At 53.2% G+C, this 122,601-nt stretch overlaps 8 protein-coding genes, 1 long non-coding RNA gene and 1 other non-coding gene across 23 annotated transcripts; 4 read left to right on the forward strand and 6 right to left on the reverse strand.

Annotated features, from left to right (window-relative positions):
* The first annotated feature begins 6,147 nt into the window (after nucleotides 1-6,147).
* On the forward strand, nucleotides 6,148-7,871 carry MYMX (myomixer, myoblast fusion factor). Its single transcript, XM_043591551.1, has 2 exons — nucleotides 6,148-6,619; nucleotides 7,086-7,871. Exon 2 carries the CDS (start codon nucleotides 7,100-7,102, stop codon nucleotides 7,352-7,354), a length of 255 nt encoding a protein of 84 aa, XP_043447486.1. The 5' UTR covers nucleotides 6,148-6,619; nucleotides 7,086-7,099; the 3' UTR covers nucleotides 7,355-7,871.
* A 4,165-nt stretch (nucleotides 7,872-12,036) lies between these two features.
* SLC29A1 (solute carrier family 29 member 1 (Augustine blood group)) lies at nucleotides 12,037-21,718 on the forward strand. Of its 9 annotated transcripts, none has more exons than XM_043591544.1 (14): nucleotides 12,037-12,135; nucleotides 14,291-14,400; nucleotides 15,591-15,670; nucleotides 17,644-17,725; nucleotides 17,843-18,045; nucleotides 18,158-18,297; nucleotides 18,602-18,736; nucleotides 18,831-18,928; nucleotides 19,079-19,157; nucleotides 19,594-19,691; nucleotides 19,927-20,035; nucleotides 20,283-20,368; nucleotides 20,744-20,943; nucleotides 21,303-21,718. In XM_043591544.1, the coding sequence occupies exons 3-14, from the start codon at nucleotides 15,642-15,644 to the stop codon at nucleotides 21,412-21,414; spliced, it is 1,371 nt and encodes a 456-aa protein (XP_043447479.1). In that variant the 5' UTR covers nucleotides 12,037-12,135; nucleotides 14,291-14,400; nucleotides 15,591-15,641; the 3' UTR covers nucleotides 21,415-21,718. The 9 variants fall into 9 exon arrangements, with proteins under 9 accessions (XP_043447479.1, XP_043447481.1, XP_043447485.1 ...); XM_043591546.1 differs by having other exon boundaries at nucleotides 12,052-12,111; XM_043591550.1 differs by having other exon boundaries at nucleotides 12,092-12,111; nucleotides 15,588-15,670.
* A 1,999-nt stretch (nucleotides 21,719-23,717) lies between these two features.
* LOC122489571 lies at nucleotides 23,718-26,769 on the reverse strand. Its single transcript, XR_006298940.1, has 2 exons — nucleotides 26,547-26,769; nucleotides 23,718-23,830 (listed from the first exon to the last, which is right to left on the reverse strand). It is a non-coding gene; the product is annotated as an uncharacterized LOC122489571 (long non-coding RNA).
* A 6,841-nt stretch (nucleotides 26,770-33,610) lies between these two features.
* HSP90AB1 (heat shock protein 90 alpha family class B member 1) lies at nucleotides 33,611-39,686 on the forward strand. Of its 3 annotated transcripts, none has more exons than XM_043591553.1 (12): nucleotides 33,611-33,789; nucleotides 35,239-35,385; nucleotides 35,820-36,026; nucleotides 36,121-36,280; nucleotides 36,423-36,556; nucleotides 36,665-36,973; nucleotides 37,397-37,562; nucleotides 37,742-37,932; nucleotides 38,037-38,184; nucleotides 38,308-38,576; nucleotides 38,858-39,191; nucleotides 39,312-39,686. In XM_043591553.1, the coding sequence occupies exons 2-12, from the start codon at nucleotides 35,239-35,241 to the stop codon at nucleotides 39,419-39,421; spliced, it is 2,175 nt and encodes a 724-aa protein (XP_043447488.1). In that variant the 5' UTR covers nucleotides 33,611-33,789; the 3' UTR covers nucleotides 39,422-39,686. The 3 variants fall into 3 exon arrangements, with proteins under 3 accessions (XP_043447488.1, XP_043447489.1, XP_043447490.1); XM_043591554.1 differs by lacking the exon at nucleotides 33,611-33,789 and adding an exon at nucleotides 34,156-34,338; XM_043591555.1 differs by lacking the exon at nucleotides 33,611-33,789 and adding an exon at nucleotides 34,422-34,577.
* A 253-nt stretch (nucleotides 39,687-39,939) lies between these two features.
* SLC35B2 (solute carrier family 35 member B2) lies at nucleotides 39,940-43,444 on the reverse strand. 2 transcript variants are annotated; one of them, XM_043591556.1, is made up of 4 exons: nucleotides 43,287-43,444; nucleotides 42,565-42,758; nucleotides 42,216-42,370; nucleotides 39,940-41,494 (listed from the first exon to the last, which is right to left on the reverse strand). In XM_043591556.1, the coding sequence occupies exons 1-4, from the start codon at nucleotides 43,295-43,297 to the stop codon at nucleotides 40,556-40,558; spliced, it is 1,299 nt and encodes a 432-aa protein (XP_043447491.1). In that variant the 5' UTR covers nucleotides 43,298-43,444; the 3' UTR covers nucleotides 39,940-40,555. The 2 variants fall into 2 exon arrangements, with proteins under 2 accessions (XP_043447491.1, XP_043447492.1); XM_043591557.1 differs by lacking the exons at nucleotides 42,216-42,370; nucleotides 43,287-43,444 and having other exon boundaries at nucleotides 42,565-42,645.
* A 598-nt stretch (nucleotides 43,445-44,042) lies between these two features.
* On the reverse strand, nucleotides 44,043-51,639 carry NFKBIE (NFKB inhibitor epsilon). The gene is made up of 6 exons (XM_043591558.1): nucleotides 51,019-51,639; nucleotides 48,486-48,588; nucleotides 47,588-47,810; nucleotides 46,427-46,515; nucleotides 46,020-46,259; nucleotides 44,043-45,129 (listed from the first exon to the last, which is right to left on the reverse strand). Exons 1-6 carry the CDS (start codon nucleotides 51,384-51,386, stop codon nucleotides 45,064-45,066), a joined length of 1,089 nt encoding a protein of 362 aa, XP_043447493.1. The 5' UTR covers nucleotides 51,387-51,639; the 3' UTR covers nucleotides 44,043-45,063.
* A 5,286-nt stretch (nucleotides 51,640-56,925) lies between these two features.
* Nucleotides 56,926-65,029, forward strand: TMEM151B (transmembrane protein 151B). The gene is made up of 3 exons (XM_043591562.1): nucleotides 56,926-57,188; nucleotides 59,357-59,797; nucleotides 60,979-65,029. The coding sequence occupies exons 1-3, from the start codon at nucleotides 57,060-57,062 to the stop codon at nucleotides 62,104-62,106; spliced, it is 1,698 nt and encodes a 565-aa protein (XP_043447497.1). The 5' UTR covers nucleotides 56,926-57,059; the 3' UTR covers nucleotides 62,107-65,029.
* A 752-nt stretch (nucleotides 65,030-65,781) lies between these two features.
* Nucleotides 65,782-83,202, reverse strand: TCTE1 (t-complex-associated-testis-expressed 1). Of its 2 annotated transcripts, XM_043591564.1 has the most exons (6): nucleotides 82,708-83,202; nucleotides 79,741-79,808; nucleotides 72,959-73,331; nucleotides 71,175-71,743; nucleotides 67,873-68,322; nucleotides 65,782-65,991 (listed from the first exon to the last, which is right to left on the reverse strand). In XM_043591564.1, the coding sequence occupies exons 3-6, from the start codon at nucleotides 73,242-73,244 to the stop codon at nucleotides 65,782-65,784; spliced, it is 1,515 nt and encodes a 504-aa protein (XP_043447499.1). In that variant the 5' UTR covers nucleotides 73,245-73,331; nucleotides 79,741-79,808; nucleotides 82,708-83,202. The 2 variants fall into 2 exon arrangements, with proteins under 2 accessions (XP_043447499.1, XP_043447498.1); XM_043591563.1 differs by lacking the exon at nucleotides 79,741-79,808.
* Nucleotides 83,203-84,264: 1,062 nt separating this feature from the next.
* AARS2 (alanyl-tRNA synthetase 2, mitochondrial) lies at nucleotides 84,265-97,034 on the reverse strand. 2 transcript variants are annotated; one of them, XM_043591559.1, is made up of 22 exons: nucleotides 96,561-97,031; nucleotides 94,860-95,051; nucleotides 94,179-94,324; nucleotides 93,786-93,953; nucleotides 93,091-93,235; nucleotides 91,276-91,421; nucleotides 90,982-91,090; nucleotides 90,603-90,641; nucleotides 90,387-90,498; nucleotides 89,756-89,889; nucleotides 89,178-89,322; nucleotides 88,713-88,885; nucleotides 88,452-88,565; nucleotides 88,222-88,362; nucleotides 87,476-87,613; nucleotides 87,288-87,397; nucleotides 87,026-87,134; nucleotides 86,601-86,723; nucleotides 86,270-86,380; nucleotides 85,612-85,695; nucleotides 85,388-85,498; nucleotides 84,265-85,017 (listed from the first exon to the last, which is right to left on the reverse strand). In XM_043591559.1, the coding sequence occupies exons 1-22, from the start codon at nucleotides 96,801-96,803 to the stop codon at nucleotides 84,853-84,855; spliced, it is 2,958 nt and encodes a 985-aa protein (XP_043447494.1). In that variant the 5' UTR covers nucleotides 96,804-97,031; the 3' UTR covers nucleotides 84,265-84,852. The 2 variants fall into 2 exon arrangements, with proteins under 2 accessions (XP_043447494.1, XP_043447495.1); XM_043591560.1 differs by lacking the exon at nucleotides 85,388-85,498 and having other exon boundaries at nucleotides 96,561-97,034.
* A 6,614-nt stretch (nucleotides 97,035-103,648) lies between these two features.
* Nucleotides 103,649-103,752, reverse strand: LOC122490669. Its single transcript, XR_006299211.1, has one exon. It is a non-coding gene; the product is annotated as a U6 spliceosomal RNA (small nuclear RNA).
* Nucleotides 103,753-122,601: the final 18,849 nt, after the last annotated feature.

The following is a 122,601-nucleotide window of genomic DNA, read 5'->3' on the forward strand; positions in this document are numbered from 1 at the left end:
TTGAAAGTTTTTGAATTATTTATTGAAGCTGGGTGACTGATACGTGGGAGTTCGTCATACTATTGTCTCTACTTTTACATAATTGTGAAGATAACACAAAAAGTTTATAAAAATCTATGACACAAATAAGCGTCTACTATCCCAAATTCCTAAAGATCAGCTCCTACATTATATAGTTGTACTTTCCACATTCAGATCTCTGATGCTACTGCGATATATTTCTGTAGTTGGTACACCGACAGGTCAACACTTCTCTTTCCCTCATGGAGGGCCAACTGTCCCAGCCCCATTTCCGACCCTGGGCTCCAACCCTGTCCCTTCTCCCCTGAGCAGAAACTCCCCCTCTGCCCCATATACTCTGGGGTCTGTTTCTAAATTCTCTATTCTGTTCCTTAGCCACTGTGTCTTTGTTTGCGTTTTGCCACACCGTTTTAATTCCCATATTATTAGATTGGCCAGAGTAGTATCCGTAGGGCCAGCTTGGTATCCTTTCTTCTTTTTCTCCTTGGTCCTTTTTTTCTTCCACATGCATTTAAGAAATTTTTTTTTAACTTTTATTCATTTTTGAGAGACTGAGACAGAGTGCAAGCGGGGGGAGGAGCAGCGAGAGGGGGAGACACAGAATCCGAAGCAGGCTCCAGGCTCCGAGCTGTCAGCACAAAGCCCGACATGGGGCTCAAGCCCATAAACTGTGAGATCATGACCTGAGCTGAAGTCAGATGCTTCAGAGACTGAGCCCCCCAGGCGCCCCTTCCATATACATTTTTTGATCAGCTTACTCAATTCCAGAAAGGGAAGCAACCAACACTGTTGGGATCTTAATTGGAATCACACTGAATTTCCAGATTAATTTGGGGGAGAACTAACATTTGTGTAACCTGATACTCTCCTGACCATTGTTACCGGGCACGTTAATCCGTATGTTCAGGTCTTCTTTTTTTGGTCCCTCTGTAAAAATGGTGTTTGCTTTCACCGTTAGGGTCTCACTCAGTCTTTGTTAGACTTATGCCTGGGGTTTGTGGGTTTTGCTGCTGTCCCTCCACCCATCAAATATGCCAGGCATGTCCTTCCCTACCTCCTTCTCCTGCCTCTTGGTGCCCACCCCTCCTTCCTGCTGCCCAGGGAGCAGCTGTCCTGTGCCAACAGCTGACTTCCCTGTGAGGCGTTTCCAGAGGGGTGCAGCTCACACACACACCCCCCCCCACCTTAGGTCCTGTCAGCTGAGTCTGGGGAGAGTGACAGTTGTTTCAGCGGGGACAATGGGCCGCATTCTGTACAGGCTCCTCTCTGGGCCGCCTTCCCCCTGGCCACAGCAACTGTTCTTGCAGATAGGGTAGGGTCCCACCTGTCAGCTGTACTCTTTCCGGCAACGCTCAACTCCCTGACCCATTTCTCCATGCCTGAGAAGCATGTCTAGTATGTGTCCTCCTACCTGGCTGCCTGGTCATGAGCTTATCCTGGCCTGGAATTGGTGGGCAGAAGAACGGACGGTGGTCATGGGTCATGGGTCGTGGGACTGTCCCCTCCCAAGTGCATAATCTCTTACCTCAGTGGTGCTGCAAGTACCCGAAACTTTCTCCCAGGCCTCAGATCCTCACAACGGCCCCACTCAGACAGTTGAGTGACTATTGTCACAAGCCAAGAGGAGCTGTGCTAGGTAACAGGGCTGAACTCCCAGTGCCAGGCTGGTGCTCTGCCCTTCCCCCCCACCAACCCCGACACTCCCCACCCCTGACTGGCCTCCACACCTGCTCTTCAGCACCTGCACCCTCAGCACCCCTGCCCTTGATGAGGCGCCCCTGGCTTCTCTTCAGAACACCTGTTTGGGGGTGGGCACTGCCTTCAACTTCCCACGAATGGGGAGGCTCCAGGCCAGTGCTGATCCCCCAGAGGGGCAACAGGACAGTGAAAGATGACAGAGCCAGGGGCCGGGGCCCGAAGGAGACTTGAAAACTCCATCGATTTTTCAAGCTTTAACTGAGGCCCAGCACCCACTCTCAGTGGCTGGTCGTGAACATCAGGGTGCCCCCTAGCAGACCTTCGAGAAGCAGCCAGCTGCCCTGGCCTCAGACATAGGGTGTACTGGGAGGTAAAACCCAAATGATGAAAGGAAGGAAACTCTTGTTTACCGGACACTTTCTAGAGCCAGTTCTGGACCACGTTCTCCCATGTCTCCATCCTGTCAGAGGCAGGAGTGGTGACAATTCCCGTGTTAGAGAAGGGGGCCACCACACAGCACAGCTCCAGACGGTGTTATCCCCATCCCCACTTGTGCAGTGCACAGTCCGCTCAGGCGTCCCCAGAGGCCCTGACAGAGGGTCCCAGAGCCAGCATGCAAATCCATTCTTCACCTCTCTGTGCAGGCCGTGGCAGAGGAGGTCATGTAGTGGAGTGCTGTGGACCCCTGCATGGGGACAAGCGGAAAGGGGTGGGAAGAACGGAAGGCCCCGCGGTCCCTGGTCTCCCAAGAACCCATTAGCTATATGGGGTGCCTGGCTGGCTCAGTCGGTGAAGGGTGAGACTCTTGATCTCGGGGTTGTGAGTTCAAGCCCCGTGTTGGGTGTAGAGATTACTTAAAAAAAAAAAAAACAACCTAACTATATTGCAACTCTCACCGCCCCCCCCCACCCCCGCCCGGTCTACCCAGATGCTTGTCTCACACTATCTGCTGACTCTCCGTGGATCTGTCCCATGTCCTCGGCGGCAACTGACACAGGCCTGGCACACGGTCACTGGCACTTCGGTGCTTGTGGTTGACACGAATGGCCCCAATTACCCAAAAGCATTCTAGAGACCCCTGAGGCTCTGGGAAGAAGACCAGGGAGGAGGACTCCAGGGGTCACAAACTTCACAAGCTGGCCCTCAGATCCTGTTTTGTTTTTTTAATTGACTTTAAGGAACAGGAGGTTTGGCCAGTTTCCTCAAAGTTTCTGGCCTCTTCCCAACAGCAGAGGGTGGGGGGCAGAGGTGAGGGTGGTGCAGGCAGGATCCATTACACAAGGCTAAATCAGGAACTGGGAGGAATTGCTCTGTGGTACCTCCGTTGCCAGAGAGGATGGTTATCTTTCCAGGAAAGGCTGAGGAAATCCTTAGCAGCGCCCCTCCTTTTCTGCCTTGGAGAAAATGTCTAGGGCAGGCTGATGGGCATAGGGAAGGATTAATCCAGGTGAAGGTGGGAAGGAGGTGGACAGGGGAGTTAATCCCAGGGGGTTAGGGAGTAGAGAGTAAACTAAGACTAGACCCAGGTCCTGGCAGCTGCTGCCCCTCCCCCACCTCCCTTTTCACCGCTCCCCCCCCCCCACCTCTGAGGTTCCCCATTGTTACCAGAGACAACATCCTGTTTCCTTTACTTGCCTCACTGGTCTAGGTCCAAGAGTCCCTCACTATGCTGGGGGGGGGGGGTGCGGAGAAGGGAGCGGGGAGATAGGGGAAGGGATGAGGACAAGGATGAGGGATGGGACAGGGATGGGACAGGCATCTGACTCCAGGTCCAAGGTCCAAGGATCTCACAGCTGTAGCAACTGAGGTTGGAGGGGAAGTGTGGCTTACTTGAGGTCATCAATTTCTGCTTATGCGGGTCAGTGCTTGGTTGGGACTCATGGTTCCCTCAAAATTGCATACTTCGAAGGTTCCCAGAGGGAACCATCAGGTCTGACTCCTTTCCCTTGGGTTCATGTGATTGGCTCGCCTCTCTGAAAGGCTCTCTCCAGCTTCCATGGCAAACAGGGTCTCACATCCTAAGAGTGTATGCAGATCAAAGGAGTTCTGGGGCTCGGCAGCACAGGCTCTGGACAAGCAGGTCTGAGTTTGGGACCCATCACAGAACCTTCACTGATTCATTCTTTACATTAAAAGTTTATTGCCAAGCACTGGGGACCACCAGCAGACAAAACAGATGTAAGTCCCTACGTTCTCTGGGGTGGGGGTGGGGGGCAGCAGATAATCAGTAAGATAAGGAAGTAAAATAAAATATATAGCAGGTCAGAAAATGATTTGCTGTGGAGACAAGTAAAACAGATTTGGATAGAGAGGGGACAGAGGAGATGGGATGAAAGGGGTGTAATTTTAAACAGGATGGATAGGTGCCATATGGGCAAAAACTTGAAAGAAGTGAGCTAGAGCCCCATGTGGATACCTGGAGAAAGAGCCTTGTGGGAAGGAGAAGAGTGGGTGCAAAGGGCATGAGGCAGAACCATATCTGGCACAGTTAAGGAGCAGCAAGGAGGCCAGTGTGGCTGGAGCAGAATGAGAGAAACAAGGATAGAAGTTGAGTCAGGAAGTTAGGTGAGGTCAGACCACCCAAGGCTTTGTAGGTTGCGATTAAAGCCTTTGGCTTTAACTCTGAGATGGGAGCCACTGGACCGTTTGTGCAGAAAGAAGACAGGATCTGATTTATGGGGGTTTTTTTGTTTCGTTTCAAGCACAAATGTACTTAAAACAGCGCAAAGCCCACGCGGGGCTTGAACCCATGACCCTGAGATCAAGACCTAAGCTGAGATCAAGAGTTGGATGCTTAACCAGCTGGGCCACCCACGCACCCCTGAGCCATATTTCATAAAAATCTCCCTGGTCACTGTGTGGAAAAGAGAAGCAGGAACCACCAGTTAGGAGGCGACTGCAGTAATTCAGGTGAGAAATGATGAATGCTCAGATAAGGGTAGTCATGGTGACATCAGTGAGAGGTGGTGAGATTCTGGCTATTTTGAAAGTAGAGGTGCCAGAATTTACTAATATGGGTAGTGAACTGTGACGGGAAGAGAGAAGTCAAGATAACGTCCAAGATTTCGGCCAGAGGAACTAGAAAGTTGCAGTTGTCACTTACAGGGATGGGCAAGCCTGAAGGAGGGGCAGGTTTGGGGGGAGATCAGGCCATTTATCTGTGGTAGGACTCTGGCTAAGGGAACCACTCTGAACCTCGGTTTCTTCATCTGTACAATGGTTATAATAGCTCTCCTGCAGAGTGTGTGGTGCCTAAATGGGGTGTCTCTTGATCAGACGGAGGCCCCCAAATGTGGAGTGATGATTGGGTGGAAGCCGGTGGTGCAGGCAGTGAAATAACTCACCTGAGGCAGAACGAAGGGGAGAGAAGTTTAGTGAACACACCGCAAGGGAGCATCTGGCTGGACAGCAGAGGAGGGGCTATCTACAACAAGGCAGTGGGAGGGAAAGTGAGGAGGTATGGTGACAGGGAGTTTTCCCTGTTTTGGTACCTGTGCCTAGTTGTTATGGGTCAGTTAGGGCCTATGGATATTTCAGGGTGGGTGGCCTGATAGACCTGTCTGTATTCAGCCAAGTGGTCGCCGTGGCCCTTTTGTTTTAAGTTTATTTATTTATTTGGGGCAGGGAGGGGTGCAGAGAGAGAAGGAGAGAATCTCAAGCAGGCTCTGCACGCTCAGTGTGGAGCCCCACGTGGGGCTCGAACTCACCAACCATGAGACCGTGACTTGACCAGGAGTTGGATGCTTGACCGACTGAGCCACCCAGGTGCCCCTCACTGTGGCCCTTTTCTGCATTCCATTGCTCAAGCCTGTTTGTCTAAAAGCAGCCTCCAGATAATGGCAGTAAGAAGTGAGTGAGGTCATGAGCTCACAGGATTGGCACATGTGTCGGCCCATGGCCCGAGGATGACACATGACCGGCACATCTCCTCAGGCAGCAACTGGAAGGAGAGGAAGACTGAACCATAAATCTGAACTCGAGCTCCTCTCCCTGCTTCCTCCGGGCAGAAGTGGGAGGGCCTTTCTGACGTTAGGTTTTCTTTCTTCAAGGCCTTCGGTGGTTTTAGAGATGGTGATGATGCTAATGGAGGCTGGTGATGGAATGACGATAACTGTCCCCAAAGCTGTGAAGTTTACAAAATGCTTTCATGGCCATTATCTCTTCTGGGTCCAGAAAGGCAAAACGTGTACCCATTTTATGAAGTGGGAAGATGTGGTATTCAAAAACAAAACAAACCCAGGTTGTCTCTGTATTTCGCTAGCTCACGAAACTTCATTTCATCTTGGGCAAAAGTGAGTGAAGAGGGTCCTAAAAGTGGGTGGGAGTGCCACCTAGCTGTGTCCAACTGCCAGATGGACTGTGACCTCACTCCCCAACCCCCCCCCCCCCCCCCCCCCCCCCCCCCCCCCCCCCCCCCCCCCGGTGCTTGCCCACGTCCTGCCGTCCTGTTCTCCCTGTTTCGGTCACTCCCTGCTATAGCATGCCTGGCGTGTCTGGGCTGCAGCCTTCCCACTTCTGAGGTTTGGGCAAATGGGTCTCTTACATCGTTCCATTCCAGGTACTCCCAGTTACTGAGACAACAGCGGAGGGGACTAGAGACCAGAAAAATCAATGCGCCGACCGTCACACCCTTAGAAAGCACAGTCTGGGTTCCAACTCTGTCTACACCCAGCAGGAAAAATTCCTGCATGTGCTCCTTCTACTTCTTCGGAGCCAGCTGCCCCCTGCCCTCAAGATACCAGGTGCCAGAACACAGCTGTCTCTTCGTTAATCCCCCCACCCAGGCAAGCGGTCCTAGGGTGGGGCTGAACTGGGTGGGGCCGCCGTGTAGGGTCCAGGGAGGCTGTGCCCCTGCAGGCAAACTCAGCCAGAGACTGATTCTGAGCAACAGTTCTGACTGGTGAGAGCTGCTGCCCGGTGGGGTTGGGAAGGTAGGAAGTGTCAGGTCTGGGTGGATCAAGGGGCCTCGGAGGAAAATTTACAATTGCCTAGGGAAGAACTCCTGCTGGGTTGAGACTGAGGATGTGCTTGAGGAGGGGTGGGACTGACTGGGGGGGGAGGGGTGCGTGTGTGTCTAGGGAACTAGAGGAGCCCCTGGAGACAGGGAAGGGCAAATTGCGGGTCCTAGCCTCAGTTTTGCTCTTGCCTTGGTTCAATGTCTCCATCTGCACGGTGGTAAGAACCTTCCTGCCCCAGCTACATTGCCAAGAGAAAGGGCTTCTGGGAAGCAAAAACGGCCCAGGAATTGAAGTGGGGGGAGCATGAGGGTATACACTGGAGTGGGGGGACACCTGCCCACCCCAGTTTTTGCCAGGTGAGGAGGGAACAGGAAAGGGGCAAGCTTAGAGTCTGGATTGCTTTCGCAGTCGCTGACCCAGCCATGCCCGCTCCACTGCTCCCACTGCTGCTTCGAACCCTGATGTCCCGCTTGCTGCTGCCTGCCACCCGCCTGGCCCGCCGGCACCTCCTGCCCCTCCTGCGCCGACTGGCCCGCCGCCTGGGCTCGCAGGATGTTCGAGAAGCTTTGCTGGGCTGTCTGTTGTTCATCCTCAGCCAGAGCCGCCCGCCCGACGCTGAGGAGGTCTCCAGAGTGGCTGGCCAGGAGAGGAGGGAGAGGCTAGCTCCCCCAAAATGAGGCTGCGATCCCTGATATTGGCTGTGTCATCAAAAGCCATTCTTTTGGAGCAAGACAGTCCTGGCACCACCACTGAGCACAGCCTACCCACTGTGCAGAAGACGCGGTGGGGGACTGAGCACAAAGAGGGGTCTGACCAGGAATGCCTCCCCGCTCCCAACAGGAATGACTGGAAGGATGCCCAGCATCTAGCAGAAAACTGATCTTCCGCGACCCTGCACTCCTTCCAAGACACCTTTCCTAATCGAGCATCTGGGCTGGGAAGGGAAGGGAGGGGGATGAGGGGAGTGACTCTGCTCCCCCACCCCCATCCCGGGCAAATGGGAACCTGAGTTCCAGTGAGGGACAGTCCTCACCCATGGATAACTGACAACTTATCTGAGAGGGGAGATTTTAACCCAGACAGTCTGTCCTTCAGACTCAGGATTTTCCTTCAAATAATAGAACCTTGATTTGGTCAGTCTTGCCCCAAAGCCCAGCACGCAGCAGTTGCTCAATAAATATCTGCTCATTTGAATTCGTGGGATACCATTGAAAATTGTGTCACCCATGCTCCTACACTGAAAAACAGTCTAACGTGGCCAGGGGGTGGGAGGGGGAAAACCACTCCCGGCTCCCTTTTGCTTCCTATTCCATTGTCCTGCAGTCCTCATCTCCTGGAGATCGTTTCTCTTGGGTAACTTCAGTATGTCACCCCGTGACCCAGCAGTCCTGGGTCCGATTTAGAGGTCTGGCCGGCCAGCTCAAGGTAAGAAGGAAAACTTCCTCGGGCCAGGTCCGAGACTGCTCACCTAGCAGCGTGGGAAGAGGGAGATTTGTTTGCTAAGGGGCCCTGCCGGCAGCCACCCAGGGGAGCAGAGCAAAAATGCTTCCCCTGAGGGGCACTGTGCCTTTTAAGAGATCTGGGCGGTTGGGGGTGGAGGTGACCATGGGCATTCACCTCATTATTTCCTCCTCCCCAAAGAGCAGCCCCTAAGGGGTCAGATCAGAGGTGTCCGATTCATTTGCTTTCAGCCTCCGGGTAATTTGCTTATTGTTCCCAAGCAACAGTCCTCCCTCCCACCTCCCTCCCTCCGCAAGTCTTAGGCTCTAGGTTGGGGGGCGGGGGGTAGATAGTGAGGGATGCGGGCCCCTCTCAGGATCCCCATACGGTCCCCACACCAGTCTGAAGTTCGGCCCCTGGGAAGAAGTGACGCCAGAGCTGTGCGCCCCCACTCCAGCCCCGCGGGACCTTCCGCCAGACCCCCGCCTCCCCACCCCTCTCGGCACCATCTGCTTCCTCTTGGCGGCCTCAAAATCAGAGCACGTGCTCGCCCCTCTCGGGAAGGCGACCTGGGGGAAGGGGGCTTCAGCCCGTGGTCCCCTAACTCGTTCCCCTCTGGGGTCACGGGCACCTTTTCTCTCGCCTGCTCCCGGCCTTCCCTACGGCCGGCCTCGTTCGCCCCGGAGTGGCGGAGTGGCGCGGCGCGAGGAGGGACGGAGCAGGCCGCGGAGTGCGGGGCGGTAAGCCGCCGGGGTAGCCCGTTGCAGCCCGTCTCCCTCCCGGCAAGAGGCCGGTGTGACCCGGCGCGGGCCGCGAGCTACGGCCACGGCCCCAGCCCCGAAGTAAGGAGGCCACGAGGGGGACCCGGGCCGGGGGATTTCCGTCCCCCCCCCCCCCCCCCCCCCCCCCGCTCCCAACCGGCAGGACTGCGGGGAGCGGAGGCGGGCCTCCAGCGCAGTGGGGCGGGGTCTGCGCGGTTCCCACGCGCCGCGCCGCCAGGGCAGGGACAGGTGCTGGTGCGGCCCTAGTTGGGGGATATCAACCGTGTCGGAATCTACGGTTTCCGGTACAGGGGAGCCTTTAATCAGACTTGGAAGGCCACCCTCCCCCCGCCCCCCCCCATGACTCTTCCTCCCCACCCCTGCCGCCCTAACCGTATACAGATGCCCCCAAGGTCAGAGACCTGCCCAGAGCAAAGGGTAGGGGGAGAGGCCCGAGAAATTAGTCTGAGACGACCAAGCCCAGACCTAGTGAACCTCAAATCTTAAACCCTGACCCTCGTTCCCATCCTGGAGTACACACACCCACTAGGAAGGCGAGGGAAGTGAGAGGGCTGGATTCTGTATCTTAAATGTTTGTTTGTTTTTTATTTATTTTTTGTGGGGGGTAGGGGCAGAGAGAGAGGGGTACAGAGGATCTGAAGAGGGCTCCCCCCGGACAGCAGAGAGCCAGTGGTAGGGCTCAAACCCACCAACCAGGAGATCATGACCTGAGCTGAAGGTAGACGCTTAACCCACTGAGCCACCCAGGAGCTCCTGTATTTTAAATGTTGATGTTTGGTTCATCATAGATTTTTTTTGCATTAACTTTGATTTTTTTAAAGACTACAGTAAAATATTATTTATCTCGATTCCTGAATTTTTTTGGAGTCAACTCCCTTAAAATTTGCAGTCAAATGCCTCATTGGCCTCTCTCTAGTCCCAACCCTGCCACAAGGGCAGGGACAGAGAGTCACAAACAACAACTGAGAACGCACAGTCATGAGACAGGTGCTGGTGACAAATAGCCAAGCCAAGCAAACACACTTCCAGCAAACACAGATGGACACAGGGCTGGGGAAAAGAGGGCTGTGTGTGAGATGGCGGGGCAGGCTTGGGGCCTGGAATGGGAGGATGGAGTCTGGAGCTACGGACAGTCTCAACTAGAGTGGAGTATAGGGTGGGGGTGGGGGTGCAGCTGACTCAGCCCTTCCTACCCTACTTCTGTGCCAGTGACCTGAGGGAACTCAGGGAGGGAGAAAGCCCTAAGCCTGGGCAGAAGGCGACAGGACTGGCTGGGCCTGACCAGAAAAACTCCCAGTACTGACTGGTGTGAGTTGGGGCCCTGAGGATGTCCAGCAGAGGGCCCTGGCACCCAGCAACCATCTCTGGCCAGGGAAGTAGCTCCGAAGGGGCGTGGATGCTGGCTGGGGGCCCAGGCAGGGTGATTGCCAGATGGGCTTCTTTCCAGCAATAACAGCCCTGGCTGTTGCCATCTAGTGAGCAGGCCAGGCCTCAGCGGGGGTGGGGAGAGGAAACAGCCTTCCACTGTCTGGCCTGGGACCCTCACCACTTCCCTCCAGTTTCTTTCCACTTCCAGCCCCCTCTGCACACAACTCCAGCCACTGGCTACCAGCCTGGCCATGCCTGGAGGATCTGTCTGACCACTAAGGCCTGCCACCCCCACAGGCCCAAAGATGGGAAATGAAGGTGGGAGAGAGACAGGGGCTAAGGAAGAGGGGAGAGGAGGGCTGGGAGAGGAAGAGCGAGAGACAGGACAAACACAGGATGGGAATGGGGGTGGGTAGACCCAGACATGAAGCTGCCCTCAAGCCGTGGGGCAGTGCCTAAAAAAATACCACCCTACCCATCTTCCTGCCCTCTGTTTGGTTAAGGCTGGGGGATGATGGTGTGTTATGTCTCTGTGAGGCACAGAGCCAGGAGGCTGAGAACATTCCTTCTGGAGTAGCTTGGGGACAGGTCACTGATCCTAAGTAGAAAAGCTACCCCTCCTCTCAGGGCCCAGTCTGTTCCCTGGCAAGAAGGTGACTCTACCTTATTCTTATGATGGTAGTACGCTAATTGTTAATTAGTGTCCAAAGCTTCTTCAGGGGATGAGTCTCTTGGGTAGTTGAGGAGGGTGGGGTATGCTGGACTGGATTTTCTGTCTTCACACCTCTCGAGCCTTCAGATTGTCCTCCAGCACTGAGGGCAGCTATAGGGGCCGTATTCTCCTTCCCCCAAATTTACTGACCAGCAAAATGGGAGAGAATCATTCCGCCTCCCTTGGAGGTACAAGAAGGACTGACCACCCAGCATGCCCACCCCCTTCCTCCGCCTCTCAGTATCGGGGCCATAGGATTCACGCAGGATGTAAGGCTATTCTGGGCTTTTTCTCTTACCATCTCCAACTGTTCCTCAGCGTTTCCAAAGTTCTGGATTTAGCAAAAGTGAACCTCGAAGGGCCTACAGACCTACGCCACTACCCTTTCCCCCGCAACCCCCACAGAGACACACATCCCCCTCCTTATCACCACACAGTGGTATAGTGTTTGTGTGTGGGTGTTCGGGTCTGTGTGTTAGAGGTGGGAAAACCCACCACTCAGGTCACTGATTATACTGATTATGCAGAGGGATCCCTCCGGCATGGGGGTTGGGGGAGCAAAGGAAAGGAAGAAAGTGGCACTGAGAAGGGAAGAGGCCCGCGCAGAAAAGGAAAAAAGTGCAGTGTAGGAGAAAGTGGCGTGGGAGGGGTTCGGGGAGTTATACCGGAACATCTGGGATGGAGTGTGGACGTGAAGGCGTCCGGACGGGTCTGAGCCGAAGGTTTGCTGCAAGCAGCGTCCGGACGCGGGTTCTGTAGGAGTTTCTGGAGCGGCAGCGCGGAGGAGACTAGGGGTACCCAGCGTGGGGCTGTATTCTCCGGCCCCGGGTGCTTCATAACGGGGCAGGGTTTGGTGTAGCAGGGCCCACAGGTCCCATCTTCAGAAATAGCTCGAGGTATGGGCCGTGCAGCCCCGGCTGGGCGCAGCTGGGCGAGAAAGGGGGTGGGGGGCGAGGCTCACGTCCCGAGCTGCTGGGGTGGGGGAGCTGGGGCGGGGCCGCGGCGGCGAGGGCGGAGGGGGGGGCGGGCTGCGGCTGCGGACGTGGGCCGGGGCGGGCCCAGCGGAGGGCGGGTTTCAATGTGCTGCCGCGGGCGCGGGAAGCTACTGAGAGGGCGCGCGGATCTCGGCGCGGTAGGACTCCTTCCTAGCTAGCAGGTGCTTCTCGGGCCGGGGGCCCGGGATAGGGGGGAGCCGGGCACCGCCGGGGCGGGAGGCGTCTCTTCCCGCCGCCACGGGGGCCGGGAGGCTGGGCCTGGCAGCTGCGCGGCGCGCGGAGGGGACGCCGGGTGGGGGCCCCGCTTCCCCGGCGTGGAGCGTGCGGAGCCGCGCTGCACGTGGCGCGCAAGGGCCAGGGCGCGTGGGGACTCTGAGGAGATCGCGACCCGAGCGGAGCGTGGGCGGCCTGGTTCCTGGGCCTGAAACCGGCTGTCGCCGAACTGACCTCCGCAAGGGGCGGGCGAGTAGATGGGTAATCTCGATCAGTCTAGTTGGTACAGGAGAGGAGCCGCGCCGGTAACTGTGTTGGGAGGGGTGGGGGTGGGAATGGGGATGAGGGCAGGGCGCGTGCCTTGGAGGTGAAGGAGCTGTCTCTTTAACCTCTGCCTTTTATTGGCCGAATTCATGTTCCTGGCCTCCCCTTCCTGGGCACGTCCTTATTTACTCCCTGAGAGGACCCTTCCTTATCTTACAAAGGACAGGGACACATACCGCGGGTTCCGGTCCGCGGTGGGGAGAGCAGCCTGGGTGAGTGAGGGCTGGTCCCAGCCCTGCCCTTCAGCCTTCTTGGGGCGGCCCCTTTGCCCACTCCTCGCGGTAACCTCCCACTTGTCCTTCTGCCTGTTGAGCTCTCGGTGCCAGGATGTGTGTGTATTTGGAGGGGGGTTGCCTTACACCTGAGGCTCCTGTCAGGCTGGAGATGCCGGCCCGCACCTACCCACCCCTCCTCCCCGCATGTCCCAATTTAAAGGGCTAGCTGAGAAGCAGCCTTTATACCTACCTCCCGGCCCCAGAAGGAGGCTAGGATGAGCTGCACATTGACTTTGAATTCCAGCTTACCTGCTCACTAGCTCTGTGACCTTAGGCAAGTGACTCAACCGCTCTGAACCTCAGCCTCCCCCATCTGTTCAATGGAGAGAGATTAGTGCTAGCTTAGGGGTGGTTGTGAGGGCAGGTAGTGGCTGGCCCCATATGCAACTCCATGGGAGTAGAGAATATGATGCTACTGCAAAGATGTGTCTGGAAGCTGGGGTGCATGAGAGGCACTGGGGGTCTGGAGGGGGGCAGAGATAGGTATAGAAGGAGGGGACGTGCTCAGTTCCGTGACTGCTTTCAGACCTCCATCCCGGCAGGCCAGGGCGTGGCTGGAGGGACACCAGATGCTGAGCTGGTGTCAAATCCCTGGTTGCTGCTGGGCAAAGGCAGGCAAGAACAAAACACCTGGGCTGGCCAGCCGACTGTGGGCAGGATGGGAGCACAGCTGGGGGGGGAGAGGACAGAAATGAATACTTCTCTGAGCCTAAGGCAGATTTTACTAAGAAAGGGGAGATACTCTATTCTCTCCACCCCACCTCCCAGTTCTTTACTGCCAGGAATCTTACCTGTGGGGGTGGGGGGGGGGGTGGAGCATGGGGTGTGCTGAGGTGTGAAGCTGGGGGTTCCCCTCCTTGCTACCTAATAGAAAATCTGAGTCCTGAGCCTTCTCTCCCCACCCTCCAGGGTGGAGCCCTCTTGCCCCCATCCCTCTTGGAAACATGAACAGTGTTGTTCACCGCTCTGTTCCCAGTGCCCAGAACAGTGCCTGGAGAGCATGCAGAGGTCCTCAGTAAATATTTGTTGAGAAAATGAATAAAAGAAGACCTCTGCCTCCCATCTGGGAGGTGTGTGGGTCTGCTCCTCCTGTCCCTGTTCTACAACACAGGGGTGCGCTGGGGCGCTAAGGAAGGCCTTGGGAGAGTCTGGAGTTCACCCACGGAGGGGTTGAGAGCAGTAACAGGAGGGATAGAAAAGGTGGTTGAAGATTTCGGGGTCCCTGGAAGTAACTATTTGTCGGTATCTGTCTGTCTCAGGCTGGGAACTGGCTGTACCTGGGATTTCTCCCCCCCGCCCCCCCACCCCCAGCTCCCCTACTTAGACTGCTGGGTTTCTTATCTCCCAAGCTAGCTACAGGAGCAGTTTTTATCTCCTGGTTTTGTGTGTGTGTGAGAGGCTTCTCAGAATGGGGCCCAGGGTACCAGAACTCCCATGGCAAGGCCTGGGGGGTTCTCTCCCCATATGCCCTGTGCCACTTTCTTCATTCTGGACCCTTACCCAGGGGGCGCCCATGGACAAGGCCTGCCGCCAGAGCCTGAGCTAGGACCACTTCCCAGGGACTGCCCAGGCCCCCTCTGCTCTGACCCTTCTGCTGGCAAGTCTGGGCATCCGGTGAGTGCTCGCCCTAGCCCAGGCCCGGGTCCTCACCCCAAACAGCAGACCTGGCTCCAGAGCTGGGCCTGCACGTGGGGGACGTGCCAGCACACGCCTGCCTGGCTTTCCTTGCCATCCAAAGGGAAAGCTGTCTGATCTGGTGCCAGGGCGCCTGCCCTGCACGAGCGGGAAGCGGGAGGGTGATCGTGAGGGGGTGGGCTAGGAGCTTTGGGACAATGTGGTCAGTCGGGCCTGTGTCCCTGCTCCCCCAGTCTTCCTTTCAAGTTTGCTCTCTGAAAGGGGAAGAGGATAGGGACCTGGGAGTGAGTCAAAGAGGAACCGAGGGGGGATGGGGTAACCCTGGGGACAGGACTGGGCATCGGGGAGGGGCCAGGGTGGTTGTGGGAAGGGCTGTGTCCCCACATGCATGGTGAAGTATTTTCCTAGAAAACTGGCCAGAAACTAGGAAGCCCCTGGGCAGTGACTGGAAAGGAAGGTTCAAGGGCTGCCAGCAGAGAGGCTGGAGTCTGGGGTGCCTCCAGCAGGGCGCAGGCCCTCCAGAGCCCACTCCTGCTGTGAGCGCAGGGGCTCCCCCAGAGGGTGTGAAGGTCAGACCTGCAGAGAGGGACCTGGTGCGGGGGAGGCATCTCTGGCCTGGCTTCTGTCCTCTTCCCTGTGGCTCTTGCTGCTGCTGCTGCTGCTGCTGCTGCTGCGTATCTGTTTGTTTTGTGCCCTCCCTCCTCCCCTTCCCTCCCCTCGCCCTCTTTGCTTTGACTCCTGCTTCCCTCCTCCTGTGGCTCCTTCCATTATCGTTTGTTGTCTGTTGTCAGTTGTCCCTGACTGCTCTCATCCTCTTCCTTGCCTTCTTTGCCAGTCTTTCCCTCCCTCTCCCTCATACTTCCTCCTCCTCCTCTCCTGCCCGCCACTCTCCCGTTTCCCAGCTTACAAACTGCTTCAGCTGCTGGATAAAAATAGCGGTGGCCAGGCCGGGAGCCAGGTAGAGCCTGAGCAGGCAGGGGCCCGACAGGGCTGGTCAGAGGGGTCAGATTGAGCAGTCCTCAGGGGCAGGGCCAGGGAGGGGGTCCTTGTGGACTCTCCGGCTTGTCTGCTCTGTGAACCCTGCCTGCCGCCTACCCCACAAGAGTCTAAAGAGGCCTATGGGGAAGCAGGGCCAAGACGTGGCCTCACACTGCTTCTGCCCCCAGCAGACGCCAGGAGGAGGGAGCTATCGGCCAGACAAAACTGAGAACGCCGTCACCATGACAACCGGTCACGAGCCTCAGGACAGGTACTGGGGGACCTGGGCCAGGGGATCCAGGGGAGTGGAAATGGGTCTCCAGGGGGCTGGGTGTGGTGTCCTTTGGAATTTGGGGTTTCCACTGTTGCCTGGTCTTCCAGCAAAGTAGCTATGAGTCAGGCCTGCGCGAGGGGTGGGGACCATGCATGTCTTAGCCGGGGGGCCTGTGGGGAGGGCCAGGATGGGTGGGCGGCAGCCCTTCCCTGGCCTCTCAGTGTTTCCACTGTTGCTCTCCAGCCAGCCAGCAGCTTCCAGCTCCTCCTCCCATCACTCTGGGGAAATCATTGGCGGCACCCCTAGTTCCGGAGCACATCTGGCAGAACTGCCCTCTCCCTCAGGCCTGGCCCTGCCTCAGATGACCCTGGCCCACCCTGGTCCTTGAACTGACCTTCCTCTCATTTCCCCGCCTCTGGAGCCTATACGCTCCTTTCAGTTAGACCCACAATGGTGATCATGCATACGTATTTGCGTGGGGGGAGAGGCTATAGCCCGGTTTAAGCCCTCCAAGGAGTCTAGGACCCAAGAGAGTCGATGAAGCCATGCCTGTGGTCCAAAACTCCTTCAGCCCAGGCCCCCCAACCTCATCCCCTCTCCGCTGCCAATCCGGTCTCCCTCGTGTGCCAGAGGCCACAGAAGTAGGCCACTTCTGGCTGTGGGACCTCAGGTACTTAGCTTAATCTCTCTGGGACTGTTCCCACCTGTAAAATTGAGGTAGGGTTTATTTGAATGGGAGGGAATTTAAGGAGACATAGTAAGTACAGGCCCCAGGTTGGTTCCGTCCCTGTCTCCTCCATTTCCAGGCTGCCTGTCCTATCAGAGTCTCACCATTGGTAGCAGTTCTGTGAACCCCTCTCCCATCTCCATGTATTGGCACCCTCCCCTAGCCCCGCTCTGACCATGTATTCTGCACAACCACGTCTGGGAGCTTCTCCCTTCATTCGGGACCTCTGAGTCGAGCCTTTTAGCTGTGTTCTTCAAGGTCCGGAGGATAAAAGGGAGTGGGGGCGGAGGGAGGCTGCATTTGCAGTGGCTCAGACCTCGCCACTTGGGGCACTCACCCAGGCCTTTCCTGTGTGAGGCCGGGCCCTGTACTCTAACTGGACCTGTTTCTTCCCTGCCTTGGACTTTGTCTCTGCCATCTCTGTGAAGAAAGCGGGCGTTAGCTGTGGGGAAGATATGACAGGCACATCTGGAAACCACAGTAGGAGGGTTCAGGGCTCCCTGGGGAAGGCTGGCCATCCCAGACAGGCCCTGAAGTGTAGGGCTTGGGGCAATGCCTTGGCCGAAGCTAGGGCGGCACTTATTTACTATTTGGGGCCCAGATGACGTCCAGTGGCCTGATACCTCCTGGCCTACCCTATGTGGTGTGACCTACAAAGCTGGTTTTGTCTGGGCCAGGGAAAAAACAGCTCCCTCGCTTCCCAGCTACCCCAAGTCACCCCGCCCTCCTGTCCCACTAGGTCCAGAATGGTCTGGGAGTTTCTTGACCTCAGAATCCTCTTTGGGGAACCACACAGTCCCTACCCAGACAGCATAATCACTTCCAGCCTGCCCAGTGGGGGTGGGAGACACTTGCTGTTTGCTTTCTCCCTCACCCGCCTACCCCCAGCCTTCAGCAAGAGTTCCAAAACCACCTCCGGATGTGTGGGTCACACTGTTTCCCAAGCCTGCAGGGTCCCCCGAGTCTTCGGGGCTGAGAACCAAGGTCCTGTTGGCCATGCCTTTCAGTCCTGTGTCCCTGACCCTACTCTCCCTGTGGACATATCTGTGCCCTTTTCCCTACCCTTGGACACTTCCCCTTCTACATAAACCCATAGGTGGACTTGCGCACATGGGCACAGAAGCCTGTGCCCTGGGACAGTTGGAGAGACCGAACGTTGGGGAGGGAGGAGCTCTTAAGTTTGATCTGCGAAGGAGGGTGGAGTAGTGGGTCACTAGGCCCCTCTTTCCTCTCCTGTCCTCAGGTACAAAGCCGTCTGGCTTATCTTCTTCATGCTGGGTCTGGGGACGCTGCTCCCGTGGAATTTTTTCATGACAGCCACTAGGGTGAGACTGGGGGGACTGGGCTCCAGGGGGACATGTCCACTGGGCATGTAGGGCATGGATCTGTTCTTGGGGGCCCCGGGAGAGAAGTCTCACCGCTCCTCTCTGCAACCCACACAGTATTTCACAAACCGCCTGGACGAGACCCAGAATATGTCCTTGGTCACTGCTGAAAACAGCAAGGACTTCCAGCCCTCAGCCACCCCCACAGTACCCTCCCCAGAGCGGAATTATCTCAGTGCCCTCTTCAACAATGTCATGACCTTATGTGCCATGTTGCCCTTGCTGTTTTTCACCTGCCTTAACTCTTTCCTGCATCAGAGGTGAGTGTCCAGGCCCCTGGCCTGACCAGCCCCCTCCACCCCCTGCTGCCTCTTGTTCTCCCTGTGCCGAGCCCGCGGCCTCACCTCTTGTCCCTCTGCTGCCTCGGCCTAGGATCCCCCAGTCTGTTCGGATCCTGGGCAGCCTGATAGCCATCCTGTTGGTGTTCTTGATCACTGCTGCCCTGGTAAAGGTGCATCTGGATGCCGTGTCCTTCTTCGTCATCACCATGATCAAGATCATGCTCATTAACTGTAAGCAGGGCTGGGAGCAGGCCTAGGGCAGAGATCTTCCTGGATCCCCCCACCCTTCTTTCAGAAGCACAGTCAGCCAGGAAGGAGCCCATTCCTCCCGCTGGAGGAAATGGATACCGTGGGTAGTCAATGATTCAAGAGGCCAGAGCTGACATGGACCAGGGCTGGGAGTAGGGGCAGAGAGGGTCATTTGGTGTTAAGACTCACTGGGACCTGTGTTCCTATGGGGCCCCAGCCACCTCCAGCGGAAGCAAGTCCCACCTTGCTCTCCCCTCCCCTGCTGATGCCCACCTTGTGCCCCCAGCATTCGGTGCCATCCTGCAGGGCAGCCTGTTTGGTCTGGCTGGCCTCCTGCCCACCAGCTACACTGCCCCCATCATGAGTGGCCAGGGCCTGGCAGGCTTCTTCGCCTCGGTGGCCATGATCTGCGCCATCGCCAGTAAGTCTTCCTACTATCTGCCCGTTGGCCTAGTTGCTGGGGGAAAGGGACAGGGGTGGGGCTGGTCTTTGATTTCTGCACACCCTCCACCCAGGTGGCTCGGAGCTGTCAGAAAGTGCCTTTGGCTATTTTATCACGGCCTGTGGGGTTATCGTTTTGGCCATCATCTGTTACCTAGGCCTGCCCCGACTGGTAAGCGAATGGAGGAAGGCAGATTTGGGGTCTGGGGTGGGGGGTCCAGGGCTTCGGACCAATGGTGTTCTGAGACCCAGACCTGGGCGAGGCAGGAATTCTGGAGCTTCCACCACTGAATCCACCTCCACTGTCTCCCTCTCTTGGTAGGAATTCTACCGCTACTACCAGCAGCTCAAGCTTGAAGGGCCTGGAGAGCAGGAGACCAAGTTGGATCTCATTAGTAAAGGTCAGAATAGCCCACAGAAGCTGGGGTGGAGGGTGGCCTGCCCTGGAGGGAGCAGCATGGGCACAGAGGGCAAGAATGAGTATACTGTATTTGCTGGCAGTGACAAGCCAGAGGCCAGATGTCACCAGGGCTGGGATGAGGAAAACTACGGGAAACAAAAACTGGAAAAAATAAAGGCGGGGGGGGGGGGGGGGATTCCAGATGACCTTGAATGTCTGAGAGCAATGGGAAGCGATTTCAGTTTCTTGTAACATGACCTGAGTCTCCTGGGAGAGGTCAGGACCGCTGGACCCATGCTGTGGGATTTACAGGAGGTCTGGGCTAGGTGTTAGGGTGTGGCTGTGCACTGGTAAGGAGTGTCCACCCCCTTTTGTGTCATCTCCTGTTGTCCTGTCCTACCTACAATTTGATGCTTTCACAACCTGTCACCCCCTAGGAGAGGACCTAAAAGCAAACAAAGAGGAGTCCAGAGTTCCAGCCCCCAACTCTGAGGCCACCAACCAAGGCCACTCTATCCGAGCCATCCTCAGAAACGTATGTGGGGCATGGGTGTTCTGCCCTCTGCCCTTTACCCTCATTCTCTCCTTTTGCCCCTCCCGACCTGCACACTGTCCATCCGCTCCCTTTCCCACCCGATACTGGCCACTCTCCTGGATTCTCCTGTGTGTGTGTGTGTGTGTGTGTGTGTGTGTATGTCAGGGGGTGGGGATTCTGGGTTCTTTGAATGCACAACGCCATGAAGACACGGGCCTGGGTCCCTTTCCTCTAGATCTTAGTCCCGGCTCTCTCCGTCTGCTTCATCTTCACGGTCACCATTGGGATGTTTCCCGCTGTGACTGCTGAGGTCCAATCCAGCATTGCGGGCAACAGTGCCTGGGGTGAGGACACCATGGGTTCCCAGGATGGGGACAGACAGGAGCTAGAGCAGGATTGGGGGTGAGGGAGTGGGGGATCCTAGGCTGTTGTCTCCCCAACTAGACTCTTCTTGGCCCATTTGCCCTTCCCTGGGCTGGAAGCATCTTCTCTGTTTTACAGCTGGGCAGCTGGGGAAACTGAGCCCCAGTGAGGCTAAATCTGTCTCTCTGGACCTAATAACCATCCCTGAATCTACTTTTCCTCTTCCAGGAGCCTACTTCATTCCTGTGTCTTGTTTCTTGACTTTCAATGTCTTCGACTGGCTGGGCCGGAGCCTCACAGCTATATTTACATGGGTAAGGGGTAGAAGGTGGCACCCAGCCCCTGTGAGAGGGAAGAGTCCAGCCTGAGATGCAGAAAGGGAACCAAGATAGTGTGGTGGTAAGGGGAGCATGCTTTTTTTTTTTTTAAACCAAGACATTATGTATAGTAAGTTGTACAGGTCTTAAGCGTACAGCTTAATGAATACACACACACGTAAACATGCATGCATCTCTGAATAATCACCACCCAGGTCAAATATAGAACATTGCCAGCACTCCAGAAGGCTCAACCATGCTCCCTCCCAATCACTATGCCCTAAGGGTAACCAGATTCAATCCAGATCCTAAGGGGCCCCCAGTGGAGGCTGTGGGCCAGCCCCGGCTGAGGTACCACCTGCTCCTCCGCAGCCTGGGAAGGACAGCCACTGGCTGCCAAGCCTGGTGCTGGCCCGGATATTGTTTGTGCCCCTGCTGCTGCTGTGCAATGTCCAGCCCCGCCGGTACCTGGCTGTGGTCTTCGAGCACGACGCCTGGTTCATCATCTTCATGGCTGCCTTCGCCTTCTCCAATGGCTACCTTGCCAGTCTCTGCATGTGCTTCGGGCCCAAGTGAGTGGGGAACTTGGTGGCATCAGGCAGGGTCTAGAGCTGCAGCAGTGGATGGTCAGTGAAGGGAGAGAGGGCAACAGAGACTCCCTGATCCTGGAGGGGCATGTAAGGCACGTAGGTGAAGGGGTAGTGGTGGGTGGTGGGCGGTGGGACACCCGGGGTACCTAGGTGGAGATGTGGATAGGTGGGAGACAGACCCCAGTACACATTCCCCCAAGAGGGAAAAGCCAGATTGGGGGCGGGAAAGTAAGATGCTTGGCAGCAGAATTCTGTGCTCAGGCAAGTCTCCCCACCCCAGAGGCTCTGGGTGGGGCTGGGGTAGGGGCCATTCTAAGGAAGCCTTGCCCTCCCGCCTTTAGGAAAGTGAAGCCGGCTGAGGCAGAGACAGCTGGAGCCATCATGGCCTTCTTTCTGTCTCTGGGCTTGGCACTGGGGGCTGTCTTCTCCTTCCTGTTCCGGTCAATTGTGTGACCATGGATGGATAGAAGGACTGCAGTGGCCACCTGCTCCTGCCCCCTTTCTTCTCCTTCAGGGACGGGCAGGAGTTTGGAGGTTTTCTCTTCTAGCTAGCCAGCTTCTTCTTTCTCACGGCCTGTTCTGGGCCCGGGTGTCCAGGCCCTGAGGAGGGAACCTCTGTGGATGGACAGTGGGGACATTGTGAGCCTGAGGGTCAGAATCAAGGGAAGGGATACAGTCTCTACAGTCTCTGCATCTGTTCAAGGGCTGCCCCCCCTAACACCTTGGTTCTGACTGATCCTTGCTTGAGCAGGGGAAGCAGAGACTCCTGGGCTCAGAGAGAGAGAGAGAGAGAGAGAGAGAGAGAGAGAGTGTGTGTGTGTGTGTGTGTGTGTGTGTGTTCATCTGCCTATACCAGGGGTGGCTAGGGGGCAGGACTGTCTGTTCTAAAGTCCAGTCTGACATTTCCATCCCCCTTCTCCCTATGTGCCTCCTCCCCTCACATCTCCGTGTCCCTCCCCTCCTCCCCCTGCCTTGTTGTTACCCATCATGCACCTTGTACAGTTGCCATTTTATGCCTTTTTTTATATTCAACAGAAACCAGGTGCCTTCAGAGGCTCTCTGATAAAATAAAACTTTTTTTTTTTCTCCATGGCTCCCTGTGTCCTCCAGCCACAGCTTCATGCCCTAGAGAGGGCAGCAGGATGGCAGCCTGAATCTGGGGGATGAGCATGACCCAGCTGAGCCTTGCCAGCGCTGGGCTGGGCGTGGGTCCAAAGGTGGGGGGAAGCAGTTGGTCCTCTTAGCCTCAGAGAGGCTGCAGTGCCCCCTGGTGGGGCCACGGAGAAGGGACAAGTCTGGAGCTGGGATGTCCAGGCTGCCGGCTGAGACTGAGAAAGGCCATTTATCTTTGCTGCTCAGTTCCTTCTTTCATAGGACTGGGGACAGAGCCAGTGCTTCACCTTTTTTTTTTTTGGTCTTCACTGCCATCTTTTCCACCTGTACTCACTACCCAGCCTCAGGAATGAACCTGCAAAACTGGTCAGCACTCCTCCCTTGACTAACATCCCCTCCCCTGGCTGCCCTCCCACACCTCCAGGCAAGAAGAGGCTGCAGCCCAAGTGTTCTCCTCTACCTGGCACTCTGCCCTGACATCAAAGCTAAGTCTTCTGGGGAACAAGGGGCCTATGTGTCCTTGCATTAAAACTGGGCCCTCCCCTTTTCTTAAACTCACCTAGGGGTGGGATGGTATGGGACTCACTCCGTGGAGGGAGCCATACCACTGGGTCCCCCTTCTTAAAAATTGCTCTTCTGGACTGGAAGTGGGGCCAGAGCTCTGGCTACTGTGGACACACACACACACACACACACCTACCGACCCTGGCTATAGCCCAGACTGTTCACTAATCCCTGACCAGCAGATAGTTACAAATTGGCACCTCTGTCAGGGCTTCTGTTTCTCAGTTTAATTTAATTGAAGGCTTCAGGCCTCATTAAGGGCTCTTAGCACATTTTTAAGACTATTTGATGAGCTTTGAAGTTCTAATAGGATAGTTAAGTACATCATTACATGGAGAGCTAGAGTCCATGTATTCCAGGGGTACATGCCAAACCAGTATTCCTTTCCTATCCGATTCAAAAGCAGGGGTTCCCTGAGTATTCTCCCATCTTTGCAATGCCCTTTGGCAAAGAGGCTGAAATAAATCTGCACTCTTCCTCTTTTCTCCCTCAGTTCTTTTTTTTTTTTTTTTTTTTTAATTCAAGAGGGAGAAAAAGAATCCCAAGCAGGCTTCACGCTCAGCATAGAGCCTGATGTGGGACTCGATCCCATGACCCGGGATCATGACCTGAGCCAAAATCAAGAATTGGATACTCAACCGAGTGAGCCACCAAGGCACCCCATCTCTCAGTCCTTCTTGACCGCCCCATTGTACCCCAGACTGAGAGGCCTAGTGCACTCCTTCCCTGGCACCAACAGCCCCTCAAGAACCCTGCGTTTTTTCCCTGGGTCTCTTCACTACCTTCTGCCTGCTCTCTCCGGACTCCAGCCCAGGTGTCCTTCAGACCATCCCAGGCATGGCCACAGAATGATCCCAAACCAGACTTAATGTTACGTTAGTCTCTCTCCCTGGAACATGCTGAGCATTTCCTGGTCCTCCACCGCCGCCAGCAGTGACAGCCAGTTCATGCAGTTCCTTCCCCTTCTGTACCTCAGAGCTTTGGGAACTTTTGTGACTTGACTTCTGTCATGCTCTTACCTTACTTACTCCAGCTGCTAGACAGAATTCGTGTTTTTCACTTGATCTTAGCCAAAAGGCTGAGAAGCGATCGAATTCATGTTTTTCAAGTTAGGGTCACATTCTATTTATGTTTTCACTCTTCAAGCTACAAGTGCTTTCCTTGGCTCCCAGAGGTCCTCAAAAGCTGTTTCCTAAAAAAAAAAAAAAAAAAAAAAAAAAAGCTGTTTCCTTCACTGCATCTGCTTGTCCCTCGCCACACAGTCTTCACACGCCTGTCTTCAGCTGTGTGGTGGCACTCACTTCATTGCCTGTGCTCATGGGATAGAGATGGGCGTGAAGTGGTTTTCTCTCAACCCCGTCCATGATTTGAAGGAGGAAAAAACCGCTCAGATCATCTCACTTTTCCTTCCTTCTGTACTCAGGTTGACGTTGAAGCAAATCACTAGAGTATTTTTTTCAAAAAATGTTTTCTAATGCAAACGCCAGGAATTTGCAGTCTCACTTGTTTCCGTTCTCCTGACCTCACCTGAAGACTGCAGAGGTGAGGGTTAGAAAATACAACTCCCAGGTCTCCCTCGCCTAGCCCTCTGCAGTGATGGCTCCTGACCGCAGTAGGCGCTCTGAAGGCACCACCGCCTCGAGACGCAGGCCTCTGCTATGAGACTTCACCACTTTCCCTCTAGCACTTGCTTCCTGTGAGATGGGGAAGGGCTGACCGTGAGAATCAGCCCGGTGTCCCTGGCTCTCCCAGGACTTGCTCATTACCATCTTCCTTCCATCTGCCCTTTCTGCCTCAAGTATCAGCCTGTATTTAGCTGCTGGTCACCCTGGGGTAGCTGCCACTGCAGAATCGGAATTCCCCTTTTGTTTAACCTGTGATGAATTGGGGCTCTCAACTTTGGAAAAGCGAAGAGCCCCAGTAAAATCGGCGGCGATCCTTAAAAAATAGAAGGCAAGCCTCTGGTATAGCTGACAAACCAGAATAGATCTGTGCATCTATTCTTTGAGGTTAATCTGGAAAGAGCGTGGTGAGGGAGTATCATGGGTGAAGGGAAAATTCCAGCTATTGGGAAGACAAATAATCAGAATGTTAAACGACGCTTATGATTCAGAATGGATATGAGCAGAGAAATGCAGAATCACTTCGAAGAGCCCTGTTCTCTGGGCAGCAGGCCCTGCCTGAAACCTGAGTCTTGACATGCAGGAAGAGTGTCAGCCTGAGGGAAGTCAGCCAGCCATTGTGGTCCCACAGGGAGGCCAGGCTGGCAGTGAGGCCCATCTGGTTTCTAGGGCAAGTTGGCAGTGAGTGTAGAGATGGACACCTCACGTGAACACAACCCACGTCCCCCCTCTCCAACCCATAATGGTAGGTGTCCTAGCTGGGCTCCTCTAGCTAATCTCCGAATGACCAGGCTTCCTGCGCTGGTCCCCTCTGAGAGAGGAGGTGCTCGCCCAGAGCTCTCCATAGCCTTGGCAGTCGTGGTGCTCCGTCAATGAGCCGGTTGGCATTCTGGCCCCAGACTGCAGGGCAAATGCTAAATGAGTCACTAGGACCCCACAAAGGGCCGGGGGGGGGGGGGGGGGGGCTTTCAGTGGGGTTGGTTCCGATTCAGAGCCTAGAATTCTTGGGCCTGCCAAAGAGGGCCTGCCTGTCCTGTGTGACCCAGGACAAATCACTCATCCCCCGGGGCCCAGATCTTTGTTCCTAAGACGGGGTGACCTATATATATATATATATATATATATATATATATATATATATGTGTGTGTGTGTGTGTGTGTGTGTGTGTGTGTGTATGGACTCGCTAAGGTGATTTAGGGAGTCTGTGAGAGAACCTGGATGCAAGATATGAGGACCCTGGAGACACGTGGTGAGACACGTGGCACCAAGAAACATTAGGACGAGCCTCAGTATGGTGCGCTCCCCGCCCCCATCTAAGCGGCTCGCTGTTCCTCGCCTCACCTTCAGCCCCTGGAGCCTTGTGAGCCGAACCTCATTTTCCCCCACACTAGGTATTCCCAGGGAGAAATGCCCCATGGGCCCCCGCCTAGCAAGGCCCAAGAACTGCTGGGCCGGGGCGGGACCGGGACCGGACGCAGGGGGCGGAACGCAGGAGCGGGAGTCAGCTCAGCCCCGCCCAGGGGCGGGGCAGGGGGGCGCGGTGATGTCACCCGTTCCGCGTGCTGCCTGGACCTGCGGCCCTTCGCACATGCACCGTGGCGGGTGGGAGACCAGATTGGTCATCTTGAGGCCAGCTCCACTGACCGGTAAGCCCGGGTGACCTTGAGCCAGGCATTTTTCTTTGCGAAGCTGCTCGTCTGTGAAGCAAAGGTAGTCACACTTGGCATTGCCTCTCTCTGGGCCATTAAACTCGGAGATCGTAACAATTCTTGCTTTCACCCACTACTCCGCTCACCTCTTAGATGTGTAGTCACCTAACCATCTCCCAATAACCCCGTGTTCTGCCTACTGCTGTGCCCATTGTAGTCCAGAAACTCTGGAATGGTTTCCGAAGCTGAAATGGTTAAAGGGTGGAAAAATATTTTGTAAACCGCCAAAGCACTGGGTATACGCAAATCTCTGTCTCCGTCCACGTATCAGATATGCAGACAGAATGGAGAGACGGAAGAATTTCCAGACATTGAAGGAGGTGACATGCCAGGCCTCCAGTGATAGTGTGGCACTAAAATGGAGGCCTGGTATACCTTTCTCCCCTGCCTTCAAAAAAATTTTCCAGACAGTTCTCTTTTCACATCGCCAAGGATCCCAAGCCTCCTAGGATCTGGAACTCCCATGTAACCCTCCCCAGGTGAAAGCAGCAAAGGCCTGGTGTCTCATCTCAGTCTCTCCTGTTTATGAGTTCTTCATCACCCAGTCGCACTACCACAGCCCTGCCAATCCCTTACCTGGTGCAGGCACCAGGCCCAGAAATCCAGTCAGGTGAGAACTGCCTCTTGGAGAGTGCCTTGTGCCTGGGGCAGGACAGGTGGCAGCCAGAACAGTTAAGTAGGTCAGGGTTGTTTGTGGTGGACCCCGCCCCCTCACCTTCCCCGGCCTGAAATCTACTCTTGATTCAGGGTTAAGTTTTACCTTTTTATTTTTTTTAATGTTTATTTATTTTGAGAGAGAGAGACAATGTGTGTGTGTGTGTGTGTGTGTGTGCAGCGGGTGGGGGAGGGGAAGGCCAGGAGTGGCAGAGAGAGAGAGAGAGAGAGAGAGAGAGAGAAGCAGAGAATCCCAAGCAGGCTCTGCACTGTCAGCATGGAGCTGGACGAGGAGCTCGATCTTACAAACTGAGATGATTAACCGATGCTTAACCGACTGAGCCACTGAGGCACCCCAAGTTTTACCCTCTTATTCAAAGGGACCTGGGAACACTGAACAACACCCAAGACAAAAAGGGACACCTGGTGGGCATCAGGAGGACTACAGACAATTTGGGGTTAACAAAGATAGGCAGGACTCAGTCACACCCCTCAGGTCACCAATACTAGGCCCTCAGAGAGGCAAGACACACGCATATGTGTATTAATAGAGTAGGTTACCAAAAATGCCCTATTTACTATTTCAGACTGGCTTAGATCATAACTTCTGGCCTTTTTCACCACACTCCCCTGAGAAATTTTGTTCTTGCCCATGACTTCAACCATCAATCAGCCTCTGTCTCCTGGACATTCTCTCATTGGTGCCCCATACCATGCCTAAAACAGATTCTTGACCCCCTTCTATCCAGAGTGGTCTTCCTCCTGTGCCTTCAGCCCCCATATTCCATCATTCTACCTCGGAAAATGTGAACACCTTGCCTTTTCCCTACCCTTGTATGATCTCCCCACTTTTGACTTCTGCCTTCTCCAAACTATGTCCTGGGGAGTCTCCAAGTGTTTTTGTTTGTTTGTTTGTTTGCTTGCTTGCTTTGAGCAGCACAATTAACTGGCTTGACTTAATAGATTTAACATATTTAGACTTTTTTTTAAAATTTTTTTTTAACGTTTATTTATTTTTGAGACAGAGAGAGACAGAGCATGAACGGGGGAGGGGCAGAGAGGGAGACACAGAATTGGAAGCAGGCTCCAGGCTCTGAGCCATCAGCCCAGAGCCCGATGCGGGGCTCGAACTCACGGACCGCAAGATCGTGACCTGAGCTGAAGTCGGACGCTTAACCGACTGAGCCACCCAGGCGCCCCTAACATATTTAGACTTTTATCCAACAACTAGATAACATATATTTTTTTCAAGCATACATGGGACTTTTACACATATTAACCACATTTCAAAAGAAATCTCAAATACAAAAGAGTATGTTAAATGCTTTTAAGCTGATCAATGAAGATACCATAAGGGGAATCAGAAAATGCTTAAAACTGAATTATAATAAAAATACTATATACGGAAACATGGGATATAGCTAAAATGGTACTTGAAGATAAATCTGTAGCCTTAAATTCTTATGTCAAAAAAGGGGAAAGACTGTAATTTAATGTGCTAAATATTAATGCTAATACAAAAAGAACAAAACTAAACCAAAGAAAGAAAAAAAATTAGTGGAAATTTAAGAAAGAAAGTAAAGAAACTGAAGAAGCAGAAAACAAATATATGAACATTAATATAAATAAAATAGACAAATCTCTAGTGAAACTCATCATGAGAAAAAAGGGATAAGACATGAGAAACAATTTTAGGGATAAAAAAGAAGACATACTTTAGATAGAATAGAGATTGAAAAGATCATCAAAGAAAAGAGTATGCCATAATAAAGCTTTCAAGAAACATCCAGAAAAATTGACTCAAAGAGAGGTAGAAAACCTGAATAGTCCTATATCATTTAAATTGAGGGGTGCCACTGGCTTAGTCAATGTAGCATATGACTCTTGATCTTGGGGTCGTGAGTTCCAGCCCCACGTTGGGTGCAGGGATTACATCAAAATGAAATCTTAGAGAAACAATAATAAAGTAAAATCTTTAAAAAAAAAGTTGAGTCCTTAGTTAAAATGGTTCCATACAGGGCCACCAGGGTGGCTTAGCTGGTTAAGTGTCTGACTTCAGCTCAGGTCATGATCTTGTGGTTTGTGAGTTCCAGCCCCACATCAGAGTTTGTGCTGACACCTCAGATTCTGTGTCTCCCTCTCTCTCTGCCCCACCCCTGCTCTTACTCTGTTTCTCTCTCTCTCAAAAATAAACATTGAAAAAATAGTTTGTCCATTACAAAAAAAAAATGTTTCCATACAGAAAACAATAGACTCAGGCTATTTTATAGGTGAGTTCATCAAAATTTTAAATAAATAGACTAATTCTGTTTAATATTACTGAGTCTGTTAATTAATTAAACATGTAAACACAGGGAATTTTTAATTTTTTAAAAAACGTTTAAGTGTTTATTTATTTTGAGAGAGAGCAAGGGAATGCAAGCAAGGGGAAGGGCAGAGAAGGAGAAGAGAGAATCCCAAGCAGGCTCCATACTGTCAGCACAGAGCCCGAGCGGGGCTCAGTCCCACAAACCCGTGAGATCATGACCTGAGCCCATATCAAGAGTCAGACGCTTAACCGACTGAGCCACCCAGGCACCACCCCATAGGGAATTTTCTTAAAGTTTATTTATTTATTTTGAGAGAGAGAGCAGGGGAGAGTCAGAGAGAGATTGGAACCCCAAGCAGAATCCACACTGCCGGCGTGTGTGCTCAGGGTGGGTCTTGAACCCACGAACTGCAAGACCATGAGCTAAGATCAAGAATCAGACACCCAACCAACCGAGCCACCCAGGCACCCCGTGCAAAGGGAATTTTTTAAAACAATAGTCTCAATAGATGCAGGAAAATAATTCAGATACTTGTTCCAATTAAAAGTTGTAACAACTTAGGAATAGAAAGAGTATTGTGCTCAATGGTGAAACATTAAAAGCATTCCTTTCCTGATCAGAAATGAGATAGGGATGCCCAGAATCACTGTTTCCACTCATCATTGTCTTGCAGGTTTTAGCTGGTGCAGTATAACAAGAAATAAGAGATACAAGGATTAGAAAGGGAGATTCCAAACTGTCATTGTTCTCAGATGATAGATAGGGTTGTACTTAAAAAACAAAAAACAGGGGCGCCTGGGTGGCTCAGTCGGTTAACATTCTGGCTCTTGGTTTCTGCCCAGGTCATGATCTCACGGGTCGTGAGTTCAAGCCCCATGTCGGGTTCTGTGCTGACAGTGCAGAGCCTGCTTGGTGTTTTCTCTCTCTCTCTCTCTCTCTCTCTCTCTCTCTCTCTGTCCCTCCCCCCTCTCAAAATGAATAAATAAATAAATAAATAAAAACCCAGACAAATTAAGAATTAATAAGGTAGTTTACCAAGTTGTAGGACCAATAAACAAAAGTCAATTGCTTTTCAAACTCTTCAGGAAACAAAATGAAGGAAATTTTCCATTGCCATCGCATCAAAAACAAAAAACAAACAAACAAAAAAAACAAACAAAAAGCATAGTACTAACAATCAAGTGGGTGAGAGTTGTGAGGTTTCTCATGTCCCAACAGGATGTGGAAACTGAGGCAAAGAGGTGGGGCCCAGGCTGGTCATGCAGACTGGCTCAATGGTCCCACATCTCTAAACATCAGGTCCATTGGCCTGTGAGGATGTCAGTTTAGGGTATTCCCCACTCCCCCCCACCCCCGCCGGAGTTCAGAGATTATAAGCGTCATGGAACTGGGAAGAACCAGAACTGACAGGACACATCTGGCAGCCACTGACTTCCGGAAGCCAGTTTGTTCTGGGAGTTAAGGATCCAGAGCTACCCCTCACTGGTATACAACCTCTGATGTCCCGATGCTTTTGGTTGCTTGATTCATCTACTGCCTCTTAGCTCCCCTCACTGGCCTCCCTGATCCCCCTGAAAGGCCAGTGGCACAGCCTAATTGGGAGAATTCCTATTCTGAGCAGCAGCTAAGTCTCTGTGCATCCTCCAAGACCCCACTTCGCTTTAGCTAGATTAGGGGTCTGTAAGTCTCCTCCGTAAAAGGTAAGAGAGTAAATATTTTAGACTTCGCATGCTCTGTGGTCTCTGCCACACCATCAACTCTGCCACTGCGGCATAAAAGCAGCCAAAGACAACATGCAAACAAGGGTGGCTATGTTTCAGTAAAACTTTATGAACACACATCCGAATTTCACGTACTTTTCACAGGCCAAAACAGTATCTTTCTGTTGATTTTTTCCACAATTAAAAAAATGTAAAAACCATTCTCACCCATAAGCCATCTAAAAGCAAGCAACAGGCCCACCAGCTGCAGGCTACAGCTGGTCAACTCTTGCTTCAACTGGCTACCCTCCAACGACAGAAGGTTGGGCTGGGTCTTTGAGGCCTGGTCAGGAATAAAGGGTATCTTGGAAGCAATAGGCATTGCAAGTGCTCCCGGGAATAGGACTCCGGAGATCTAGAGGATTTTAAGCTTTGACAGCCTCCATGGCTTCCTCCAGTCTAAGTTAAGGTCAGAGCATCTTAACATGGCATTCGTGGCCCTCTGTGACCTGAACCCTGCCTGCAGGGCTACTTTTAGCTCTTCTGCCTCCTTCAGGGGCTCCTAGGCTATGGTCCTTCTGTCAGGGCTGTGCCTTTCCATGCTTTTCCCTCTTCCGGGAATAGACCTGTGTCATGGGCTGACTAGCCTTGGCCCTAAGCCTGCCCCTTCCCCAGGCTGAGGTGCCTGCCACAGCGCCCTGTGGACTGAAACCTCCGTCTTGTTTATGCATTTTTGCATCCCCAGGCACTCCCTGTGGGAGCTTAAGTTAGTGTCGGTGAGTAGGAGAAGGCTTCCAGAAGAGAAGCCTTCCAGAAATTCTGTGCTAGTGCAAGATTTGAGATCTTCCCATTAGGAGACCCGCGAGGAGTCTCTGGTCCTGATACTGATCAGCACGCGATTTCTGCTCTGCTTTGGACTTGGGTCCTGGGAGGGGAGACAGCATCCCCACTCCATTCCTGGAGCAGGGAGCAAGGGTTAGTGCAACAAAGGCTCTGAGCTCACTGTCCTCATTGAAGCCTTGCTTCCCCAGTTCACAGAATGTGGAGACTTGCTTTTACCTCTTCACAGGATGGTGAAATGGTGTGAATGCTTTTTGTCAACTAGGGAGATGTTTCATTAGCTAGAGCCCTTCTGCCCAGAGGAAAAGAAGGTATATTGAGGGAGGACACTCTTGGTTTGAGATTTAGATCAGGAACAGAGAATCCTGGGGCATTTCTGGGAGCAGCACCCACACCCCTTCCCAAACCCATTAACTTCTCCCAGCCACCGGCTTCTCACACACCACAAGGAAGGAAAGAAGAGCAAGGAAAAATACAATTGGGGTGGTGCTAAGCCTGGTGGCAAGGATGAGGAAAGCAAGGACCCTTTATTCTTCGGAATTCAACACATAAAGAAAATACAAAGGAAGGAAGATGGGGCACCAGGGCTGACGAGGGAGGGCTGTGGGGCTGGGGGTGGGGGTGAGGTAGGGGAGGAACCCCTCCCCAGCATTCCAGTGGCGGACACAGTGGGCCAAGAAAGCAGTTGATGGACACCTACAATGTCACAGAGCAGGAAGTGGCCATTCTCTTCCGGAGGGGCTGTGGGCCCAACAGGATTCCAAGATGAGGCCTTGGATAGACAAGGACAGCTTTCCATCTGAAGGGCACACAAAAGGGGTAGAGCCAAGCGAAGTATGGCGTCCCACAGCTCCCTGGGCAGTCTAACGGCTTGGGAGCTCCGGCGCCACATCTGAAGAGGAACAATTTCTGGCAGCCTTCAACGGGCTGCTCTCTGGGAAGCGTCTTCAAGCGCCCTCCAGGAGCCCCTGCCACCCTGCAGGGGTCCCTGGAGACCCTCTGCTCCTCCCGTCTGGCAGCTGCAGGAGCGAAGAGGGCCAAAAACGAAACCAGATTGAGAAAACAGCTCGATATGCTCACGCTGGGGAGACGCATGTCTCTGTGTTCTACACACGTGGGCGACTGCAGGAGTTGGGGAGGGTCCCCCCGGTGGCCAAGTCGTCCCCAGTCTCCGCTCGCTGAAGGCGCGTCAGCACAGCCGCCCCAACAACCCTGTGCTATGTGATTGATGGGGAAGGGATTGGGGGAAGGTCAATCACTCCCTTTTTGCTCCATCCCACTCCCGAGGGAGTGCCGAGCTAGCTGGGCCTGGCAGGTGGATAATAGGGTCCCGCCAGCGGCTTTAGACGGTAAATAGGATTGGGACAGCCCACCCCCTGCTCCCCGGGGACCCCGGCCGATTCCTAGGGGGTAACACAAGCAGCTGCAGAGACAGGACCAGGCCGCAGAGGGCGGGGCGGAGCCTGGAGGAAAGGGGCGGGGTGGGGGCGGTACCGCCAAGGCGGGTCTGGAAACTGCTGGAAGTAGTCGCAGTACCGCCGTCGTCGCTCCTTCCGCCGGGCGCGGGCAAAGAGTCCCACTGCTAGCCCGAGCCGGCGCCCTTCCCCCCCACCAGGAGCCACGCCCCGCTGCAAAGCGCTGGCTCTTTCTCCTCCCCGAGGGAGGACCGGGCTCCCGGGGCTGCGTGAAGTTAGATCCCGAATTGTGCACTGTCCCTAAGGAAAGCCCTTTTCCCTTATTGGGCTGTAGGCATGTGTAGGGCAGATTCTAGCAAGGAAGTGGAACCTGGGAGTCGAGGTCGGAGTGGTTGGCCTTTCTATCCACCTTTTTTGGTGTTCCTCTTGGCCAGGACACTTATGTGTGGAGGCGCCTGTATTAGAGGTTTATAGGGAGGTCAGTGGGATCCTTGCCACTAGATCCCTCGTTTATGTCATGTGAGCATTCTCAATCTCTAGTTCTTGGACGGTGGTCGAGCCTTGGCAGTGCGGAGATGCGGCCACGAAAAGCGGTACTTGCGCGTGCTCTCAGGGCGGAGACTGAGACCGGTTGCTTCCGCCCTTCCCCGCCCCCTCCCCTATTTTGGACCATGACGTCAAGGTGGGCGGGCAGCGGCAGGTGCCGGGCTGACCCGCATCCTCCTTTAAGGCGGAGGGATTCGGGGACGGGCAGCTGGTCTGTGCTTCGCCGTATATAGGGCCACTGGGGGCGAACAGCCGCTCTCTTGAGTCACCCCCGCGCAGCCTTGTTGCGGATTTTGAGCCGGACTTAGTCCCTGCTCACCGTGGTCTGTCGTGCTTACAGCTCTTCTCCTTGAAGGTAAGGTCATTGGTTTTTTTCAGGTGTTTCTGATTGGATTGTCCTTACGTGTTGCTTTCGTCCATCGTTTCCTTTTCAAAGCCTAGATTTTGTCGTGTTGGAGCGGTCTTGGGGTAGATAGGTCAACTCAGAATTTTTGGGGGGTGTGGATGGGACAGGGCTCTCGAGAGTTGGGCTAGTTTTTTCGTCCGTGCTTTGGTGCGGGGTTTTCCCTCAGACGGCAACTAGCCGTGGGGGGAGGTGGGCCGCGGCGTGGGCTTGGGGTAGTGGGCAGCTGCACGTGGTGTCCGCGCCGGCCCGGGACGCTGCCATGTTTGCCCCTCCACTTCCGGACGCGGCTACGGGGCGCCGGAGGGTCCCCAAGGGTGGTGGGTGTGCGCGCTGGACGTGACTCAGCACAGCCTGGTGCTGGCCTGGCTTTGCCATCTCTTCCGTGGGACGCATTTTTCCAGGGCTTTCTATTCCTTTATGTGAGGTTCTTCGGCAAGGAACGATTATGGCTGGCTCTGGCCTGCCGTTCTTTCTTTCCAGAGCTTTTCTGCAGTCCCGGTGAGGGGGAGGGGAGAGGAGGGGGCAGGCTCTGGAAGATTCATGGGCCCTTTCCTCCCCCGCCCCTCCCAGAGAGCTGAGATTGTTCTGGAAGCTTCTGGAGCCCAGCGCCCCGCCCTGGTGCCCGGATGCTGGGGCGAAGGGAGGCTGCGCGGTGGCGCCCCCTCCTCGCGTGGCCCTGGCCAACGCATGTCCGGCAGTGACGAGGGTCTGCCCAGCCGTCTACGGCCACCATCTTAGTTGTGTTTGGTTTCGTTCTATATTGTAGCCACATGTGTTGAGGGGTGCTTTATCCGTTCTTTGTCTGAGCCTCTTGGGCGGGTATTCACCGGTCTCTCGGGTTATCTTCTATCCTGTGAGGCAGCAATCCCACGTGAGCTTTTGATGTGGGAGATTCTCGATTGAAGAGAGCCAATTCCGGATTATTGGCCATTTAACATAAAATCGCTCATCTTGGGCTATTGGATTTTGTAACAAAAAAGGTGGTGGAAACGTAGTAGGTGGTTTTCTCCTTCACCTGAGTTTGGATTACCTGGAGTTGTTATTCCTATTCCTGGGTTGGGCCCAGTGTCTGTATTTTGAACAGCCTACCAGGTGATGCTGAGGTTTTGGGTCCCACGGATCAGTTAAGAGCAGTTTGGTTTCAAAATACCTTTTCAAAAAGCTTGACCTTGTGTATTGTGTTGAAGCAGCTTTTTATTTTTCTTTCTAAGTTGGATTCCCACTAAGAGAAGTCTTGAAAGAAAAGGCGCTACGGTTTTTGAAGAATATGTTCATTACCTGGATTAAAACAGCTTGGGCTAAGTCTCTTTGAGTCTTCCGCTGTGACCAGGGTGAACTTGAAGTGTTAAATGTGGAGCCATCCGGTTCTTTTCTAATTCTTGATTGTTCTCATTTTAGATGCCTGAGGAAGTGCACCATGGAGAGGAGGAGGTGGAGACATTTGCCTTCCAGGCAGAAATTGCCCAACTCATGTCCCTCATCATCAATACCTTTTATTCCAACAAGGAAATTTTCCTTCGGGAGTTGATCAGTAACGCTTCTGATGTGAGTGCTGTGGGCAGCTTCATTTGTGGTTTTTGTTTTCAGCACTCCGGAAAAGAGAGAAGGGCGGTTTGGTATTTTGTGGGGCTGCTATTCTGTTGATGTGGATAGACGGGCTATTGTAACTGTAAATGGTTCTTTTTGTGTTCTAAGTTTTATTTTGAGAGTGAGGGAGGGGCAGAGAGAGGGAGAATCCCGAGCAGGCTCTGAGCGGTCAGCATGGAGCCCAACACACGGGGCTTGAACCCACAAACTGAGATCATGACCTGAGCCAAAATCAAGAGTCCGGTGCCCCAACTGTATGTGGCTCTTACACGCCAAGTTTGGGAGTGGGTAATCAAAATTGATGCTATTTGGGAATAAAAAGTCGTTTTCTTTCGGACGAAGAGCTGGGCTTTTAGGAAGCAGAATTGTAAAAATGAGATTTGTGTTTTCAGGCCTTGGACAAGATTCGGTATGAGAGCCTGACAGACCCTTCCAAGTTGGACAGTGGTAAAGAGCTCAAAATTGACATCATCCCCAACCCCCAGGAACGCACTCTGACTCTAGTGGACACAGGCATTGGCATGACCAAAGCCGATCTCATAAATAATTTGGGGACCATTGCCAAGTCGGGCACTAAAGCATTCATGGAGGCTCTCCAGGTATGTGGTATTTCAGCTAGGTGCACGCCATCCATTTTTGTGGATGTTTGGTTTGCTATTTTGTTTTAAACTTGTTTGTAAAATTTTCTGGCAGGCTGGTGCAGACATTTCCATGATTGGACAATTTGGTGTTGGCTTTTATTCTGCTTATCTGGTGGCAGAGAAAGTGGTTGTGATCACAAAGCACAACGATGATGAGCAGTATGCCTGGGAGTCTTCTGCTGGGGGCTCCTTCACTGTACGTGCAGACCATGGTAAGACGGCTTTCCTATTAGGTTGTCTGGGTTAGAATTCTGGGGAAACCTGTCATGGAGATCTTGAGGGTGTTACCTGTGGAGTCGTTGATGACAGGTCTGCATTTAGCTTCATTTTTTATACTCTGTGATTAACTCCTAGGTGAGCCCATTGGCCGGGGCACCAAAGTGATCCTCCATCTTAAAGAAGACCAGACAGAATATTTAGAGGAGAGACGTGTCAAAGAAGTGGTGAAGAAGCACTCACAGTTCATAGGCTATCCCATCACTCTTTATGTGAGTATGGACTGGTACTCCTCACGTGTATGTCTGCTCTTTCGGAGAGTTCCAAGGTCCCCGGTTTTGGTTTCTGAAGTCTGGAGCTACTGTCTTTTGTACTTTCAGCTGGAGAAGGAACGAGAGAAAGAAATCAGTGATGATGAGGCAGAGGAGGAGAAAGGTGAGAAAGAAGAGGAAGATAAAGATGATGAGGAGAAACCCAAGATTGAAGATGTGGGCTCAGATGAGGAGGATGATAGTGGGAAGGACAAGAAGAAGAAAACAAAGAAGATTAAGGAGAAGTACATTGATCAGGAAGAACTGAACAAGACCAAGCCCATTTGGACCAGAAACCCTGACGACATCACCCAGGAGGAATATGGAGAGTTTTACAAGAGCCTTACGAATGACTGGGAAGACCACTTGGCAGTCAAGGTGAGAAGCCTTGCATGTTGATTGAATAGGAAGAGCAGGCAGAATGGGGTTGCTGGTAGTAGACCATGGAACTTGCCCATCTGTTTGGTGGTGGGAACTGAATGCCATGGATCCATGTCCTTTCACTTGTTGATGATCCTTTTAGGGTAAAGAAAGGACATCTCCGTGACATCACTTTGTCTCTGTGGCAGGTTCCTGATAGGACTGTTAACTCATTAATCCCAGGATTATACATAGCAGTACCATTGTGGATTAGTTTGGGGCATAGGAGTTTAATTTTTTCAAAAGAGGTCCTATGATGTCTGTTCTGTCATCAGTGGTTAGGGAAGAACTCTGTTCCAGACAATTCAATGAATGATGTGATGTTGGGATTTAAAGGTGTATCTTGAAATACACTACTGGCTTGCTTTGAATTTCTTTCAGCACTTCTCTGTGGAAGGTCAGCTGGAATTCAGGGCATTGCTGTTCATCCCCCGTCGGGCTCCTTTTGACCTTTTTGAGAACAAGAAGAAAAAGAACAACATTAAGCTCTATGTCCGCCGTGTGTTTATCATGGACAGCTGTGATGAGTTGATACCGGAGTATCTCAGTGAGTGTCCTTTTGGCCGAATGTAGTTGGTTGGGTAAAGTCCTATATTGCTCTCAGGAAACGGAGGTTTTGTCTTTTTTTTTTTTTTTTTTTTTGAAATCAGATTCAGTGAGAAAGTGGATCCTGTTGAACTTAGATGACCCTGTCTACGTTAACTCCCATTTTCTCCCTGACTGCAGATTTCATCCGTGGTGTGGTGGACTCTGAGGACTTGCCCCTAAACATCTCCCGAGAAATGCTCCAGCAGAGCAAAATCTTGAAGGTCATTCGCAAAAACATCGTAAAGAAGTGCCTTGAGCTCTTCTCTGAACTGGCAGAAGACAAGGAGAACTACAAGAAATTCTATGAGGCATTCTCTAAAAACCTGAAGGTACGGAAGCAGCAAATGCTTACTTAAGATGGATGGGTTTTTTCATTCACCTAGAGAGTAACAGATTATTTACAAGTAAGATCGTTTTCTTTCCACCTTTGAAGCTTGGAATCCATGAGGACTCCACTAATCGGCGCCGTCTTTCTGAGCTGCTGCGTTATCACACCTCCCAGTCTGGAGATGAGATGACTTCTCTTTCGGAGTATGTCTCTCGCATGAAGGAGACCCAGAAGTCCATCTATTACATCACTGGTATGTTGGAGCCTGGGTCTGATCAAAGCCTCATGAGGGTATAAGGAAATAGGGAGGACATTTGGGAATGCCTGGGAACTGGTAGGTGGCATTCTGATCCCTGAGTCTCTCTCAACCCTGCAGGCGAGAGCAAAGAGCAGGTTGCCAACTCCGCTTTTGTGGAGCGGGTGCGGAAGCGGGGCTTCGAGGTAGTGTATATGACTGAGCCTATCGATGAGTACTGCGTGCAGCAGCTCAAGGAGTTTGATGGGAAGAGTCTCGTCTCCGTTACCAAGGAGGGCCTGGAGCTACCTGAGGATGAAGAGGAGAAAAAGAAAATGGAAGAGAGCAAGGCCAAGTTTGAGAACCTCTGCAAACTTATGAAAGAAATACTGGATAAGAAGGTTGAGAAGGTAAGCAGTTCTGGGACTAGGATGTAGTTTGTAAATGCTTTAGAGCTGTTTCCCTCAGAATCTTGTGGTGCTACACAGTTAGTAGTTTTAGATCGTCTAATTTATGCAGAGTTTCTTTCCCCTTGCGCTGCTTTTACCAGCAGGTTTAAGGTTGGTATTTTTATAAATATTTGGGAACGATGAAGTGTTTCTTCTGAGAATAGAACTTAACATACCATCATCTTAGCTTGGAAATGGTAATCAGATTTAACGTAAACATAAGTTTTTGTCATTATCCACAGGTGACCATCTCAAACAGGCTAGTGTCTTCACCCTGCTGCATTGTGACGAGCACCTACGGCTGGACGGCCAACATGGAGCGGATCATGAAAGCCCAGGCACTTCGGGACAACTCTACAATGGGTTATATGATGGCCAAAAAGCACCTGGAGATTAATCCTGACCACCCCATTGTGGAGACACTACGGCAGAAGGCAGAGGCGGACAAGAATGACAAGGCTGTCAAGGACCTGGTGGTGCTCCTGTTTGAAACTGCACTGCTCTCTTCTGGCTTCTCACTGGAGGATCCCCAGACCCACTCCAACCGAATTTACCGCATGATCAAGCTAGGCCTGGGTGAGTATCTTTGTTACACCAGAGTGTGGCTAGGAGTTGGGTAAACTAGTCTCCTAGGGACAGATTTGACTTAATGGTATTCGGATTGACATTCACGTGGCGTTCTTTCCTACTTAACAGGTATTGACGAAGACGAAGTAACTGCAGAGGAACCCAGTGCTGCTGTTCCTGATGAGATCCCTCCCCTTGAGGGTGATGAGGATGCGTCCCGCATGGAAGAAGTAGATTAGTTTCTACCTGCAGACCTGTGCCCTCTGTATAGTGTCCCCATGGCTTCCCAGCAGCCCTGAGTGGCCTCAGTTCACCTGGTTCCTTCTGCTGATGTCTAGTGTTTTGTTTTTTTTCCCCCTCCTGTCTTTGTCTGAGGCAGGATACAAGGGCCTCAGGCCTGTCCCTTCCTATATTTGACGAGGGGGTTGGATGTGTACTGTGGTTTTTTGTTTATTTTGTTCTGAAGTTAAAGTATGCAAAATAAAGAAAATACAGTTTTATACAGTTCTGCTTTCCCTTGTAAAGTGGATCTGGTGCCTTTTGAGTTTCCTTTGCTTTCCTATTCCAAGTTGTACCTGCTTTCATCCTGGTAATCGGTTACTCTGGTACATTGAAAGCTAAAGTCACTTGTAACCATCTAGCAGTTCTGAAGTCCCCCAACATTGACTCTAAAGGGTGGCCAGAAACCAGCATGTAATACTCTGTCCCCTTCCTAAAGTACATACTTCAGTCAATGAAAACACGGGACTAGAGACCATTGCAGCAATTTAATTTAATAAAATAAAATTAGAGCAAAAAGTTAACATTTCCAAAGTACCAAAACCTGCAATGGGCTCTTGGAGCAGAGCCTGGGGATCCAGGAGCAGAGGGTGGTGGTGCTGGGTAGGGCCCTCCTGTCCTCCTCCCCCAGCACAGCACCGTCTTTCAGGGACTCCCGGGAAAGCAGCACTTGGAGCCTACAACACTTGTGCTTTTCTCACCAGAGTAAGTTCCATAGGTCTCTGGGAGGGAGTCTGCACGGGTGGGCCATTCAAGGGAGGGGACAAGCACAGGTGTGTTGGTGGCAGAGCCCACAGGGCAAGACTTCAGGGAATTTGGAGAGGGGCCTTAGAAGGTGCTTCTGCCTTCTCGGCAAGCCCCTCCCACCCACTGAGGAAGGTCCTCTACCTTGGGGCTCAGAAGAATCCCTACTGGAGGACGGGTGACTTAAGGCAAAGGGGAAGGCTGACTCCTGGACTCAACCCCAACCTGCAGAGCTGGTTTGTGATACTAAAAGCCTGCATTCTGACCTTGAGCCAGCCACCTCAAAAGTTACAGTAGGAGAGGAAAACTGGTATGGTGAGGTTCTTGTTGGACTTCATCTCTCAGGCCGCTCAAACTTTCTGCACAGGGGACTCGACAGGCACAGCCTTCTTACCCCGTTGCTTTAGTCGGCCCCGGGCATAGACTCTGAGGAGGAGGGCAGCAAAGACCACAGCCACCCCCAGACCCCCCACCACAGTGACTGTGTGGCCGTAGAGGAGGCAGGAGAGGAGGATGGCGAAGGCCTGGCGGAGGGTCATGATGATGGTGAAGACGGCGGCCCCGAACTGCCCAATGGTGTAGAAGATGAAGAGCTGGCCGCATGCAGAGCAGACTGAGAGCAGAAGGGCATGCGCAGCAAATTCACTGTGTCGCCCCATGAAGCGGGTCCCCTCCAGGAGGGCCCCCTGCTCTAGCAGGGAGCCCACCGTGAAGAGGCAGGAGAAGAAATTGACCCCAAACATCATCTGCACCGAAGACATCTTATAGGCAAACAGGGCATCCTGCCAGTTCGAGGTGAAGCTGTCAAAGGCGATGTAGCCTGCCAGCAGGATGAGGCCGGACAGGGTGGTGGCCGGGGAGCTGCGGGGCTCCGGTCCGCTGGACAGCAGGAACATGCTGACCCCGATGGAGATGAGGCCGGCCGTCAGGTATTCCCAGTGTTCATAGCTGCGCCGAGACACCAACTTTCCCATCAGCATGACCGGGATCACCTTAGAGGCTTTGGCCAGCACCTGGGTGGGAAAGCTGACGAACTTGAGAGCTTCGTACTGACACCAGCTGCTGAGCACGTTTGACAGGCTGGCAAAGGAGTACCGGTACATGGGTGCCCCGTGCCGGGGCTGCTTACAGAGGATGCAGCAGAGGCCAGCCACCAGCAGGGCCAGCACCCGGTTCATCAGCACCAGGAACTGGGAGTCCGTGAAGCGCTCACCTGGCGAGGTGGCAGTAGCCCCATAGCTGCGGGTCATCACTCTCTCCTGCAGCACTCCCCAAGTCAGGTAGGACACCTGGAGGGAGGGGCGGGGAGGAACGAGGACCGAGAAGGTAAGAGGAGGAGAAGGTGGCCCGAAAGATTTCGACCTCCCTCTTCCTCAGGAAAGGTCTAGGTGATTCAAAGGACAGCATACGTATGTTGGTCCCTCTGTAATAACCAGAAGTTTCCTCTCCCCTCCAAAGCCTGGATTCACCTCGGAAGGATCGAGTGTGTGTGAAACGATGACAGAGGCTTTAGGCATGCCCAGACCCTGTCTGCCCCACAGGAGGGTACATTAAAGCAGACTCCGTCCCATGTATCCTCCTGTCTACCCTCAGTGGATTCGGGGAGTAAGACTGGACACCTGTGCGGCACGTGTAGGACTAGTAGTGCCCGCTCCAAAGTGCCAAGAACTCCGTATCTTCGCTCCCTGTCACATGCAGTGGTAGGGGGAGGGCTGCGTGGCTTCCCCAAAATTTGATCAGTGGGTTAGCAGTATAGGAGACATCACTGCAGGGGGAAGGGTAGTAACGGCACAGGAGAAATCACACAAGAGGGCAAGAGGAAGGGGGAAGGACAAGACAGTGGTTATCCCCACCACCTCTAAGATGGTGGTACCATGCGCCCCCTGGAAGAGGGGGCCATGTTAACAGAGCCAGCAAACCGCGGGGGGCTGGCAGGGTGAAAACTTCGGTTCCGCACCGTACCTGTCCTGGGGCCCAACCCAGGAAGACAGGCAGAGCCTGCCTACCCACCTGGAGCCCCGCAGCACAGAAGAGCAGCTTCAGGGCCTGCCAAGTGGGAGTGGTCTCTGCCGGCTCGGTCCGGGAAGCCAGAGGAACCTCGTCAGAGGCCTTGGGCTCATGGCCAAACACACAAGTTTTCACCAGGGGAAAGCAGAGACCCCTGCCTAAAAAACAGGCACACAAGGTCAAGAGCCAGTATTCTCCCCAGCACCTCCTCTTGCCCAGAGCAGCCAGCGGCCTTGCTGTCGGGCCTGCGGGCATCCCTCCCTCCCTTCCCAAGCCACATCCCAATCTGGACTACTGGTCAGCACTCGTAACAGGGACCTGGCACGCTTCCCCACCCTTTCGGCACACACACCTGTCTCCAGGTAGTTCTTCCGCTTGAAGTACTGCACCAGCAGGTAGCCAGGTACCATAAAGCTGGCATAGCCAGCAGCATTCACCAAAAAGCGGAAAAACCACAGCTGCGTCCATGACTCTGGAGGGGCTTCGGGGGTCTCCCCACCTGCCCCCAGGGAGGGGAGCGCAGCCAGCACCACCACTGCCCACCACCTGCGGGGACAGCGGACGTAAGGATTAGGGTGCCGTTCCTCATCCACTCGGCCCTCCAGAGGGGACTACACTGGAGAAGGGCCCGGAGTCTCCCCGCCCCCCTCAGCTGCAGCCCAGCCCGGACAAAGGGCCTCTCTCTCTCCTGGGGGGGCCGGCGCGGGCCAGGCGGGGCTCCCTCCCTCCTCGGGGGCGGACCCGCCCCTCTGGCCACACAGGTTCCCTCTGTTCCCTCCAGCGCTGGCCGGCCGTTCGGGCTACAGGCGGCGCCCCCTCCTCCCACCCCGCCCTCCAGGATCCCGGAGCGCCAGGGTTCCCAACTCCTCCGCCCGACACTCCCGGACCCTCGCAAGGAGGACAAGTCCAGTCCACGCCGCGCCCCCCCCCCCTCCCCGCCGGCCCCGGGCTCCGCTATGCGGGCCTGCCGCCGGGCAGCTGGGACCCCACCCGGCCCCTCCGTGCCCAGCAGCGGCAGTCACGTGGCCCGGGGGCTCGGTCACGTGGGCCCGCCGCTCCCCCCAGCCCCCCCACCTGGCGTCCATGGTCCGGGCCGCGTGGGGCGGAGGGGGGCCGGGGAATGCGGTCCCCGGGCCGCGCGCTCCCTCCGCTCCCGCTGCCGCCTCCAGGAGCGGCCGGCGAGCGAGCGGCTAGCGGAAGTGCCGCGCTCTTCCCGCCTCCCTCCCCGCGGCCGCCCCTCCGCCCCCAGCCGCGACCAGGCAGCGCCCCGGGCCGCCGGCGGGCCACAGCGCCCCCGCGCGGCCCGGAGGGAGACGCGGCCCGGTATCCGGGAGCTGGGCCGCCCAGGGCGGGGAGCCCCCAGGCCGTACACCCGCACCCCGCTTCGTCATCGCCCTAAGTCCACACAACCAACCCGGGAGGTAGTGGTGCCCCCGCCCTCTTGGGACAGGGACATTGACGTTGTGCGTCAAGCACTTCCTCTTGCGCCACCCCTTCCCCGTTTTCTGACGGGAAGATACCTCCTTCCTTTCCCCAATGGGCTGCAGTTCTGTCCCAACTCCCCAAGACCTTCAGGCTCGGCATGACCTGGCCCGTCTACCTCACCCACTCACCCACCCTCTGCAGAGTCCCACTGGCCTGCTCTCCGTTCCTCTAATTCACCAAAGGCCTTCGCCTGAACGCTCTCCCTACATCCCTTACTCGTCCTCGTGTCTAGGTGGAGATGACAGGCCTCACCGACCTCCCCTGACCGCCCAAAGTGTGGCCCTCCACCAACGCGTGTTCTCCACCCCACTCTTTTTTTTCCCCCCTCACAGAATCCTCTGCAGCTTGTAATTACATATTTATTGGGGCGTTTGTGATTTTAATGGCTGTCTCACTCACTAGACCGTAAGATCCAACTGGCCAGAGATTGTGTCGTTGGTTTATCCCCCTGTATCCATATTGGCCATGTTCACCTCACAGGAACTTCAGACGTGTGTGGAATGAAAGGAAAAACACACAAAGCCACCGCCCTCTACAGGCTGGCCTTTCTCTCCAGACTCCTCCAGATGGCCACCTCCAGGGCAGTGGTGATGCCTCCCACCCTGGGGAGGGGGGGGGGGTTTCTTATTCAGGGCAAGGGTTTGTGCTGGACAGAGAGGCCTGAGGATGGTACCCCCTCCCCCCCCAACACGCACTCCCTACCTAGCAGAGTCCTACCCTGCTCAAGTGGCAATTTCCTTCTCTCTGTCTCTATCATAAGGTCACAAGGCAGGCCTATCTAAAAATCCCCAATGCACGCAGACAGGCACGTGCGCAAAACAACTGTAGGGAGGGATCTTTATAAAGGTCTCTGCTGTTTTAGTGTCATGTTATGGAAACTTCCCCTTCCCCAGGGGGTCAGTTCAGGGCCTTCTGTGTGAAGTCTTTAAACAACAGTGTTTTTAAGAGTCCTCAACAGCAGTGAGATGGAACCCCTCAGGGTCCTGCTTGCTGATTTCAGTTTCTCTCCTCACTCAGGAGAGTCCATGTCTTCCTACTGATTGGCAGTTTCAGGCTGACCCAACGTGGGTAGAAACAAGAGCCCCTGCCGTCTTCTAGAGGCAAACAGGCTTTGCCCAGGATACCTGGGGCTTTGGGAGTCTTCAAGAATCTCCATCCACCTGGAAAAGTCTTCCTTCCAGACTTGCCTTCTCTCACTTGTGATCCCTCCTCTCCGCTCAGGACCGTACTGGCCCCAGGCTGTGGCCTTAGCAGTCCCCAGGACACCAGAAGGGCACATTGTCAGGGCCCAGACTTCAGCAGCTGTAGCTCCGGCTTCCGGATGTGAAGAGGTGGAGTCTCCGGGGCCCCAGACTCTGCCCTGGCTTCAGTCGGCACACAGCAGTGGCTTCCCAGAGATCTTCAGGTCATCAAAGGGCAAAAGAGCCAAGGGCTGAGAAAGAGAATGGAGAGAAGCAAAATCAGGGCCCATGGGGAAAAAGTGGCAGTGGAGGAAGGGAGCTGGGGAGACAGATTGGACCATTTCTCCTCCACCAAATGACAACTCAAGGACATTGGGGAACAAATCTTCCCACTAATCCCTGACATAGCAGCCCCTCTGGGCTAGGCAGAGCCCTGAAGCCTTAGGCAAGCCCTGACTCTCTAAGATATCAGAATATCAGAGCTCCCATCCTGGAGGTGATCTAGCCCATGTGTCTGGTTTTGGTTTTTTTTTTTTTTTATTTTTTGGCGGGGGGTGGGGGGCAGGGGCGCGGGGGGTACTTAGAAAACATTTTGAATATTTTTTTAAGTAAGCTGAAGGCCCAGTGTGGGGCTTGAACCCACAACCCTGAGATCAAGAGTTGTATGCTCTACTGACTGAGCCAGCCAGGAGCCCCAGAGTTTTTTACTTTGAACATTTTAAAATGGGAAAGACACTACAGGAAATCTAGGTTCCATCTTTCTTCAAAAAATTCCAAGACCTGGCAACACTGGGCCCACATTCTTCCTCTGCAACTATCTGCTGAAGCTGAGTAGAGTGACCCTTGGGCATTGACTCTGGCCTCTCACAGGCCCCATCACCTTGCCTTACACCTATCCTGTCTCACTGATCCACTGTAGCTGCAGGGCTCCTGTTAGAGTCCAAGTGTGGGCTCCCTGGTCTGGACCAACTAAAAAAACAGAGGGGCAGAGGCTTGCCCAAGGTCCCACAGCTGGTGAGTGGCAGAGTCGTGGATTACTCCCGGGGATCCTGACTCTTTGGCCCTTTCAGCCATTATGGTGCCCGTCTCTGCTCTAGGTGCGGGAGGTCCTGGAGAGCAGAGCTGAGCCTATGCCTCTTACATCCTCAGCCAGGTCCTGGGGAGTCTCGTCTTCCACGTTCCGCAGCAGGGAGTCGGCACCTGCCTCGCACAGAGTGGATGAGATGCTGCTGAGGCCCCGACCTGCCGCAAGGTGCAGGGGTGTGCACCCGTTGAGCATGCGGGCGTCTACGCGTGCGCCAGCCTGGAGCAGGAACTGCACCAGACCCCGCTCCTGGGTCTCCACAGCCAGGTGCAGGGCTGTTTTCCCGCTGGTGCCCTCCTGGAGGAGAAGAAGGATGTCAGCCAAGGCCCTCGGGAAGAATCGTGCTGGGCCTGGGCCCTGGATAAGGAGGTGAGTGCCACCACTGCTGACTGCTAGGCAGGGGACTTGGGGCTGGATCAGGCGGTGGGGCAGGCCCTGGGCCGGGCCCTGATTGGTCCTCTCACCTGTGTGTCAATGTCAGCTCCGTTCTGCAGCAGCAGTTCTATGAGTGGCCGGTTCCTCTGCAGGGTGGCGATGTGGAGACAGGCCAGACCTGGGATGGGGTGAGGGTGGGGGCTGCTAATCAGCGTCCACCAACTCTCTCCCTCCCTCTCTTCAGGGACCTCCCTACCCCTCAGCCCCAAGGGACTCACTGCCCACTCAGTGCCTCTGATCACAGGAGTGTTAAAACACAAACCCAAAAACCCCCTCAAAAGTCTGAGGGGGAAAGGAACTCAAAGTTTCCACCTTTTCAGAGTCATGTTATTGAAACTTTCATGCTTCAGGGGTCAGGTTGCTGAGTGACACCCCACATAGGTGTGCCCTCCCCCAGCACACATTCCCCTCCCCCTTCCCCCTCTCCCCGCCCGCCCGCCCCCCCCCCATCTCTAACTCTACCTGCCTTGAAGCCCCAGCCAAAAGCCACCTTCTTCAGAGCTCTCCAGGATCCTCAGGCCCCAGCCACCCCTCCCCCCCACCCGCCCCGGGGCGGGGGGGGGGGAGCCCTGTCCTGCCCTGTGCTTCCCTAGCCTTCTTGCTACCCGCTTTCTGGCGTGGAACCACTCCCCCCACCCCCGCCTACAGAACTTGATTCAAAGTGACATCCCTCACCTCCTTCAAGTCTCTGCTCAAAGGCTGCTGCTCCTTGAGGGTTTCCCTGGTCACTCTCTTTAAAAATCACACCCGCCCCATCCCTCACATTCTAGTTCTCACTCTGCTCTACTTTTCCCACAGCACTTACAGCTTGGTAACCTACTAGAGAACTCACTTCTTATATTTAGTGTCTGCCTCGATCGCTCTCCAGCTCCTGGAATAATGTCTGGCACACACAAGGCCCCCAGTACATTTTTGTTGCGTGAATTAACGAGTTCGTCTAATCTCTGTTAAACTAAATATCTTGAGGGCAAGGTTTAGCTCTCTGTTGAGCTCACAGTAGGCTCTCATTAAATTCTAAATCAAGTTCATTCATTCATTCGTTCATTCGTTCCTTCAGCAAAAAGGGACTGAGTACCTGTTGACTTAAAACTGGAGGTGCATTGACAGACAAGCTATGAACCTCCTTTTCCTGACAGTGGGGTCCATCTCTTGTCCCCTCCTCATCCCACAGGCCCTGAGGCTGCCCATACCTTGCCAGTTTTGCAGCTGGAGGTCCAGGGAGTGAGGTGGTCCTCGGCCCGGCTCTGGCCGCCCCTCCAGCAGGCAGCGGGCACAGGCCAAGTGCTGGCGCTGGCAGGCCACATGCAGGGCCGTGTCACCGTGTCTATCCTGTAGCACCCGACTGGCCCCCTTCAGCACCAGGGCCCGAACTGCACCCGGCTGGTCCAGATGTACAGCCAGATGGAGTGCTGTCTGTAGGCACAAAGGGTCCAGGGCTACTGTAGCATGCTCCCACCTCTGGGGACGTGCCAGGGTGGACACAGGAATTACCAGCTGCCAGCACCTTTTTTGAGGGCAGCTTATAAAGGCTATGGCCCTGGTCTTCCAAGGAAACGCGACCAAACCCTTCCCTCTGTCACTGCCCACCACCCCAGTTCTGGAGGCAGGGTGAGGAAAGTGGGCCCCTGCTCTTCTTAGAGGTCCCCTCAGCCCCTGGAGAAAGGAAAGTTGGGGGCAGGGAAGACCTCTGTTATCCTTGGGGGCCAAGTGACAAGGACGGGCTAGAGGGAGGAAAGACAGAGGTACCAGGCAGGCAGTCTCAACCTGGCATACTCCTCTTTTAAGGCTCCATGCAGATGCCGCCTCCTGTATTAATGCTCCCCACAGACGCTGGGTCCCACAGCAGCTGGGGTCACCACTCTGGTCACCATGCTATGAAATCAGGGGTTGACAGGAGTCCCCTAGCCCAGGCTCCAGCACCTTGTGGGCAGAGGCGTGCCTTACTTGCGTGTAGCATCAGCTTCTGTCCCAGGGTCTGGGATATGGTTTCCTGAGTGCGCAGCCCAAGTACCCTCGTGTGGCTGCTGGGAATGGCTGTCAGGGCAGATATAGGTATCTGGGCATAGCCCAGCCTCTCCCCCAGCCCACCTGGTAAAGGTTGTTCTGAATGTCCAGGACCTCCTGGGGCAGCAAAGCCAGGCAACAGAGCAGCACGGCTGGGGCCTCGTGAATCACCGCCAAGTGGACCAGCCTGGGAGAGGGAGACCAGGAACAGGGTTTAAGTGTTAGGGCTCAGGCCAGAGACAGTGAGCTGGGGTCCTGGGGTTAGAAGGAAGAACACATCAATCTCTAAGAAGACACACATAGGGTCGGTGTAGGAAGTGAGAGTTTGGGCCAGGAAGTGAGGGTTGGTGAGGGAAGCCAGGATCCGGCGGGTGGGAGTTCCAAGTTCCCATCTCTGGCCTTCAGGGGGGCCTTGGCTGAGTGGGAGCGTGGGCAGGGTGCTGATGGGACAAGGTCCTTCCTGTTCAGCCTGCCCACACCCTACTCCCCTCTGGCCCCAGGGCCCCACCGGGCCGGCTGCAGCTCAAAGCCAAACTGAAAGCTGCCGGGGTAGCACAGAGGTGGTTTCCGGGGCTGAGCTCCCCACGTCTGCCAACCCCAACAGGGAGGACTGAGAGGGCAGGAGCGGGGTCACCCCCACTCGGGGCAACTCAGCGGTACACATTCCAACGGAGAGAACACAGAAGCTCGTGGAAGAGGAGACAGCGCGGCATCCTGTCCTGCTGCCCTTTCACAGGGGGATCAAGAGGGTCACTCTTCAGACAGCACAGACTGGGTGGGGCCTGACCAGAGGCCCTCCACTCCGAGGACACTTCCAAGGGGAGGTCTGTGCAGTGCAGAAAGTGTGTGTTTGTTGGGGGCCAAAGAGCCTTAATCTCTTGCTCAGGTGGGAGGGGGCAGTTGGGAGGGGAAGTTCCAGTCCTGGGGTTTCCCCACATCAGGTGGGGAAAATGAAAGCCAGAGCTGGAAGGTCTAGGCCGTGACAGCTGCCTTGGGGCATGAAGTGCCTTGGGGGGGTAGTTTGGGTAAAGGCCTGTCTGGGCTGGGGAGGGGGCTGCTCAGGCAGAAGGGGGGCAGGCTCAGTGGCGGGGCGGCAGGAGAGGCCCAGGAGAGAGTGACTGAGGGAGGGAGGGAGGAACCGCTCTGGAAATCCCCTCGGCCAGGGCCTGTTCTCTAGGTCACATTCCTGCAGCCACCTCCCTCTCTCCCTGTCTCCCCTCCTCCCACTTCCTCTCCCCACTTCCATAAGTCCTATAAGCCAGACACCTCTGAGGGAAGACAGTGCCCCCTCCTCTCTAAGGACCTCCTGGGGAGTCCTGACACCGCTTCTCCACCGCCCCTAACCCCACAGTCTAGACGCGACACCTGTCTTTAACTAGAGCCGGGTAAAGGCTTCTGCTGAGAGGCTGACAAAGGACGGCAGTGCCAGAAGTCACCACTCCCTAGGTCAAAGGTCAGCCAGAGGTATTCCACATGGAACCCCCAAATTCTTGGTTCTGGGCCTGAGGGTTGGTGATCTGGGCGGGATACAAAAAGGCCTGAGGTCATTCCTCTCCCACTCCCTGGGTCCAAACGCTATCTTTGTCAAAGGCCACCCAGGATTAGGACCCTCCCATCTGCTCCAAAAAGCAGGTCAAGACAGACACCTGCTGCCTCCTCTACCCTCCCCACCCCCATTCATTCCAGCATCCCCAGTCTGGGACCCCAGCCCACTCCACTCTGTTCCTCATCCACAAATCCCAGCCACCCCCTCTCTTGACAGTGTTTCTTCTTCCTAAGGGACAAATCCTCAACTGGCCAGTCCCTCCCACCCAAACTACTTCTTACTTCAACTGCCTGCCCCCCCAGCCCAGTCCCCACCAAGCTCCACCTGGGCCTGGGGCAGGAAGGGTAAAGTAAAGGGGTCAGGCAGGACAGTGAGGGGGACTTGGAGGGCTCAGGAGGTAGAGGGTGCCGGTAAAGCCGACTCCAGCCCTCACTTCCCCTTTCACAGCAGAGAAGGAAGTAAGCTGGGCAGCCAGCCGCCTGTCTGTCTGATGGGGCAAGAGTGCTCCAGCCTGGCTCACCCCCTCTTCCTCAGGGCTAGCCTCAGCTCTGCACCCTGCCAGCACCTCCATCCTTAGCTTCCTGACCCCTCCTGGCAACCTGTAACTGGCATCTTTTGTTCCCCGAGACGGGGCATTCTGAGGTCAGGGGCTGGGAATCCCAGATATTGAGCAAACAAGGATACCTACCCTCTTCCCCAGCAAGGAAAAAAAAAAACCCTAAAAATCTGGACTGGTCAGGGGAATTTTCTCTTCCAAGGGGTGGGTTATTGGTAGCTTTCCGAGCTGCTAGCTGGGTTCCAGGTGTCTGGTAAGGGCCCTACCAGCTCTGCCCACCTCCCAAAGGGAGTGCAGAGAAATGATGCTGGGGCCTCTGGTCTGGGTCCCTCCAGAGCTAAAAAGTGGGCTAAGAGTGAAGTCTGGAGTTTGGAAGAGTGGGGACGGCCCCTTCCAGCGCGGGTGTCTTGAGGGATCCTCACAGAGTGGGTTCCCGGCCTGTTGAGGCTCCTGGCAGGCCCAGAGTTGGCATCGATTGGAAGGGGTCCCTGTCTCAGCTTAGACCCCAGACTCACGTGTCTCCATCCTCCGAGATGTAAGTGAGTGCTTCCAGCTGCTGAGGGCTCAGCGCTCCCGCTGCGGGGAGCGGAGAGCGTGGGGCTGGGTCCTCGGTCTCCGTGCCTCCCAACAAGGGCAGGGGCTCAGTGAGCGACGAGGAGCCATAGGTGGAGTCAGCTCGCTCCCCATCTGTATCTTCCTTCTCCTGTGGCTCCTTGGCTGTTCCCGGAGGATGGGTCCAAGGCTGGGGGCCGCCACTGTCCGAAGGTCCGGAGGCCGGGGCCGGGGTGGGCTCGGGCAGGGAGCGCAGAGAACGCAGAGACTCGATGCCCGAGTCGTACTGGCTCTCATCCGTCTCGTCCGGCCCCTTGCGCGCCTCCGACATGCCCGCGGTGCCGGCCCACGGGGGCCAGGTCCGAGCAGGATCCGGCTCCGGGCTCCGCCGCGCCGCCTTTCCGGGTTGCAGGTCCGCCTTGCGGAGCTGGCGCCCGGCCCGGAGTGGCGTTCTTCCCGGGCTGCGGGGGCCCGAGGGGTCGGCGAGAAGCGCGGGCGAGGCTCGGAGCGCTGGCGGGTTCCAAGGCAGCGGCTACTCCGAGCAGCTGGACTGCCCAGTCGGACGCGCTCTCTCGCCCCGCCCCTCCTGCCCCGCCCCCGACAGACGCTTCCGGACCGAGGCCCCGCCCTCCGGAATCCCCCTTACCCCGCCTTCTGCGTTGGCTCCGAGTCAGGGGTTACCCGGTCCTGAGTCACTCGTGCGTTAATTCACCCATTCATTCATTCATTCACCCATCCGTCCTTCCATCCATTCACATTTTCCCCCGTCCTTCTTTTTTTCATTCATTAATTCCATGCATTTTCTTTCCTTCCTTCCCTTCTTCCATTTCTTCATTCATTTTTTCCATTCATTCATTCATTCGTTTGTCTTTAAAGGAATATTTATTAACCGTCTGCACAGGCTGAGCTGAGCGTCTTGCAGGGAAAGCACGTAGGTGATGGGACGGGAGCCATTGCTTCCTATCTCCTGCCCATTTCTCTCAGTTTCTCTGTTTTTCTCATCTATCAGTGCCCAGGAGTTTGGGTAGGGAAAGATAAGATACCTATTGTCTGTAAAGAAGCAGTTTTCCCTTTGGGTCCTGGATAGAGGGTCTCCTGTGTGAAACTTCCAGATCACATAGAATTGGACATAAGGACGGATTTTTAATTTTTGTTCTTTTTTGAAAGTAGGTTTTCCCAGGCAGGCCCTTGTCTTAAAAAAAAAAAAAAGGCAGAGTGGTCATGTTTTTTGTTTGTTGTCTAAAAAAGCAGAGTGGTCATTCTTCACAGGGATGAAACACTGGCTGCGGGTAGTTACAACATCTGGTTACCCCCAGCAGGCAGGGAAGTTCAGTTCCTCCTGGTGGGGCCAGGATGGGGAGGCCCCAGACATGCTGGGCCATGCTCTGCTGAGGTCCCCACCACAGCCACAGCCCTAATGCCAGCACATCTTTCCTCTTTCCCTGTCCCTGCTTTCCCTGGGTCTAAAGGGCCTAGGGAGGTTGTAGGCATACTCCACCCACACAGTGAGCCCCAAACTAGTGCCCCATGATTCATCCCCTACCCCAAGTGCCAAAACCTAGGGCAGCAGTGACTTTAGATCATCCCCAAGGGAACATCTCCCTATTCCATCTCTAGCATTGGTGGAAGGAAGCTGGAGTGAGTGTAGACAGCTACTAACCAGCTCTCCTACTGCCCTCCTCCGTGCAACAGCATTTTAACCATCTCTCTGACAGACATGTATGGGGCTTCTCCTATATGCCTGACACTGGTATTTCTTTTTTTTTTTTTTAATTTATTTTTAAAGCTTATTTATTTATTTATTTATTTATTTATTTATTTAGAGAATGATCATGCCCTAAGCTGAAATCAAGAGTCAGATGCTTAACTGACTGAGCCATCCAGGCGCCCCTGACATTGGTTTTTCTGCTGGAAGCAAAAGCAAGTATCAATAGTAACAGTAATAACCAACAACCACTAACCCCACCTCACCCCAAAATGCCCCATGGCCCTAGCCTTCACAAATCTCCCTGACAATTACAATACAGACTGATTGTGCTAAGACAGGAGTGAGCACAGGGTGCTGCGGGGCCATGGAGTGGGGTCAACTACACAGTGGGGTGAGGGGAAGGGACGGTTTCATCTGACCTGGAAATGGGAAGGGAAGAGGGCTGGGGAGAAGAGAAGTACCTAGTGTGTGTGCTTGGAGGGGGGGGGCAGTGAGTAAAGAGAAGATAGTGGATGGACAGACAGGAGGAGATGACCCACTGCTCTTCCTCCCCGTGGAGGACCAGAGTGGAGAGGATGTGTTGAGCATGAGGCAGTGAGACGCCATGAGGGGAAAGCCCAAGGAAATTGAGGCATCTCCTTCCCTTGAGGTCAGCGTCATTTCAGATGTTCTCAACTTCCTCCCCTGACATGTTCCTCTCTCCTCCTCAAAGGCTGGAGCAAAAAATACAGTCATAAACTCCAGACCCAGACGACTTGGGCTCAAAATCTGGCACGATCACATCCCCATCTTAAAGTTGGGAAGCTGAAACCCAGAGGGGTGAGTTGACCTGCCAAAAATCAAACAGTCAGAAAAGGCAGAGCACGGTTCTCCTGCCCCTAATCCAAAACTTTGAAAAAATTTTTCAGTGAAACTTTCTTTCTTTTATTATGAAGGTCTAAGGAATTGGGGCATCTGAACCTTCGGCAAGGACACAGAAACTCAGGAAGATGCAGTGACTGCTCCTTTCATTCATACGGAGGCTGAATTGAAGGAAAAACCTATCCCAATTCAGTCCCGGGTCTCGCTCTGAACCAGAACAGGTGTGTAGCTGCCCCTTTTCTAGCCACGTGGGGGCAGCATTGAGTCACGCAGTGCTTCCAGCACCTAGCCTGCACTTTGACAGGAAGCCCTTAGGGGGACACTTCAGGAAAGGGGACAGGGAGCATACAGTTTCATTTGGAAAGATGACATGAGGACTCTGACTCAGGCCTCAACGTGGTCAGGGCCCTGACTTTGCTTCCTCAGCCCCTCCAGTCCTCTTCTCTCTCTGCCGTTTTTTTTCTGGTTCCCTTTGTAGTGCCCCACTCCCAGCCTCCACCCACCCCAGTCAAGCTCATCTTCAGAAAACAGGCCCAGTTGCCATGGTGACCAGCTGGTCAGCTGGCTCCTTCCACACCCCCTCCCTTCACCCCTCTTTCCCCCGAGCTTCCAAGGAAGGGTTATGTGTGTGAATGGAGAAGGGGAGTTGTTGGGGGGCTTTTATCTTGGGAGCTCCAGGGTTGGCCAAAAGGAGTTGGGCTAGCTCTCCTCCAAAGCCCCCTGAGGGGAGAAGGGAAGGCAGTAGGGGTGGGGAACAGGAGGAAGATTATAACAACTAAGTGGAGAGTGTGAGGATCCCATCTGGGTTGGGAAAGGGCAGGGTTAGGAACTCTGCACTGTCTGCAGTGAGGACTGAACTAAATGGAATGGGCTGAGGTAAGATGAGGGGTTGGAGTTAGATGTGAGGCAGGACTTCCCACAAAGCATGAGTGAGAGACCCTGGAGTGAGCCACCAAGTGAGAGGGCTCTTCAGGACCACACCCTTCCTCTGTTTGGGTAGGGAGGAAGGACTCACTGACTACTGGAGGATCGTGCAGGCTGGATAGTTCTGAAGCAAGAGGCAGACAGCCGACCATCCACCTTCGCCTTGCCTGGGAAGAGAAGAGTAGGAAAATGGAGGCAGGACCAGGAGTGGGGGTGTATGTGGGGGTGGAGGCAGTGGCTAACCTGCCTCAGATGAGGGGCAGGACCATCCCAGCAGATCAGTATGCTTGTCCCCTATCCCCAAAGACCAGCTTATCCCAAGCTTTGCCTTAAACTAACTTCCTACTCACAAACATCTGCATGGCCTTTGGAATGAGAAAGATCTGGATTCTAGGACTAGCTCTGTGAGTACCAGCAGGTGACCTTGAATAAGTCAGTTACCCTCCCTCTACCTTGGTTTCTTGTGGGTAAATGGGGGAACGGTTAATATATATATGTCAAAGACTCTAATGTAACACGTGGCAAGCAGTAGGATTCCACAGTGACTGTGCACACAGGTTGAATATGCGTAGGCTTTATACTACTTTTTTGATGTTTATTCTTTTTGAGAGACAGTGAGTGGAGGGCAGGGAGGCAGAGAGAGAGAGAGAGAGAGAGAGAGAGAGAGAGAGAGAGGTAATCCCAAGCAGGCTCTGAGCTGTCAGCCCAGAACCTGATGGGGGGCTTGAACCCACAAACAGGGAGATCATGACCTGAGCCCAAATCCAGAGTCAGACACTTAACCAACTGTGCCACTCAGGCACCCCATTCTATTTTTTTTAAAGATTAAAAAAAATTATTTTAAAGAGTGTGGGGAAGTGGGGGAGGGGGGAAGGAGCAGAGGGAGGAAGAGAGAGGATCTTTTTAAAAAAATGTTTGTTTATTTATTTTGAGACAGCAGGGAAGGGGCAGAGAGAATTCCAAGCAGGCTCCACGCTGTCAGCACAGAACCTGATGTGGGGGGAAAACTCACCAACCATGAGATCATGACCTGAGCCGAAATCAAGAGTTGGATGCTCAACCAACTGAGCCACCCAGGCGCCCCAGAGAGACAAAATCTTAACAGGCTCCATGCTCCGCATACAGCCTGATTTGGGGCTTAATCCCACAACACTAGGATCATGACCTGAGCTGAAATCAAGAGTCAGATGCTCAACTGACTGAGCCACTCAGGTGCCCCCCCCCATTATACTATTTTATCATAATGATTGATCCCCATCCCCAATTAGACTTTGTATTCTTTGAGGGTAGAATATTGTATGTTTCATTTCTGAACAGGGTACTCAGTAGAGACCTAATATCTGTTTATTGCATGGATGCATCCAGGAATGAATGAATGTCAGTTTTCTTTCTGCCTGTCCTAAGCAGTACAGAAGAGCAGTGTGGGTAGATGGCGGGAAAGGGTAGGATACTCACAGCCCAGCTTGGGGTATGATTATGCCTCCTACACCCACAGAAGAAGGTCAAAGCCGTAGAGATTGTCCAGTTAACTTTTTCGATGCACAGATGAGGAAACTGTGGCTTGAAGAGCGTAAGGCACTTGCACAAGGTCACACAACCCCTCAATGGCAGAGCCAGGATTAAAAATTAGAACTCAGGTTTCCTGGTCTCCAGCCTAGGGTAATGTACACACTTCATTCTTCTTTGGGGCTGTTCTTCTAAGGAAGGAAAATGGCTTTGGGAAGGCTGGTTCCAATGTCCTCCCCTCTGCCCTCTGTTAGTCCTTTCTCATATCTAGCTTCAATTCTTACCCTATTCCATCTCTGTTCAGTTGGGTCAGGCGTCTGAAGGCTGGCTCCTGCCTTAACCCGTTACCACCCAACTGGGAGTAAGGATCTTCCCTAGGGTTCCAAGGCTCAATTTCCTCTCCCCACCCTCTGCCCCAGGAACTTGCGGGAACCAAGGATGGGGAGGGATGTTGGCTGAACCGCTGGCGCCCCCTCCACGATGAAGGGACAGAGAAGTGTTGCTGCACAGATCTTCCCAGGATGGGGCGGGAGGAGGGGGTGCGGTGAGCAGGGCTGGGAGTGGGGAAGGGGTGTAGGGAGCCCCTGTTGCTTCTCCTCTTTGGGGGGGTGGTTATTAGGTAGGCTTGCGGAAGGCGGAGTTTGGGGGGCCGGGGGCGGGGCTCCTGCGCTGGGAGGAAGAGGGGGGGCGCGCTGGCTCCAGCTCGGCTCAGACAAAAGGCGGCGGCGGGAGCGGGCGGGAGGCGGAGCGGCGCCGCGAGGGCCTCAAGGTGACACCCGCCCCCGGCCCCGGCCCCCCCGGCCCGGCCCCCCAGCCCGCCTCCCCACCCCCAGCCCCTAGACCCCTACCCTCCGGTGCCCTTTCCAGGCCCCCTCCCCCCGGCGGGGGGTGGGGAGCAGCGAGGGCCCCGCCCCCTCCCGCCCCCTCCCCAGGGCCCGCGCAGGATGCCCTCGGCCCCCGACAGCCCCCCGGGAAGCCCTGAGCTCGACGCACCCCCTCTACGCCATGTCCCCCCCTGGCTCGGCCGCGGGAGAGAGCGCCGGCGGCGGCGGCGGCGGTGGCGGCCCCGGGGTCCCGGAGGAGCCCACGGCGGCGGCGGCGGCGGCGGCGGACGAGGGCCCCGCCCGAGAGGAGGTGAGAACAGGCGGCGCCCCTTCCCCGGGCGCGGCCGTAGCCTGGTCCCCCATCCCCCGCCGCGCGCGGCCCCCGCCGGTTCCGCCGCAGCGCGGCCGGCGCCCCGCACCCCGAGCCGGCCGCCGCAGCCGCAGTCCCGCGCCGATGCCCCCACCGGTGGCCGGAGCTGTCCGCGGTGGCGGGGAAGGGGCTGCGCCGGGGGCGGGGCTCGGGGGTCCCGGGCAGGGGGAGGGGCCTAGGGGCGGAGCCTCGCGGACCCCGGGCGGAATGGGGTGGGGACGGTGGCAGGATTCCTGTTTCGCGAAGGGGATGCAATCTTGAACGCAAGGAAGGGCGACTTGTAGGGGCTACAGAGGCAGAAGAGGAAATGGTGGTGGTACCTGAGCTGTGGTCCTAAGAAGGTCAAATGTGTACAGAGGCGATTACCCCCGGGGTCACTGGGAGTGAGTGCACCTCTCTCCCAACGTCCCTGCAGCTCCCTCATTCCTGGGTGGGGGGAGGCCCTGAGTCCAGGAATCCTTCAGAGTGTTGGAAATAAGCATCTCCCTAGTTGGAGCCCTACTCTTCAGTCCTCTGAACCTGGAGACAAAGAGACTGAGGAAGGTACCAGTAGCACTGCTCCCCTCCCCCCTCTCCCCCCAGGCACACTCGTGCACACACATATATACACACTGCACTTGAGCAGAAGCACATGGGACGGGGCAGACCTGCAGGTAGAGACCCTTTCAGATGTGCGCTCAGTGGGATACACTCAGGTGGACACACAAAGGTGCACATATGTACACACCCCAAGGACAAGGCTCCCAGAAAGGTACCCCGTACCCTAATCTTGTTTGTATACGCTGTGTGCTATTTCCTAGCCCACCCTACCTATCTGCACTTCCAGATCTTTCCTCTCATTTCACACCAGGCCCAGGGACTGCTGCCTGTTACTGTGCCCTTCCTTTCCACCCTCTTCTCCCTTCCCGTGGCTAGCCTCCAGGTTAGGCCTGGGGAATTGGAGGAAATCAGGATCTAGTAGGAGGGTGTGGGGGGGGGGAGGGGTTCCTAAAGCTAGACAGCAGGGAGGAGGAGTTGAAAGCACAGCCCACCACCAGAATTCCAACTCCATTCTCATCTATTAAGTGGCTGCTGCGTGCTGGGTGCCACGGTCGGCACCCAGGATGCAGAGACGGAGACCCTGCCCTCAGGAGCACTCAGTCTAGACACGTAAACAACTCACTGGGGCAACCATGGGACAGAGTGGGCCAAGTGCTTCAAGAGGCCCCCAGAGAGCCAGCCCCAAGAATCATTTTCTTTTGACAAATGGCTGGGCTGCAAACCTCTTCCTCCCTACTCCCCACCCAGTCCCACATCCCCTTTCCCCAGCCACTTGCCTCGGCCCTTCTGGATATCTCCTCCTGGACTGCCTTCTACTCAGAGATGCCAGTCCTCTCCCTCCCCTCTGAGAACAGGAAAAGGATGTGAGGGTCCAGGAAGGGGACTCACAGGGGGCCTAGGGTTCAGAACGTGGGGAAGGAGTCAGAACTGAGGGTTTCCTGCCCCCTCCCAAAGGAGGTATGAGACTAATTGTCTGTGAGGGACAGGGAAGTGGATGGGTCAAAGAGGACTGGCTCTTCCAGAACCTAGGACTCAAAGAACCTGGAAGAAGTGAGGGCCTCACCTGTTAAGCGGGAAAGTGATGTCAGTGGGTCCCTCCCCACTTTCCTGGAACACCTGGAAGGAGTCCTGGCTGGGGACCTGCCTTCCCTGATGCCTATCTGTCCTCCCTTGTCTTCCCCATCCACGCCTTCTCCTGTTTCACTGCCATCTTTATGTCTGTCTTTGGACTGTGTTTTTCTGGGTACCATCCTATCCATCTGTGTCTTCTCTGCCACCTGGGCCTCCTCCCTCCATCTCGGCTGTGACCACTCGCTGCCTTTTGGGGTGTCTCTCTCTACACTTCCCTGCATTGGCATTTTGTTCTCACTTCCTGTCCCCATGGCTCACTCTGGGTCATTTCTGCTTTTATCTTTGGTCCTCGGCTCCCATCTTGGTCTTACCTTTTCTTGCCACGTCCCTGTCATCTCTGATGCTGGCTTCCACCCCTCCATCCATCTCTGTGCTGGGTCCTGCCACTCTGTCTCACTCCCTGTTCACCTTGGACCTTCCCCTGCCCATCTGAGCAGCAGCGTCCCATCCAGCCCTCTTTCACCAAGTCCCTCTGCCGTGAGTCCCACTGGAAGTGCCTGCTGCTCTCGCTGCTCATGTACGGCTGTCTGGGGGCCGTGGCCTGGTGCCACGTAACCACGGTGACCCGCCTCACCTTCAGCAGCGCCTACCAGGGCAACAGCCTCATGTACCACGACAGCCCCTGCTCCAACGGCTATGTCTACATCCCCCTGGCCTTCCTGCTCATGCTGTACGCCGTCTACCTGGTGGAGTGTTGGCATTGCCAAGCCCGCCATGAGCTGCAGCACCGTGTTGATGTGAGCAGCGTGCGGGAGCGTGTGGGCCGCATGCAGCAGGCCACGCCCTGTATCTGGTGGAAGGCCATCAGCTACCACTATGTCCGCCGCACCCGCCAGGTCACCCGATACCGCAATGGAGACGCCTACACCACCACCCAGGTGAGGGGCTGGAGGGGAGCGCAGGCCAGTCCAGAGGGGAGGGGGGTGCTGGGACCCTGACTGACCGTCCCCAGGGGGAGGAGCAGAGGCAGCAGTGAGCTGCAATAGCAACTATAATAATAACGGCAAACGCTAGCAGCAAGGCTCTGCCCTACATACATTACAAATACCAGATTGATTTGTCTAACCCTCCTAACAACCCTATGAGGTAGGTAACTACTATCCGCATTTTACACATGAGGAGAGTGAGGCTTGGAGAGGTTAGTACCTCGCCAAAGTCAAACAGTATGTGGTGGAGCTGGGATTTGAACCCAGGCAGTCTGGCTCCAAGGTCTATACCGCTTAGTGCTTAATGGTTGGAGATGGCCTCACAGGCGCTGTCCCGCTGCATACTCTCACCCATTCAGTGAGGTGGCTGCTACCAGGGCCTCTTTCACAGGGAAGGAATCCTAAACTCAATGACCTGCCCAAGGTCTGCAGCTTCTTAGTGGTAGTGCTAGATTTAAGCCAGGGGCCCTTTGCCAAGTCCAAGGCTCCCAGAGGTGGGAGTCTGCTGGCAAAAAGGTGGAGGTAGGCATGGGAGGCCTCGTGGAGAGGTGGAGTGGGGGCCAATTAGCACTTACTGGACCCTCCAGGATTAGGCATTATTCCAGCCCTGGAGGAAGAGGTTTTCTCAGATAACGGTGACCCCCGTCTCAGTTTTGGGATGGGTAAACAGAAACCCGGGGCCTGTGAGAATCAGGAAGGGGGCTGGGTGACAGCTAAGGTGGGAACAGGGAGCCCCGAGACAAAGCCGGTTCCGGCCATTAGGGACCACATCTGTAAACAGGAAGGGCAGGCCATTTGGGGTCATGAGGGGGCAGCGGGGGACATGGGAGACGGCAAAAAGGTTAGGCAAGCCCGAGGGGCAGTTCGTGGCCAGCGCCTGACCCCGGGACGAAGCAGAGCTTAATTCAAACTAGAATACACCCGCAGGTCTGAGCTCCGGCCCGTCTTCCTCTCTAGTTGAGTACGTTGAGGGCCTGCGCTGCTCCATAAAGCAGATGATAAGATCCTACCCGGCTCCAAGCGGGCTCGAAGGCAGGGCAGGCTTAGGGTCTGAGCAGGCAGCAAGAGCGGCGATGGGGCGGACGAGGGTGAGCCGACAGAGGCGACTCCCGCCGCCCTCCCCGGCGCCGCAGGTCTACCATGAGCGCGTCAACACGCACGTGGCGGAGGCCGAGTTCGACTACGCGCGCTGCGGCGTCCGCGACGTGTCCAAGGCGCTGGTGGGGCTGGAGGGCGCGCCGGCCACGCGCCTGCGCTTCACCAAGTGCTTCAGCTTCGCCAGCGTGGAGGCCGAGAACGCGTACCTGTGCCAGCGCGCGCGCTTCTTCGCCGAGAACGAGGGCCTGGACGACTACATGGAGGCGCGCGAGGGCATGCACCTCAAGAACGTGGACTTCCGCGAGTTCATGGTGGCCTTCCCGGACCCGGCCCGGCCGCCGTGGTACGCCTGCTCGTCCGCCTTCTGGGCCGCGGCGCTGCTCACGCTGTCGTGGCCGCTGCGCGTGCTGGCAGAGTACCGCACGGCCTACGCGCACTACCACGTGGAGAAGCTCTTCGGCCTGGAAGGTCCCGGCTCGGCGAGCAGCGCGGGCGGCGGCCTGAGCCCCAGCGACGAGCTGCTGCCGCCGATCACGCACCGCCTGCCGCGGGTCAACACGGTGGACAGCACGGAGCTCGAGTGGCACATCCGCTCCAACCAGCAGCTGGTGCCCAGCTACTCGGAGGCGGTGCTCATGGACCTGGCGGCGCTGGGGGCGCGCTGCGCGGGGGCGGCGGGCGGCGGCTACGCGCCCACGTGCCGCTACGGCGGGGTGGGCGGCCCGGGCGCGGCGGGCGTGGCCCCGTACCGGCGCAGCTGCGAGCACTGCCAGCGCGCCGTCAGCAGCTCGTCCATCTTCTCGCGAAGCGCGCTCAGCATCTGCGCCAGCCCGCGGGCCGGGCCCGGGCCCGGAGGCGGGGCGGGCTGCGGGGGCAGCCGCTTCTCGCTCGGCCGCCTCTACGGCTCCCGGCGCAGCTGCCTGTGGCGCAGCCGGAGCGGGAGCGTCAACGAGGCGAGCTGCCCCACCGAGCAGACGCGGCTGTCGAGCCAGGCCAGCATGGGGGACGACGAGGACGACGACGAGGAGGAGGCCGGGCCGCCGCCGCCCTACCACGACGCCCTCTACTTCCCGGTCCTCATCGTGCACCGGCAGGAGGGGTGTCTGGGCCACAGCCACCGGCCGCTGCACCGCCACGGCTCCTGCGTAGAGACCTCACTGTGACCTCCGGCCCCGGGCAGCCCGTCGCCCTCCCTCCTGCCCCTCGCGGGACTGAGCTTCTTGCGTGTAGCAGGGGGGGTCACGATGGTGACCGAGGCTGTGCTGGGCACGGCGCGGGGAGCGGGGAGGCGACGGTGCGCGGGACAGACCCCATGGGGTCCGGATCCCCCCGCCTTCCCTGTACATAAAGAGACCGATGGGTGGGAGGGGATGGGGGGGGGGCTCCGGAGAATCCCGGCCCGGTCGGCTCTTCCAGCCCCGTCCCTGTCCTAGGGGGACACCTCCCCGCCCTACACGCACACTCGAGATTTCCCGTCCAGCCTTTCAACGGATCTTCTGACTGTTAGTGGAGGCCGTGCTGTGGCACCGCGTGGGGCCCGTCTCCAGTGTGAGGCCCCTCGCTGTGCAGCTGGGGAGGTTTAGAGACGTGGGGAAGGGAAATTGGGGCTTTCCTTCCATCGCTGCCTGGCCCCACCAGGGCCTCTCTCTACTGAGGTCGCCGTGGTTTGGCGAACAGCGGGGCTGGCTTCCAACCAGCTAATGAATTCAGTGGGTCTGAAGCCGGGGCCAGATGTCAGCCCCGATGCTCCATCTCAAAACCGTGCAAACGTTGCTATCCTCTTGGCGCTGGCCCCAACCATCGGGGTTTCCTTTCTGCCACTCCCTTCACTGCTGTTTATCTCGCTGGGCCCCTGGAGTGTGGGTCCTGGAGGGACTGTGCTCACACTGCACACGTCACTCCCCCCGCCCCCCTCCGGCTCTCTGGCCCTAAAGAGCACTTGCCCAGAGAGGAGGGAGGCATAATGTGGAGGGCATGTACCTCAGTCCTTTCTCTAAACTCTGCAGCCCCCTGGCAGCAGCAGCCTCCTCACCTGGGTTCTGAGAGGGCTCTCCCTTCAGTTGGGGGGGTTGGGGGGTGGGATACCCTCCCCCTAGGCGCGTTCATTAAAGCTGGCCAACGTGTGTGGGTGGGAAGAGTGGGAGACAGACCTGGGTGACAAACTCTCGAAGCAGGTGGGATTCAAAGAGGAGAGGGCAGTGGAGGGAGACTGAAAGGGGTGTCTGGGGCAACTCTTGCTTCCCCAGACTTGGGGGGGGGGTGCAAAGGGTGGTTGTCCCCACACGTTACCTCTGTAGGACTGAGGATGTCCTCACAAGCCCCAGCTGGAGAAATGAACTCAAATCCAGTGGCAGGGTCAGAGGCAGGAATTCTCTAAATCTTGCCCAACCCCTCTGTCCTCCCCTATCCCATGAGCTGAAGCCCTGCAGTGGGACCCAGAGGGGCATCCTGCCACCACCCAAGGGCGCTGGCCCCACGTCCTGTTCCCCTAAAGCTGTGACACCTCCTCTCCGCCACCACTCCCTCCCTGATGTGCTTCTGTGTGCATGTCTGCGTACAACCCCCTGCCCTCCCAACTCTCCTGCCAAAGTTTTCCCAGCAGACTTAGTGCCCAGGGATTGAGGTCACATTTCAGGCTGGAGAGGATAACCCTTGGGCGGCCGCCATCACTCACCCCTGATGCTCCTCGCTTTGCCCGAGCCATCAGAGGTCCTCCGTCCCCTCCTTCAGCCTCTGCCATCTTCCTCCAGCCTAGCCAGGCCTACACCTGCCAAGGACATGGCCTCCACCTATGCAACATCTCCTCTGGCTCCCCCTGTCCCCTTCCCTGGGGGACTTGGGAGGTACAGATTGTGGGGACACCACGGCCCGTGGCCCACTGGGGTTGAGCTTTACTTTGCTGTAGCGACGGCTGAGTGGGAAGACAGAGGAGGCAGGAGATGGGGAGGCTTGGGCAGGAGGGAACAGCTGTCCACTAGGTTTCCCTGGGCAGCAGGGGCCACCTGCCTGCCAGCACTGAAGCTGCCTGGGCCCTGAGTCTGTGCTCCTCGGGGGCCTGGAGGTTGGAGCACCCCTCTTTGCTCTGAACAGACATCTGTGAGGTACAGGTGGTGGGAGCTGTGGCCGCAGGCCCCAGTCCTTGGCACCTGGATGTCATACCCTTGGGCGGCCTGGCCACTTCTCCGCTCCAAGGCGGAAGGAACTCAGCTCCTTCTCCCTCAGGCCTGTTCCTGAGACAGAGCCTGAGCTTGGGGGGGGAGGGGCGGGGGGCACTATTATTATTTTTGCCTGTATTGACCATTTCTGCCTAGGTCTTCTTACGCAGACAGCCTCACCTCCCACACACGCACAGACTTAGAGAGGAGCCAATTCTTTGGTCTGTTTTCTTGGTAGCTTTATTGATTGCCAGGGAAAACGAAAACCAGAAAATTAATTAATCTCTAAAATTAAACTTTACACTGAATGTTCTTGTTTCTCTAATTAGAACCTCTGCTAGCAGCTGTGGCTATGTACACACATACACACACACACACGCTCGCACTCACACACACCCTCACATCTACACGTGTGCACTCCAGAACTGTCAGAGGGTGTCAGGCACAAACAGACTCTAGGTTGCCCAGACAGGCACACAAGTGCAGTCGCTCCCAAGCCCCCTGTGGTGCTCGGCTTGGCGCCTGCTTGGTGAAAGGAGTCCTTGGAGCGCGCAGGCACCCCTAGGCTGTGGCTGCAGCCCATGGCCCACCCTTTGGAAAAGACCACGAGGCTGGAGGCTCTGGGCCCCTCGGCGGGAGGAGGATGGGAGATGGGGGCTCAGCCTGACGCTCTCAGGTTCTCTGGTGGCCCCGTGGGTCGACATGACTCCTGTGGGCAGCCACGGAGTGTCGCAGACTCGTGGAGGGCACCCGGAAGGCTCCATACGTGCGCGGGGACAAGGGCTTGAGGGGCGGGCTGGGCCTGGCTAGGGAGAAGACGGGTCTCTGTCAATTGGGTGCATCACACTGTGGCCTTTCTGTCGTGGATTTCCAAGCGCAAAGATTGTACAAATCAAACTGGTGGATAATAAAGTTGCAGATGACTCACCGACTTCCCTCCCCAGTGTGGCACCTCCAGCAGAAGCTCGCAGGGGAGGCAGGGAGTCTGAGCCCCTCCTGTCACCTCTGTTTCCCCCTTCCGAGGTGTGTGTGTGTGGGGGGTAGTATTAGTGGATGGGATGGCCTGTAGAATGGGATCACTTTGGCAGGTCGAGTAATAGGGAGGTGGCATCTGCAGGGGTGAGGGTGGAAGAGCCAGGCAAAGCTCTGTGGTAGCCAGGGGAGAGAGACAATATAGAGTGTGTGTGTGTGTGTGTGTGTGAGAGAGAGAGAGAGAGAGAGGGAGAGAGAGACTGTGCACGTGCACACTTGGACATGCTTGAAGGTCAAGAAGTCAAGGATCTGTTCAAAAGAGAAGAAAATGGTCGGGAGGAGGGTCGGGGAGATGGGCGACCTCCATGGGACAGGCTGGGCTGGCACAGGCCTTCAGAGTCCTCTCTGCCTTCCCTAATCCTGGAAGAAGTCGGTCATTTCGTGGCGTCTGGTAATATCCTGTCCCTGGGTATAGGAGATGGGTCCCACTTCATACCCCTTTGCTCCCCCTATCCCAGACCCCTCCTCTTCCTCACATCTTTATCCAAATGACCCTCGATCACTCACCCTAAGGATATCCGTGCTCTCCCCCTTTCTCCTCCCTCTAGACCAGTGTGGCACTCTACAGCAGGCACGACAGAGGCATGAAATGAAGGATGGGACTGGGGCAGTGACCCAGCTCCAGCCACTGCCCCAGCCCTGTCCCCCATCTTATCCTGCAGGGTTCTCAGGGCCCTTGGCCGTGATTGGTGACAGGAAGCAGCTGGGATTCGGGGCCCGCTGGCGGGCTGCTTCCCGGTTGGCACAGAGAGCCTGGCCAATGAGGTACTCGCTCTCCTGGGCTACATCTGACAGGCGCAAGTCAAACTCCAGGAGGGTCCTGTTGTCTGACATGCCTTCCAGGAGCTGCTTCCCGCCATCCTGAGAGAGGAGTACAGGGAAAGGGTCATTTCATGTTACTACCCAGGATCACACACACGCACACACACCTACACGCTCTATATAAAGATGTGACGAGTGGTGCCTGGGTGGTGTAGTCGGGTAAGCGTCCGACTCTTGATCTCGGCCCAGGTCACGATCTCACAGTGCATGAGTTCGAGCCCCGCATCAGGCTCTGTGCTGATGGTGCCGAGCCTGCTTGGGATTCTGTCTCTCCCTCTTGCTGCCCCTCCCCCGCTTGTGCTCTCTTTCTCTCAAAATAAATAAATAAACTAAAAAAAAAATTAAAAAAACAAAAAAAGATGTGACTAGGATAAGAGTTTCACAAAACAATGGTTAACCGATTTGTGCACCACATTACTGTGTTCGGTCCTAGGTTATCCTACCCTATTCCATTCTCTTCCGTAAAAAAAAGTGGTGCTCAAGACATAGTAAATTGATTTTTCAACCCTAATGGTTTGAAAAACATCGCTCTGTGGCAATGATGGTAATTCCACTCCTCTGGTCCAGCCATGGGTATGTGAGACAGATCTGGCTGATGACATGTGAGGAGGAAGTTTGGAGGGAGTGGCTTCTGGAAGGTTCTTCTCGCTCTGAAAAAGGAACAAGAGGGGTGCTCTCCCTTTTTCTGTCTCTGAGCATGACGCTTTGTGAGGTGCAGCAGCCATCCTGGGACCATGAGAGAAGCACCTGACAGGACATGGCCATGTGGCCAGGATGGGCAGAGCAGACAATGGCACTAAGCCAGTGAATTTACCAACTCCAGAACCCCCTACCCTGGGGCTTCTGATTATGGGACATAAAGTTCCTTTTGTTTGTTTGTTTGTTTGTTTGTTTTTCAGTTTATTTATTTATTTTGAGAGAGAGGGCAAGCAGAGGAGGGGCAGAGAGACAGGGAGAGAGAGAGAGAGAGAGAGAGAGAGAGAGAGAGAGAGTATCCCAAGCAGGCTCCACACTGTCAGCCAGAGTCTGATGCGGGGCTTGAACTCACAAACCATGAGATCATGACCTGAGCTGAAACCAAGAGCCAGACGCTTAACCGACTGAGCCACCGAGGTGCCCCCAACAGTCCTCTTGTTTAAGCCATTTCCCGGTTCAGCTTTCTATTACTTGTAACCAAAAGCACCCCATCTGGAAACAGTGCGTGTGTGAACAAGGCTTTTCTGGCGAGGTTTGGTAGAGGTCTTTTATGTGAAAGACTTCTATGGTTGTGACCCAGTAGTGTGTTGCAAAGTCAATTTAATGGGTTACGGGCGCATTTTTAGAAAATGAGGCAGAATAGGGGCGCCTGGGTGGCTCAGTCGGTTAAGTGTCCGGCTTCAACCCAGGTCATGATCTCACGGTTTTTGGGTTCGAGCCCCGGGTCAGGCTCAGTGCTGACAGCTCGGAGCCTGGAGCCTGCTTCAGATTCTGTGTCTCCCCCTCTCTCTGCCCCTCCCTCACTCATACTCCATCTCTCAAAAATAAATAAACGTTAAAAAAAAAAAAAAAAAAGGACACTGAAGGACATCAGTGCCTAGCATAGGATAAAACCCTGAGTAATAGTAACAGCTAGCGATACTGATGTCCTAGCCAGGGCTTTGCAATGTTACCTGCTTTACAAGGATAACACATTTACTCCTCCCAGCAACAACACTTCGTAGATACAATTATTATCCCGATTTTGCAGATGAGGACATGGAGGCCCCAAAAGGTGAAGTAATTTAGCCCAGTGAATGGCAGAGCTGGGATTAGAACCAAGGGAAGTCTGTGGTTTTAGCAACTATCCCGGAAGCATCCCGAGGCAGTCGGAGGCCACACCCAGCCCTCCCGAGGCCCCAGGGCCTCTCCTGGGCCCCGCCTGCCCCAGAAGGTGCAGCTTACCAGCCCGATGTGGTTGCAGGACAGGTTGATGCTGGTGAGCGTGGTGTTGACGGCGAGCACCTGGGAGAGGAGGGTGGCGGTGGGCTCAGACAGCTCATTGCCCCCGAGGTGCAGTGTTGTGAGGCACCTGTTGGTCTGCAAGGCGTGCGCGAGCGCCTGGCCGCCCTCATCCTCAATGCGGTTGAGGCGCAGGTTGAGGGAAATGAGGTTGGTGTTGTGTGCTAGGGCGTGAGCCAGCGACTGGGCACCAAGCGCGCGCACCTGGTTGTTGGCCAGGTTGAGCACTCGCAAACGGCTGTGGCTCAGCAGCTTGGCCGCGGCACGCGCGCCCCGGTCCCCAACGAGGTTGTGTGACAGGTCCAGCTCCTCGAGGGCTGGGTGATCCAGGAGGCTGCGAATGAGGACGCGTGCCTTGTCGTCATCCACCTTGCTCCGGGTCAGCCTGAAGATCTGTGGGCAGGTAGAGGGCACGCAGCCGCTGGCAGTTAGGGATAATCTGCCTGCCTGCCTGCTTACCTACCTTCTGGGGGTAGAGGGGGGGGGCCACAGGGAGGCCTGAAGTTCCACCCACCTGATGTTGGCCCCCTGACTGGCTCTTGGGCAGGGCAGGCCTCCCCCGCATGGCAGAGCAATGCAGAATGGGTGGCAGTCAGTAGCAAAAAAGCCATTTATGGAGAAATCACCATGTGCTGTGCATGCTGGTAGAGCGTATCATGACCATCACCTCTAACCCTCAGCATCCCAGTCTGGTAGCATGAGTTCTTTCCACGTTACAGATAGAAAACGAAAGGGGCACCTGGGTGGCTCTGCTGATTAAGCGTCCGACTTCAGCTCAGGTCACGAGCTCACGGTTCGTGAGTTCGAGCCCCGCGTCGGGCTCTGTGCTGACAGCTCAGAGCCTTGAGCCTGCTTCGGATTCTGTGTCTCCCTCTCTCTCGGCCCCTCCCCCACTCACACTGTGTCTCACTCTCTCTCTCTCTCTCTCTCTCTCTCTCTCTCAAAAATAAACATTTAAAAAAATAGTTAAAAAAAAAAAAAAGAAAGAAAATGATAGCTTAGGGTGGATGCGTCATTTGCCCAGAACCACGCAGCGATCAAGCCCCAGAGGCAGGTTTGAATCCAGGTCTGTTTGATGTCCCAGCCCCTCGCCGTGCCCGCTTCAGCTGGCTAAGATCTACCATGGCAAGGAGAGGAAGTCTTGGAAGGAGGTGCCAGGGTAAGAACCGGGGTGAGAGACGGGAAATGGGGGAACGGAAGGAAAAGATGAAAGAAAGACGTTGGACTAGCATGAGGAATTCTGGAGATGGGGGCCCTAACCCTTCCCTTCTCACCAGTCCCTCCCGCCCCTCCCTCTTCCTTGAGGCCTCTTCACGCTCTCCCCATCCTTCAGTCCTCAGCGTTCCCTACATCCCTCTCAGCCAGCTTAGAGCCTCTCGTCCCTCTTGTCACTTCCTTGCACCTATCTGGCAAAGCTCCAACCGTGGAGCAACCCCACTCTCTAGTTTCTGCGTACCTGTGCCCGAGCAGCTGCCAGGGTGGAAATGTCACATGACAGGACTGATTCGTAGCGCTGGAGCCACCAGTCGACCCTCCGTGCCGTGGGCCAACTCAGCCCTGTTTCTCCGGACAACACACTCTCTCGTACTCTGTAAAAACGATGTCAACCTTCTCCAGCCTCCTCACCCTTCAGGGGGCCACTCTACAGGTAAGTCTCCCCCTGCCTCCCCAGCCATTGAATGGGAACCCGTCGCTTTCCTAATACCAAACACAAATCCGCTGCTACCCACCATATCCACTCTCTCCTCTGCCCAGAGCCAACCGTCCCACTCGGTCCTCGACTCCACTCAGTCTTGCCTTCTCAGGAACCTTCCTTGGTCAATGAACCTGTGGCTTTCTCAACTGCTTTCTTGCTATTGGATGGAGCTTTACGTTGGAGTTATTTATTTATTTATTTATTTATTTATTTATTTATTTTGAGACGAGTTGGGGAGGGGCAGAAAGAGAGAGAGAGAGAAAGAGAGAGAGAGAGAGAGAGAGAGAGAGAGAGAGAGAGTCTCCACTAGGCTCCACGCTCAGCACAGAAGCCGATGCGGGGCTCGATCTCACAAATGGTGAGATCATGACCTAAGCTGAAATCAACAGTCAGACACTTAACGGACTGAGCCACCCAGGTGCCCCCACATTGGTTTTATTTTATTTTATTTTATTTTATTTTATTTTAGAAATTCTTTGTTTTTAAATTTTTTAAAAATGTTTATTCATTATTTTTGAGAGAGAGAGAGAGTGCAGGGGAGGGGCAGAGAGAGAGGAAGACGCAGAATCCGACGCAGGCTCCAGGCTCTGAGCTGTCAGCACAGAGCCCGATGTGGGTGGGACTTGAACTCACGGAGTGTGAGATCATGACCTGAGCTGAAGTCAGACGCCCAACCGACTGAGCCACCCAGGCACCCCCCCCTCCCCCCCACACACATTGGTTTTAAATGCAAGCAAGTTTCTTTTTAGGAAAACTCAAACCTTTCATCTATTACCAATTTCCCCTTCACCCCCTTCACAGCCAAGTTCTTGAAAAAGCTGATCACAGCCATCCGGTTTCCTCACTTCCCACTCTCTCTGTAAGTCACTCCGATCTGGCCCCTGTTCCTAGCACTCCACTGACAGTTCCAGCTCTGTGACCTCCGAGCTTGCTAAATCTGGTCCTCATCGTCATCCCCGCCCCCCATTGCTGCCTGCCCCTTTTCTTGACATACACCCCTCCCTTGTCTCTGCGACTCAAGGCCACGTCCCCCTTTCCCTCTTTCTCTGACTTTTTGGCAGGCTTTCCCTCTTGCAACCAGAATATTTGGGACCTACTTTACTAAAAAATTATTCGTTGTGTATTTGAATTTCAAATTGAACTAGGTGTCCTGTATTTTTATTGGCTAAACCTAGCGATCCTCTCCTGGTTGTAATTGTATGTTTACGTGATTGCTGATTAGAGCCCTTTATGCCACCAGACTGTTAGCTCCAGAGGGCACAAATGCATAATTTTGCTCACTGTCGAATCTTTAGCACCTAGGACAGGGCCTGGGGTGCAGCTGTTCCCCGGATGAATAAATGGCCAGTGAGCTGGGAGCACTGTGCCTTGCTCATCTCTGCATCCGCAGAACGCAGCTTGGTGCAGGTGCATAAAAGGACACTTCGTCGGCGAATGAGAAGGAAATGGGAGGGGGAAGATGGCGATGGGGGAGGAGGAGGAACACGGGGAGAGGAGAGGGAATCCAAGAGGCGCAGAGAATGGGAGGTGGGGGATGGCCCGGAGGTACCTTGAGGGTGTGGCATGCCTTGATGGTGGCCGCCAGGGAGTGGCAGTCGCGATAGGTGAAGAGGAAGAGGTTCCACTCGAAGTTCATGCCGCAGTCCTTGACCCCGTACACCAGGTCCAGCTCCTCCAGATGGCTCAGGCCGGCCACCAGGTCTCCCAGCTGGTAGTGGTCAGTGGCGGGCTCCTCCACCTCTGCCTCGCTGCCGGAGTCGGACAGTTCCCCGCTCCGGGGTCGGGGCGGGAGCTTCATGGGCGGAAGGAACTGATCCACACGGAGCCTGCGCACATAGTTCCTGCAGAGCGGCAGCAGGTCGAGGATCAGCGCGGGGTCCGTGGTGCTGGGGATGAAGTGCTTTAGCAGGTTCTCTAGGTGCCGCTCGAAGAACATGCGCTTCCAGCTGCCGCCGTGCTTGGCCACGTGGCACACGGGCCAGCGCTGCGTGCAGCAGCGGCGCCAGTAGCTCTCGTCGTCGATCAGGTTGGCGGTCACAGCCAGCGGCAGGTCGGGTGACAAGTGGTCCAGGACCTTCTGCTTGTGCTCCGGAAGCAGCTGCTTCAGGATAGGGTTGTCTTTGGGGACAGGAAGGAAAGCAGGAGTCACCGTGTGGGGGACGCCACCGCACGGTGCCCTGGGGCTGGGCCTACCTGGGGGCCCTGAAGAAACGGAAGGCCCTCCCCGGCCCTCGGGGAGCCCCAGTCTGAGAAGGGAGACAGCCTTTACTGTCAGGGATGCCCAGTCTGAGGGAGGAGACACAGCCCTTAACTTTGGGGTGTTCCCTGCCTGAGCCTGGATGCCTTAGTATCTGGTTTCTGGGAGCCCCTAGTCTGAGCCAGAATCTCAGGACTGGCCCTCAGTGATCACCTAGTCTGACGGAGGAGATAATCCTGAGTTCAGAGACTCCAAAATGATTTGATTCGTTCATTTCAAAACAAAAAACTTTTTGAGCATGTCTTGTGCACCAGACGCTGTTCTAAGTGCTGAGGATACAAGAGTGAACAGAACAGAGGAAGCCACTCCCTCTTAGGAGAGGAGGCAGACAGTAAAAGAGTCCAGCGAAAATATTGTAGGTCAGGTGGCGATAGGTGCTGTAGATAGAATGACGGCCCTGTCCTCGGAGGGCTCCCCATCCAGTAGGGGAGGCTGGCAACTCATCTTTAAAAAGGATGAACAGGGGCGCCTGGGTGGCGCAGTCGGTTAAGCGTCCGACTTCAGCCAGGTCACGATCTCGCGGTCCGCGAGTTCGAGCCCCGCGTCGGGCTCTGGGCTGATGGCTCAGAGCCTGCAGCCTGTTTCCGATTCTGTGTCTCCCTCTCTCTCTGCCCCTCCCCCGTTCATGCTCTGTCTCTCTCTGTCCCCCCAAAAATAAATAAACGTTGAAAAAATAAATAAATAAATAAATAAAAAGGATGAACATTTACAGAGCATCGAGTACAGAACAAACTAAGAACCTATACACGCTGTGGAAGGAGAGTGTGGAGGATAGTCAACCAGGGAGGGCTTTCTGGAGGAGGAATTCAGTAGATATGGTTCGGGCTGGGTTTTGCTGGAGAGAGTGGGAAAGGTGAGGGGACGGCATAGACACGGAGGGCACGGTGCGGGTGGGAATCTGGTCGCTCTGGCCCTGGGAAGGAAGGGCAGTGTTGAGTGGGCGATGAGGACATGGTGTGGGAGGGCAGGGGCTGCCCCAGGCCCCAGCCGCTCAGGCCTCGCCTCCAGGAGGTCCCCACCCACCCCTCCCCGCTCGGAGCCTTTCCTTCCCCGCCCAACTGCAGGGACAGACTCACTCTGGAAGTTCTCGACAATGTGCTGAATGCAGAGCTCTGTGAGGAGGGGCACGATGGCCAGTGACCACTCAGGATCCTCAGCGATGATCCTGCGCATGCGACCTCCACTGGCCCCAGTACTCCAGCCCTTGGACTTGCTAGGGGGTGGGATGATGGAGGGCCTTGAGGGCTGTGGGCCTGTGCTGGAGGTCTGACCTGCAGTGGAGGACTTGTCCTGGGTGGAGGTGGAGAACCGGCTGAGGGCCGACGAGGTCGATGTGCCTAGAGTTGCCTGCATGCTCTGCATTGGCAGCGTGGGCGCAGGTGGCCCCTTGGTGATGGTCTTGTGACGGGGAGGCTCTCAGACCGGCAGGCCCTCGATGCCCATGGGAACCTGGAGGGAGGGGAGGGGTAGAGGTGTTAACTCTGGAGGACCTCGGTGGGCATTTCGCAAGAGGGCAGCACAGAGTGGTTCTTAAGGGTCCATCTCTGGAGTAGAGCAGAACCAGGCACAAATCCCGCCGACTAGCTATGTGGCTCTGGGCGAGTGTCTGAATCTCTTAGTCTCATGTGGCTCCTCTATGAAGTGAGGATAACAGTCACCGGGAAGAGGAGGGGGAGAAGTGAATAAAATAATGCATCCAAAGAGGCATAGTATCCTGTCTGCAGCAAGGGGCAGGCCCTCATTGTGGATAATAATACCTACACAACAATTGTAAGCAATTGATATATGTTGGACACTTTTTTAAAAAAGTTCTTTAGGCATCTTAACTCATTTAATCCTCACAAAAGCCTTTTGGGGATAGGCACTCGTATTTTTCCCGTGTTTTCTGCTGTGAACCTGAAACAGAGAGGTTCATTGACTTGCCCCATGTCACACAGCTTATAAATAACAAGGGTGGATTTCAACTCAGTCTATCAAGTTCATACTTAAAAAAATTTTGTTTTAATTTATTTTTGAGAGAGTGCAAGCGAGGGGGGGGGTTGCGCAGAGAGAGGGAGACAGAGGATCTGAAGAGGGCTCTGCACTGAGAGTAGCAAGCCTGATGTGGGGCTCGAACTCACAAACCATGAAATCATGACCTGAGCCAAAGTCAGAAGCTCAACTGACTGAGCCACCCAGGGGCCCCCATACCCTTTTTTTTCCCCCTAAGATTTTATTTTAAGTAATCTCTACACCCAACGTGGGGCTCAAACTCATAACCCCGAGATCAAGAGTTGCATGTTCTACCAATGGAGCCAACTGAGCACCCCTCAAGTTCATACTCTTAACCCTACATTGTACTGTCCGTCTGAGGGTGAGGGGTGGGGTGTGTATTGCCAAAAGACCAAGGTATGATAAGAACCATTTAGTTCAAAACAGCTCTGGGGCACCTGGGTGGCTCAGTCAGTTAAGCAACTGACTTCGGCTCAGGTCATGATCTCACGGTGCGTGGGTTCGAGCCCCGTGTCAGGCTTTGTGCTGACAGCTCAGAGCCTGGAGCCTGCTTCAGATTCTGTGTCTCCCTTTCTCTCTGTTCCTCCCCTGCTCGTTCTCTGTCTCTGTCTCTCAAAAATAAATAAACGTTAAGAAAAAAATTGAAAAAAACCCCCACAGCTCCTGGGGTTAAGTATTTCACAGAAAAGCAACTGCCTGATCAGGGGGATGGGGTTGGGAACAGTACTGGCAAATAGAAATATAACGCAGGTCAAAATTCAAGTCACGTACACTATTTGCAATTTTCTAGCATCCTCGTTAAAAAAGTAAAGAGCGGCACCTGGGTGGCTCAGTCGGTTAAGCATCTGACTCTCGATTTCCACTCAGGTCATGATCTCACGGTCATGAGTTTGAGCCTGGAGTCAGGCTTCATTCTGGCAGTGCAGAGCCTGCTTGGGGTTCTCACTCTCCCTGTCTCTCTGCCCCTCTCTTCTGTTCTCTCTCTCTCTCTCAAAAATAAATAAACTTGTAAAAAAAAGAGAAATGGGTGAAATTAATTTTATGTTTAACCCAATATGTCCGAAATATTATCACTGAATATGTAATCAATGTGACAATTATTAATGAGATATTTTATATACGTGTCTTTCATACTAAGCCTTCAAAATCTGATGGCTCAAGAGCCACACGTGGCTACTGGCTACTGTCTTGGATAGCGTAGGCTGAGAGGAAGGAAGGGGGAACCAGACCCGCGCTCTGTCCAGGGTGCCGGTACCTTCCCTGCTTCTTCTGCGAGGACTCTGGCTCCACACCCCACCCCCAACCTCCTGATCCAGTCTTCCTAGTTCTCCCAGCCTCCCGGCTTTCCAGACGGCAGCGGGGAAGGCGTGGGAGGCGAAAAGGCAGCTAAATCTGGGGCTGAAGACAGAAGACAGAGGATGGATCTGGGGCTGGGGACCCTCCTCCGCGTTTGTCCATTCCTGCCTCCTTGCTGCAGGTGGCCTCGCCCTGAGACTGCAGGCGGAAATGGGGCTGCTCGCACCTAGCTCCTCCTCCGGGCTGTTTCCCTTCAGATTTGCTCCCTGACTCGGGTGTACTGTGTCGTGGCCAGTGGGAAGGAACACTCTGAACCAGCAAAGGTGTCCTTGACAGATGGAGGGGACCAGATGGTACTCCCCAGTCCACCAGGCATCTCAAGGAGGAGGAAGAGCCTGGCTGTGTGTGTGTGTGTGTGTGTGTGTGAGAGAGAGAGAGAGACAGAGAGAGACAGAGAGAGACAGAGACAGAGAAGGAGGCAAGGGGCAGCATAGGAAAGGTATCTTTGTATTTGTGAAATCCTTATGCAAATCAAATGCAAGTTCACAAACAGATTGTGTCCAGATCTGCGGAATAACCAGCTGGTGCATTTGACTAATAGCCCCTCAGAGGGTGTGGCTGGGAGGGGATGCTGCTTAGAGGTGCCAGATGACTTTGCATTTCTGGCTTTGCCAGTGACTTGCTGTGTGACCTTGGCCAACATACTTAACCTGAGTTTCCGTTTCCTTATCTGTAAAACAGGATAATGATATTTTCCTTATGCAGGCGGTTGTGGAGATTCCTCTGAGATAATATTTGAAAAGAGTACTTGGGGGGGTTGGCGTGTGGAGGATGAAGACACTATGGAGGGGGAGGGTCTTAGGCAGGGGACACAGGGGAACCCTGCCTCTCGAGCGCCGACCTGAGACGGTATCCTTGGATAAGGTCCTTCCCTATCTCCAGGGGAGAGGCAGTGGTGGTGTTTGGGGCTGGAAAGGATGGAGGGGCCTGGCAGACAAGGAGAAAAGAGACAACAGGCCAGCCCTGCTCCTGCCAGCTCCACGTCTGGGTTCCTGGGGCTCCCTCCAAAAGTTCCCTCCGGAGTTCTGGCCTAAAACATTCCGTATTCCCTTTGGTCCCAGATGCAATCCCAAGACACCCTGCGGGTCAGGCCCAAGAAAGCAGGATCCAGCTGGGCAGGGGGAGCCCGGGTTTCTGGCCGGTGTTGCCCCGGAGCCGACTCTCTAGGTATTTCTCACGACACTGCCGGCCTCACCACCCAGGTAGGCTGTTCCCTCTCCTTCCTCCTGGGAGGCCACATGTGGGGAAACCCCACCTGGGGCCGGGCTGGCGCTGGTTTCACTGCCTGGTGCCTCACTGTCTGAGGCCCTGACATTTCTTCCTGAGTCTGGTCCTCATCTTTCTTGCTGCTGTTTGGAGCCTGCAGCCACCTCTGGGCGTGACACTGTAGGACCCACCCCAGGGTGGGTTCCAGCGCCCTGAGCCACCTCTTCAGAAGTGTGGGGGGCCAGGTCCCGGTGCCAGGCTGAGACCGGGTCGAGCAATGTTCCCCGTTGACTCAAGCCAACCCGGTGGTTCCCCCTCCCATTCATGTGGGAGGCCGGGCCCCGGCGCCAGGCTGAGACCGGGTCGAGCAACGTTCCCTGTTGACTCAAGCCAACCCGGTGGTTCCCCCTTCCATTCCCCCACTTTCAAGGGCATACGAAAGCCTTGTCAAGGCTGAGAAAGTTAATTCCTGAAGACTGTGGTCTGCAGGTGTTGGCAGTAATGCTACCTCCCTTTTTCTACCCCGAGTCAGATAGAAACAAACATGGGAATTGTGTTTTGCTAGCAATCTTATCAACAAGGTCTTGTGACCCATCTAGAAAATGCACAAGAAACACAGAACTAAATGTTTTGGTGGGCAAACCTGTTTATTCTTAGAATGACCTAACCCATAAGAGTCTGGTTATAAAAGATTGTGTACAGCAACAATAAAGTCGTCACTTGGGCCATCAGCCCAGGGGACCCTCCTGTTGCCAAACTTTCTCTTCTCTCTTTTTTTCTTGCATTCCCCTACCCTCAGGACCCTGACCTCGGTGTTTGTCGCGCCGGCCGCGACACAGAAGGAAGAGGCAAAGCATCCTTCCATGTGCCCCAGGTACAGGGCTGGTATCAAAAAGACCCCCTTTTGTCCTGTGATGTTTCATAGAAACCTCCAAACCACCAGGGCTGGTGTCATTTGTAAGGCAAATGTTGAAGCCATTAACCTCATACAATAAGGTAGGAGTTGATCGTATTCACTTCATTGATTTTTGGAAAAGTAGATATTACAAAAATATTTGGGGGAAGCAAATGATGACTAGACACAGAGAATTCTTTCTTCTTCTTTTTTTTTTTTTAGAGAGAGGAAGTGCACAAGCGGGGGAGAGGGGCAGAGGGAGAGGGAGAGAGAGAGAGAGAGAGAGAGAGAGAGAGAATCTTGAGCTCCATGCTTAGCATGAGGCTCAATCCTACGACCCTGGGATCATGACCTGAGCCAAAATAAGAGTCAGATGCTCTACTCACTGAGCCACCCAGGCGCCCCTTTTCTTATTGAAGAAGTTTTCGTTTCAATTCCGGTTAATTAACACACAGTGTAATATTAGCTTCAGGTATCCGCTGTGGCGATGGGACACTTCCATACCACACCCTGTGCTCATCACAGCCAGTGCACGCCTGGCTCCCCATCGCCTGTGTAAACCATCCACCTCCCCTCTGGTAACCATCCTATATTAGCGAACTGGAATTTAGATACAAACTTAAAAAAAAAAAAAAAAAAAAAGATGATACGAAGCAGGGATCCTCCCCGGCAGGCGGTACACCTGACCCCTGCCTGCCCTTCTCCCCCACTGTGAGGCCGCCACTCTCTCGGCTCCCCTCCCGCCTCTCCGGTCATTCTCGAGGTCTCCATTGCAGACTCCCCTCACTCTTACCCACCTCCCTGCGACCCTGCGTGGCTCCTATGGATGGCTGCAACTCTTACCTTTCCTCTGAGTTCCAGACTCAGGCCTACCAGCTGCCTCTCACCTCCCTCCAACTGAGTCTGCACCCAGAGAACTCAGAGCCTCCCCCAAGCCTCTCCTTCCCCTGGCTCCCTGCCTGGCCAGGGGCGCCGCCCCTCCATGTCTGGTTACTGTTCTACCTCCCACCCCCGCGGCCCTCCCCTCCCTGAATGCTGTTGCTTTAGCTCGGGGCCTCCCTGCCGGCCTGGATCCCGGTGGTAACTGCCCAGCGCCTGGGGATGGCAGCCAGCGCGGTCCTCACCACTAGCCTTCCCACAGCTGCCACCGCCACTCGCTGGCCACTGCCCACGGGCCACAGCCCGGCTTCCTCAGCTCAGTGGAGAAGGCCCTCCGTGACCAGATATGTTGTTGGAAATAAGCTCGCTTTGCATCTGGAGCTCTGCAGGCTAGTTCACGCTGCCCAGCCTTTGCTCCAGCGGTTCTCTCTCTGCCTGGAACGCCTTTCCCACTGTCTCAGCCTGGGGAACTGGAGCGTCCTTGATCTTTCAAGCCTGAGTTTCCCTACCACTTCCTTTCTGAAGCCTTCCATCCTTTCTGGTCCCCACCCCCCAAGTACCCTTTCCCTCTATCAGACCTTGTGCTGGTGTCATTTCAGTGGCCTGATTGATCACCTTCTCCCCACACCTACGCTAGACCGTGAGCTCCTTGAGGTGCAGGGACTGTTCTGGACTCCTTTTTCTCCCTAATCCCTGGCCCCTGGTGGGTCTGCTCTACAGGAGGTAGCTGGTGTTCTGAGCTGCCCCACCCCCTTCTGAGAACAGATCCTGGCCAATAGGAGTGCCCCATATTGGCCAGGGTGATTGGCTCAGGGGTGGCCACCTGATGCAAGCCAATCAGAGTCCTTCTTGGGATTTGTTGGAGCAGCGGAGGTAGACCAAGGACGCATGTCCTTGAAGGCTGCTGATCCCCCGCTGCTGGAGGCTATTCGCCTTCGCGTGGAAACCCTCCTGCTGCAGGAGGGGATGAAGCCTGGGAGAGACCAGCAGGAGTGAGAGGTGGACAGAGCACCCGGTACCTTCAGTCCCCAGTCTGAGGCCCCGAGGTTCCCAGAACTGCACTTCCTCTGGTTCTGAGACCTCTTTGCCAGCCTTTCTAACAGGTCCCTTTTGCTAAAGCTGAGTTCGGTTTCTGCCCCTTTGTGACCAAAGGGTCCCAACCATTTGGGTCGGCTCACAATTTGGTGAATGAAATCGAAAGAAATCCTAAATCAGGAGATGAAATGGTTCGATGGGGTGTCTGAGAATCAGGGCCAGAGGCCCCAGGTTTATTATACACAGGGTTCGGCATCTAACTCCTGGGGCCTCTTCCTATCCTGACCACCCCTGGCCTCCAGCCTCACCTCTCATCTCTCCAGGCATCAGCAACTTGACCTACTTATCAATCCCCCACATCTCAGTGTGAACGAGTTTCAGATCCAAAATGCCAAGTTAGGAAGGTGGGCAAGGAGGACACACCACTGAGTGGGGGGAAGGTGGGGAGGGGCCCACAGGAGAGTAAGTCAGGCGACCTGAGGCAAGTCTACCTACCTCACTGGGTGACTTTAGTCTGGCCTAGGCATCACCAGTCTGCAGCTGCGGGTATCTTTCCTGGAAGCCTGGAGGGTGGATAGACACCCATTAGCTAGGGGCCCAGGGGTATCCTGACAGCTCCCAAGGGCCCAAGAAGGGCAGCCCCAGAAGTGGCAGTCACTTTCCTTTCTGGAGCTTTGTCCCCCTCGGGAACCTTCGGGGCAAACAGAGAATCCCAGAGTTTGAAGACTGGAAGCATGTTTAAGAGTCTGATCCTTCTCCGGGGCAAGAATCTTTTCTGACATTCCAGAGAGAAGGTTGGGGCGAGGGGGTGATCACCTCTTGTGCCACCACCTGGTGTCCCTATCTAAGGCACACCTTATGCTCGACTGGCGAAAGTGGGAACATGTCCAGTGACCTTTCATCTCCTGGCACCTGTCTTACAGGCCTGTTGGGCTGTTTTGCCAGCATCACCCTAACCCAACACAGAACCACAGTCCCTGCCGAAAGGCCAATCCTCTTCCAACCACGTCCCCACCCTGTGTCCTCACTATCAGGGTCCAGGGTCCTGAAATCCCATTCAGGCCAGAATCAGAGGGTTAGGTGTTAGGGTCCACCCTCTATGCGCCCAAGCACAAGCAACATAAAGGGACAACATGCTCCAGCTTGGCCAGCTTATCCTCATTTTTGATGGCTTGCGCCTGGTGGTCAATGTTCTGGGAACTATATCCTTGCCTACACACAGCTATGATTTATTGAGTTTGGGCCTCTCAAAGCTCTCCCAGCAGGAAGCAGCTGGCTAAGGCCTCGGGCATTACGTTACCTTAGGGCCAATCTCCACTCTGCCCCCTAGCATCCGTGAGACCTTGGGCAAGTCATTTCACCCCACTAAGCCCCCTATGTCTTTATCTGTAAAATGGGGGTGGTAATTAATGGGATCCACTTCCTAGGATTATCCAGAAGATTAAGGGAGCTAAGGTGGGTGAGACATTTCATATCATGCTGGGCCCAGAGCCAGCATTCAAAATATGTGTTAGATATCGTGATGAAGATGTTACATGCCTTGCCTACATATGTTTATTAGGTCTGTAAATTTAGGGGCGCCTGGGTGGCTCAGTTGGCTAAACGTTCGACTTTTGGCTCAGGCTCAGGTCATGATCTCACGGTTCGTGAGCCGGAGCCCCACGTCGGGCTCTGTGCTGACAGTGCAGCCCCGATTCTCTCGCTCTCCCTCTCTCTCTGCCCCTCCCTTGCTCATGCTCTCTCTCTCTCAAAATAAATGAACGTAGAAAGCAAGTCTTCAAATTTACTATTGAGGATTATTATTGTTATTACGACACTATTATCTCCTTGCCCAAATGAGGACACAGGCTTGGAAAGTGTCAGTAACCTGCGAAGCGTCACGGAGCTAGTAAGTGGAGACGCTAAGGTTTGAGCTGCTCTCCGTCCAAAGCTGTCGGTCACTTCCAGGCACAAAAGCACAGACCAACAATGGTCCTTCCTAAGGACTTAGGTTCCTTCCTAAGTCGCCCAAACTTGGTTGTTCACAGCGCTTTTCCAGCGGGCCTCCTGCTTTCTCCAGCTCATGATCTCTTGTCATGTCACCAGCGTGAAGCCCGGGGTCACCCTTTGGATGCTGGCCTAAACAGCCCAGGCTCCCTCACCTCCTAAATCACTGCCAGACACGGGGCCCTTCCGAAGACCTGGGGCATCGCCTGTGGCCTTCAGCACGAGGCCTTCTGGGGACCCCAGAAGATCCCGCGGAGCTCTGCTCTCCTGCCCCATGGCTCGTGTAGGGCCCTTGTCACAGACCTAGGTAGGATTCAGAGTCTGAGCCTCCGGCATGTTTCCTCCCCAGAGGTCTCAGACCTTCTCCATTTTTCTCAAGTCCCCAGTTAAATATAATCACCGTGGGCAGAGGCTTCTTCCCACTGCCCAAATGGGAAAGTTGAAGAGGTTGGGGGGGAGCTCTCACCCCTTCCTGCTCATCACATCCCAGGTCCTTGTTCTCACCTACTTTCCTCTTGACTGAGGCGCCAAGCACCTCTATGCCCAGGGACACAACCCTCTGGGCTGGCTTGGCCTGATGGGCTACACCCCGCCCCCTCCAGCCGCCTCCCCCACCTTGCTTCTACCTTCTTGGCTAGCTTCTCCTTCACCTTAGGATCCCCAGGGAGAACCCTCCCCTGGCACCTATCCTCAGGCCCTGAATGGGCCCTTTGTCTTACTCCCCCTGATGTCTTTTGTCCCCCTGTTTGATCACTCCCAAACTCCCACTTGGGAATTCCCAGTCTGTGAAACCACGAAAGAGGGACAACAGTCTCTCTGACAGAGCCCAGCCCGGCATGCTTGATGTTGGCCCCAGTGAGACAGCATACTGTTCACATCCCCGGGCCTGGCCCTCCTCCCAACTCCTGACCACTTGGTCTGTGGTCTTAAAAAGGACTCCAGAGTATTCGCTCCCCACCCCTCACTCCTGCCTGGGGCTCAGACACCCCAGCAGGGAAGCTTAGCTCCAAAGGCCAGCGAGTCCCTCCCTCAACCTGCCTGGGGTGCAGAGGCCCTGGTAGCTCCTTGGTAACCAAGGGAAACCAACCACGCTGTGGGAGGGAGGGAGGGAGGTGCCGAAGTTTCTGGACCTGCAGGAGGGACTGCAATCAGCAGGAGCTGGGATGGGGGTCAACCTTTCTGAGACGACTGCGGCCTGGAGCTCAGGACTGCTCTCCTCCACCGCCTGCCCGATGCCCCACTTTCCCCTTCCTCCTTCTCGCGGTGCCCCACCCCCACCCCCGCACCCCCTTACTCGCAGACCGTGACTGTAGCGGAGAGGACAAGGGTCAGGCTTCAAATGGGTGGGGAGCTTCCTGCGGGTACAGATCCGCCCGGAGTCAAGCCAACCTCAGCTGGGTGGGAGTGGGGGTTGGCTTGAGAGTTCAGCCCCATAAGGGAGACCCGGGGTTGAGCGTCCTCTCTTCTGGGGCTCACCTCACCCACTCTCGGTGCCCGGGTGCTCGCTTCCCTGCAGGCCCCCCGCGCGGCCGGCGCCGGTCGTTAGGGACGCCCCACGTCGCCAGGGGGCGGGTCCGAGGGCTGGTGCGCATGTGCGCGAGAACGCCCGCGCGCCGAGTCTCGGCGGTGCACAGTGGGTAGTGGGCGCTCTGGCCGTGGGGCGTGCTCTGTGGATCTGGGGGACATGTTTAGGAATAGGTGGGCTTTTCTTGGGGGGAAGGTGAGGCGTGGGGGCCGGGGCAGGGCTCCTGAACCGTAGTGCTGTTCCTTCTTGGTACCTTTTGTGTGAAAATAGGGGCGCGGGGTGGCGAGTGGAAAGACAGTTCGGGAAACGCATCAGCAGTCTCTTCTGGAAGATGTGGAGGTGGAAGGGCGCCAGCAGGGGTTACTGGAAGGCACCAGACAGTAAGGTTCCAGGTCTCCACAGCGCTCCTTCACGCAGCCCTAAACTTTATATCGCCACCCCGCCCCCTCTCCCCGCCCCCCCAGCCCTGGGTGACAGGATGTGGTGCTTCTGATGGGCAGGAATGACCAACTTCAGGGGACTGGCTAGTAAGAAAAACTGTCCTTCAGGAGGGGAGAGGCAACCAGGATGGTGGGAAGTTTCACACGGAGGTGGCTTAGCTTTGACTTTCAGGTGTCGCGATTCCTAGTGTGTTACCATGGGTAAGTTAATATCTTAGAAGCTCAGTTAATCCATCATAAAACCGTGCCATGACTCCCCCACCCTGATGTGCACGCGTAGACAGCCGGGCCTTCAGTGAGCACCGCCGAACGGTGGCTACGAGATGCGGAGGTAAAGCTTTGCCACTCCGCAGGGCTGAAAGCGGTCAGGGCTCAGCGGAATCCCGGAATCCCGGGCAGGAACCGGTCCTTTGCAAGCCCTCTCACCAGGGCCGCAATTAGAATGAGAGATCATAAAGGAAGCAGCGCTCTGCGCTAATAATTTTAACTAAATGGCCCTAGAACTCAGTCACCAGGGAGCCTTTGACTTGAAGATGGGCCCCCTGAGGTCCTTTCCTTCATCCAGCAGCAGAGATTTGGGAACAGAGGTAGAACTCTGGCTTGGCCCTGAGTGGATTCATTCTGTTAAGGAAGCAGGGCTTCCTCCTGTTCTGAGCCGCCGGTTCTCAGCTTCAGCTCAGGCTCAGGGGCAGGTGCTCTGGCCCCTGCTCTCTACAGACCCCATCACCTCTCCCAGCTCACAGTGCCTGCTCAGCTCCCCCTCAGGGCCCCTGAGCTGGCTGAAGTCCTCAGCCTGGAGCGCTCTTCCCTCAGAGACCCTCGTGGCTCATACCCTCCCCTCAGATGCCACCTCCGGGGGCAACAGCAGTCACCCCCACCCTCCTGATCCCTGTCCCGCTTTCTCTGCAGACCTCATCACCGCCTTACATCCTCTTCCTTCTCTTTATCGCGTATCTCGCTACTAGACGGAAGCTCCGCAAGTGCAGGAAGTTGTCCCTTTGGCTCTCACCACATTCTCAGCAACCGACCAGGGCCTGCTGCGCATTTTCTCAACAAATCACCAGGGCCTTCGCTAAAATGTGAAGTCACTGTTAATGACACAAGTGACACCAGAGAGGGTGTGCCCTGCTGTAGTGACTTTCATAAGACAGTTCTGGATCTTGGTGGCCAGCGAGGCCTTTGTGGGTGCCCGGGCTGGCACGGAAAACCTGTTAAACACCCGTGGCGAGGAGGATGGTTCTGATCTGGATGATGGGTGACTGTTCGATCCAGTGTGAGGGATCAGCCGGGTGATAGAGCACCCTTACCAGGTTGCTGGGAGGGGAAAGCTGTTCTTTTTTAAGCAGAAGAACTTCTGGAACTTCCTGGCTGCAGTGAAATACTTGTTGATGAGCACTCACAGCCAAGACAGTCCATGGGTTCACATTTATCCAGTGGGGGTGTGTCTCTGGGCCCACTTCTGCCTTCCAGAACCCCAACTCCTCGTGTCCTCACGGGGCCTGGCCCAAGGCAGCCCCCTAGGGCTCAGCTGCTTGGCCTCCAGTCTTTAGTCCTTTGCTTCAGCCTCCGGGGAGGTTCTGCTGGCTCCTTCAAGGGTTCCTGGCACTGGCCCGTCGGCAGTCTGTCCAGTCTATGTGAGTCCCTGGCGAGCCCGGCTCAGAGCTGGTTGAGGGCGTAGGCTCGGGCTGTCCTGAGGGCAGCTTCCAGGTCAGCCGTCGTTCCGGTGCCCTGAGCCACCACTTGAGAGCCCCAGGCCTTGCCCCCCATGTGGCTGCATACGGCCAGTGCCCAGGCCTCTGCTGTGAAGGCTGGTGTGGTACCCTGGGAACCAAGAGAGAAGGGGCAGTGATGCAGAGCAGCCCTCCCCACCAGCGCTCACTCCATCTATCCCTTGAGAGTGGCATCACAGTGATTAGTCAGGAGACAGGAGAGCACGGGGCTGGGAAAGTGTGTGGAGGTTACTGAATGTCTGCTACTTGTTTGCAAGGGATGTGTGCCCTGGATGGTCATAGTTAGGGACCCCCACGGTGCCTTCTCTGGTGGGCGGCTGTGGTTAGGGAGGAGACGGCCCTGTCCCCGTCCTGGGGTGTCCTCCTAGATCACCTCTAGCCAGCCTTGGAGGAATCAAAGGTGTGCAACTGGAGAGCTGGACCAGGATGGGTGGGTGGGGCTGCTCTCCTCCTTCTCTCACCTGGGCCACCTGACAGGCACACAGCACGTGCCCCAGCGGCTGGGGGCTGAGCAGTAGCACAGACGTGCGAGGCGCCCGCTCACACAGCTGCCGTACCACCTTCACCAGCACCTGGGCAGGGAAGGGCAGACAGTGAGCCCACAGCTCTCTGGACTCCCAGCTACCTCCCAGCCAGGACTTTCCCCTCCCCAGACCCTGGGGCCACCCCCAGCCCCCACACTCACGGAGAGGGACTCAGTGGAGACTGTGTCCACAATCAGGGGCCCCTCTGAATGCCGCCGCAGCAGCTCCTGGGTTTTTTGTGCAGCCTGCGGGGCAGGAAGGACGGCACGGGGATCAGGGTGGAAGGCAGCCGGGCCCCACTTCCGAACCGAGCCCCCGTCCAGAAATCCCCTCCGCCAGCAAAGGTCTTTGGCTTGGAGGAGAGGTACCAGGGGCTCTGCCTCAAATGGCCTGTGTCCTTCCTCTCGTCCCTCACCTCGTCCCTTTCACCACAGCTCCAGGCCCCTACAAATAGGCCACTGAAGGTGAAGGACTAAGGCTGGAGCACAGATGGACGAAAGGGGGCGGGAGGAAGGCAGATCCACGGTCAAGTGGCACTGGGGGCTGAAAGGCGTAATCAAGTCAGTCAGCTTCCTAGAGGGCGAGTCTGAGCCAGACTTGGGAGTTGAAGGACAGACACGGTTTGGCAGAGAAAGAAGTGGGGGAAATGGCCTGGTGATGGCACCCAGCTGGCAGGAGAGACAGGAGCTGCACCCCATCCCCTGCGTCAGGCCCCATGCCAGGTCGCGAAGCTTCTCCGTGTGCATGCTGGAGTGCCTCTGCCCCTCGCCAACTATGCTGGGTACCTGCCCCCGTGGGTACAGCCGAACCTCCTCTCACCTGCCCCATTTCTAGCTTCCGGATGGCAGTGTTGGCACGTCGCTGCAGCACCTTCAGTGTGGCCTGAAGCTCCCGCCGCTGCCACTGGGGCATCACCGCAGTGTCCACAGCCTAAGGCCACAAACAGTACATCAGCAGCGCCCCTCCCAGTCTCGGAGCCAGGAGCCAGCAGAGCAAGGGAAGAGATCACACCCGCCACATCCCACCCTGCAGACAAACAACAAATATCTAGGCCAGCAGGAGTCCCAGAGGAATTGGGGGAGAGACCGAGGCATGGGGAAGAGGGCCAGGAGAGAGTGGGGAACAGCTCCGCGGCAGCAGTGACCCTCACATCAGTGAGTCGTCCCATGTCCTTGGATAGTCGCTGAGCCTCCACCACATCCTGGCTGCCCCGACTCAGCCGTTCTGCCGCGGCTCCTACCTCCTGGGCCAGAGACTGGCCCACCTCTCGGGCCTGCCAGGAGGGAACGGGATGCTCAGGGCTGCTCGGCTTGCTGTCACCTCCCCAGGACAGGGGGGCTCTCAACCCACTGCTAGTCAGGGCCAAGACAGAAATACTGAACAATCAGGCCCAGTCAAGGCACCAAATAATCACAACAGATGCCAGCTGTTGGCAGCGCACATGTACAAACACTGGTTCTGTGCTGGGCATCCCCCGGCCTGAGAGTTTCGGCTGTGTGTGCTCCCTCCATCCCCCCCCCCCCCCCCGCCCCCGTCCAAATCCGGTGGCCTCCTGGACCCTGCCGGCGTGCCAACCTGCTGGGCCTGCTCCCCGGTGACGGCTAGCAGGCGGGTGGTGCCCCTGGAGAGCTGGCGCTCCCCAACGATGACCAGGTCCCCTATAGCCCCTGTGCGCAGCAGGTGCCTGTAGGCAGAGGGAGGGAGAAGGAAGTCAAGGGGCATGGTGGGACGGAAAGGAGCAACCTAAACTCCAACCCGGGGGCTGGTGGCTCCAAAGACCAAAGAAGGGTGAGGATCTTAGGCCCCGGGCTGGGGCAGGCCGAAAGGAGTGACTCACGTCCCACAGCACAGCTCCACAGAGGTCTGCAGCGCAGCCTGGGAGGAGAGGTCCAGCGCCTCGGCCACGGGCACCCCCACTGACACCACCCGCACAGGGTCTGGGTATACCTGAGGAGGAGAGGGGATCAGTCTGTTCACCAGCTCGTGAAGGGCAGGCAGTCTCACCAAGGGGCCTCCCCAACTCACCTCATCCAGGGAGCGCAGGCCAGGGACGTGGGCGGTGCGTGCCAGGGCCACCTCCTCCATGTACACGGCCTCATCCTGCCCCACCGCCTCCTGCACCGTGCCCTCCACTGCCCGGAGCTGCTCTGGGGTCAGTGGAGCCTGGTGGGGTAGGGGGAAATGGACAGACCGACAGGCAGTCAGCTGCGTGCCTGTAACCAAGGCAGTAAGAAGCAGTCCGTGTTCACTGACTCTCCTCAGGTTCTCAAACAATGGCTAGCACCGAGCAGGCGCTCCATCAACCTTTGTGGAGTAGACAGTTCTTTAACTTAGAAAGCTGTTGGAAATTGCAGGCCTCTCATCAGGCACTAAAAATTGATGTAACAGAAAATGCTGTTCTGTACCGAGGGAGCTCACCACAAGGGCCAGCCTAACGGAAGAGAAACACAGGATGGGGTAGACGCAGGTGCAAGGGAGCTAGATGTGCGAGGAAGGAAGGGTGACAGAGAACGGAGGGCAGCTCTGCTTGAGCAAGAATGTCTTGGGTGACAGCGGGAACAAGGAAGCCGGGTGGCCGGAGGCTTCAGAGGATATCTAACCTGACCCCTCGCTGGTGCAGGATGCCGAGATGAAGATGTCCCTCATGGCCTCACAGTGACTGAGCGACAGGGAGCCTAGCTTCTTGGACTGGCCAAACTCCTCCTCCCACCACCCCCCTCCCCCCCCAAGCCACCAAACTACCTCTTTTTAAGCCTTTCTGTCTTCCTCACCTGGGTGGCCACATCGAAGCGCAGCCGCTCGGGGTTGAGATGGGAACCTCGCTGCTCCGTGCCGGGGCCCAGGATCTGCCGGAGTGCCCAGTTCAACAGGTGGGTGGCCGTGTGCTTCTCCATGCAGCCTAGACGCCAGGACTGAAACACTTTTGTCACCCAGAATCCTGGGGGGTAGGGAGAGTCGAGAGGCTGCAGGATATTCTAAATATCAGGGCTTGGGGCCTTACCTCATCTACATGTAGCTGCACCTGGTCCCCAACCTCCAGGGCCTCAGGGGCCACAGCCTCGTGCAGGATGAAGCCTCCACAGACCTGGGCCCGGGGCACTGGGAACAGTACATCCTGGGGAAGGGCAGGGGCCAAGGCACTGGAGCAACTGGTTGTAGCTTTTCCCTCCCCTTGGCTCCCTTCCCAGGTCGGGTCTGCCTTCTGCAGAAATTAACTTGTGTGTGTGTGTGTGTGTGTGTGTGTGTGTGTATGGGGGCTCACCTCCTGCCCCACCCGCACCAGATAGCCTCGGTCTGAAGCCTGACCCCCCTGTTCAGCGTAGAAGTTGGTTTTGTCCAAGAGAAGGCCACAACGCTGGCCTTTCCCCACAGAGGCCACAGCTGTCCCGTCCTCTGTATACAGCTGGAGCACCCGCGCCTCGCAGGTGCCAAACTCTGCCAGGAAGAAGAATGGTTATCAGTGCTGGGCAGGGGTGTGGGCCCTGGGCCGTTGGTCTGTACCTTACTTGAAGCCAATGGGCATGTAGCTGGTGGAGGGGCACTTTCAGGGGCCACAGCGACCCCTGGTGGCTATAACCCCCTCGCCGCCCTCCCCACCCCCCCACCCCCCCACCCCTGCCCGCCATGAAATGTATAGGGCTGGTAGCAACCCTCACAGATGTCCCTCTGTCCCTCCGAGAAACCGCCAGGGACGCTTGTGGCCACCAGCCTCAGTCCAGCCTCTCACCATAACCCCCGCTGGGTCGAAGAGAGTAGTTGTACTTGGGACTGTCGTCAGTTGGGGGCACCCCTCGGCGCTGCAGCTCCCCCAGTGCGTGGACATTCAGCTGCAGTCCCCGCTCCTGAGCTGGCTCGGCCTGCCGGGACTGGTGCTGCAGGATGGGCGCATGCATAGGGAAGGGGTACAGGGACAGTGCAGTGGGACCTGAGCCTCCACAGAGCCCTGCCCCTGCCACACAGCTGTGTGGACTCTGCAGCCCCTCTGGAATAAGCCCTCGGGGCTTGGCTGGCTGCTAGAGACCCTGGGCTGGCTGGTGAACCACCCATCATGCAGGGTCTCAGGATGAGGCCCCCTTCACCCACCGCTCCCCTCTCTAGGATGCTGTGCTGGCCTCTCCCCATTCCTGGTTCTGTTCAGTCCACTGTATTAGAGTTCTCCTCTACAGGCTGTGGGTGGGGCCTGAGGTGAGGGGACAGACCCTGTCTCCTGTTTCCCTCAATAGCTGCAGCTCCTCCCCCAGGAACTCAGGGCTGGGGAAGGGACTGTCCCAACAGAAGCCTGCGCAGGGGTGCCCCAGCGTGTACCTGGGCCTCCTCCTGGGCCAGCTGCGCCAGCCCAGCAGAGTCCAGCCGCACCCCCTTCTCCTCCAGCATCAGCTCTACCAGGTCCAGGGGGAGCCCCAGGTTCCCAGACAGCGATAAGGACCAGGCCACTTCAGCTTTGAAGAAGGAAGACAAAGGGTGTTCAGAGGGGAGGGCAGGATAGACTGAAGGGGAAGAAGTGAGGGAGAAATAAGGGCCAGGGCTTTTCCAACCACGCAGCAGCCACCAGGTACCAAGCACAAGTGTCCACTCCCTACACCCGGTAGGTCCAGGAGAGGGGTCAGGCTTTAGGCTCAAAGGCCAGAGCCGAGGGTAGGCCAGGAGACTCCCTTGTCATCTGTCATCTCAGAGGAGAAGGGAAGCTCATTCTCGGGATGAAGCCGGCCTTGGGAAGCAGAGACTGGTGGCAGGGCCAGCTGGACAGAGGGGAAGTGGGGAGAAGGAGGGTGGTGTCCCGCCACAGAGAGATGTGGGTGTTGGAGACAGTGCAGGGAGAGGGACATGGGGAGGAGGGTCTGCATGCTAGGCACACGCCTGCCTCAGAGCTCTGTCCTCTTCCTGCCTTGGTTCACCTGAGTGAGCCCCCCATACCTTGGCCAGGCCGCTCACTCACCAGGGAACAAATCAGAAGGCCCCAGGCGCCTCAGGGTCTGATCGATGATGTGCCGACCCCGCTGCAGGGAGGCCAGGAAGGCTGCCTCATCCTCTGACACCAGGTTGACTATCTGAACAGGGGGGCAGGGCGGGACTGGAGCTGGGCCTCCTGGAAGGGAGAGCCGCTCTCCACCCCTCTCTTTTCGGCCCCTCCCTCCCCATCCAAAGCCAGTACCTGGGCTGAGTGCTTCCGCAGTTCTGGATAAGCATCTCCCTGGGGGAGGCAGAGGACTAAGAAGGTGTGAAAGGCAACCTCCCCACCCTGGACCTCCCTGAGGACACCTGCCTTGGAAGCTCAGCTCCGGCTGATGGATGGCAGACTCAAACAGGGAATATGGACAGAAGGGGGTCCCAAACTCAGAGGCTCAGAAGCCAGGGCAGGGAGGCCTCCTGAGGGCTCCCTGCTTTTTGGATTCAGTCTTGGCTTTCTCAGCCTGACAAGACCTGGGGCTGGCCATTTAGGGTGGGGAGCCTAGGCTGAGGGCACCATCTAGGCTCAGTGGCAAGCTTCCTGAGCACCTGGGGAAGCCCAGAAGAATAAGTTCTGCCCTCACCAGGGTCTCCACCACTACAGGCACCAGGCTGCCTAGGAAGCCAGGTGGTGCCCGCAACACCTCTGTAGAGAACCGCACAGCTCGACGAAGGATCCGACGAAGCACCAACCTAGAGGGGTTCAGAAGCCAGATAAGAACCGCCTGCAACCCTTGGTCAGCAGTATGGAGAGTGGGGAGGACGAGGTTCAGAGTGGGTGCTCTCATCTCAGAGCCCTCTCCCTTCCCTCACTCCTCCTGACCCACCTCTCCCCTGCAACACCCCCTGCCTCTCTGTGTAGCCCCTGCCAGACTCACGGGGCACCCGACATTCCGGGGCAGACACCGTCGGCGATGCAGACGCTGAGTGTGCGGATGTGATCAGCCACAACGCGGTATGCCATGTCTGTGCGCCCCTCGTCTGCTGCTCCTACCCGACCCAAGTAAGGGGGCACCCTGCAACCCTGGAGAGCGAGAGACAAGGAGACATGGCTGCTGGTCCTGCCTGATGTGGTCCGGGTGGGGTGCCCTTCATCATCTCTAGAGCATCTGCCCTCACCCCTAAAGCTGATCACATCTGGAATGACCTGGTTGGAGAAGCTTCAAACATAAAAGGGAGTCAGTCCCTGCCCTCCCAGGGCCACATTCAGCACTCACAACAATCACAGCTGTGATCATTTACTGAATTTCTACCATCAGAACGGGGAGGGTGCTTGAACGAAGCGTTGCCTAATATCCAAAACATCCTGCCCTGGGAGGTATTACTAGTCTCGCTTTAAAGAGGAAACTGAGGCTCTGAGGAGCTAAGTGGCACGAGGCCACACAACGCATCAGGAGCAGATCTGAGATTTGCACCGGCCTGACTCCACTGCCCACACCCACTTCTCCAGCCTTTATGGGGGGCAGGGAGGGAGGTGTAAGCTGTGCCTATGTGTAAGTGCTCCAAAGCAGATGGCTGATTCATCCAGCTCTAAACCTGTCTCTTCCCTGAGCTTCCTCCTCTCAATTAACAGTCCTGCCATTCACCACACTGCTCAAGTCAAAAACTAGAGAGCGAGCCTTGATTTTTATTTCCCTTCCTCATCCAGTCTGTCACTGGGGACTTTTGCTCCTGTCCTGCCTTTGTGAGATCTTTCAAATCAATTACTTTCTCCACTTCCACAGCTACCAGCCTCAACCATGCCCTCCTGTCTCCTCCCTTTACTACGAAACAGCCTCCCAATTGGCTTCTCAGCTTCTCCTAGGTCTCCCTCCAGCTCATCCTTCACGCGGCAACAAGAGGGGCCTTTAAAAGTGTCAATCAGATCATGCCCCTCCCCCACGCAGAACCCTTTTCACTACACTTAGCGTAATAAGAGCCCCACTTTGGACTTCAAGGGCCCAGAAGGTTGGACTTCTGCCTTCCTTTCTATGGTAGACTGTTTGCAAAAATGGCCACAATCCTTCCCTCTTCAGTGTGCTTGCCACTTTACAACGAGACCACAGCTGCTTCCCATCCAAGGATAGAATCTATTTCTCTATCCCTTGAACCTAGGCTAGCCTTGCGACTTGCTTTGGCCAACAGAATGAGGTGGAAAGGACACTGTCCTGAGCCTAAGCCTCAAGAGACCTGGTGTGCTTCTGTTCTCCTTCTTGGAACCTTGCTGCCTTGGGATCGGAACAACCCTAAGCTAGCCTGTTGCTTGACAGACACACAGCCTGGTCACCCCCGTTGCCCCAAACAGCCAGCCAGCCAGTCCTCGAACTACAGCTGCCTAGCAGCTATCTATAGGTGTTATGAACGAACTCACAGAAGACCAAAAGGTTGACCCAACAGAGCCCAGCCACCATTGCTAGCTAGACTCTTTAATAATAATAATTGCTAGCTTGTTCTTTAATACACTTACTTATCTCTTAGGCTACAATGTAATCTCTTCTACTAAGCACAAGGGACTACACACAAAGTAGGCACTAAACACCTATTTTTTGAAGATGCGAAGGAAGGAAGGATTTGGGAGCAGTATCAGGTAATAAATACAAATCCCAGCCTCATGTTTGACCCTGCTATCCTTGGCTGGGCAAGGTTTCCACATACAGGAATACTCGGAGTTCTCAACAAAGCGCCAGCTTCTGGAAGGGAAGGGGCCGGCTCACCTGCTGAATGGCGTCAAGCAGCGGGGAGAAGAGATCAGTGTCGTAAGTGGAGCGCGTGCCTTGCAGCACGGCCACCAGCCTTTCCAGGCCCATTCCCGTGTCCACGTGCCGCTGGGGCAGGGGCTGCAGGCTTCCATCTGCCTCTCTGGCCAGGGAAGGTGTGCAAAGTGAGGCCCCACGTGGGATTACTGGGGTGAGGCAGATGCCCAAGTGCAGCGGAGGAACGAGGAGGGGCTGACAGTGGGAGGAACCAGAAGGCAGTATCCATCCCTCCCACAAAGGCAGACAGTGATGGCCTTGGGTCCTGTACTTTCTCATAAAGGGTGATCTCCACCCTCACCCCTGCTTGGGCCCTTGCCTGGACCCACACATCCCCTTTCTGGGACAGAATTCTTTGCCCCGAGAAAGAGACATGTCAAGGCTGGGAGAAAATCTTAGAGACCACCAGGCTCCGTGCCATCCAGTGATGAGAGAACAGAAGCCGGCGGACAGCAGTGACTAGTTGAAAGTGTCACGAGCAAAGACTAGGGTTATATCAGTTATTACCTGAAAAGTGTTTAGAAATGTACCTGGCACACAGTAAACACCATTTAGGTGGGTTTTTTTTTTTTTATAAGAAATGGATCAAAGTCTCCTGAATGCCACCTTGCCCACTTCTGGCCAGGGATTTTCCTTCTGCTTCAGCACCCCATTACCTGTTGTGTTGAATGAAGACCAGATTCCACAGCTCCACCAGCTGGGGGGCTCCCCCTCTCCCAGCCAGGTCATAGTGGATCTCCGTGCAGGGCCCACAGGGGCCGGTGTTCCCCATTTCCCAGAAGTTCTCTTGTGGTCCAAAGGAAAGCACGTGACTGGCACACACCCTGACAAGAAAGCCAGGCGGGTGGTAGGGAGACAGACAAACCTGGAAGCCAGAACCCTGTCTGCCATGAGAGCCTCTCCACCAAGCTCAGCAAGAGGAGAAATAGGGCTGACCCCAATCTGTTCTGGGAGCAGATGCTAAGACTCTGATGACTGAGGCTGGTACTCTCCATTTGCCAGTCCTCCTGCCCTCTGGAAGTGGACACAAGGGGCAGAGGCAGACTTACCCTAAGCTGAGCCAGATGTCCCTGCTCTCTAGGTCTGGGTCCAGCCCTGCCTTGGGGTCACCACCGAAGTAGGAGACCCAGAGCCTGTCTTCAGGGATCCCGTAGACCTGAGTCAGCAGTTCCCAGGCCATGCGGCAAGCCTCCTCCTGCAGGGGAAACCCACATGGGGTGGGAGGAGGAAAATGGTGAGAAGAGGGCCCCGCTGGAGCACCAATCAAGCCACATGAGTTCAGCCCTCAGCTTAACACAAAATTCCACTGCCCTCCTTGTTTCCCAAACAAACCATGACCATTTCTGCTTGAGTCTTTTTCCTGTCCAGAAAACTTCACCCCTCCTTTAGATCCTTTCCTTCAAGTCCCACTCTCTCCATGAAGTTGTCTTTCCACCCTAACCTGGGATGATTTCTAACTCCTGCATTTTAGTATTTGTCTGACCATTTATTCATTCAACAATTACCAACCAGCCATTAGGCAGGAGGCACAGTCCTGGCCCTCACACTTACAATCCAATTAGGGAAGTAAGACACAGTCTCATCATACTTGTTCATCTAGCACTTTGCCTTCCTGTGTAGTATGAGTCCTGTCCAAGCAGGGCTTAGGAGTGGAGACAGGACTCCTCTTGAGCCCCTCCTTGGTTGACCACTGACCTTTTTTCTAACTCTAGGGCTTCCTGGAGACTCACCTTAAAATATTCACCCCCAAAAGCCCAATTGCCAAGCATCTCGAAGAAGGTGTGATGGGAAAGGTCTCGGCCCACATCCTCCAGGTCGTTGTGGCGTCCTCCAGCCCTCACACATTTCTGGCTGTTGGCCACACGTCGGAAGCCTGCCATTTCGCTTCGTGGATCCACGGTGCCCAGGAAGATTGGCTTGAACTGGAAACACACGAAGGTCCCAGTTCTCACTCCCTCCGTAGACAGGAGAAGTGGGGAGTGGGGTGTTCAGAGTGAAGGCTGACTGTGCCCCCGAGAGTGCGGTGTGGTCTTGGCTAAGGGGCAATCTGGAAGCCTGGAGGCACCCATCTCTGATGTGTGTGGAGCAGACAAGAGGTGAATAAATCAGGAAACAGAGATACTCTGCTAGTAAATTAGGCAACATAAAAGAAGGAGGACTATGTTGGTGACGGGAAACAGGGCACTGAATGGCTTCATCCTTCATGTCAGCTTCTTTAAACCACACCCAATAACTTCAGTATAAAACCAAGACCACAGGGCACTGGGCATGCCTCACAAACTCAGCATTTATTTTTTATTTTATTATTTTTTTTTAATTTTTTTTTTTACGTTTTTATTTTTATTTTTGAGACAGAGAGAGACAGAGCATGAAGCGGGGAGAGTCAGAGAGGGAGACACAGACTCTGAAACAGGCTCCAGGCTCTGAGCTGTCAGCACAGAGCCCGATGCGGGGCTTGAACTCACGGACCGCGAGATCATGACCTGAGCCGAAGTCGGACGCTTAACCGACTGAGCCACCCAGGCGCCCCACAAACTCAGCATTTAATAGCCTCTACGTTTGGGGTGCTTGGGTGGCTCAGTCGGCTAAGCTGCTAACTCTTGATTTCAGCTCAGGTCATGATCTCACGGTTTGTGAGTTCAAGCCCTGCATCAGCCTCTGCGCTGACAGCATGGAGCCTGCTTGGGATTCTTTTTTTAAAATTTTTTTTTTAATGTTTATTTATTTTTGAGACAGAGAGACACAGCATGAGCAGGGAAGGGGCAGAGAGAGAAGGAGACACAGAATGTGAAGCAGGCTCCAGGCTCTGAGCTGTCAGCACAGAGCCCGACGAGGGGCTGCGAGATCATGACCTGAGCCGAAGTCGGCCACTTAACCGACTGAGCCACCCAGGCGCCCCAAGCCTGCTTGGGATTCTGTCTCCCTCTCTCTCTGCCCCTCCCCACTTGCTCTATCTCTCTCAAAATAAAAATAAACTTAAAAAAAAAGGTCTCTACGGTTAACCGATTCCCCCCTCCCTGCTCATTTTACAGGTGAAGACAAATCTAGAGAGGGTAAGTGGTGCTCAAAGTCAAAAGCTTAGAGAATACAGTCTAGCACATAAAATGTGCTCAACAAACGTTTATTTAACGAATTAGTTACCTTTATTTACAGCATGAATAAATGAAGCCAGACTGCCCCCACCAGTGTGCCCCCAGAGAACTCCACACTCTCCATTCTCGGACCTAAAACTAAATCCCAACCCAAGCTCCGAGGTCGGGCCCTCCCCAAGCCCTAACTTGTGCCCCCCACGACTTAGCCTAACAACAAACGGCCCTTTCCTCCAAAGCCAAGAGCTCCGCCCCTCGCTTCTTTTGCCCAATCCCGCAGCGCCTTTCTCCCCGGAAAAAAATCACAAACTCCGCCCCCGCTCAGGGTGGCTCAGCCCCCACCTGGTTCATGCCCGCATTGACGAAAAGCAAACTGGGGTCGCCGCGGGGCCGCACGGAGGCGGACGGCACCAGTCGGTGGCCGTGGCGGTCCCGAAAGAAGCTCAGGAAGGCGTCCCGAACGGCCGTGGCCGAGGCTGGAGGGGGCTCGGATGAGAACGGCCGACGGCTGAGGCCCCCCCACAGAGGCGACCTTCGAAAGGCCCGCCGCAGTCGCCGAGCTGCAGCTGCCATCGACGCCGCCATCTTAACTCGGGGCAGTAACTTCACGGGGTCAAGGGGCACCGCGGGGATAGAAGGTGGCGTGGAAAGGAAGCCGCGCTCTTTGTACAGCGGCCCCTGGCGGTAGGAGGACTCAAGGCAGCCTCTGCCGCTCGGGTAGAAGTGATTGGGAAGGGGACCTCAGCAGTAGGCCTAGCTAGCACAGCTGCCTGGCACATAGTAGGCCCTTAATTCATTCGTCATTACACAAATATTCATTTAGAAGCTACTAGTGCCAGGCATTGTTTTAGGCTCTTAAGGTATATTAGTCACAACAAAATCCTTTAATACAAATCCGTGCTCTCCAGAAATCTATATCATAGTAGTAATTGTCATGTTTATTAGTTAATTTTGCAAGGTTACAACTGGAGTTGCAGTGAACAGGCTTGGATTCAACGTCGTGTGTGTGCGCGCGCACACACACGTGTGTGTGTGTGTGTGTGTGTGTGTGTGTGTTTCCAGGCTGAGGGAAGAAGGCAGAATGCCAAGGGAGGTAATATTAGCATCCATTCAAGAAGCATTCAATAAACATATTGAATATTAACTATGTGCCAGGCACTGTTCTAGGCACTTGCCAATGCCCTTTGCCCTTGGCATTGGAAATGACTGTTTTGTTCTTAGGGATTGAAGCAGGCCCCTTGGAACAGGAGCAAATAGCATCTGTTACCTTATTAATTGCTAAATAACATTTGGTCTTCTAATTTGCCTGGGGATTAGAGGGAATCCAGGTTGTCAGGGCAGGATGAAGCTGTTGACCAATAGCTGCAGAGATTTCTCTCTCTCTAAGTTTCCCAAAGCCCTAGGGTTTTGTGTGCTTTGCATTAGGGTAAGAGAGGTACCTGTTCCACCTCCCGCTTCTGTCTTTTTCTCCGTGGTGACAGCTGTGACCATGATGCCAACACAGGCCCTTGTGGGTACAGCCAGGGCCCTCATGGGGCTTCTCATGATAACCTCTGCTCTTGGCCTGGGAAATTAAACAGGTGAAGAAGAGAACTCATGAAGGTTAAAGCGGAGCAGCAGAGCTGAAATCAGTGTGGCCACCTACTAGGCCTCAGCCATTCACATGGGCTCTTTTGGTCATTCTTTATGAGTTATGTTATTTAGGGACTTTTGAAAAATGGTTTCCTTGGGAAACGTGTAGTCTTTTTGGACTCGAGTTTCCATAGCAATGGTGAATTCTCAACTTTGTATTCTGACAGAGCATAGCATCTATCCCATGATCCTCTGTTTCTCCTCTTGCCCACGTAAATTAAAAGTGTTGTTTTGAAAGTGTGTTTTGCCTGTTTTGGTTTTTCCAGTGTTTTTGGAACAGGAACCCAACGCCAGATGGGGATTTCTGTGAGATTGATGATCTTGAGACAAGACTGTGAAATTCTTCCCCAAACTGAGATGGGAGTGTTTTGCTAGAGAAATCTAGCTGGGGCCTCTAACCAGTACTGACGTCAACAACTTTCTTTCATTTTCAGATTTTTCTCAGAAAGTTTTTGTATTATAGTAGGAACTCCATGTTTTTAGACTAATGTGGATCTAGTGTGGAGCCATGGATTATGTTTTTCAAACAGCTTTATTGAAATATAATTCATATACCCTACAGTTCACCCATTTAAAGTGTACAAGTCAGTGGCTTTCAGTACATTCACAGAATCATCGTCTGTGAATCATAATTACTTTCAGAACATTTTCATCACCTCCAAAAGAAACCTCATGCCCTTTAGCTATTAACCACTCCCGTCAGCGGTAGGCAACTACTAATCTGTTTTCTGTCTGTAGATTTGCCGATTCTGAACATTTCATGTAAATGGAATCACACAATACATGATCTTTTGTAACTTCACTTAGCATAATGTTGACAAGTTTCATCTATGTTATAGCATGTATCATGGAGTTTTAGAAATGCATTTTTTTGAGTTGTTTTCTGTTGGAGGAAGGGTTTTTCCTCTATCTTGCTGTTTTGTCCCTGCTATTAAAAAATGGTCATTTTCTTTTGTTTAAGTGTGGTATTCTCTGGTAAATCTGTGCCCCCCCCCCCCCCCCCCCCCCCCCCCCCCCCCCCCCCCCCCCCCCGTGAAGCAAAGTGGTTCTTTTAGGATTGTGATGTGTCTGTTCTGATTTGCCACTGTCCTCTGATGAGGAAGTGAAACTTAAGGTCTGCAGTTTCCCAAGACAGATATATCTGGGGAGAACTCACCAGACTGAGAAGTTACTGACCTGGGAACTTCTCTCAGGAGTACTCATCATCCATCTTAGTATTTGTAAGAATTTCATTTTGGGGTTTAAAATGCAAACTGAGGGGTGCCTGGGTGGCTCAGTCGATTAAGTGTATGACTTTGGTTCAAGTCATGATCTCACAGCTCGTGGGTTCGAACCCGCGTCAGGCTCTGTGCTGACAGTTCAGAGCCTGGAGCCTGGTTTGGATTCTGTGTCTCCCTCCCTCTCTGCCCTTCCCCGGCTCACGCTCTGTCTCTAAACATTAACAAGTTTAACAATAAATAAGTCAATAAATAAAAAATAAAATGTAAACTGAGTCTGTTTACTAGGAGCTGTTCAGCTGGGTTTGGGTGCTGCCTTCCCTGGGTTTGGGATTGCCCTGGTGTTGTTTGACTTACTTATCTTGGCAGGCCCAAGGCACCCATTCTTTGAGCGTTCTCTTTTCACCTTGTTCATGAGAAGGAACGCCTGCCCTTACTCTGGGAATGGAAATTGTTCCTCCTGATTTCCCCCTTGGCTTTGAGAGCAGGAACCTGAGGTCAGTGATGCATTCTGTCCTGGACTGATGGTCAGAGGAGACACAAGGGAATTTTTACCCTTACTGAGCATAGGGAAGTCAGCTTTGGGAACTTCCTCATCATAAAAGCCATCTTTTAGTGTCGAGGTTAAAAGTTCAACCTGTAAGAGGTATTCCCAGTTTGATGTATTTGTTTACGGCTTTGCCCTGTCTGGATTGTGAAAGCAACGCTTGTCAAATGTCTATATGCATAGGGATTTACCGGGATCTTGTTAAAACTGCAGACACAGACTTAGTAGGTCTGGGTAAGCTCGCAGTTCTTTCTTTCTAGCAGACTCCTAGGTGATGCTGTTGCTGCCCCTTGCCTACCAGACCATACTTTGAGCGACAAGAGTGTGGGAGAGGACTTGTGGGAAGAGTTGGGACGCAGACTTTTGCTTGGGGCGGGGTCCTAGGGCTTGGGTGCTTCTAGGCTCTCCCCTTCCTCCCGGAGCAGCTTGGTGGAGCCCGGAGCTCCCTCTGCGCATGCGTGCTCGCTCCCATGCTCTTCAGCCTGCGTCCACCTGAGAGTGACTGCTGCGTCTGCCTGTTGCTAAGAGACGCGGAGGTTGAGGGGACCAGCGGTGGGGGGATGGGAGGGGGGCGGCGCCCACGGGAGCCGGGGCATGGGGACGCAGGATCTGGGACTCCAGGGATGGGAGCCTTCTGGGATCCAGAATTCAGCGATTTAGTGGACCCTCAGTGTTGCAATGCCTGGGTTTGTCTTTAGGCATTTTTTTTTTAATTGTCCCATTTTAAATGGTTATAAGTACGAACGTAATATTCTCGACTTGCCTCTTGGCCAGGAAAATCTGAAATACTTTCTATCTGGCCCTTTGGGAAAAAAAATGGCCAACTCCTGTGTAAGAGGTTTGTTTTGTTTTTAATCTTTTTTTTTTTCTTTCTAAATCACATAATAAAACACAGACTTAGAAAAGTCAACCAAACCAAATGAATAGCTTAATTATTATTAGAAGGCAGACATCTTTGTATCCACCACCCTGATTGCAAAATAGAACTTTGCATCGATCCCAGGCACTCTACCTGGACCTACCCAGCCATCTTCCTCCTTCCAAAGCTGGCCACTACCCTGACTTTATTTTTTTTTTTTTTAATTTTTTTTTTCAACGTTTATTTATTTTTGGGACAGAGAGAGACAGAGCATGAACGGGGGAGGGGCAGAGAGAGAGGGAGACACAGAATCTGAAACGGGCTCCAGGCTCTGAGCTGTCAGCCCAGAGCCTGACGCGGGGCTCGAACTCACGGACCGCGAGATCGTGACCTGGCTGAAGTCGGACGCTTAACCGACTGCGCCACCCAGGCGCCCCTACCCTGACTTTAATAGTTATCACAAATTTGGGTGTCTTTATAGTTTTATCACCCAAATATACATCCTTAGATGTATTTTATCGAGACAGAGAGAGAGCGAGCGAGCTAGCTGGGGAGAGGGGGAGAGAGACAGAATCCCTTGTCAGTGCACTGTCAGTGCAGAGCGCTTGAGCTCAGGAACCATGGGATCATGACTGAGATCATGAACTGAAGCGAAAACAAGAGTCGTAGGCTTAGCCAACTGAGCCATCCAGGTGTCCCTTTAGATGTATTCTAAAAACCTTACTGAAAATGCATTTTAAGTCTTTTGATCTGTGGATTCCCTCTTAATTTCCTTCTTTTCCTTACAGTGTGTGGACTTTTTCACAGTCTGTTTTTGCTGACTTCATATTCAATGTTCAACTCACATTCAACATGTTCTTCTGCCCTCTCTTATTTCAATCAAATTAGCACCTGGATCTAGAAACTTAATCAGGTACAGGTTCGAATCCCTTTGGAGAGAGTCTACATGGTAGAGGGTGCTCTTTCACCAGAGGGCATGTTGATGTCTGGTTATCTTTCTATGATCTTAGCAGCCACATATACATACTGTCTCTACCTGTTAATTCATTGGAGAGTGCAACATGGTGATATTCACATTCTATCATCTCTATTTCATTTATTCTCTATAAAAGGCTATCTTTTTTCCTCAATTTATTTAAAAAACATCTGTCTAAAGCAAAATAATTTTGTAATTGTATCATTCTGTTTATTGCTCCTTTCCTTTTTTTTTTTTTTTAATGTTTTCTAATGTTTATTTATTCTTGAGACAGAGACAGAGCGTGAACAGGGGAGGGGCAGAGAGAGAGGGAGACACAGAATCTGAAACAGGCTCCAGGCTCTGAGCTGTCAGCACAGAGCCCGACGCGGGGCTCAAACCCACGAACTGTGTGAGATCATGACCTGAGCCGAAGTCGGACGCTCAACCGACTGAGCCACCCAGGCGCCCCTCCTTTTTTTTTTTTTTTAATGTTTATTTCTTTTTGAGAGGGAGACAGAGAGCAAGTGGGGAAGGGGCAGAGAGAGAGAGAGAGAGAGAGAGAGAGAGAGAGGGAGACACAGAATCTGAAGCAGGCTTCAGGCCCCGAGCTGTCAGCACAGAGCCCGACATGGGACTCGAACCCACAAACCCGTGAGATCATGACCTGAGCCAAAGTCAGATGTTTAACGAACAGAACCACCCAAGTGCCCCTTGCACCTGTCCTTTTTGTTGTGTATGTATGTCACACATATGGTTATAACATAAAGGAGGGGGCGTGGTAGTGGACCTATATGGTTGTAAAGTTTTTATGAAGTAGAATAAATATTCACTCTAGGTGGACTCTGAATAGTTAAGGATATATATTGAAATCCTTAGAGCAGCAGTCCTTAAAGTGGGTGATGGAAAGACTTTGGGGGAATCCCCAAAACCATTCGGGAGGCCCGCGAGGTCCTCGTTTTTCCAACAACATATGTCAGTAAGGTTGCATTTTCTTCATATATGCCAACCCAAACAGCCTATCACAACAGATTGAATGTCAAAGTCAGTATGAGTATCCATCTGTCTTTTATTAAGCCAGGCATTAAAGAGGTTTGCAAAAACAGAAAACAATGCCTCTCTTCTCACTGATTTTTTAAAATATATTTTTCATAAAAACATGTTGTTTATGTTAACATAAAAATATTTAAATCTTTAAAAATTTTTCCGTTTAATTTCATAAATCTGCATACTTCTCTATCTCCTCCATAAAAACTCTTTGGGGATCTCCAATACTTTTTAGGGATGTAAAGGGACCCTGAAACCAAAATGCTTGTTAATTGCTGCTGTAGAGCAAACACTCAAGAATAATGGGACAGGCAATGCTATTCACAAGAGCCAAAAGGTGAAAACAATGCAAATGCTCATCAGTGGAAAAATGGAGAGACAAAGTGTGGGATATATATACAATGGAATATGACTGCCTTAAAAGGAAGTACAGATACATGCTACCATGTGGATTATCCTGGAAAACATTATGCTAATTGAAAGAAGCCAAGCACAAAAGGCCACGTATTGTATGATTCTGTTTATATGCAGTGTTCACAGTAGGCAAATCCATACAGCCAGCTAGATTGAAGGCAACCAGGCAAAGAGAAAGGGGAGAATACGGAGTTACTACTTTATGCATATGGAGTTTTATTTTGGGACAATAGAAATGTTTTATTTTTTACTTTTTTTAAAACATTTATTTTTTATTTTTATTTAAAAACATTTTTTGGGGGCGCCTGGGTGGCGCAGTCGGTTAAGCGTCCGACTTCAGCCAGGTCACGATCTCGGGGTCTGTGAGTTCGAGCCCCGCGTCAGGCTCTGGGCTGATGGCTCAGAGCCTGGAGCCTGTTTCCGATTCTGTGTCTCCCTCTCTCTCTGCCCCTCCCCCGTTCATGCTCTGTCTCTCTCTGTCCCAAAAATAAATAAAGGTTGAAAAAAAAATTTTTTTTTTAATTAAAAAAAAATAAAAACATTTTTTTAACATTTATTTTTTGAGAGACAGAGTGGAAGGCAGAGAGAGAGAGAGGGAGGCACAGAATCCAAAGCAGGCTCCAGGCTCTGAGCTGTCAGCACAGAGCCCGACGTGGGGCTTGGATTCGTGAACTGTGAGATCATGACCTGAGCCGAAGTTGGACACTTAACTGACTGAGCCACCCAGGTGCCCCAGTATGTAATAATAATAATAAAAAAAAATCTAGGGAACACTTCTCAAATTTGCATGTGATCCTTGTGCAGAGGCCATGCTATTCTCTGTATTGGTTTAGTTTTAGTACATATGCTACTGAAGTGAGCACACAGTGTATGATTAAAAAACACAACACTGAGCATGCAAGAAAAGTTGAACTATTTTTGATAACAAGAGTAAAGAGGGTGGAAAGTGCTTTTTAAAACAGCTAAACAAATAGAGTGTAGTTGATCATAAGCACGCCAGTGTCGAGGAATGGAGTGTCCTGCTATTTGCAACTTACTCTGAATTGCACCAAAAATAGAATGGATTCATTGATGGAGGGGATAGATGTGTGATAAGGGGATAGGGCAAATACACACAAATGTTAACAATTGTAGAATCTAAGTGGTGAGTATATGAGTGCTTATTGTATAATTCATTCAATTGTTCTTTGTATTTGAAATTTTCACAATCTTTTTTGGGGGGAAATTTTTATTTGTATTGTGCAAGGTATGCTGGGAAGGCGTGAGAGTCCTTTAGTGTATGGGGACCTGAAAGGCTGAGGGGACCCCTCCAGCAATTTAGAGGCCTCGGGGGGGGGGAAACTGCGGAGGACTAACTGGCCTGGAATTAGGACGCTGGAGGCACATTTGTGCTGGGGTGGGACAGGAAAGAGTAAAAGGGTCAGAGGGACCAGGTGTGACTTTCCCTGATGAACATGGATGCAAAAATTCTCAACAAGATACTCGCAAATCAAATCCAACAATACATTAAAAGAATTATTCACCATGATCAAGTGGGACTTATTCCTGGGCTGCAGGGGTGGTCCAATATCTGCGAATCGATCAACATGATACATCACATTAATAAAAGAAAGGATGAGAGCCACATGACCCTCTTAATAGATGCAGAAAAGCATTTGACAAAATACAGCATCCTTTCTTGATAAAAACCCTTAAGAAAATAGCGATAGAAAGAACATACCTCAAGATCATAAAAGCCATATATGAAAAACCCACAGCTATTATCATTCTCAATGAGGAAAAACTGAGAGCTTCCCCCTATGGTCAGGAACACGACAAGGATGTCCACTCTTACCACCATTAGCCTCAGCAATCAGATAACAAAAAGAAATAAAAGGCATCTAAATCGTCAAGGAAGAAGTCAAACTTTCACTCTTCGCGGATGGCATCATACTTGACGTGGAAAACCTGAAAGACTCCACCAAAAACTGCTAGGACTGATACATGAATTCAGCAAAGTCGCAGGATATAAAATCAACATACAGAAATCGGTTGCATTTCTATGTACCAATAACGAAGCAGCAGAAAGAGAAATCAAGGAATTGATACCACTTACAATTGCACCAAAAAACCATAAAATACCTGGGAATAAACCTAACCAAAGAGGTAAAATATCTGTACGCTGAAAACTATAGAACGCTTATGAAAGAAATTGAAGAAGACACAAAGAAATGGAAAAACATCCCATGCTCATAGATTGGAAGGACAAATATTTTTGAAAGGTCTAGGGGCGCCTGGGTGGCGCAGTCGGTTAAGCGTCCGACTTCAGCCAGGTCACGATCTCGCGGTCCGTGAGCTCGAGCCCCGCGTCGGGCTCTGGGCTGATGGCTCGGAGGCTGGAGCCTGTTTCCGATTCTGTGTCTCCTTCTCTCTCTGCCCCTCCCCTGTTCATGCTCTGTCTCTCTCTGTCCCCAAAATAAATAAACATTAAAAAAAAAACTTAAAAAAAAAAACACAACACCAGCATTCTTCACAGAGCTAGAACAAACAATTCTAAAATTTGTATGGAACCAGAAAAGGCCCTGAATAGCCAAAGTAATGTAGAAGGAGAAAACCAAAGGTGGAGGCATCACAATGCCAGACTCCAAGCTGTGTTGCAAAGTTGTAAATAATAAGACAGTATGGTACTGTCACGAAAACAGACACATAGATCAGTGGAACAGAACAGAGAACCCAGAAATGACCCACAAACGTATGGCCAACTAATCTTGACAAAGCAGGAAAGGATATCCAATGGAATAAAGACAGTCTCTTCAGCAAATTGTGTTGGGAAAACTGGACAGCGACATGCAGAAGAATGAACCTGAACCACTTTCTTACACTGTACGCAAATATAAACCCAAATGGATGAAAGACCTAAATGTCAGACAGAAAACCATCAAAATCCTAGAGGAGAAAGCAGGCAACGACTTCTTTTATCTTGGCCACAGTAATGTCTTACTAGACATGTCTCTGGAGGCAAGGGAAACAAAAGCAAAAATGAACTATTGGGACCTCATCAAGATAAGAAGCTTCTGCACTGCAAAGGAAACAATCAGCAAAATTAAAAGGCAACCGACAGAATGGGAGAAGACATTTACAAATGACATATTGGATAAAGGGTTAGCATCCAAAATCTATAAAGAACTTACCAAACTCAACACTCATAAAACAAATAATCCAGTGAAGAAATGGGCAAAAGACATGAACTTTTTTCCAAAGAAGACATCCAGATGGCTAACAGATACATGAAAAGATCTCAACATCACTCATCATCAGGGAAATACAAACCAAAACCACAGTGAGACACCACCTCATACCTGCCAGAATGACTAAAATTAACAACTCAGGAAACAAGAGATGTTGGCGAGGATGCGGAGAAAGAGGAACCCTGTTTCATTGTTGGTGGGAATGCAAACTGGTGCAGCCACTCTGGAGAAAAGTATGGAGGTTCTTCAAAAAGTTAAAAATAGAACTAGCTTATGACCCAGCAATTGCACTACTAGGTTTTTATCCAAAGAATACAAAAATGCTGATTTGAAGGGGCACATGCACCCTAATGTTTATAGCAGCACTATCAACAATAGCCAAATTATGGAAAGAGTCAAATGTCCATTGACTGATGAATGGATAAAGAAGATACGGTGTATATATATAATGGAATAGTACTTGGCAATCAAAAAGAATGAAATCTTACCATTTGCAACAATGTGGATGGAACTAGAACGTATTATTCTGAGCATAGAAGTCCATCAGAGAAAGACATATATATGATTTCACTCCTATGTGGAATTTAAGAAACAAAACAGATGGACATAGGGGAAGGGAAGGAAAAATAAGGTAAAAACAGGAAGGCAAACCATAAGAAAACCTTAAATACGGAAAACAAACTGAAGGTTGCTGGATCAGTGTTGGGTGGGGGATGGGCTAAATGGGTGATGGGCCTGCAGGAGGGCACTTGTTGGGATGAGCCCTGGGTGTCATATGTAAGCCATGAATCACTAAATTCTACTCCTGAGACCATTATTACACTGTATGTTAACTAACTTGGATTTCAACAAAAATTAAAAATTAAAAGGGGGACCAGGTATGGAGAGTGGGAAAGAAGGAGGGTGATTACAATCCACCTTTGAATTTCCTTAGGTAAAGAGATTACATATATCGCTTACTAGTTTCCCTGTTGTCTTTGGCACTTAAAGGGAGAGAGAGCCAAGATAGCAATGTGAGCTCGTGAAACGCAGCCGGCCACTTGTGCAAGATTTCCAAATGGCATGACAGTACCAGGGCTCAGAGTTTGGCTCTCAGAATTGCAAATCCAGAGATTAAAACATCTGAGGGTCTCATGTGTGCCCAGATCCTGCTAGCCCACTGCTAGATTACTAACAAACCAGGAGCTCGAGACCTGGAACTGCCAAGCGGATCAGACGCTTGGGGCAGATGGTCACTGCATTTTCTCTCCCGTGGGCTTGAGCAACAAATATCTTCAGAAGCCTCCTTAAAGGGCAGAGCAACATGGCAAGGGGAATTAGTGGGACGGCGGCTTAGTGGCTGACGTTACTCAGGGTGGTTAGATGCAGGCCTGCAAATCCAACTGGAATGTTTGCCTTGGCTAGAGTTAGCACACTCTCCCCTGGACAGGGCTGGAGACCCACACTTACGTTTTTTTGACCCTTGGTCTTCTCCCTTCCAGACACTACGTTTCTTCTGTTAACAGATTTTTTCCTCACGTGACCCGATGGATTAGGTGTGGCATCTTAAGCCAATTATCCCATGGGTATTTTCCATGACTTCTTCTTCTCCTCCTCCTCCTTTTTTTAAAGAGTTTATTTATTTTTTGAGAAAGAGAGACAGAATGTGAATGGGGAAGGAGTGGAGACACAGAGGGAGACACAGAATCTGGAGCAGCCTCCAGGCCTGAACTGTCAGCACAGAGCCTGACACGGGGCTGGAACTTGGGAACGTTGAGATCATGACCTAGGCCGAAGTCAGATACTTAGCTAACTGAGTCACCCAGGCGCCCCATCCATGACTTCCTAACCACACCTTTGCATGCCACCTGTAGCAAGAGTCAGAGGTACAGGAAGTAACCCATGGCTGAGGGACCGGAGGTGCTAAGAAAGAAGAAAAGGTGATCATAGAGATAGATAGCCAGTAGAGTACCCAGACTATTTAATTCAGACCCTTTTCAGAGTTTATGGTCTCTACGAATTCTGTTTGGATTTTAATCCTGTGAGTTTTTCATGCCTCTCACCTGCCCTGGTCCCAGCTGGCACATGGAACCATTTTTGATGCTTTGGAAAGTGGCATTTTCCTGTGTATTCTATTCCTACAACGCATCTTTGGTTTGATCAAAATCAAGTATCCACTTGTCACTAATGTTGAGTCTGATGGGATTTTCTCTTGCCATCTCAGCTGCAGTCCCTGACAAAGCAGACTTTACCTGACTGGCAGATAGAAAATTGTACATCACGATCGTGGCTAACCGAGGAGGTATCATAGGTGTTTGTCAAGACTCGTGTCAAAACATTTCACTGTGTGTAATTAAAACACACACACACACACACACGCACACACACACACACACACACACAAAACCACACTACACCAATGTTGAGTCTAGTTGATGATATGCAGGCTGAACTGTTTAAGGGTAAAGTCTTCTGATGTTTGTAACATATTGTGAAATGCATCAGAAATAGGATGAATTTAGAGATCTTTGTTTTAGACAGCATAGAAACAGACGCAAAGCGTGTAGGCCACGTGTTAATAGGGCATCATCACTTACTGATTAGTAAAAAGTAGTATTTATTAAATTTTTTCTAACTTCAGAAGAGCATGTGTATTGTTAAACAGCTGAAGATTGAGTAGCTTCATTTAAGTGTGGTTGTGAATGATGAGGTTGTGTTGTGTGGGAAGCTACCTTTCAGTCGTGGGCCTGAGATACTCGGGTACTGTGAGCAGCTTGTGGGACCCAAGGAATTTCACAAAAATCCCCTACCCCCTGGACAAGCAGAGCAAGACTGACTCCATTTTGTGCTACACCCACCATGTCATGTATAACCCCCACCCTAGTCAAGCCACTGAGCACACCCTTATTGGAAACTGGCTCATATAGGAATACGGAACCCCTAACCGCCATGGAATGTAAACCCCGCCTTTTGCCCTCCAAACTTGCGCACCAATTCTGACCAGAGTGATAGGCTAGTTCAAACAGTTACTATAGGGTAAATTGTAATTCAATTGGCTACCTGCGTGTGGGCTGACATGACTATGCAACTTTCTGTGTGTGTTACAATCTCATTGGCCACTGGCCCCTATAAAACTGCTACGCCTCTTAACCTAGGGGTCCAAGTCCCTGCTCCGTTGTGTCGGGTATACTTGGGCCCAAGCTCGAGCTTGCAAATAAACCCTCGTGCGTTTGCATCGGTATCGGCTCCTTGGTGGTCTCTTGGATTCGAAATTGGGGGCATTACAGGCTGGAAGAAGGGGTAAGATTTTTTTTTAGTGTTTATTCTTTTTTTTTTTTTGGTTGTTTACTTTTGAGAGAGAGAAAGAGAGAGAGAGAGAGAGATAGTGTGAGTGGGGGAGGGGCAGAGAGAGAGAGAGAGAGAGAGAGACACAGAATCTGAAACAGGCCCCAGGCTCCAAGATGTCAGCAAAGAGCCCAACGTGGGGTTTGAACTCATGAACCATGAGATCATGACCTGAGCCGAAGTTGGACGCTTAACCGACTGAGCCACTCAGGCACCCCATGTTTAGTCATTTTTGAAAGACAGAATGAGTAGGGAGGGGCAGAGAGAGAGAGAGGGAGACAGAGAATCCTAAGCAGGCTCCCAGCTATCAGTGTAAAGCCTGGGGCTCGAACTCATGAACTGTGAGATCATGACCCGAGCCAAGTTGGACGATCAACTGACTGAGCCACCCAGGTGCCCCAAGATGTTGTTGAATAACAAAAATTCAACTGAGTAAATTCTAAGATCTAATTGGCTTGATTGATTGATTCATGAATTGATTCATCTAGCAAGTAGAGGGGAGCTCCAAAGGACTACAGAAAAGGAAATGTTTTTAAAGGTAGACAGGGAGCAGAATAAAGGAAGAATCCATTGTTTTAGGCAAAGCTGCCCTTCTAAAGGGAAGAGAAGGGGTCTCTCAGTGAATTTCCTACTGCTGCCCCAGAAATTCCTGTGTTGACTGGTTAAAGGTCACATCTCTGGGGGGTTGAAATTGCAGTTAAGGTAGTTAAGTCTTGGTTTACTGACTTGGGGCCTTAACCTAAGCGACACCATTTTGGGTTTGTGGTTTTCATGTTAACAATACACAGAGAGCATGTTGATGAGCCCCGCTTTGCTGCTCAGCCGTGGGTTTGACTTGCCCATACGTCTCTGATCAAGTCCGCATATACCTTCTCCAAAGAGTTTATGTTGAGGGTGGTTAGAATAATTTTAATTCGGTGAATTGCCACCCCTGGCCCCATGGCTATCTTCCCGGTGTCCTTAAAACCCATGACTGCAGGTGCGGCTTCCTGACCAACTTGTTCCTCGGTGAGAGCAAACAGCGGTGAGTCAGGAGCAGAAGCAGGGCCTCCAAAGCCCCGTTGTAGCTGTGACCGTGTCTTCCCCAAAAAGGAACGTCCCGCTCTTGATTTCAGCTCAGGTTATGATCCCACGGCCCTGTGTCGGGGTCTGTGCTGAGCACAGAGCCTGCTTAAGATTCTCTCCCTCTCTCCCTCTGCCCCTCTTCTCTGCTAGCGCTCTCTCAGAAATAATAAATAAATAAATAAATATGAGTTAATTAAAAAAAAAAAAAAAGAATCTATTCTCTTATCAGTGTTGACCAAGGCCAGGGGTGCTGTGTAGTGTGTTTTCTTTCCTTGAGAGAACCTGGAAGACAGAAATTCCGGAGGCTCCTGGCTAGCTCAGTTGGTAGAGCGTGTGGCTCTTGATCCTGGGGTTGTGAGCTCAAGCCTTATGTTGGGGTTAAAATTTACTTTAAAAAAAATGGTATAGGGGCGCCTGGGTGGCTCAGTCGGTTAAGCCTCCGCTTCAGCTCAGGTCACGATCTCGCGGTCCCTGAGTTCAAGCCCCGCGTCGGGCTCTGGGCTGATGGCTCAGAGCCTGGAGCCTGCTTCCGATTCTGTGTCTCCCTCTCTCTCTGCCCCTCCCCCGTTCATGGTCTGTCTCTCTGTCTCAAAAATAAATAAACGTTAAAAAAAAATTATAAAAAAAATGGTATAGAAGTGCTTTCTGTGATGCTGTGAAAATATCTCCGAGAGTGAAAAGAACCGAGTGAGTGTATGCTGTTACCGTGCACAAAGGGATGGAGAGAAAACACACACATATTTGCTTGTACAGTTCTGGAAAGGGCTACACAGGACGTAAGAGTGGCTTCTGTGGGGATGGAGTGGAGGTAGGACCTGGCTGGATGGGGAAGCAGTGGGAGCGAGTCTTTCCTTGTACGCCTTTTTATAGTTTTGTTTTGTTTTGTTTATGTATTTTTGAGACAGAGAGAGCGCGCGCGCGCGCACACACACACACACACACACACACACACACACACGCTAGTGGGGGAGGGGCAGAGAGCGAGGGAGACCGAGGGTCTGAAGTGGTCTCTGCTCTGACAGCAGAGAGCTGATGCGGGGCTCGATCTCCCAAGGCCATGAGATCATGGCCCGGGCTGAAGTCGGTCGCTTAAGTGACTGAGCCACCCAGGCACCCCACCTTTTATAGTTTTCGATTTTGCAACCTATGTACGTGAATAAATTAAATAAATAAAGTGTAAAAAGAGAGAATGTAGAATGACATGAGACAGTGCTCTCCAGTTCCTTGGAACGCATGAAAATGGAAGACTTTAAGACTTTGGTATTTCCCGCCTAATCATAATTTCAGTCACAGAGGCTGGCACTACACCGTGACAGACCGACTCTGTGTCTTAACAAATGTCATGCATGTGGCTCCGCTGTTATTTTGACACCGATTTTATTTCTCTTCGCTTTTTTTTTTCAACGTTTATTTATTTATTTTGGGACAGAGAGAGACAGAGCATGAATGGGGGAGGGGCAGAGAGAGAGGGAGACACAGAATCAGAAACAGGCTCCAGGCTCTGAGCCATCAACCCAGAGCCTGACGCGGGGCTCGAACTCACGGACCGCGAGATGGTGACCTGGCTGAAGTCGGACGCTTAACCGACTGCGCCACCCAGGCGCCCCGTCTTTGTTTTTTTTTTTTAATTTTGTTTGTTTATTCTACAGGTATGTTTGTCATCACATCTTTCTCCTTTCACAAAGATATTTGGGCAGGCCCCGGCCTTCATGGAGTTTGGGGGATGCAAAATAGTGTCTTTCAGAGCACACGCTACAGAAGCAGACATTATGTGATGTTTAGTTCCTGGGAATCAAATCTGCCCACTTGTCAAGGGTATCTTATTTCCCTGTGGCTCCCTTCTTGTCGTTTGAGCTTTTAGGAATGGAGAGAGAGTCACTCTGGCTTTGGTCTAGAGACTTCTGATGAGAAGCCCTTCCGCAAAAAGTATTGAATAGATTAGAACACAGACTTCCATCATCCCTTCTGGAAATGGGGCCTCTGTCTGTAAGGATGTCTGGAGAATGGAAAGCTAAACACAGAATTAGGAATCCTAACATTAATGCAATTTTCATTTGCTATCAGCTTACTCTGTTGTCTTTGAGATGCTATTAAAAATGCATCAGGATGCGAGTGAGATAAAACATATCAAAATTCAAATTGATTCCTGTCTCCATTGACACGCCATTTCTCTGGCTTCTAGCAGCTTTAACTGTCTGGGACACAGCCCAGAGTGTGGGAGTGAGGAAAATGGTCCCCTGAGCAGTGACAAGTCCTGCCATAAAGCTCAAAAACTCAGTTCAAGGGAGGGTCTTTCCCACCCTCACTCAGAGCCTGTGGAATCTAACTTATTTATGTTAATAATAATTGCTTTCCTGGGGCGCCTGGGTGGCTCAGTTGGTTGAGCATCCGACCTTCAGCTCAGGTTGTGATATCACAGCTTGTGGGTTTGAGCCCCACATCGGGCTCTGTGCTGACAGCTCAGAGCCTGGAGCCTGCTTCAGATTCTGTGTCTCCCTCTCTCTCTGTCCTTCTCCCACCCACACTGTCTCTCTGTGTCTCAAAAAAGGAATAAATGTTAAAAAATTTTTTTTAATTAAAAAAAATAAATAAACATGAAAAATTGGGTGCTTACAATGTACCAGGGAACATGCTTTATATGTAATAACTTAGTTAATCCTTCCAACCCAATGAGATAAATTGCTATTATTATTCCCATTTTACGGATGAAGAAACTGAGAGAGGTTAAGTAACTTGCTCACGGACATACAGGACAGTGCGTGATGGAGAGGGAATTTGAACCTAGGCCGACTGGTTGCCGAACCTATCTTTTTTATTTATTTATTTATTATTAAAAACATTTTTTTTAAACGTTTTATTTATTTTTGAGACAGAGAGAGACAGAGCATGAACGGGGGAGGGGCAGAGAGAGAGGGAGACACAGGATCGGAAACAGGCTCCAGGCTCTGAGCCATCAGCCCAGAGCCTGACGCGGGGCTCGAACTCACGGACCGCGAGATCGTGACCTGAGCTGAAGTCGGACGCTTAATCGACTGAGCCACCCAGGTGCCCCTGTTGAAGCCATTTTAAATCTCACTCTTAGAGCAGCCAAACTCATAAGCCAGCGCATACACCCAGGACATCAAGGAAAGGTTACAGTATGTTTGCTGTATTTTGGTAACAAATCAAGAAAATATCCAAAGCATTTTAGAAAGAGTTCAATGACAAGGTTTAAGGCCCAACAGGGGCAACTTTACTTATTTGGAAGCATCCCCAGGAATTTTCCAAATGCTGGCAGAAAAAGGAGTTGTACTCCACTTGGTTGATGTAATATGGAGAGGATATAAATTCAGTTCAGTCCCACAAATATTTATGGCATGGCTACTAGGTGCCCTCAGGGACCCAATAGTGGGGTAGGGGGTGTGTGGGGACATCCCAGCCAAGTCCCAAGGCTGAGCAGAATCATGCTGGCCATGTTCTAGCTCCTGGCAGTGTTAAGTTCCCCTTAAAAAGCGAGGGTATTTGTGTCTTATGAAAGCCCAAGCTGAAAAGCCCGTTCAGAGGCTTTCCTGCCTTGAGAAATATAACTGATGAAATGAACATTTCGAATTTCTGTCTTTCTCCTTTCTTTCTTATTCCAAGATCTTCCCATGCATGAGACAGAATCCAGCAAACTTTAGGGTGAGCAATGTACCCTCTTGGGATGTGGGTAAGCAGACATTACCTGGGATATATCATCCAGGAATCAGAAGGGTCTTTAGCAAATAGCATCTGTTCTTTCATTGTTAAGCAGTGGGAAAAGCTGAAGGAGTGGCCGGGAGCCTCTGAAATTGAATCTGTGCTCACAAAAGCACGAGTTGGCTCATTGTCTCGTCCTTGACGACAGGCTGATAGATAACGGGTAAATTATTTAATTCTGGTTGTCAGTTCTGTGGATGATGATGTTACCCTTACTGCAGCAAGGGACTACAGGGAATGATCAATCGAAGGTATTAGATGGCACTTGGCAGACTGAGAAGGAACAGTAATTAATTACTTTGGAGCAGACTTGCAGAAATATCGATGCCTGAAAGACACTTGACATTTTCTTTTCCCCAGACAGTTTTAACTCAGGGGAAGCATCCAGACTGTGGGAGTTGGGGTAGAGGGCTGAGCTGCAGAGCACAGAGGAGAAGCTAGGAAAAGTAGAGAAGAGCAGTCAAGAGCTGTCTTTCCCTGAACTGAGGTTCGAGGCTGGCTTCCTTGGGGTCTCACCCCAAATTTTTGCTTACCTCTTTAGTCCCCAAAGTTAAGACCTGGGTCTGATTTTAGCTGGGCCTTAAGTCAAAGCCAAAATTAAAAAAAAAAAAAAAGTTAAAAAAATTGCTTAGGGGTGCCTGGGTGGCTCAGTTGGTTAAGCCTCTGACTTGGGCTCAGGTCATGATCGCACAGTTCGTGGGTTCGAGCCCCGCATCGAGCTCTGGGCTGACAGCTCAGAGCCTGGAGCCTGCTTTGGATTCTGCGTCTCTGGCTCTTTCTGCCCCTACCCCACTCGCTCTTTCTCTCTCTCTCTCTCTCTCTCAAAAATAAATAAACATTAAAAAAATTTTTGTAAATAAAAAAATTTGTAAAAATTGCTTAAATTTGATTTTAAGGTAAATTGTCCCCCCTATATGTGTGCACACATATACATGTGTATATATACATGTACACACCTACATATATACATATGTATATGTATATATACACATACAAATGTTTTTCTTTGACTTCTAACAAAGACTTACCACATTTGTTTTTCATGCAAAACTGTGGCTGGATGAAAAAAGATCCTAAAAATAAAATAAATAAAATAGGCGGATAAAAGCCCTTGAATTTTGCTGAAATGATAAATTTCAATTATAAATGAGAAGGCTTCTATTTGCTCTGAATGAACATTGTCCTCTTTTATATAATAGATAAATGTATTGAGCAGTAACTCTTTGGCACATTGCACAAAGCACTTGAATTTTAATCTCATCTCTCCCTGCAAAACAAAACAAACCCAAACCAAGAAAGTATAAGATTGCTTCCTGATGTTCTTAGGAGAGAGCGTGACATCTATAAGCTCGTTGGCAAGATCTGGGTTCCAAGCCCTGCCTCTCCGTCCCCTACCTGGCTTCACTTTCTTCACAGTACTTATCTGTGTCCTTGTCCTCACATTTATTTCTCCACCATTTGAAATCTTGTCATTGGGGGGCACCTGGGTGGCTCAGTCGGTTAAGCGTCCGACTTCAGCTGGGGTCACGATCTCATGGTTTGTGGGTTCGATTCCCACGTCGGGCTCTGTGCTGATAGCTCGGAGCCTGGAGCTTGCTTCGGATTCTGTGTCTCCCTTTCTCTCTGTCCTTTTGTCTCTCTCAAAAATAAATACATTAAAAAAGTTAGAAAAAATTACTTTACAAAAAAGAAACCTTGTCATTGAACTATAGGGGCCAAAAAGCGCATTTAGGTGGATGGCTGGATGGATTTTCCAATAGTCATGGGCCTTAAAAATTCATTAAAAAATTTTTTTTTAATGTTTATTTAGTTTTGAGAACGAGAGAGACAGAGGGCGAGCACGGGAGGAGCAGAGATAGAGGGAGACGTAGAATCCGAAGCAGGTTCCAGGCTCTGAGCCGTCAGCACGGAGCCCTACGCAGGGCTCGAACCCACAGACTGCGAAGTCATGACCCCAGCTGACGTCGGACGCTTAACCGAGTGAGCCACCCAGGCGCCCCCCTCCCAAAATTCATTTTTATTGTAGGGGCACCTGGGTGGCTCAGTCGGTTGAGCGTCTGACTTTGGCGCTCACAGTTCGCGAGTTCAAGCCCCTCGTCAGGCTTTGTGCTGACAGCTCAGGGCGTGGAGCCTGCTTTGGATTCTGTGTCTCCCCCCCCCCTCTCTCTCTCTCTCTCTGCCCCTCTCCTGCTTGCTCTGTGTCTCTTTCTCTCGAAAATAAACAAAAACATTAAAACATTTTTTTCTTAATTTATTTTTATCGTAGGGGCGCCTGGGTGGCGCAGTCGGTTAAGCGTCCGACTTCAGCCAGGTCACGATCTCGCGGTCTGTGAGTTCGAGCCCCGCGTCGGGCTCTGGGCTGATGGCTCAGAGCCTGGAGCCTGTTTCCGATTCTGTGTCTCCCTCTCTCTCTGCCCCTCCCCTGTTCATGCTCTGTCTCTCTCTGTCCCAAAAATAAATAAACGTTGAAAAAAAATTAATTTATTTTTACCGTAAAAAAGATACGATGTACTTACCGTTTCAACTGTTCTTGGCATACGATTCAGCGACATTCAGTCAGTATAGCTGCAGTGGTGTGCAACTGTCCATGACATTTCCATCACTCTCCACTGAAACTCTGTCCCCACTGAACACTAACTCTGCTTTTCTCCTCCCCCAGTTCCTGGTAACCACCATTCTATTTTCAGTCTCTATGCATTGGATTCCTCTGGGGACCACCTACATGGCCATGACTTTTTTTTTTAGCTCTTTTTTAACGTTTATTTTTGAAAGAGAGAGAGAGAGAGAGCAGGGGAGGGGCAGAGAGAGAGGGGAACAGAGGATCCCAAACAACCCGATGTGGGACTTGAACGCAAGAGATCATGACCTGAGCCAAAGTCAGATGCTCAACCAACTGAGCCACCCAAGTGCCCAGGCCATGGGTTTTTGATATAAAGTGGACTGGCCGAGACTCTGAGATCAGACACAATGTGCCTCTCATTTCTTTCTAAATAAATTCACTTGGTGTGAATTTATTAATGTCCAGCTGTGTGATGACAGTCCCCAACCAGCCAGGGTGCCCTGAAGACTGTTCTTGTAGATTTTTCTCCCATTGCTGTCATCACCAGGAGAAACTGCTCTGTGGCTACTGTTTCAGTGGCAGACCACGGTCTCCAGTGTGAGTTACAGGAGACGCCAGCTTCCCAGTTAACTTCTCTTGCCCAGCACAGTAATAAGTGAATTCCTTCCTCCTTAAGTGGATTCGGTTAAGTGCTCGGTGGTGGTTTGAATGCCATCTCTTAGAATAAATCGAAGCCATTTCTGAATTTTGATTTCTGAATTTCTGATTTCTGAATTTCTCTTCTTCCTCTGCTCTGAAACGCTTCCTAACTACGAAGGGTTTGTATTCAAGAGCCTCTGCTTAGAAGAAAAATGTGTCGAGTATGCAGTTCTGCTTCTTTCTTGCCCTGATTCCTTTCCTAAATCTGAATCCTGTGTAGCTGAGCAAGGAACATCTGGAACTTTTAGAGGCCTGTTTCATCCGAGAGGAAGGCACATCCGGTTTGGAGTGTTTCTGGAAAATGAAAAAGGAGAATAGAAATTTGAAAAAAGATCGATGTGTGTTGGGAGGACGTGTCCATACCTTATTCCAAAGCATGAGAATCGTGAGGACGGTTGGTTTGGAGGAAATGGGTAGTCCTGCAGGTGAGGCCTTACTCTGTTCAAAGCCCCATAGAGCAAACCCAGTGAGCAGTCCAGGCATCAGAAAAGTGGATCATGATTTTGTCATAGGAGTTGGAGAAGACAGAAGAGAAGGTGTTTCCCTCCACTGTATTTTTTTTTCAAAGAAAATGTTTAATGTTTTTATTTATTTTTGAGAGAAAGAGACACAGAACAAGCAGGGGAGGGGCAGAGAGAGAGAGGGAGGCACAGAATCCAAAGCAGGTTCCAGGCTCTGAGCTGTCAGCACAGAGCCCGACACAGGGCTCGAACTCACGAACTATGAGATCATGACCTGAGCTGAAGCCGGACGCTTAAATGACTGAGCCTCCTTCCACTTTATTTATTTATTTATTTAAAAATTTTTTTTTTAACATTTATTTATTTTTGAGACAGAGACAGAGTATGAATGGGGGAGGGTCAGAGAGAGAGGGAGACACAGAATCTGAAACAGGCTCGAGGCTCTGAGCTGTTAGCACAGAGCCGTATGCGGGGCTTGAACTCACAGACTGCGAGATCACGACCTGAGCCCGACTGAGCCACCCAGGTGCCCCATCCTTCCACTTTAAAGTAACAAGGACTAGGACACCTGGGTGGCTCAGTTAGTGAAGCGTCCAACTCTTGATTTTGGCTCAGGTCATGATCTTACGGTTTGTGAGACAGAACCCCGAGTCGGGCTCTGTGCTTGGGATCTTGTCTCCCTCTCTCTCTGCGTCCTCCCCTGCTCACGCTTGCTCCCCCTCTCTCAAAATATATAAATAAACTTAAAAAAAGAGTACACAGCCACGCCCTGTGCCATGTGACTTTGTGTTATTCCCCCACCGGTGTGGATGGAGTTTATGTCCTCCCTTCAGAGATCTTAGGCTTTCCTGTGTAACTTGCTTTGGCCCACAGAATATGGGAGGAAGTGACAATGTGCCATTTCATTCAGCCCTCTTGTGCTCATGCCATTTGACATGAGATCAACATGCATGATGGAGCTTCTGAACCCAGGAGAATGAGACAAATCTCGGGGAGCAAACCTGACCTACACCCTGGAGCCAGGCTGATCTGCAGCTTAAAGTATATTGACCTGGTTGGCTTCTAAACTCATGAGTTATTAAATATATGCTGGTTGTAGGCTGCAACATTTTGGGGAAGTTTGTTACAGAGCATTATTATGGCAATAGATGACTAATACAAAGACCACAATGCAGAAGCAGGGAGTAAAAGAGTAAGTGAAGTAGACGGCTGACGGACGCATAAGGGAGGAAGGAAGGAAGTGATGGTGGCTCTGAACAAAGAGCAAGTGGAAAAGGGGCCCCCAAGAAGAATAAGGAGAAGATGAGAGGCAAGGAGTACTATGGCGGCAGCTCCTTTAGGTGTTGGGATGGGCAGGAGCCGCGTGTGCACACACGCACACACGCACACACACACACACAGTCCCTCTGTGCCTTTGGTGAGCCCTGGACCTTTCTGGTGTCATTGTTCAATGTTGTCTGAGAGGTTTCCAGGGAGTAGAAGTTTGATTCCTAGGAAGGTTTAGACTTCCAATTTTAGGGTCTATCTGGGCTCATGGTTGCAATAATGGGAAGGCAGGGCATGTGAGATCTGAGGACTCCCCTGAAGGGAGTATTAGCACCACTAGCTTGGATGCGCCCTAACTTTAAGCAGGGAACCGGCCCTCCAAAGCGCAAGTGCCTGGTGTGAGCTGGGGTCTGTAAGGTCTTGTGACCTTGGGGAGGCTATTTAATCTCTCCAGACTGACATTTAGAGATAATGGAAATAGTAATGACCTACCTGAAGGCTTGTCTTGAGCTGTGAGAGAGAGTGATGCGGTACCTGGGGCAGAGTGAGGCCCTCCATAGACTAATATCAATGCTATCTTGTAAAAAGAACAGATATCCAGTGTTCAGTAAGGCATTGACGTGTCTTGTTTTCCTGAGCCTAGATGTTGAATAAAGACAGGAGTCCCACCCAATGGTCCATGACACCTGACCAAGTCCGGAACTCTCGCTGGCGATACTCTGAGCAGAAAGCTGTTCTCCCACCATTTATTATTCTTCAGCCCACATCAGTCGATCCGCTGGCTTTTGGTCTCCCGTTTCTCTTTTTCTCAGGGAAATCTATTTTTCTTAAGCTTGTAGGGGGGAAAAAGGTGGAGATAGACCTGAAGAAGCAGATGGCAGAGGTCAGTAGGATGCCCCATCTTACCACCGGCGTGGGCTGTGGGCAGCATCATTTTCTAGTTGGCTCTTCCACCGAGAGCTGGGTGACCCCTCTGTCGCACCTCTGGTTTATAAAAAGGTTCCGATGACCTTTATCACAACTTCAGCGGGGGGATTTTTGGCTAGACTGTTCTCTAAACACGAACTTGCATTTCTTTTCCTAATCTGCTGCCTATGATTGCTCTAGATCTGTCTTGTATGCTCCTTTTCCAGGGAAGAATTTCCCAGATCAGCGGGCTCCCTGCCCAGCCAGTGTTACATGTTTCTTAGAGTTTGAGCAGAGGAGCCCATCTGCCCCAGAAGGCATTTGCTTCCAACAGTCTATCCTTCCGGAGGCTCTTTGTCCTTGGTCCTGTTCAATACCTGAGCAGGGACGCACGGGGATTTAGCAGCCCTCTTTATGGAGCTTAGGGTGAGCAGAGTAAGGGGGATGACCTTTCTCTCTCCCCAAAGGCCTCTAACTTTTCAACAACCCGCAACAATGAAAATCGCTTCTATTGTTTTCTCTCCTCTCTCCTTCCCCAAGAGAACAGGCCAAATGCTGTTCAGTTCCTCTTGCATCGGATTGGAGTTTGTATTTCATTGTAGAAATCAGTCACAGAAGGAAAGGCTCTTCACAAAAGTGCCCGCTTATTGGCTTCTTACCAAGTGCATGGCTTCGGTGAGTGCTAAGCTAAGGGCTTTACATGTATTTATTCACGAATCCTCTCAATTACCTTTTGGGCTGGGCACTATTATTATCCCCCTTTACAGATGGGGAAACTGAGTCTCACAAAGGATGAGTAGCTTGCCCAGAGGTGCACAGCTCCCTCCCACCCTCCCTCTGTCCCTCTTTTTCCTTTGGTCCATTGCCTCCTGAGGGAGCTGGGGAATTCTTTTCATACAGATCAGCCTCTGGAAGCAGAGCAGGGTGGAGACTTGACCCGGAGGGGCCCAGGGAGGATATGAGGATACACTGCTTCTGCCACCTTCTTCCACGGAGGGATCCGCAGGGATCATTCCATGTTGGGTCAAACCTGGTATTCAAGGAATTCCCCCAACAGCCCCATCAAATCCAGCCTTCTTCCTTCTGCATCTATAGAGAACAGACCTTGCCCTCCATTTGCCGGTGTCCTTATTCTGTGCGTCTGTTTCATACATTGTAAATGTTATATATATTTTAAAATCTTACTCATTTATTTATCTTACTCTGATATCCAGGCCAAGGGGATTTTTGTGCTTCTGGGGACAAGCATCACCCCGGACCTCTCCCGGGCAGTTGGGCGGCCTACGATGGGAATGGCGATAGCCTGGCTGGCTAATCGGACTAGAAGTTCACCCCCTTGAGTCTGTCTTTCCTCAACTGTAAGATGGGGATGGTTTTTATGGCACTTCATTATCGTAGGGATTAAATGAGATAATGAATGCAAAGGGATTGGCATATCATAGGCACTCACCTGGGGAAGGGGCTGGGTTTTACTCACCTTTGAACCCCCTGCCCCTGGCACAGTGCCTGACACATAGAAGGTGCTTGGAGTTGTTTCCTGACCTGAACTGATGGTGAGGCTCTTTGAGGATTTGGGTGCTGGTAGTGTTAGCAGGTTCTGAGGCAATTAATGCGCGTTCTCTCTCTCTCTCTCTCTCTCTCTCTCTCTCTCTCATCTTTGCCAGGCCCCCCTTGCCTACCACTGAAGGTTTTGGAAGGCGACTGTGTGTCACTAATCCAACTCAGCCCCCATTCTCTCAGCGCCCTCTTTGTCTGAGGCCCTGGAATGCCTCAGCCTGAAGGCAGCAGTCAAGATTCTCCGGCGCTTTGTATTTTCCATGGCCTGGTTTACACTGCCCTCTGCTGTGTGCTTACGGGATAAGCATGTTCAATGAGGGTTTGCGGTGACGTTTTCTTGACATTGGGAGAGGCTCCCCTCTATGGGCTGCTTGCAATCCTGTTGGGGGGAGAGGTAGTGTTTAAGACCTCCTCCCCAATTTAGCTTGCAACTCCTGAGGCTTACCAAACACAAGAGGCTTTTTACCAATGTCCCTCACCGCTCAGCCATCAGATAATGCCATCTTGCTAGGATTAGATTTCTTAGGCATTTTTCGTTTGGCCTTGGCCAAAAGGGACAGGGTAGAATTCATTTGATACTATTCCCAGTCTGCCGTCTAGTTTTTTCTGAATCGCTGAGCACCTAATTCTTAGAGCTGCCCCAGCTGCTGTCAAGGGTCTGGGGGGGGGGGGCGGTCACAGGAGGCACCTGAGCCAAGGGAGAACCAGCAGGGACCCTCTCTGCCTGTAACCTTCTTAAACCACCATCCTGCCTTCTGTCGGTTGTCCCTTCTCAGAGCTGATCCCAGTCAGTGAACACAAAATGGGGTCCTGCACGTCAGAGTGGGAGATTGGGGGCTAAAGACCAGGCCACTCCCATTGACCTCACTATAGAACCTGCTAGAAATGTACACCAAAGCCCCAGCGGAGGTCCCCGCTGATGGCCAGCAC

This window comes from Prionailurus bengalensis, chromosome B2 (assembly GCF_016509475.1).
Source record: "Prionailurus bengalensis isolate Pbe53 chromosome B2, Fcat_Pben_1.1_paternal_pri, whole genome shotgun sequence".
In the NCBI taxonomy this organism is placed as follows: domain Eukaryota; kingdom Metazoa; phylum Chordata; class Mammalia; order Carnivora; family Felidae; genus Prionailurus; species Prionailurus bengalensis.

Coding starts and splice junctions, on each gene's coding strand:
- SLC35B2 (XM_043591556.1), bottom strand. Junction 42,371..42,564: donor GAAGAACTACCTGGAGACAG/GTGTGTGTGCCG, acceptor CCTGTTTTTTAG/GCAGGGGTCTCTGCTTTCCC. Junction 41,495..42,215: donor TCTGTGCTGCGGGGCTCCAG/GTGGGTAGGCAG, acceptor CCCTCCCTCCAG/GTGTCCTACCTGACTTGGGG.
- TMEM151B (XM_043591562.1), top strand. CDS start 57,060: ATGTCCCCCCCTGGCTCGGCCGCGGGAGAGAGCGCCGGCGGCGGCGGC. Junction 57,189..59,356: donor AGGGCCCCGCCCGAGAGGAG/GTGAGAACAGGC, acceptor CCATCTGAGCAG/CAGCGTCCCATCCAGCCCTC. Junction 59,798..60,978: donor ACGCCTACACCACCACCCAG/GTGAGGGGCTGG, acceptor CCGGCGCCGCAG/GTCTACCATGAGCGCGTCAA.
- SLC29A1 (XM_043591541.1), top strand. Junction 18,046..18,157: donor AACTCTTTCCTGCATCAGAG/GTGAGTGTCCAG, acceptor GCCTCGGCCTAG/GATCCCCCAGTCTGTTCGGA. Junction 19,158..19,593: donor GTTGGATCTCATTAGTAAAG/GTCAGAATAGCC, acceptor GTCACCCCCTAG/GAGAGGACCTAAAAGCAAAC.
- HSP90AB1 (XM_043591553.1), top strand. CDS start 35,239: ATGCCTGAGGAAGTGCACCATGGAGAGGAGGAGGTGGAGACATTTGCC. Junction 36,027..36,120: donor CATTCATGGAGGCTCTCCAG/GTATGTGGTATT, acceptor ATTTTCTGGCAG/GCTGGTGCAGACATTTCCAT. Junction 36,974..37,396: donor AAGACCACTTGGCAGTCAAG/GTGAGAAGCCTT, acceptor AATTTCTTTCAG/CACTTCTCTGTGGAAGGTCA.
- MYMX (XM_043591551.1), top strand. CDS start 7,100: ATGCCCGCTCCACTGCTCCCACTGCTGCTTCGAACCCTGATGTCCCGC.
- AARS2 (XM_043591559.1), bottom strand. CDS start 96,803: ATGGCGGCGTCGATGGCAGCTGCAGCTCGGCGACTGCGGCGGGCCTTT. Junction 91,422..93,090: donor TGCTTGACGCCATTCAGCAG/GTGAGCCGGCCC, acceptor CTCGCTCTCCAG/GGTTGCAGGGTGCCCCCTTA. Junction 87,398..87,475: donor GCCTGCGCTCCCTGGATGAG/GTGAGTTGGGGA, acceptor TCTCCTCCTCAG/GTATACCCAGACCCTGTGCG.
- NFKBIE (XM_043591558.1), bottom strand. CDS start 51,386: ATGTCGGAGGCGCGCAAGGGGCCGGACGAGACGGATGAGAGCCAGTAC. Junction 48,589..51,018: donor ATCTCGGAGGATGGAGACAC/GTGAGTCTGGGG, acceptor TCCCTCTCCCAG/GCTGGTCCACTTGGCGGTGA. Junction 47,811..48,485: donor TTCAGAACAACCTTTACCAG/GTGGGCTGGGGG, acceptor TTGTGCCTACAG/ACAGCACTCCATCTGGCTGT.
- TCTE1 (XM_043591563.1), bottom strand. CDS start 73,244: ATGCAGAGCATGCAGGCAACTCTAGGCACATCGACCTCGTCGGCCCTC. Junction 71,744..72,958: donor CATTGTCGAGAACTTCCAGA/GTGAGTCTGTCC, acceptor CTGTCCCCAAAG/ACAACCCTATCCTGAAGCAG. Junction 68,323..71,174: donor AGGCATGCCACACCCTCAAG/GTACCTCCGGGC, acceptor ACCTGCCCACAG/ATCTTCAGGCTGACCCGGAG.